The sequence below is a fragment of the Protopterus annectens genome, chromosome 5.part0, assembly GCF_019279795.1.
Source record: "Protopterus annectens isolate FY-2018-M chromosome 5.part0, PAN1.0, whole genome shotgun sequence".
Lineage (NCBI taxonomy): Eukaryota > Metazoa > Chordata > Ceratodontiformes > Protopteridae > Protopterus > Protopterus annectens.
The window spans coordinates 885,171,902-885,316,080 of NC_056735.1; the positions used below are offsets into that span (position 1 = coordinate 885,171,902).

The 144,179-nt window shown below is 38.4% G+C and overlaps 1 long non-coding RNA gene across 1 annotated transcript; it reads left to right on the forward strand.

Annotated features, from left to right (window-relative positions):
• The first annotated feature begins 24,937 nt into the window (after positions 1-24,937).
• Positions 24,938-92,061, forward strand: LOC122802883. The gene is made up of 2 exons (XR_006365002.1): positions 24,938-25,003; positions 89,503-92,061. It is a non-coding gene; the product is annotated as an uncharacterized LOC122802883 (long non-coding RNA).
• The last annotated feature ends 52,118 nt before the right edge of the window (positions 92,062-144,179 follow it).

Below are 144,179 nucleotides of genomic sequence, written 5' to 3' on the forward strand. Positions count from 1 at the left end.
CATTCAATCCCCTACCCAAATCAACAAAAACCCTAACAGTCATACCTTACTGAACTGGATCCTAGTCAACAAAGCCCCTTACTCTTACCTAGCAGACTGCTTACCTGACAGTCTTAGTGACCACCCCCCCACATTCCTAATTTGGCACCACACAAACAGTCTGAAGCTTATTATCCACAAACAAATACAGAACAAGTCCAACTTCAACCCCAACTCCTTCATCTCCTCCCTGCAAAAAATTAACTGGTCACCACTAAAATACCTCAACCTAGATGAGGCTGTCCACTTCTTCAACAGTACCTTCCTCTCCATCCTAAACACACATGCTCCTGTAAGAAATGCCAAAGTCATATCCAGGCATGCCCCATGGTTACAAAAGACCACCAGAACCCTAATGAAATCCAGAGATAAGGCCTGGGAGCACTGGTGACTAACAAAAAATAACTCAGATAGGCCATCATTCTTTGAACTGCGCAATAAAGCCAAAAAGAATATAAAACTAGACAAATCCCTCTACTACAGATCCACCCTAAACTCTACCAACCACAACCCTAAGCAATTCTGGTCCACTATTAACACTATCCTCCACCCAGGAAAGGTTGATCCCCCCCCCCCCCAGCTGTCCATTCTCCCCTCCTCCACCAGTATTGCTGAATCCTTCAACAAACACTTCACTGAAACCATAACATCTCTAAACAAACAACACTTCCCTGCAACAGCCCCCAGCTCCTAACCCTAAACCTCCCACTCCTCTTTTCTTCTTCACCTCAGTACCTACTTCCAACATAAAAAGACTATTGTCAAAACTTAAACCCACCAAACTCGCAGCTGAAAACCTCCCCTCAGAATACTTGAAAATTGCAGCTGATACACTAGCCTACCCAATTCTAATCAACCGTTCCATAACAGAAGGCTATGTTCCCTCGATATGGAACATATCCCACATCATTCCCCTCCACAAAGGCACCCCCTCCACCGACCTCTCCAATTACCGCCTCATTGCTAGCCTCTCCCCTCTCTCCAAAATACTTGAAAAATGTATCAACACCCAGGTCTCCAACTACCTCCTAGCTAATAATCTCCTCTCCAAAACCCAACATGGTTTCAGGCCATATCACAGCACTACCTCCACTCTGCTCTCATTCACCAACACTATACTTCATCATAAAAACAATGGCCTCTTCTCTACTGCCATATTTCTAGATCTCTCAAAGCCCTTTGACATGGTATCTCATGAGCTACTACTCTCTACTCTCCCCAACCTCTCCTTCTCACAATCAGCCTGCAACTAGTTCCACAGCTATCTCATGGATGCCAGGAATCAGTAATCTGGAATGATAACATACCACCTCACTCCTAGTTGCTCTTGGAGTTCCCAAGGGTCTATCCTTGGCCCTCTGCTATTCTCACTTTTTACTAACAACCTACATACTGCCACCACACAAGCATCTCTTATACAGTATGCAGATGACTCTACTCTCATCTGCTCTGCCCCCACTCTACCAGAACTACAACAAATCACACAGGAATCATTCTCTTCTGTAGAAAGATGGCTATGCAATGCTCAGCTCCTACTCAACCCAAGTAAGACAAAACCTCTCCTGTTCCAACCTTCCAAAGCCACCCAAAACACCCCCCACTTCAACATTCTTGCCAAAGGCAATACCATCATCTTTCCATCAGAACACACAAAATTACTCAGTGTGGAAATAGACAACAAATTTAGATTTGACACCCACATATCTTTCACAATAATAAAAGTTCACAAGAAACTTGGTGCATTATATCAAAGCCGCCAATCCCTAAGCAAGGTGGCTAGAATCTCCATAGCCAATTCCCAGCTAATCTTCACCCTGCTCTATGCATCCCCCATACTTACCAACCTTAAACTGACAGACCTACACAAGCTGGATGCTTGTTACAACAAAATTGCTAAATTTGCCACTGGAACCTCCTACCGCAGTCATCATTGTATCTCCCTTAAAGAACTAAACTGGCTAGAACTCCCACAACTCCTTCACTTTAATCAACTCACCCTCTTTCATAAACTTATTAACCACGCCCTTAACATCCCTTCCCTTTAAACTCTTCTCCAACCTTATCACCCCATTAGGCCCCTAAGATCAAGCAACAAAAATCAACTCACTGTTATCAAACCCAAAAACTCAGCAAGAGAAGCCATATTTTCATATACCATATCTAAACTTTGGAACAATCTTCCACCCTCTATAACTACTCTACCTTCCAGCAGCCTTTTCAAGACTGCACTCAAATTTCACTTAAATTTGCACTGGCTTTGTCCTTGTTCTAATCCAGACTAACACCCCCCCCCCTTGCCCCCCCCACCTAGACTCTTAACCCAACTATACTACTGCCACTGCTAAACACAGTCAGAAATAGCTAGATGTCTTTACATACTTTAACATCTTGTCTGACAACTTTGTTACTAATATTATAAACGACAAGAAACTATCTTAACTTGCAACATTTACTGTATATACCGTTGATAATCAATATCTTGTTATTGTATTAAAGTCAACAACCTGTAATGTTGTTTACTATTGCAGCAACTTTGTATCTCTATTTATCAAGTACATGATGTAGAGCTTTTCTCCCCAGGCATCTGCTGAAAAAGGACCTGTGTCCAGTCGGAATTTCACGGTAAACAAATGTAAATAAATAAATGGTATTGCTGCCTGCATGTGCTCACTATTTATATGCATGTGCTTACACTTGTAAATGCTTCTTAAAGTTACAACACACTCTGTTCTACATCCTCCCTTTGAGAAATAAGTCATACACTAAAATGACAGCCCTCATTGATATGCAATTGTACAGAAATGATCCTTTGACATGCAGTTATACAGAAATAATTCTTTGACATGCAATCATACAAAGTAAACAAAAATAAAATAATCATGTCCAGGTTGCTGTGTATTTTACATTAGGTCTAGAAATATGACCTGAACAGGGACTATCTTTAAGGAATGTTTGACTTTAGGGACATCTAGGATATCATCAGGAATGGGAATGGGTACTGAGACATGTTCTTCAACAGGACCAGCGTCTGGGTTACTCTGAGATCTAGAGTTTGTATCACAGGTATGATGCTGTGATATCGATTCAGACACCAGAAGAAGATGCCTGTGGTTTTTCCTGTATTCTATACCCTCTGATTCCACTAAGTAGGATCTCAAAATGGGACATATGCCTCTCACTGGACCAATTTGATCAAAGCTTTTTGCCGTTTGCATCCACACTGTCTCTCCTTTCAATGGATGAAGAAATCTGCCTGTTTTATCATAGTTGGACTTCTGAAAGGAATGTGTCTTAAATAGTTGGGCTTTGATTGCTCTGTTTTTTTAGCATTAGGCACCAACAAACTAGAACTGATAGTCAAGGTTGTTCTGGTTTGCCTAGATAAAAGTCTCTGAGCAGGTGAGTCAAGTAGGTTGTCATGGGGTATATTTCTGAGATTAAGTAAATTCAAGAAGATATCAGTATTCACACACTTTGACCTCTCTGTTAATTGCTTTGCACTCTGTACTGCACGTTCAGCCAGGCCGTTTGACTGTGGGTATTCTGGACTGCTAGTAATATGGACAAAGTCCCACTCTTTTGCAAACTTCTGAAATAATTGACCTGTAAGCTGCGTACCCTTGTCAGAAATAACTTCTTGTGGGCTAGCATGGACCAAGAAATAATGTTTCAACTTAGTAATAACAGTACTGAGAATTGAGTTAGGTAGCAAATCGATCTCAAACCAGTTTAAATAACAGTCTACCAACACTAAGTAATGCTGATTTTGCCACTCAAATATGTCAGTGGCTACTGTTGACCAAGGTAGTTCGGGAATCTGGCTTAGCTGAAGTGACTCTTTTTGCAAATGTGATTTACTACTGTTGCATACTGAACAAGATGAAAACATTTTATCAATGCCTTTTGACAGAGAAGGCCAAAATACTAGTCCTCTCTCCCTTCTTTTGGTAGCTTCAGAACCTGGGTGGCCACAATGCAAAATCTAAATGTATTCATGTTGTAAGGAAGTAGGAACAATAACTTTAGGACCTTTGAAAATTATACTATGTTCCCTCAGCATCTCATCTCTGTAAGGAAAATGAGGTTGCACTTCTGGCGGTACACAAGATTGCTTTTATGGCCATCCAACATTGAGGAAGTGGTTGAGCTTCTGCAAAATTACATCAGTCTTTGTATGATCTCTTAGCTCATCAAGTCTCATGGTAGGAAAATGATGCACTTCCATGATATCAACGTCAACATTCTCTGCATCAAGCTGTTCTGTGGTATTTCTGGGAGATCTGGATAAGGTATCAGCCAGATAAAGAAGTTTGCCTTTTGTATAGACTATTTTGAAGCTGTATTTTTGTAATCTGAGCACCATTCTTTGTAGTATTGCTGGAACTGTATGCATAGGTTTCTTTAAAATAGTGACCAGAGGTTGATGATTAGTCTTGATCTGGATAGCTCTGCCATAAATATAATCATGGAACTTCCAACATGCGGACACAATTGCCAAAAGTTCCTTCTCAATTTGAGCATACTGCATTTCAGTTTTAGTAAGAGTTCTAGACGCCTAGGCAACTGGTCTGGTCTCTTGAAAAATAACTGCACCAAGACCAAACTTTGAAGTATCACAGGAACGAATTACTGGTTGGTGGACATTATAGTATCTCAATGTAGGTGGATTGGCAATTTGCTGTTTGAAGTTATTAAATGCTCTTTGGTGCTGTTCTAACCATGACTAGGCAATGTTTTTGCATGCCAGACCTCTTAAAAGAGATGATAACTCACTGAAGTCAGGTATAAACATGCCCAAATAGTTAACCATGCCAAAGAAATGCTATAGGGCTTGGACATTGCTTGGAGCTAGCATCTCAAGAATGCCTACTTGTTTGGAAGGGTCTGGTCATAAGCCTGTACTGGTAAATAAATGACCTACATAAGTAACTTTTGGTAGCCTGAATTTACATTTCAGAGGATTGAGCTTCAAGTTCACTTCACTCCCTCTGTCCAAAACTTTCCTGAGGTTTCTGTCATGCTCTGCTTCTCCATTACCTCCAACTAGTAAATCATCCACTATTATAACACACTGATAATCTGAAAACATTTGCTCCATTGCACACTGAAAGATTTCACCTGCAGAATTTATTCCAAAAGGTAGTCTGAGAAATCTGTATCTACCAAATGGTATACTGAATGTAGTCGGTAGTGAAGATTTGCAATTAAGCATTACTTACCAAAATGAACTCTTTGCTTCTAAGACAGAAAAAAACAGTGGCACTTGGCATGATGATGGCATCCTCCTCAACTGTACGCATAGGACGATGAGGTCTCTTTAATGCTTTGTTTAAGTCTCTTGGGTCAATGCGTATTCTTATTTTATCTGAGATTTTCTTATGAGCAACTACCATGGGAGACACCCACTCAGTTGGTTCTGTGACTGGACAATTCACATCTTGCTGTAACATCTTATCTAACTGGACCTTGACTTTGCCCTACATAGCTATTGGAACTCTCCTCACTTGTCTGATTACTGGACTGATCTCTGGGTCTACTTTCATGGTGTACACAACTGGAAGTTTGCCTAGGTTGTTGTCAAAAACATCAGCATGCTCTGAGAAAATAGCATCAGTGAAGCTAGAAATAGAACATGTGTTTACTTGATGGTACTTTCATGGAGTACATAACTAGATGTTTGACTAGCTTGCCATCGAAAACATCAGCATACTCTGAGAAAATAGCATTAGTGAAGCTGGAACTAGGACATGTGCTTACATGATGGACTTCTTTGGTAAAAAAAAGCAGTTTAATTCTTAAACTGTCTTTGAGACCTAATAATGACTTCATGGGTCTTCTGACTACATAGAATTGCAAGCTGTAACTGTTCCCAGCTGAATAGCATGAAAGCACTACTATGCCTTTGGTTTGAATCTCTTCACCTCCTTAAGCAACAAGCTTCACACAATTAGCCAAATTAAGTTGTTCACCAGCTCTTACTCTAGCAAATGTTTCTGCTGACATAACATTACACTTCGAACCAGTGTCTACTTTAAGCTCCATGGGTTTGCCATTGATCAGGACAGTACAAAACACTTTGTACTTTGCCAACAAATATACTGTATTAACATTTTCACTGACCACTGATACACCATCTACATAGAACATAGGGTTACAGCTTTCTACATGATCAGCTTGCTTTTTTGAGTGACCTTTCTTAATAACTGAATGAGAATTGTTTGATTTATAAAACATTTGAAAGTGGTTCCATTTTTTACACTTGCAGCATTGCTGACCAAATGCTAAACACTTCTCTCTTTTAGACTCATGATTGGCACCACAGTTACGACAGTTAACAATAAAACTTGGGTTTTGCTGACTCACCCTTATACTGCACTGAGCTTGTCTGTTTTGCTGAGCTAGTCTTAGAACTTGCTGGAAAATTATGGGTCCTCCCTGGAAAATCATCAGGGGCTGCAGCTGCCATGTGCTTAGGCCTGCTTCTGCTAGCCACATGCTGCATGTTGTCTATGCTTGCAGTAGAGGCTGCTGAAACCATGCTCATCACTTGCAAGCATACTCGTGTGCTTTTCTGTAAGCTCATGGATTTGAGAAATCACTATAGGTTTGCTCAATGTTAAATCACTGTCACAAAGCAAAATCTTTCTCACAGCAGCATTGTTAACACCACATACAGGCCTGTCCTTTATCAACTTGTCTTTCAAATCACCAAATATGCACATTTTTGCTTTATTTCTCAAGTCAGTGATATAAGCTGCAAAGGTTTCTCATGGCTTTTGGTCTCTTGTATAAAATAGGTGCCTTTCTAATGTAACATTTGTCTGGGGGTTACACATTTCTCTAAATTTACATTTCAAGCACTCAGGGTCCTCTCTTGATTCAGCTGATACAACAATATGGCAGTTTTCCCCTCTCCTGTATATATTTCTGGTGCATACACAAATGAATGCTCTATTTCAATGGCTTCTGACCCCACTAACTTCAGCAAAATAAATGCCCTCATGCATGCATCTTTGTCAGAAAAAAAAAACTATGAAAATTCTCTGCAATATTATGATCAAACACAAGTGGACTGGGTCTGCAAAATGCCTCTGCCATATCAACATACAGTAGTAATGGTGCTTGAAATTATGTAGGAACACACACACACACACACACACACACACACACACACACACACACACACACACACACACACACACACACACACACACACACACACACATATATGTGTAACCTGAAATGTATGCCAGAACTTGTAACTATGCCCAATAGCACAACAGACTCTTTGAAACAACTGCACTTTGCTAAAGTCTCGGTAGCACAAGAACACTTTAAAATCACTGTACTTTGCAAAACCACCCTTTATCAGTGTAAGAAACACTTTGAAATGACTGTTCTGTGCAAATGAACTGTACGCAGCACAAGAAACTCAGAATAAGAAATGCTTCAAAATGACTGCACTTTCTTAATGAACTGTATATAGCACAAGAAACTTTTCAAAATGGCTGTACTGTGTTAAATAACTCTGTACAGTGTAAGAAACACTTTGAAATGGTGTCACTCCATGAATAGATGTACACAGCACAAGAAACTTTTTGAAATGGCTGTACTTTGACTGCACTTTACAAAAATAACTGCACGTTGCACACAATAAACTCTTTGAAATAATTGCACTGTAATAAATCACACACTGAAAACACTTTGCACACTCTGAGATACTTTGAACAACTCTACTTATGCTTTGAATAGTGTCGGTCAATGTAGCTCATGCCAAAACATGGTTGTTTACTAAAAAACATGCAGTTGCCTTAGTTTTCTAAGCTTATTTTGTCCTTTTATTGTACTCATTATGCCCACTTGACCTCTTATCATGCTCATTATACTTTTCTTGTGCTTGTTTTACTTTAAACATGCTCATTATGCAAATTGGAGGTAACTCTGAATCCCATATAAGTATTAGTGATAATTGTATCAAATATCATGGTTTCAAACACTTTGTTTAATCAACAATGTGTTTTGTGCCTTTCATTTGATTAATAATGCTTTTTATGCTTTATGAATGTTTCGTATCATTTTCTTTACAAAATAAATCATTTGTGCAAGTTTTGGTTACCTGAAGTTTGTTTCTGGCATTTATTAATCATTTGAGCACTGTATCACCCAACCTGCTCAATATACCTTCACCATCAACTCTGCACCTCATGGCTTGAAGAAGTTGCACTCTCAATCCCACTTCTGACACCATGTCGCTGGTCCAGTCAGAATAAAACAGATGAACAGTTGCGGGTTCGGTTCAAGCAGCTTTATTATATACAAACACATCAGGATTAAGGCTTAGTAACTTAAACTAAAATAAACAGACTGACTACTGCACTTATACATGTTAACACTCTATTATATACAAACACATCAGGATTAAAGCTTAGTAACAGACTAAAATAAACTTATAAACAGACTGACTACTGCACTCATACATGTTAACACTCTGGCTTAAATATTAATAGTTGTAGCATCTTACAGTTATTTACATTGATTAATTAGTTTTTATTATTTATTTAAAAGGATTGATTTTATGGAACCTTGTTGGAAGTATCTACCTTTAAATCTTTTATGTGTTGTGTGATGTCATAATTATTTGACTTATTAAATGTTGAATTGTTATTTGATATTTTGTCTGATGAAGTTCATTCATTAGCTGTGGATGAAAGTGCTAACCTTGATTGTTTTTCTATTTTGCATATACAATAATTTGGAGATACCCTTGCCTTCATTTGTTTTTTTCAGCTGGTTTGTTACACAGTTCCGTTTAGTAGTTTTCAGTCTATAGTTTGATAAATCTGTTGAGGAGCCACCTTTGTGCAGAGGAATGATATAAGAAATTTTCTAGAACTTGGAGATATATTGCTCAGAAACAGATCAGTTGGTTAGGAGAGAGATGACATGTGAGATGGCATCTGCTGTCAGTCTGAGAAATTCATTAGGGAGTAGGTCAGCAGCAATGGATGTGGGCTTTAGTTTGTTTAGAAGTTTTTTAATGGTACCAGTTTGGATTTGTATGATAGAAAAAGAATTGTGGCTAGGAACTGATCAAGTATTGCTGTTATTTTTTACTAAAGACAGTATGGAATTGATGAACTGTGAGTTAAATTTGGAGGATATGCTGTCTGTTGTATTTGTAGTGGTAGGAGTTGGAGTTGTGGAATGTCCAGGTCATAACTGATCATTCTCATGCAAAATCCGCTTTGAAAAAAAGTCTGTTTCAGATATAAATAGTTATTACCACTAGACTGACAGTCAGCATTTCAGATGCTCAATTCTGATAAAATAAAAAAATAACGACAACCACATTAATGTATTTTAACTTGATCACTGAAATGTTCACCAACCTTGCCAAGCCAGAAGAAAGTACAGTTGTGTACACTTACCATAAACGTAGATGTTCAAATGTATTCACTGTCGCAGTCATTACAATTGGGTAATCTGCTGACAGGTTACCCTCAGTTGGCCTGATTAACAAAGTCTTGGGTCCTGCGTCAGTTGCTGTCCCTTCTTCCATGACGTCAGGTTGTCAGGGGTATAAAACATGCAGCCAATGCCATTACATCAGTTTTTCTTGCCCCAAATGTCAGGTGCCCCCCAAATGGGGAGCAATATATATATATATATATATATATATATATATATATATATATATATATATATATATATATAAATTGAAACACAAAAATATACCTCCAAACAAAAGCAAATACACCAAAAAGGCTTTTAAGCATAGTAAAAGAAAGAAGAGGTATAGTAAAAGAAAAACAGGGGGCTGGAGGGAGGGTAACCAGGACTGCAACAGTGAATACACTTGAACATCTACATTTATGGTAAGTGCACACAACTGTACTATGTTCATCATGTTTCACTGTTGCAGTCATTGCATTTGGGTAGATTCCCAAAGCTAAGGTTGGGAGGATGGATTTATACAGCATTAGGACCAGCTATAAGGCCCTGCAAAACAGCAGTGGCAAAGCCAGCTCTGGATTTAGAGAAAATTGGTAAGTGATAATGCTTGGTGAAAGTATGAACTGAACTCCAGGCAGCAGCTTCTAGAATATCCCTGGTAGGAACACCTCTGAGAAAGGCTGCTGAAGTAGATGCAGCCCTGGTGGAATGAGATCTGATCCCCTGGGGGATAGGTTTTCCATGGTGCTTATAACAAAAATGAATACAATGGCTTATCCATTTAGAAATAGTTTGCTTTGAAATAGCTTTCCCCTCTGTCCCTGCAGCAAATGCTACCAGCTGTTGTTCAGATTTTCTTCGAGATTTAGTCCTGTCCAAGTAGAATTTAAGTTGTCTGTGTACATCCAATGAATGAAGAATCCTCTCTCCCTTGTTCTGTGGATTGGGAAAGAAAGTTGGCAAATGAATGGACTGATTAAGAGCCACACTAGATACCACCTTGGGCATGAATGATGGATTGGTCCTGAGTGACACCCTGTCCGCATGAAAGATGATGAAAGGCTCCACTGCCATAAGGGCCTGTAATTCAGATATCCTTCTAGCTGAAGTGATTGCTAAAAGGAAGGCTGTTTTCCAGGAAAGGAATTTTAAGTCTGCAGTTGCAGCTGGCTCGAAAGGAGGTAGAGTGAGTTTCTCCAATACAAAGTTAAGGTCCCAGGCAGGGGTTGGAGCTCTCCTGGGTGGTCTCAAGTTTTTGGCCCAACTGAGATACTGCTTTAAAAGAGGATGAGAGAAGAGAGGGGCTCTGTTTTGCAATGAGCTGAAATGGCTGAGGCATGGATTTTTATGGAAGAAAAAGACAGGCCCTTGTGAAGCATCTCAGTTAAATATTGCAAAATCTGAGGTAAATTGGGCACTGCTGTGCTCATACCTTGACACTGATTCCAGGCACAGAATCTTTTCCATTTGTCAGCATAAGATTTTTTTAGTACTAGGTCTTCTCGCCTCCAAAATGACATCCATCACAGGTTTGCTGAGGGATGCTAAGGGGGAATTTAAGAGATTAGCTAAGCTGCAAGGTTCAATGTTTGGAGCTGAGGACGAAGAATTTGGTTCTCCTGCTGAGACAGAAAGGAAGGTGTCTGAGGCAGGTGACACAGAGGAATGTGTGACACACTGCACAGGACTGGGTACCAGTGTTGGCGAGGCCATTCTAGAGCAATAAAAATCATTTTTGGTTTGTCCTGTTTGACTCTTAGTAGAACTTTGGAGAGCAAAGGCAGAGGGGGAAAGGCATAAACTGATAGGTTTTTTCAGCTGAAGGACAGAGCATCCACTTTCCAGGCATTTTTGTGATGAGTTCTTGTGCAAAATTTGTCCAACTGGTAGTTCTGGGGTGAGGCAAAAAGATCTATGTCTGGGCTCCCCCATTTGCATGCCAACATGTCGAAAATCCATGGTTCCAGTTTCCATTCATGAGGGTCCATGAAATTTATGCTTAGTTCGTCTGCCAGAACATTCTGCTTTCCTGGCAGGAATCCAGCTTGTAGTTGTACTTGGTAGCTCAAGGCCGTGTTCCACAATGCCATGGCTAGTCTGTAGAGGGGGGTAGGAATGTGTATCCCCCTGCTTGTTTATGTGCCACATAACTGTGGTGCTGTCCGTCTTTATCAGTAATTGTCCTGGATGAAGGTAGTCCTTGAAGGCTGTTAGAGCATTCTGCACAGCTAACATTTCTTTTTGATTGATATGAAGGTGCATTTGATTTAGGCTCCATTTGCCCTGAATGCACTTCCCTGCCAGATGAGCCCCCCATGCATAGTCTGATGCATCTGTAGTTAGGGTTTGGGTGAAAGGGGGTGGTGTGAATGGCAGTCCCTTGTTTTGGTGGCAGGTCTCTGCCCACCATAGGAACTCTAGGTGCAGGCAAGGTATGATAGGAATCATTTCCAGGCTGTGACAATGTTGACTCCACAAACTTTTTAGGTACTACTGAAGTTTCCTCATATGCAGTCTTACATATGGAATTAGAAGAAATCAGGAGGCCATGAACCCCAAGGCTTGCAGTATTTGCCTTGCAGATAGTAGTGTTTTTGTGGCCACCTGTTTGAAGTAAGACACCAGATTAATTTGCTTTTCTGGTGTAAGGAAAGCCATCTGGGCAGTTGTATTCAAGCTTGCACCCAGGAATGTAATCCTTTGAGAGGGTACCAGTTGAGATTTCTTTTCGTTTATGGTGTACACTAGACAGGTTAGAACTTTTTTTACAAACGCCAGATGTTTTAGAAGAATGGCCTGGTTTTCTGCCTGAATTAGACAATCACCCAGGTATGAATAAATCTGAATATTTCTTTGCCTGCAAAATGCAATTACTGGAGCCAGGCATTTTGTGAATACCCTGGGGGCAGTAGACAAGCCAAAAGGCAGTGCAGAGAACTGATAATGCATGCAGCCTGCTTTGAAGCATATGAATCTTCTACAAGATTCCCTGATTGGGATATGCAGGTTAGCCTCTTTTAAGTCGAGAGTTGCCAACCAGGCATCCTTGCCTAGCATAGGAAGTAACTGGTGAAGAGTCAGCATCTTGAATTTTGGAATGTCCAAAAAGGTGTTTAGAGTAGACAGGTCCAGAATTGGATGCTAAGATTTGTCTTTTCTGGGTACCAGGAAAAGTCTGGAATAGAAACCTGGTCCCTTTTCCTCTTCTGGTACTAGCTGAATAGCCATTTGGAGTTGGCAGTGTTTGTAAATGAAATCTGTATCCCCGGGACACTATATTTAAAACTCATTTGTCCTGCATTATAAGTTGCCAGTTTCTTGAATGAAGAGCCAGTTTCCCCCCCAAAGGGGCAGCTAAAAGGTAAGTGCTTGGTAATTTCAAAGGGAAGTCATTGACTCTGTTTACGATAGGGTGGTGCCTTGTTGTTTCCAGATTTGGAAGTGGAATCACACCATTGCTTAGTTCTGAAAGTCCCTTGGGACTGAAACCTGGTGCTTTTGGAATGCCTGGGTTTGGCCGTAGTGGCTCTGGAAGGAACTGGAAATGACTAGTTCTTAGTAGGCCAATGCCTACTAAATCTAGGAGGTTGCACTTGTAAGAAAATTTTCACAGTTTGCATAGATTTAGCTTTATCTTCCATCTTTTTTAGAACTTCTTCAGCCTTATTGCCAAATAGGTGGTCCTGTTGTAAAGGAGCATCCAAAAGTTTTGCTTTAACATGATCAGGCAGAGATTGCTCCTTAAGTCAAGCATGCCTTCTAAGCACAGACCCAGTAACAGCAGCCCTGCAGGAGGCCTCTAAAGAATCAAAATCACATTGCAAAGTATGTTTGCCAACTTGTTCAGCTGAATGCAATAAATCCTGCAAATCTTTATTCTCCACACAGTCAAAAATCAACATAAATTTCTCCAAATTTGGGGTATCATCAACTACCTGGATGCCTCCCAGATTCTACAAGAATGACTAACATATGCAAACAAATGATGCCATGACTACGGTTTCAAACTAAACACCAAAAGTATATTACTGTATTCTTTGACAAACAACACCCATGCTGTTACATTAACTGTAGCCCCCTCAAAACTGACAGTTATCAGAAATCTGGGCACATTTATTGGCAATAAGCACTTCTTCAACCACCATGTAGCCACAGTCATTAAAAAATGATTCTACTTGGTCCAGTAAATTATCAAAAGTATATCCTCAAGGTCGATGGATATAATACATCTCTTCTCATCTGATATTAAGCTCAGAATTGGATTCAATACTGCCTTTGCAGTGTGCTGGTCTAGACACATAATCCAACTTGAAAGATCCCAAAGTTTTCTCAGAAAGAAAATCAAGGGTCTGTATTCCACTGTCTATGTAGAGTACCTTAGAGTCCTATGTCCGCTCTGTATCATACTGACTCTATTGAGTTGACATCTGCCTAGCCTACAGTGCATTAAATGAACTTGTCCTGATTTAATTCCTTCATGTTCACAGAATCAACAACATTATAAACCCCCCATATAAAATACAATAACTTTCACTGAAACATAAACAGAACCTGCATTAATGAAATATACCTCAATGGAAAAATCTTTCTCTAGAATTGACTCCCTCATCATATTAACATAATTCCCTTACCCTCCTAAACACAGTGTGGATGAATAAATTCATAAGCAAAATTACACTTCCAGTCTTGTCTTTCAATCCCTCAAGAAAAGGTGTAATCAGCAGTAAGAATTGCAGTGGCTAGGCTACAAATGATCTACAAAATCAAATGCCAGTTAACAACATACAAATGTTGAATCTATATGTGTTACTGTATGATGTGTTATTTGACATAGTAAAGCCAAATGACACCATTATTCAGTGTGTTAAAAGTGTTAACACATTTTTTAGCACAGAGATTGTTTTTTTATTTTTTTAATGACAAGGGAGTAGATAAGAGAAATTGAAGATATACGGTCTTTCATTTTGTTATCAGTGGTAACACTACAGACATGGGAATGTCTGTTGTGCTGGATAAAGGGAACTAAGCCCGGAAAAGAGTCACTAGTCAAAAGAATGAAATATGGATGCATTAGTTTGAATGCATCTGTATGCAGGTAGGTTTGTTTAATTCTGTGTATAGTTCTGTTTGAGAGAAGACCATAAACAAGCTATAGATGTATTATTTGGTTCAACTAGTTTATAATAGCAAACTATGATCATGTGTCTATGGCAGTATAATACTGGCATCTGTACTTTCCCATATGTACAATGTATGCCTCTTGTATAAAGGCTGGGAAGGGTGAAGTACACATTGGGGGTGGATGAAATTGTGTAAATGGAAGTTACTGGGCTAATAACTCCATATGAAGTAAATTAAAGTCTGTATTTTAAATGATTATGTCCTAGAATGGCATCATTGCAAGAAACATGACCTGAAAACAAGAGCATATGGCTTTAATTAGAAATATAGGGCCTAGGGCTGTATCCCCTTTCTTTCCAGAAACAAGACAAAGTGCAGTGATTTGACTTACAGTGAAGATAGAGTTGTTGCCTCACAGCAAGAGGTTCCTGATTTGATTCTCAGCTAGGCAGCCTTCTGTGCGGAGTCTGCTTGTCCCCTATGTGTTCATGTGGATTTCCTCTGGGTGCTCCAGTTTCCTTCAACATTCCAAAGACATGCAGTAGGTGAACTGGACACTCTATATTGGCCATAGGTTTGAGTGTGCGTGCAAGTGTGTGATGTTGAAGAATTACCGTGGCAGGGTTAGACACCCCCCAGTGGTGTAAATCTTGGCTCTAGATGATTGCTACTGTTGAAATGACACCTTAACCCCATACACAAAAAATGTGAAAAAGAGGTTGTGGATGGATGGATGCCTTTTTAGAAATGAAGATACAGTAACTAATTAGAGAAGGGACTCTTTTGTGGAAACAAAGTTATTGACTTCAGTGTCTGTTCTCCGCCTTATACTTCACTGCTGGAATGTGTGGAAATCAAGCAAATAATGGTTGCTTTTCAAGAAGAGTTAGTGATTTATATATGGAAGATTGGGATGTAGTAACTAGTTGCATATGGTATGTAGCTCTCATACTGACAGAAACCCTAGGCTGAGAAGATAGTTAGATGTCTGCATTAAAATCATTGGTGTTGTTGATGATGCTACAATTATGAATGAAATTCGCAGATGCACATATTATTCTAAGATGTACAGATCAGTTTCTAGAACAGACAGAATACATGTTTCTGTAGAACATACATATGTATTAATAAGACTTATTACACACTGCATTGTTATGCTTGACCATGCCCCCAGTTGGAATACCATTTCTGTATGCTTCTGCTCTTTATGTTAGAGCACCACTGAAGGTTTTCAGTTTAATTTTTTAAAAAGGGTGAGACTGACAAATAATATAAGCAAGCAGTGGTTACTAATGAAGATCTGTCTCAATTGAAGGAGCAGGGGAAGGTAAAATAGGTGGTCATGCAATAGAGGAAGCAGTACATGACAAGTCTGTGGAAGAAAACTGTGGCAACATTAAGGAATAAGGTGGATGGAATACATAAATGGGAATGTTAGTTAAGACTGAGAGAGAGTAAGCAAGCAGAAGTAGATGAAATAAAAAACAGAGAGAAAATATACTTTACAAAGAAAATCAGTTTTTTACGGGAATCATTCAAATATACCTTGTTTTTCATTTCCCTGGAATATCAAAGGCTTTGGCTGTTAACTAAGGCAACAAAGAGCTCAGATTCATATTGTGGATCTGATGATTAGGGCAGATTAAGTGTTGTGTACAGATTATACAAAAAAGAGACTATTATAGAAAATGTCATGGCTGAGATTTATTGGGAGTGGGTAAAAGAAACAGATTCAAAATTATTTGGCAGTAGTTGATTCTTCAAAAGTAACAACAGATGACCCAGCAATTGCATGCGTTTCCTTGTTTATTGGTTGTCTTGATACACTGATTACAGAAACTTCAGAGTGAATCTTTGGCCACTCATGACAGGACAAGTACTTTGCATTCCTAAATTGCCTTTTTTTTCAAGTCGAACATATGTACTGCTGTTACTTCTGTGCATTATTTGTTTTTACACTCCAAATCATTTTTGAGCTTTGTACTTTTACCACTGTATTTAAACCAAAATTGTAATGGTCTCCTGTCTTCTTACCATGTCTGTTTAAAATACTGCTAAATGTAATAATCTTCCACATTTTAAGCAGTTTTATTCTTTAAGTGTGTTAGTTCTTGCACTTCAGATCTATTCCCTGATTTAAGAGCCTGGATGAGTGGATGAGTTAGTGATGCACTCTGGTGGCAATGTAGGATAGACTGGTTGAATTATGTGTTGTATATCACTAAAGTAATGTTAGATTGTGCTAGTTATGACAGGCTATGGACCATTTTGCTTGTTTACTAGTTGTTTCTGAGCCACTGGATACAGAGAACAGAGCAAAATCTTATGCATTCCATCACTGGATAAGTACTTTGCATTTTTAAATTACACCTTTTTAAGTCAAATATATTTATTTCTGTACATTAGTTATTACTTTTTTTTAAACTCTAAATCATTAGTGCTGTATTTTTACTGCATTTAAAACTGTATTTTACTTGTCTCATGTCTTCTTGCTGTGTCTGCTGTTTGAAATACTATCAAATTTAATAATTTCCTGAATTTCCGGCAGATTTTCTGTTTAATTTGATTGTTTCTTGCACTTCAGGTATAGTTTGTGATCATACTTCTTAACTTCTTAGAGCGAGAAATCTGAACAAAGCCATAAACAATGGGGGGACAAAAGCCCAAAAATAGGGACAATTTTTAAATATTGCTCTTACAAACCTAGACAGTTGACAGCATAATAGGTTTTGCATTAACGTGCATTTTCTGAAGGGTACGAAGCATGAAACTCAAATGTTTGTCATTATTTTCTAACTCCAATCTTTATTGAATTGCCACTAATTTGCCATAAAAACACAATTTTATGAAAAATGGACAAAAATATCAGGCATAAATCTGGACATTCTGCGAAAATCAGGAAAGTTGAGAGGTATGTTTTGATTTAAGTGATTGGAGGGGTTAGTGCTGCTCTGTGGTGGCAGTTGAAGGGAGCCGGGTTGTATTTTGTGCAGCAAATGACATAAGAAATCTTAGATTGTGCTAGTTGTGATTAGACAGCGGCCATTTTACCTGTTTATAGATTGTTTTAGCCCTATAAAGGCACTGTGGTTGAAGTTTCTCTCCTCGCAGTGGGTTTTTGCAATGCCCTGTGTAGATGAAAGTGACTTGAGTTGATTTTTCCCATATATAACCACCCTTTAGATGTCCCTTTTAGAAAGAGCAACTAGTATGAACAGGAACAAACACTGCCCAATGGGTTTTTGAGTAGAAGCTCCCATTACTAATCTACACTTCTGCAACAGTGTACTGATTATCTAAAGAGAGTCAGAACCATGGGCATGAACTTTCCTGCTGTCTCCACAACCAGCTTGGTGGGAAGGGTATCCTGAGGCAATTTAGCAAATGACATATATCTACTAACAACCAACATATTCTTAAACAAATTGATAAGGTATGTGAGAGGTGTATTTACACAATGTGTCTGGAAACAAAGCTCTCACATAACAAGCACTGATAATACCAACCACGTTGTGAGAAATGTACACACTACAGTTACCACACACTGCATGGATCAGATATATAGACCCATATATGCAGAGCTGCTTAAAAGTAAAAGTAATCTTCCTAAACCCAAAGACCTCCCAGGTACTGGGCCTACAACAAACATTCTCAACAACTCAGAAGCACTTTGCTGTAACAGCACTCACCACAACACATACAGCTACAACTCACAGAGCCTCAGCTTCAAAACCACAAGGCAAGCCACCACGCATCCCAATATTTTAGTCATAGGAGACTCCATTGTGAGACACACAGGTGTCCTTACTCACTAGGCTGAGTAAGGAGAAAGTCATAGTCAGTTGTTTATCGAAGGTCAGGATCCATCAGGTATGCGTGCATTCAGGTCAGTGGATCACATGTACCCGTGCAACTTGATCAAAGTCCATGTGAGTGTAAATGACCTGAGACATACCTCCCTGGACTAAATGAAGAGACACATTATGTAGCTCACAGACTATGAGTCCCAGGCTGGTATAAGCCTGGGACTAAGCAGTATTCTACCTTCACCAAGGATGGTGCCACAATATGAGCACAAAAATGAATGAATTAATAATTTGTTTTAGCTTCTGCTATTATTCCAAGGGAGTTCAAAATGTGTCAGCATGGGAGGTTATGTGTCAACAAGATAGGTTTCTTTGCCAAGGGTGGTCTGCACCTGTCTCCTCTAGAGTTTCAAAAATTGTCTATGACATTGTACTCCCCCATAGTGGCTTTTTTAGGTAATGTCAAACTGACAAAGCTTCCAACATAGCAAAACTAACCCAAAGTAATCCAAAGGTGTTACTGCTCAATACCAGGAACCTAAGCAAGGCATGATGATGAAACAGGGGGAAGCTCAAGAACCAAGGAGATACTGAGATTTGGATGCAGGCCTTTAAGGAGAATAACAATTATTATACATAATGGAGAAAGGAGATTCTACTGATAGGTTTGACTGAAATTAGGAATACAGAAAATAAGCAAGAGGGGGTTGGAATTTATTAAAGAAAACTGGCAAAGGAACCAAGGTACTGGGAGCAAATAACTAGAGAGGGAAAGATGATAGACTGGAAATACGCCAATAATTTATTTGGACTGCAGGTTAGAGATTGCCTTCCATATCAGGGATTGATATCAGAGTATAGGCAAAGAGAAAGAACTAGGGGGGTTCCTAAATGAAAGACCAGCATTGTTAAGAGTTTTTAATTGCATCTAGAACAGAAGCTGCCATTAAAAAAAGAATAATTAGCACATATAAAATATTGCATGATAACTATAACTATAAGAATCAATAAAAGGAGGTTAGAAGAGAGATTAGGAAGAGAGATTTGATAAAGAATTCATAAAGAAACAATGGAAGGATATATGCATTTCGCCCAAATATACAACCAAATCTAGAAGATTTAGGATTTTGCCTGTAAATGTTTACATAGATGTTTTTATACCCCAAATAGACTCCAAAGAATTTTTCTTCAGGCAGACAGGAAATGATGGAGGTGTGAAGGGGAAGAAAGAGGTAATTGGGAGTGCGGTCAGTTAGCAGACTTTAAGGATTCCCTGTGGGATGTATTGTCAGAGAGGCTGGGTGGATAGATTGGTCTGATGAGGGAGATGATTTTTCTGAACTATGAGACAGAATCGGAATTGCCTAGACATGGTAAGGCCTTGCTGTGTCTAATAACGGTGGCTGCCAAAAAAGCAATTACTAGAAAATGGAAATCAAACTCTAAACCAGCTATACTGAAGTAGTGAATATAGGGTCTATATTACATCAATGAACTATTAAATGTTCGAATTTCTAAAGGTCGACCTTTAGAGATCGAACATTTAAATGTTCAAAGATGTAATAAACTAAAATTAAACAAAAAAAGTAACCGAGGGTTTTAGGGGCAAGCCCCTGCACTACTTAAATATACCAACTCTGAGATCAAATATCAGTGCACTACAGTGTGGAAATGGGAAATTTCCCAGTCCCTACACTGTAGCGCGATCTTGGAGTTGGTATATTTAAGTAGTGGGGTGTGGGGGGTGCAGGGGGGCTTGCCCCTCTGCTTACATCCTTTAGTTTTTTTTTTTTGTCACTTTTTTTTTTTTTTTTTTTTAATTTTTAAACATTTTCAGACATTTAAATGTTCGATTTGTAAAGGTCGACCTTTACAGATTCGAACATTTAATCATTTGTTGATGTAATATAGACCCGTGAATGTAGTAACAGAGATAAAACAACTGGAATTGAGATCTTTAGAAAATGGTAGGAGCAAACTGCATAGGAAAAAATGGGAATTGTGGGAACAATACATACAAGGAAGGAATGATATTTAAAAGGTGGCAGGACTTGAATGAGCTATTTAATGTTTGACTGAAAAAGATTTTGTAGATTGTAAGTGATGTATAATGTTTGCAACTGGGAGTGTGTCGGTATGGTTTGTGACGTAAAATGCTTGCAAGTTGGATTGTGTCATTTATATAAATGTATGATTGCCTATGTAGTAAGTGATATTTTAACAAAAATGTTTTTTGTTTAAAAACAAAAAGTCAGTAATTGAATAATTTATGTAATGTTGCTTAGGTTATATGATATACAATAATATATGTGAAGGATAATGCTAGTTATGTTAATATAGTTTGATTACTTTTATATGAATGTAAATTTGCCTGTGTCACACGTGATAATTCAGTAAAGGTGTTTGAAGAAATACCAGGAACCAAAGTAAGAAACTCCACTCTCTCCAAGTTCTCCTCACCATGGAGAATGCAGATGTCTGTGCAGTTACAGATACATGGTTTAAAGCCAAGGAAAGTACCCCAGTAGTGCAGGGCTGCAATGCCTTCCACACATTTAGGTTGGCTACTGCACAGACAGGGACTAAAGATATCTTAATCCACATCAGTAGCAAACTGATCTCAAGGCTGATAGACAGGATGATGTGCTTGAGCTTTCTCACATACAAATTACCAGTTGCAAAAGTCCCATATCTTGGCAAGTTTTAGGTTATCGTCTATGACCTAGGAAATCAATAGTTCATAACTTAAATTTATAAGAGATGCTTATGATTCAATCCAATACCATATTCATGGGTGACTTTAACTACCCCACAATTAACTGGGAATCATACATGACCCCAAATGTGCAGGGTGAGAGATTAACAGACTTTGTAATCACAAACAAATGGAAACAGATAGTCCATATGCCCACTAGGGGTGCAAACAAACTGGACCTTGTCCACACAAACATGGGAGAATGCTGCACCATCCCAAGTATAAAAACCGTCACTGGAAAAGTTAGATCATAAAGCTGTCTCTTTCTAAATAAAAAATCAAACCTGGGACCCAAGTTTACTCTGTAACATTTAGGTGCTATTCTAAAGCAAACTTTCTCTTATTAAATGATAACTAGGCAAAATTTCAAGTACTCAAACCCTGAGAACACAGCTGCCTGCATGGACTTGTTAAAACCCTATACAATCATATTAATAATAGATGCATAAAGACAGCTGTGGCTACCATAAATAAGCTCAGAACAAATGTAAACACAAACCTCCCTGTTGGAATCCAAGCATCAATTGTTTGCACAACAAAAGGAAGAAAATCATAGCAAAAACTGGGAAGTGCAATGCTCAGCAGGATAGAAACTCTCTATACAACTCAAGTGTCCAGATTTTTGCCTCAAATATTTGGTCTGTTTCTCTTAAAATTTGTGGTTAATCACTGAGGACTGAAGGGAGAAAATAATGGCAGATATTTGTGTTTCAGATTTTATATCCTTCTGAAAATTCATGCTAATGCAAAACCTGTTATTCTATCATCTTTAAGCCTGTAAGAACAGTTTTTAAAAAGTGTCCCTATTTTTGGGCCTTTGTCTCCTCATTATTTGTAGCTTTGTCCAGATTTCTTGCTCAAAGAAATTGAGAGGTATGAAACTCTCTCATCAATCTAAACAACTCACAGGGCAAATTAAGACTACCAAAGTGAGTACTGAGGTAGAAATAGCCTTTTAGGCCACTGAGAACCACAAGAATTTCTTTGGCTGTGTCCTCAACCTCAAAGGCAGTACAGAATACGTGTGCAGAACTAATTGCAAATGGAGCCACCTACACTAAGCCTGAAGAGACAGCAAATCTACCGGCTGACAAATTTTGCTCCAATTTTATCTTTTCTCTCCCGCCTTGCCACCCCCCAAAAAATACTATCAAAAATAACCCCTCAACTATCACTAGAGAGCAGGTGCTGAATCTGCAAGGCTAAGAACATCACATTGACTGGTCATAATAATAATAATATCCTAAGATGCCTCCTGAATAGCATGAAACATGACTTATCAGGATGACTAGAGATAGTTTTTAACCACAACCTCCAGACCAGCTTCATGTTATCCAAATAGAGAATTGCAACAGTTATCCCTCTGCAGAAGGGTGGACCATCAATGTACCTTAGTAACTACAGACCCTTAAGTCTAACTAGTCTTATATGCAAATCATTGCTAGGAAAAGCATAATAGTGCCCTTTGGGAAATTGGCTACTCAATGAAACTCTCTCTGTGATAACACACCCCTAAAAGTAGACCCAGTAGTCAGGGTTTTGAGGAAGTATGTAGACAGTAACCTAACTTTCAACCACTAAGTAAAAAAGCTAGTAAGGAAATAATTTTATGTTGCTCAACTTATTGGCCAATGGCATGGCATCTAGGTCCAAGGAAGTTATCATTCCACAGTAATCGGTGATCATCACACACATCATTGAGTGCAACACACCTTTCGGTATGTACATACCTCTCAACCTCTTAGATGAAGAAATCTGGGCAAAACCTAAAATAATGGAGGGATCAAGGCCCCAAAATAATGGACAAATTTTAAGTGTTCCTCTTATAAACTTAGAACGTTGCTAGAATAACAGGCTTTGTGTTAGCATGTATTTTCTGAAGGATATAAAGTCTGAAACTGAAATGTATGCCATCATTTAGTGACTTCTAACCTCAGAGATTTGCCAGACAACCACAAATTTTACAAGGAGCAGACCAAAAATATGAGGCAACAATCTGGACATTCTGGTAAAATCTGGAAAATTAAGAGGTATGAGTATGAAACTGACCAGGAACATGTAACAACTGGAACATCCAGACAGGTTCCTCAAAAAGGGAACAGGACATGATTAGCAGGTCTTAAGAGAATCGTCTCAATGCCTTCTCACTATACTCTGTCTCCTATACATGGTTGAGGAGGCAATATGCCTGGTATACAAGGCATCCTTTGGAATCTACTCTAAAGGACCTTTTGCATGTTTCCAAAATGAAGAACATCTAAACTATCCAATGCAGGGACTTAAACCTTGCTTGTGACATAAACAGGATATGTTGGAGGGGTGGGTAAGTGTCACAGAGAATACCCCTTCTCTGGAACAGGCTTCCCATCAATGTCAAGCAGAGTTCTTTCCATCTCTATGTAGGAAGCAGTAATAGAGATGAAATGTACAGCATTTTTAGGAATCATGGGTACTGATAGGGTGTGTAGCTACATTGGTTATTATCTCATGTGAGTTACACACTAATTGGCAGATGATGGAATGGTATCCTTCCTAATGATTAACACTGTATGTGGACACTAAGTGTGGCCTTTATTGCCACATGCATGCAATACATGACTTTCAAGACTTTGGAGATATGGGCAATACAATAGAAGCCATGCATGGTTGTGTCTCTTTCGATCTATCCCCCTTCGTTGGTGGGAAAACAGATTTAATCATCCACATGTGGATGTAATGCACTGACAGACATTCAGAATATTTTATAACCTGATGTTTGTGAAATATGTAGGATTTCCCTGTATCCCAGCATCATAAGTGCTACAAATACCTTGGTATCCACAGGTAATGGAAGCCCAAACATTCAGCAAGTCCCTGTCTCTGGGCAAAATGCTTCTGCAATTGCCAATATGATCTCTAAATATACCCACAGCTGTTGCAGAACCTGTACCTCTGTTAGATGCTGTCATATCTTTTTCTGCTGCACAAGTGACCACATTATGCAAAGGAGGCACCATCACTTACAGATAGCATATACTGCACCAAAAATGTAGTTGCTTCTGTCAGCTTATTGGCTTGCTTTATGCCTTTAAATTCAGACAAAACTGCATGTCCAAGTTCCCCACTAAAAGCTATGAATTACAAATTGCATTCCCCATATTCATTGTTTGTCATTTTGCTCTCATTAAGCTATGTTTCTTCATTTGTATGTGATTATGCTGTGCTTTGCATACCCCTGATCATGCTTTGCCAAAGGGGAATTTTTATCTAGTTTAATGAGTAGGGCTATGGAAGAGTTTTATAGACTGGGATGTAGCTTTGGAAAATTCCATTACATGTAGTTATTAGATAGGTTCAGTAGGTTGCACGATTTCTTTTAGTGCAGGCATTTGTGGATTGTCTTCCTGCGCCAGCTGGCTATATTCATTTTCCAGTACTGACACTGCATTACAGCATAATAGGAGTGCTGCAGTCTTGAGTGTACCATCCTTTGGATGAGATGTTAAAGAGAGGCCCCATCAGCTTGGCTGAGTTGTTGGTAGCACAGTTGGATGAAAAAGATACCACAACACTTATCTAAAACAGTAGCAGAAGTTCCCCTGTACCCGGACCAAAGTTCCCCTAGTCAGCAAGAATGCCACCTCAGGTGTCCACTGAAACTGATCTAGTGGTACTAATCCAGTCAGCAAAATGTAAATAAATGAATGTATGGATCACTCTGTTTGTTATAGGGACACCTCCAGTCGACATGATATTAATGGTCATATTTTTATGTTTCACACCTAGCCATAGTAGAATTTCACACCTACTGCCACCTGATGAGATCCTGCCTGGACAGCCTACACCTGAGGTAAAATTCAGAGAATGTACTTTTTCAACCAAGTTGTAAACAAATGTATGTATCTCAAAAATGATAAAAGTTACCAAAAAGTTAAAATGCAAAAGTTATTCAGTGCACACTTCTTCACAATGGTTTTATTATGTTAGCCAGACACAATAATTAGATAATATATACATTTACTTATTATAAATGTACATACAAGTATTGATATCTCTGTAACCATAGCGGACAAACCCCAATTATCAGTGCGAGGTTTGTTTGGGTAGATGCAATCTTCATTTAGCAGCAAGCTTGATTTGTAGATGGCATTCCATTTTTCATATATTTGCATAATTATGAATACTATGCATATTTCAATAATTCATAGACAAATAAATGTAAATATCTGTCATGCAGTGCTGGTTAGTCACCAACTATCACTGCAAAGCTTTTTAGGCATTATACATACTTTCAGTTGATACCAATGAGTCCCATGTAAATTCCTTCTGCCCAAAGTTATTAATGTAATTATGAACATATTCCAGGAAAACAAATACATTTTTTGTGTTACCAAGTCCCCCACTCTTATGAGGAGCCATTCATGACCTCTCTGGTGACAGGGCATGTTAAATACTGAATCACAATCTATCCAAGTGCATGATTCCAGAGATCCATAGAGAAATATGATCATTATGCTAATATGCATATCTTATTACTAAGCAAATTGGAATATCTGCTGAATGTCAGTACGCAGACAGCTGCTATCAGTGACAATGTTTGCAACTTTATGCAAGCTTTCATTTGGTGCCCAGAAATACCATGTAATCACCACATGGTTCATGTTATTGATATAATTATTGACATAACCCATACCTTCATAATATTTCCTAGAAAAAACATAATTTTTGTGTTACCAAGTACCCCACTCATCTGAAGAGCCACTCATGAGCTCTTTGGTCATGGGCATGTTTAATACTGAATCACAACCTGTCCAGATGCACACTGCCACAGATATGTACAGAAATGTGATAATTATGTTAATATGTATATCTTATGACCAAACGAGTTAGAATATCTGCTGAATGGTAATACAAAGACAGCTGGTATCAACTTTTTGTGCTTTCTGTAAGTTTTCATTTGATAACATGAAATACCAAGTAATCACATCATGGTTCATATTATTGATATGTAAATATAAACTATATATATATATATATATATATATATATACATATATATATGGCGTAGGGCAATGTTTGTAATATTTCCAGGAAAGCAGGTCATTGTATGGTTGCTGTGGTGACCAAGAATGTAACAACAAGTTCTTTTGCAGCTTAAAATAGTTTGGTCTTCAGCACAACCCAGACTAGACAAACAAACACACATTCTGATAACTGAATGTCTTCTGCTTTTACTACAAAACTAACCACAGCTGCAAATAAATTAACAGGAACAGAACCAAATAAAGAATGATAGAGTCTACTGTTAAACTAACTTTAAAGAACTTTCTGGAGGATGAAATTCAATTGTTCATAGAAGATGAAATGGAGCATGCTGGGTAATTTAGTATACAAATTCAGTTTTCATTTTATTCAACAACTGAAACTTTTTATCTCAGCACCAATGAGGACACTCTATCCAACTGGCGAGTTGTTATTTTAGTGGTATACTGGCCTTCTTTCACTTCTGGGGCAATGATATAATGGGTCTTTGTGTCAGAATACCCGACCTTTCTTCAAACTAGTTCTTTTATAATAGTTAACATCCTTGTAACCATGCCATACCTCTCAACTTCTTAGTGCAAGAAATTTGGACAATGTCTGACAAAATGGGGGGGGGGGGGGGCAAAGGCACAAAAATAGAGACAGATTTTATTGCTCTTATAAACTTAGAAAGTTGCTAGAGTAGCAGGGTGTGTCAATATACATTTTATGAAGGATTTGAAGTATGAAACTCAATTGTCTGTCATTATTTAATGACTTCAGTCTTCAGGTCATCCCAGTGATTTGCCTAAAAATACACATATTTTATGAGGAATAGCCCAAAAATATGATGCTAAATCTGGACAGCTGAGAGGTATGAACCCTGCATAATAAAATCCTGCCTTATGGACATTTTCTATCTGTGAGGTAGCACTTACACATAAGTGGAATTCCTTGCCACCAACTGTGCTAACAGACCTCATATTGTCAAAGTGCACATCTTCACTTCCTGGTAAAAGAGTTTCTCAGCACCACAGCCATCCAGTTCTTTTTTGTAATTTAAGGCAACCAATTTATCAGTGCTGTAGATTTCAGTATTCCTGTCCTTCACACTTGCGAGAATTACAGCACTGTTGTCTTCCATGCCTTCTAGCCCCTGATACAGTTACAACATTACTGAATTCTCTTCCTGTAAAATGATACAGAAATTGGTTGAGTTATCCTTCCACGATGGCACCCTTGCCACCACTCTACTTATGTGAAAGCCACCAGACTTCCTTTCCCTGAAGTAAGGCAGATGCTACTTTTTTTTCCTGCAATATTGCCTGCCTGTTATACAAACAGTGTTTCTAAGGGTTAAGCTTCTGTTTTTTTGATAACAGTAGGAAAGTAACAAATGATCATTGCCTATGAAGAACTGCAAATCATACCTGAGGTACTGAAAACTAAGCTTCTATTGTAGCCATGTTCCTTTCCTAACTCCAGCATATTTTCTAATTTCTGTTCTGTTGCCATAGGTTAATTATTTGCCCTTTCTTGTACTTTGTCTTCATATCATTGTATTCTTTCATGCATGCATGCATGGTGCAGGAGCTTTGTTAATCCCAGTTCCATTGATAATGTTGTACGGAAACATACTGTTTTTAAAAATAAATTAAAATAAAAAAAAATACCATTAATCATAACAAAGGCTTCTTCTGGTCTGAGGGAAATCAACAGTAAGATTAATTTTTAGAACAGAATGCAATGATTATTGCACTAACAGATAGCATTTGCTAACTGCTAAACCCACAAAATTAGGGACAGGAACAGAGTAAGACACTTCATTAGGAAAAAAAAAAAAACAAGAGTTCCATGACAGTGGTGAAGAGAAATGTTGCAGCAGCGTGGATTTCTTTTTTTGTAGCATTGCACTTGGTTTTATAAAGCTGTATTACTAGGTTAAATATATATATATATATATATATATATATATATATATATTATATATTTTATATATGTATATATAGAGAGAGAGCACTACTAACTGAAAATTGTGAGCAAACATAAACATAAATGCATATGCAACCCATAAATGTACTCATTGGATATGCGGTATAGTGGGTCTGGCTCCAAATAAAGGTTCTATCCTTTGTGAAGATTGCTGGTCTGCTTGTGCACCTCTGAAGATTCCAAAAAAATAGAAGGACAGAAAGTATGCAGCCTGACCTTTATTCGATCCTCGGCTGGGGTGCCTTCTGTGTGGAGTCTGCATGCCCTCCATGTGGTCGCGTGGGTTTCCTCCGGGTGTTCCGGTTTCCTCCCACATCCCAAAGACATGCTGCAGGTGGATTGGACACTCTAAATTGGCCCTAGGTTTTAGTGTGTGTGTGTGTGTGTGTGTGTGTGTGTGTGTGTGTGTGTGTGTGTGTGTGTGTGTGTGTGTCTTCTGTGGAAGGTTGGGCGCCGAGCTGGCAACTCGACACTGTAAAACTCCAATGCCAATCATGAGCGGACAAGGTGATCCGCTGTGACGACCCCTAACCAGGAAAAGCTGAAAGAAGAAGAAGAAGAAGACTGCTCAAAAGTAACAACCCTAAACAGGGAGTGTCAAGACAGACAATTAACAACCCAACTGGTTTCTGCACCATAATGTCTGATCTCAAGGTGCAAAAATCAACTGGGTTGTCAGACGTACATCTGTATACTGAATAGGACATTTCTTTCAGGAGTACCTGCAGAAAGTATGCAGAAATAAAGCCTTACCAAAGGAGGAAAAAAAGTTTCACAGTACAGTGAAAATATTCTAGCTGAAGTGTCAGTCTTCCTCTGAGGACAGCAAGAATACCATGACTTGCAATGGCTATACTGATAGAACTTTTATGCATACTGCAGTACCTGCAAATTAAACACAATTTTAATTGAAATTTCTTATGGAACTACTGATTTTTTTAATTTGATTTTTCACATGGACAACTGTGGAATTCAGTGACCACATTTGCGTATCTGTAAACTGTTTTCAGGAACCATACAGTGCAGTTAAAGTTATGAGTGCACTGTGAAGTTGTAGGCATGGAACATACAAATTATTTATTGATAGTGGTACTAAAGATGCCGTACGGAAAAGTGTAGATATAGTGCTATAGATGCGAAAGACTTAATATGGAAGGCAGAATTTAGAAAGGATACCATGAGAAGTAAACCAGTTTCACTCCTTACAATAACAACTTTCATGTCACAGGCAACCTCCCAACAGTGCCTACTAGAGATGCTAATAAGTTAGTATTCACCCATCGGTGAGATCTCACTAGAGATAATTACCAGGTTGTTTAACAGCAAGGTAATGGTGTGTGTATGTGTGTGTGTGTGTGTGTGTGTGTGTGTGTGTGTGTGTGTGTGTGCAGGTGTGTGTGTGTGTGTGTGTGTGTGTGTGTGTGTGTGTGTGTGTGTGTGTGTGTGTGTGTGTGTGGGTAAGTGTATCTGTGAGTGTGACTGAGTGAGGCAGGAAGCTGTACTTGTCTAGATATATGAATGTGTGAATGTCTTTGGGTGGGGGGCTGTCATTCCACCACACTCCCCCAAACTGACAAGTAAATCTTACAATATTGAGAGGTGGTGAAAATTAGACACCATAGGTACTGTTTATATAATGCCTTAAAGGCAATTAAAAATATAATAGAAGAAGTTTTACAGCACAAAAGAAGTTGGGGAGGCACTAAATACCAGGGATACTCTTCATATTGTGCCATAAAGATACCTAAAAAGAGAATGAAACAAGTTTTGCAGCACAAAAGTCATGGAGTGGTGTGTAGGGTGAGATGGGATGAGAAAACATTAAACACCTGGGATATATTTTTATTATGCCCTACAGGCATTTAAACAGATAATAGAACAAGCTTTGAAACACAAAAGAAGTATTTTTTTACTGAATACATTTTTATTGATTTTCAGAAACATAAACATCTTTACAGTATGTATATCAAAGAAATATTTACATAGTCAAAGCTTAAAGAAACAATTCCAAAAAGAAACATTACAAAACCAACTATTTACATAGGATGTCTATACTTGAAAAACTTTGTTTTCTTGAATGTATCTTTGAATAAGATTATAATTTATTACAGCCTTCTGTTTCCAGCACTTGATTTACTTTCTGCCAGGCAATGCTTAAGTAGGTTGTTCTGTTTTTTTTTTCCTTGATTGTTTTCAGTTCCAACTGCAAGACTGATAAAACCATGTTCTTGAAATGTTTAAACTGGGAGGAGTTACAGCTTTCCAGTTTTGTCTAATATTTTTCCTTGCAATAGCAAGGAGACTTAACAAAATTACATATTTTTGCATTGGAACACAAGACAGCACAGGTGTATTCAACAAAACTAGAGATTTTGTAAGTTGGAAATGATCAGTGAGCAATGCCTGTAACAAATAGTTAATACTTTCCCAATATTGTTTAAGTAAATGACATTCATAGAACATGTGTTGCCAATTCGCTATTGATTGTTATTTACACCTCCAACATCTATTTTCTTTCTTATATTTTAGTTCTAATTTGTGTGGTGTTAAGTATGTTCTATGTATAAATTACCACGTGAAAAGTTGCCAATATAGTGATAAAGATGTTAGTTTTAGAGGTGTAAGAATTAGATTTTTATTTTTATCATCTGGCCATTAACTCTTAAAACCCTCTTTTGAGTGGTTTTGCGTGGTTTTGCGCATAGCGCAACATCGGGCAGCGCCGGCTAATTGGGTTTAAACTATTCCTGGCTCCACAAAGTCTGCTGTTCACTTTTTCCCTTAGAACTGCTCGATCTTTCAAACTAAACACCATATTCTCATTTTAAGGCCCCTCACTGGTCCAAATAAGTAATCTTACAAGTTAGCACTAATAAACCATAAGCACTACTTACTCTTATACTCCCTACGATTACCTTGTCCCCTATTGGTCCGTTTTAATTCAGTTCCCTATATTACTCTAGCATGTCCAAAGGTCAGTCAATGGTTTCCTCTCCAGTCCAGCTGGTGAATCTGGGAATTTTGAGGCAATGTTACAACTGTCTCATGTACACGGACAACCCTCTCCTCCTCCAAACAGGTTCAAATATATGTGAGAGAAGCAACCATATAGCCAAACTGGAGGCTGAGCTCTCTCATCTCAAAACTGTGTAACCAGTGAGGAGGAGAAGGTAACCTCACACAACACAATTCCAGTATCACATAGTCCCACCACAACAGTGAACCAAACACATAAAAACACAAAAACATACTCGGAGGCTCTAAATAAAAATCTACCTAAGCAACAGTGACCTCCAAAGCAGACATCCAAGCAAACGCTACCCCAAAACAAAACATGTACAACACATAGCACACAAAGTCAGTGTGCCAAGCAGTCACAGCCCTTAAGGCTGAATAACACACCTGATGCCCTTGTAATAGGTGACTCTATTGTCAGACACACTGATGTCCTGCTCACCAGGCTGAATAAAGAGAAGGTCACAGTGAGCTGCCTGTCGGGCGCTAGGATCCGCCACATAACGCAAGCACTCAGGTCACTCCAAAGCAAATACAAATATGACTCAGTCATTGTACATGCTGGCGTGAATGACCTGAGACGTACCTCCCTTGACTACATGAAAAGAGACATAGAGGAGCTCTCTGATCATGTAGCCCAGGCCGGTATGACCCTGACCTTGAGCAGCATCTTACCCTCACCTAGAATGATGCCACAGTATAAAGACAAAATGATCGATTTTAACAATTGGCTAAAATTTTGGTGTCATTCAAAGGGGATCCAGTGTCTGTCAGCCTGGGATGACATGCTCGATAAGCCACGTTGCTTTGCTAGGGACGGCTTGCACCTGTCACCCCTGGGCTTTCGGATATTGGCAAAGGCTCTTGCCACCCCCATAGTGCCTTTTTTAGGCAAGGCTCAAAAAAGTCAAACCCACCTCCATAGACAGCACAAGGAACAAGAAACTAAGAATAGTGCTGCTAAACGCCAGAAGTCTTAACCTCAAGATGCATGCACTCGAAACTCTCCTCAGTATGGAGAACATCGATATCTGTGCAGCGACAGAAACCTGGTTCAAGGTTCCAGAGAGCACCCCAGCACTACCAGGTTATACCTCATATCATGCTTTTCGGCCCCAAATCCCGGACCAAACCACAAAAGGAGGGGGAGTTTCCATATTTATCAAGGATATCCACACCTCCAGTTTAGTGGCAGTGCATGAAGTATCGGAGACCATCCATGTGCAACTGACAGTGGGCAAGACTGATTTTCAGTTTATAGCATCCTACAGACCACCGTCTCAAAGTCAGGAATCCCACTTGGCTTTCCTGAAAACATTAGAGAACACTAATATCTCTCCGAACACCATTATATTGGGTGACTTCAACTACCCAAACATAGACTGGGAGCATTACTCAAGCCCCAGCACCTTAGCCCAAAGGTTCCTGGAATTTATAAACTCAAATGCTATGGAACAACTAGTCACCACTCCCACAAGAGGGGAAAACATACTAGACCTGATCATTACCAACATGGGGACTCTATGCTCCATACCAGAAGTATATCCTTCATTGGTAAGATCAGACCATAAATTAATTTCACTGGATATCCACATCCCGACCCCACCCCCAGCCCAGAAAACCACAGTGAAAAACTTCTCAAAAGCGAAATTCACACTTCTCAAAAGTGAAGTGGATTCCTTCAAGGCCCCAGGGCCAGTGGAAACTATGGCCCAAACTGCAGAATCCTATATAAACACATTCTACGGACATCTCCAGGAATGCATGGATCATGCTATCCCAAACAAAATCAAGACCCAATCATCCAAAGGCAGGCGTCCAGTCTGGTGGACCCCAGCCATAAATAAACTGTACAACAGAAGGAGGAAACTACTACATGATAGAGCAAAATCCCTAAAAGGGAAGGTATCTCTGATCAGTACTAGCAAAAAATTAGGATCCCTCATAAAATCCTCCAAGGCCAGCTTTGAGAGAAAAATTGCACAGGACACTAAAGACAATCATAAGGCTTTTTTCAGTTATGTTAGGAACCTGGGATGCAACTCCCAGACTTGTTCTGAGTTGATTCTAAACGACAAAAAATACACTGAACCCACAGACATCGCCAATATCCTGGCAGACAGGTTCAGTGCAAACATCTCCCCCCAAAAGAGCAAGTATCTATCCCGGCAGAGTGCAACCTCCCAAACATCTCTGATGCTCAGGTGAAGGCCGCCCTCTCCAAAGCAAAAAACACTGCTTCCATGGGACCAGATGGCGTCCCGGGTTGCGTCCTACATGAACTCCAAGAGAACTAATCCCTCAAGTAAAACTGCTGTACAATCTCAGCCTCACTACAGGATATCTGCCCAAAGAATGGCGTACAGCAATAGTGGTCCCACTCCACAAAGGTGGCACCTCTGCAGACCCTGGAAACTATCGCCCCATAAGCCTGACTAGCCTAGTATGCAAGGCTATGGAGAGGATCATCATGGAACTCATAAACAAAGACATTAGGGACCTACAGACACTAGATCCTACCCAATTTGGCTTTGTCAAGAGCAGATCCTGCCTTTTGAACCTGGTCGACTTCTTCGAAACAGTCACCAAGGCCATAGATGAAGGGAAGGTAGTCCACACAGCCTATCTGGACCTCGCAAAGGCATTTGACACAATACCCCACTCGGGCATCATAGATAAGCTATCCAGCCTAAATATAAACCCCTATGTCACAAGATGGGTTGCAAACTGGCTCAAAGACAGAACCCACAGAGTCAGAGTTGCTGGAGCCATGTCAGACTTGAAACCGGTCACAAGTGGCGTCCCACAAGGTTCTGTCCTGGGACCTCTCTTGTTCAGTATTTACTTTTCTGAGGTACAGGCCAACGTGGGAGGACTATGGCTCACCAAGTTTGCAGATGACTGCAAACTGGGCGCCATAATTGACTCTCCAGCTGACACAAACATCCTTCAAAAAGGTCTCGCAGAGATGGATAACTGATGCCAGAGCCATGGTCTAAAGCTAAATGCCAAAAAGTGTATAGTCATACCCTTTGGCAAAAACAATGTGCCCACAAATTACCTCATAAGTGTTAACCCATTAAGTACAGAGAAAGTAATTAGGGATCTGGGGACCCAAGTTGATAGCAATCTCTCTTTTGACAACCACATTGCCAAAGTGGTTAGAAAGACCTTCTACATAGCCCACCTCATCATGAAAGGATTCACATCTAGATCCAGAGAGGTAATCATGCCCCTTTATTCATCCCTCATCAGGCCCATCATAGAATACAATGCCCCCTTTGGGATGTACCTTACCCGACACCTGCAGCAATTAGAAAGACCCCAAAAGTACCTCACCAGGAGGATCAAGGGACTCAAACAGATGCCATATGCTGCTCGGTTAAAAAAACTCCAGCTCTACTCAGTTGCATACCGCCTACTTCGAGGCGATCTATGCCTGACATATAAAGCTATGTCCAACCCAGAATTAATGGACATGCTCCACCTCAGTAAATCTAAATCCCTTATAGCCACGTGCTTGAGGGACTTGAACCTCAGCACAGAAATAAATAGAACATGCTGGAGGGACAGATTCATAACCCAGGGGCTCCCTTCACTCTGGAATAGAATTCCAATTCATGTTAGGCAGAGCACCTCACTGACTCTCTTCAAGAAGAATCTTGATGAGTGGATGGGGGATCGTAGGTTTGTCCTGGGGATTACTTCCGTGTCACTATTAGACAGAGGCACAGTAAACTAAACTTTAAAAAGGGCACAGTATACTCAAATCAAGGGGTGGCGTAAGCCAAACACAATCGGGCTAGGCTTATAAATGCCCCAGGGCAGATAGCCTAGTATGAACCTATGAAACTATGAACTGTTTCATAGTATTTCCATATATTTTGTTTATTATGAATTCTTGTTTATTTAACTGATTTGTACAATACTGATAAAATTCCTTTCCCATTTGTGGGAAATTCCATTAGCATTATTAATTGCTCTATGAACTTAGGAAACTTTTCCTTAACAGACTTCTGCATTATTGCCTGTTGGTTTAAAACTGTTTGTCTTAATCCCTGCAGTGTTAACCACATGTTATTTTCAAGGTTGAACTCACTAATAATTTGCTCTATCATTAGTACTTTATTAGTGTTTATCAACTGATGCCAGTAAATTAGATTATTCTTACTAAGTGTTTTAACTGCTACTGAGCCCTGTGTTATAATATTATTTTGTGTATATGCTATAGGGAATAGAAAAAAGACCATCCTTTTATATCCGGATTTTTGTTTACAAAGTGCATAAAAGACTTTAGGGTATTGATAATGTATTTAGAACTTATATTTTTGTGTTTCCCTGTTGCCATATATTCCTTCAATAACCAAAGTAAGCTATTCAGTACTATTTCCATATGTTTATTTATTGTATCATGAGTTGTTTTTAACCAGATGTTTTCATGTAATAGTTTCCATTTGGAAGTATATTCTTTGTTTAACCATAGAGAAACTGTTTTAAAAGCTGACAATTGTATATATCCTTTTAAATCTGGTAAGCCTTTTCCACCTTCTTCCCATTTGTCAAATTGTTGTCTTAGGGCAACTCTGGGTTTTTTAGGGTGCCATACGAATTTCATTATTAACCCTTCAAATTGTTTTAAATATGATTTAGGTGGCGGTAGTGAGCAAACTTGTATACAATGCAGAATTTTCGGGAATATAATCATTTTAATTATATATAGTCTTTCCTCCATGGTAAAAAATAGCTTATTCCATTTTTGTATGAATTCTTTGATATTATCCAAAATGTCTTTATAGTTTAGTTGCACTGTTGTATCTATGTCATTTGCAATTTTAACTCCTAAGTATTTCTAGATAGATATTTATGATATATTTTATTTAATGCTTCTTTGTTCATATTTATTAGTAACATATTGGTTTTATTTTCATTAAATTATAGTCCAGAAATCTTCTTAAACTGTTTTGTTGCTTTCCATAGTTCTTTTAGTATGTTATTATCTTCTTTTAAAGTCAATAAAATGTCACCTGCAAATAGTTGGATTTTTAACTCAAGGTCAGTATCTAGTTGAATTCCTTGAATGTTTGGGTTTGCACACATGAAATTTGCTAATGGTTCTATTATTAATGCAAATAAAAGAGAAAGTGAACAACCCTGTTTTGTACCTTTTGTAAATAGGTTCAGATAAACAGGCTCCTATTTATATGTATGCCGAAGATTTATCATAAAGAGACCTTATTAGCGAGGTAACATTTTTTGAAAATCCATCCCAATTCATGGAAGTGAATGTAGTGTTGATATCTAAACAAATGACTTTCATTTTATTTATTTATTTTTTGTTTATGAAATCAATAAGGGACACAATTCTCTTTATATTGTCATATGTATTTCTGTTTTTAATGAATCCTGTTTGATCATTCTCTATCAATAATGACAATATTTGTTTTATTCTTTTTGCATGAACGTCATAAATATTTTATCATCTATATTTAATAAACTTATGGGTCTATATGAGGTACACTCATCAGGTTTTATCTTGTTTCAAACTTAGTGATACTTAAGTGTATTTCCAAGAAGGGAGGACATTTATTACCTTCTTTAACTGATGTGAACACACTTAGTAATAGATTTAATGCATTATCAGATAGTAGTTTAAACATCTCTGGTGTAATATTCTTCATGGTGCTTTGTTTAATTTTAGTTTCTTGATTTGCACTTTAATTTCTGTCACAGTTATATCTTTATCTATTATTTTTCTGTGTTCATCTGATAATCTTAGTCTTATATTTTCCTTAAGAAATTTTCTAAGTGCTTCACTTGATTTTCCTTTATTTTCTTGACTATTGAGTTTATTAAAATGCATTCCAAAGGCTTCTGGGAATCCATCTAAGTCTGATACTGTTCTTTTTTTGTCTATATTGTATATTTGTTTATCTGATTTGCCTGTATCATTCTTTTCATCCTGTTAGCTATTCTCCTTTGATTTTTTAGATTCATAGAGTAAGCACATAATTTGACCTTCTGTAGATTAATCATTGTTTTATGGGTTATTATTTCTAAGTATTTTTTGTTGAGGTCTTCTAATTCTTTTTCTGAAGCTAAGTTGCATTTATGAATATCTAATTTCATCTTGTCTATTTTAGTTTGTAGTTCTGACAGTTCTTTATTCCAATGCTTTTGTTTGTTTTTTATACCAGGCTACGGTTTAAATCTGGAAGTGTTTGCATCTCTGCAGTATAGTATTGTTTAAACTCTTTAAGGTTTGCTATATAGGCTGGAATTCTTATGATTGTAAGTTTTCTTTTAAAGTTAAAATATATTTCAAAAGTTATTGCATTATGGTCTGAGAAGAGACAGGTGATTGTTTTGACTTTGCTTATTTTTGTGGTAAGATCTTTTGTTATATAAACTCTCTCTATTCTGGAAAAGGTGTTACGTCTGTGTGAGTAATGTGTGAATATCAATGAATCTTGTTCAGCATATGTGTTAATGTCCATTAAGTTATACGAGTTAGTAAACTCTGTAATTAATTTTGATAGTGGAGATTTCTTGCATGTGTTTTTTAGCATTTGTATCCTTTTCTTTCATAAGCCGCGGTGGTACAGCGGTAGCATTATTGCCTCACAACAAAAGGTTCTCCTGTTCGATTCACGGCTGGAGTGCCTTCTGTGTGGAGTCTGCATGTCCTCTCTGTGGTCAAGTGGCCTCCAAAAGACATGCGTGAATGGGCATGCCTTTGCTGAAGGTTGGGCGTCAGGCTGGTAACTCAGCACCATAAAAAATCTACTGCCAATCATTAGCAGACCGGAGTTCCGCTGTGGCAACTCCTAACCGAGAAAAGCCAAAAAGACAAACATACAATTAAAATCTCCTGCAATTATTGTATTACCTTTGGAATGTTGTATTATGTTCTCTAAATGTTGTTTGGCTGCCCTGACACCCACTCCTGGTATCCAATAGTTGTTTACCAGCGTATAAGCCAAACCATTCATTAATATTGACAATAAACAAAACATTCCTGAGTTATCATTGACTTAATTTATGATCTTGGGCATCAAGGTAGTCTTTCTCCATAATATTGTTGCACCTCTTTCCTTTTTATTATATTCTGAACTTGCTAGTAATGTGCAGTTTGCATAGTAATCTTATTAATGTCTTGCTGTATATGATGTGTTTCTTGTAAAAATACTAATTACGTTTTACATAGTTTAAGATATCTTTGTAAGCTTCCTCTTTTACAGCTGTTATTTAAGCCATTGACATTGATAGAAATGCATACTATACCTTTTTATTTAACCATTGTTCTGTTTTTGTGTTTGTACATAACATTGTATGTGTGCTGAAAACTTTCTACCATTCATTTCATGTTTGTTTGTGTCTTTCAGCTTTTTCCCGGTTAGGGGTCGCCACAGCAGAACTCCAGTCCACTAATGATTGGCAGTAGAGTTTTACGTGCTGGCTTGCCAGGCCTAACGCACAACCTTCAACAAAGGAATGCCCGTTCACGCATGTCGTCACACAGAAGATGCTCTAACTGAGGATCGAACGGGCAACGTCTAACTGTGAAGCGACAATGTTACTGCAGCACCACCACCGCAGTAGTTTACCATTCATTTCATATATGTTATAAATGCATTGCTTAGACATCCATTTAAAAGGTACAAATAAAAACTGCCTGTGTAAAAAGTAGTTTTCAAAATATAAACAACCAATCATTCCCTTCATGGGAGAAAACATCCCATCCCTGAATACGTTTACCATTCAAGTGACCCCTCTTATCCCTATTCAGCATCTTCCCACAGCTTTCCCAACAAAAAATATAACTAAAAGCATCAAATTCTTATTGCTAGTGTGCTATCAAACTTCACCTATTAAACTGCATAATATTCAATTAAAAATGATTACAGCGACTGTTATATGCTGTTACTGTCTGTAGTTAAATAAAATAGTGTAACCAACTTTAAATACAGAAAAACTAAAAAACTGCTCCAAACCAAGACCAAAAGACACGGACACCAAAGGTTAGCACTTCCATTCACTTTAATATGCTGGGAACTTCATCAGAACAACACTCTAACTACCCTAAAACAGCATTTAAATACTTAATTAGCAGTCACATGACTGAATAATCATAGCTTAAAAAGAAAGCTCATTTTTATAAAAGTAAAACAATACATACAAAAATCCATATAGTGGAAATAGTAGAAGTAGAAAACATAATTAAAACGTTTTTGGTACATTCTAATAAATGTCATAAAATGAAGTTTTAAAAAAACTTTATAGCTTAGTTTGCAAAAAACACTTTATGTTAATGGTGTCATTTAGACCTGGTGCAACATCTGCGCCCAAGTAAATTTGCCATAAGGATTCTTTGCATTCTAACCAGGTTTTATAATCACCCAAAAAAGTTTCTTGACTGACAGTATCTATCACTGAAAAAACTAATTTTTTGAAGTCAATACAAATACCAGCATGTTTTGCCAAAGCATTGGTTTGTTCTTTTTTCTTAATTGCTAAACAATGTTCATAAATACGTCTTTTTAAACACCTAGTAGTCTTTCCTATGTAATAACTTGGGCAGGATAAACATTGTACAACATATACTACCATTTCACTTTGACAAGTGTAATATCCTTTGGCCCAAAAAGTTCTTTTTATGTGACTAAATTCCACTGAAGATGTGTTACTGATGTACCTACACTGTCTACAAGAATTACAAGAATAACTACCTTTTTTTCTGAATGAGTGCACTTTTTATGTCAGTTTTGTTATTACAACCCTGTTCTAATAAACTCTTAATGTTTGTAACTTTTTTATAAGTAAACAGAGGTCGCAGTCCTATAATCTTGGCTAAATCTATATTACCTAGTACAATTTTCCAATTGTCAACTATAATTTTTCTAATAGTCCACATCTCATTAACTATAGGAAGTGGAAATGAAAATGTAAAGCTGTTGTTCAAATTCTTGGAGTGGTCACGGATACCCTGTCCTTCATTCAATGCTTCAAATTGGGTGTGACCTCTCAAAATTGGACATGCCTTGCCATCTCTTAACTTTAGAACTTCATTTTCTATTTGGTTCAGCCACAATCTGTCATAACCTCTAGCCTCAAATAAAGTTCTCAAAGTCTCCATTTGTTTTGTAAAGTCAGTATGTGATGTAGTTAATCTACTAAGTCTAATTAGTTGTCCTTTAACAACACCCTTTTTCATATGAGGAGGATGGAGGTTGTCTCTATGTAGATATTGGTTGGCAAACACTGGTTTTCTATAAATGCTACTGATAAACTGTTTGGACTGAAAATCAAATGTCAAATTTAAATCCAAAAAGTTAACACTACAACCAAAACCACTGATGGTGAACTTTATGAAGTCAGTGGAATTGTTTAAGTCAGAAACTAGCATTTTGAAATCTTCATAGCTACCTTGCCAAAGAAAAAAGAAATCACCAATGTAACGGCGATATATCAGTATCCTATCAAACAACCTGTGTTTAATAAGAGACTTATTTTCCCAATTCACCATCACAAGGTTAGCAAAAGCAGGGGCAACTCTAGCCCCCATAGCTACTCCTGATGTTTGTTTGTATAGTTGTTCATTGAATTTAAAAAATGTATTATTAAGAACAAGATCCTTTAGTGCACAAACAGTACTTATCTTTGTATTGTCAAAATCAGTATTTGTAGTTAAGTATTCTCTCAAAAATTCCAAGCCTATTTCCTGATCAATGCAGGTGTAAAGAGAAACTACATCCAATGTAGCAAAAACAAAAGTACTATCTGGTAATGTAGAGTCCTTTAGGATTTCTAATAGATGCCATGAATCTTTTATGTAATGTTTCGAAGCCTGCATCACAGGATTTAAAAGAAAATCCAACCAAATAGATAGTGTTTCTGTCTTAGACTTTGCTGCAGATATAATTGGTCTAAAAGGGGGATTAACATTGTTTTTCTGTATCTTTGGAATACCAAAGAGTACTGACATTTTGGGAAATTCAACTTGTAAACAGACGTAAGTTTGATAATCTATTTCTCCTTGACAAAACATGTCAGACAGTAAGGTGTCCAATTTCAGATAACTATTTTTAATAGTGGACAACTCTACCCCCTGATATGTATCATTGTCTTTTAACATTTCGTCCATTGCTGTAATATAATCTTTTGTAGCCATAATAACAATTTCCCCCCTTTATCTGCTCTCATAACCCTAACTTGGGTGTTAGTGCACATACTTTTGAGTGCTTTTTCTTCCAAATCAGTCAAATTGTGAACCTTGTTGTCAGGCTTTAACTGTCTAAAGCTGGATTCACATATATTTTGGAAGACCTGCAAGGTTCCTAGCAATGGTGGATTGTAGGTATTACATTTTTTAGGCATTTGAGAGACATTAACCTGGTTGTCTATGTTAACATCCAGCATGACATAACTCAAATTCAATTTTCTAAGGAACAATCAAAAGTCTACAATAACTTTAGCTAGATTAAAAGAATTTGCTGGTATAAATGATAAACCTTTTTTCAAAACTTCACATGCCTGTTCAAGAATTTGAACAACAGCTTTACATTTTCATTTCCACTTCCTATAGTTAATGAGATGTGGAATATTAGAAAAATTATAGTTGACAACTGGAAAATTGTACTAGGTAATATAGATTTAGCCAAGATTATAGGACTGCGACCTCTGTTTACTTATAAAAAAGTTACAAACATTAAGAGTTTATTAGAACAGGGTTGCAATAACAAAACTGACATAAAAAGTGCACTCATTCAGAAAAAAGGTAGTTATTCTTGTAATTCTTGTAGACAGTGTAGGTACATCAGTAACACATCTTCAGTGGAATTTAGTCACATAAAAATAACTTTTTGGGCCAAAGGATATTACACTTGTCAAATGTAGTATATATTGCACAATGTTTATCCTGCCCAAGTTATTACATAGGAAAGACTACTAGGTGTTTAAAAAGACGTATTTATGAACATTGTTTAGCAATTAAGAAAAAAGAACAAACCAATGCTTTGGCAAAACATGCTGGTATTTGTATTGACTTCAAAAAATTTGTTTTTTCAGTGATAGATACTGTCAGTCAAGAAACTTTTTTGGGTGATTATAAAACCTGGTTAGAGTGCAAAGAATCCTTATGGCAAATTTACTTGGGTGCAGATGTTGCACCAGGTCTAAATGACACCATTAACATAAAGTGTTTTTTTGCAAACTAAGCTATAAAGTTTTTTTAAAACTTCATTTTATGACATTTATTCGAATGTACAAAACACTTTTTAATTATGTTTTCTACTTCTACTATTTCCACTATATGGATTTTTGTATGTGTTTTTTTACATTTATAAAAATGAGCTTTCTTTTTAAACTATGATTATTCAGTCATGTGACTGCTAATTAAGTATTTAAATGCTGTTTTAGAGTGGTTAGAGTGCTTTTCTGATGAAGTTCACAGCATATTAAAGTGAATGAAAGCACTAACCTTTGGTGTCCATGTCTTTTGTTCTTGGTTTGGAGCAGTTTTTTAGTTTTTCAGTGATTTTGTGTCTTTTCAAGTTTTTTTGGAGTCAACTTTAAATACAACATTGTTCTAGTATATACCTCTTTTATCTTATCTCACTGTATTATTTAATGTCCTTCAACCAACATCTGTTTTCAGTGTAACAGTTTCTATTGTATAGTGTCAGCATTTTATTTAGACAACGCTTTATTATCACTGCATTTCTTGCTTCATTTACCACCATTGTATACATATATATCCTTTTGCCCATATGTATATTTCTAAGTAACCATTTTATTTTTAGTGTTTCTTTATGCCAGATTTAATACACAACTAAGATGACTGTTAGTATTTGTTGCAAACTCTATGTGTACACTATCCAAGTAGGTTCATATTTCCTGCTGTTACAAAAGACGTCTTGTGGTGAAATACTAAACACCAGGGATACTCTTTATAGCATGCTCTTAAAGCACTTAAAAAGACTCAAGTTCTGTACCAGCAGCATTCACAAACAGCTCTGTAGTGAAACTTTAGCCCTCTGCACTACCACTTAAACACCAAAGATGGTCTTATGTATTACCTTAAGTCTTGAAAAATCATAATGAAAAACAAGTTAAAGTAAAAAAGGGTTGTGGAATTTTGAACCTTGCAGTCTTGGCACAGGGAGCAGCTTGACAAGCAAGACCCTTAACAATCTACACTAACTGAAGAGGACTTGTGCTTCGGTATATTTTATATGGAAATGTCAATAATCGAAAAGCTGACTGCCAACAACCCGAAAAAAAAAAGGACCAAAAACACAGGTGTCACTCTTCCCTCTCTAGTATAGATGACAAATGGGTGGGTTCGTTGATATGATTTGTTACATAGAAACACTTCCGGATGGATTGCAGCATTACAAAATATAAACAGACAGATGACACAGACATGTATGCCTACATCTTAACAGCTAACTACAAAATGGCAGTCAGGCTCGCACATGCTCAGTATTTATACATTTGTGCAAGCCCCTAGAAAGCTTCTTAAAGCTTTACACACACATTGATTTACATCTTCCCTCTTAAATAGATTGCCCTCAATGAAATGACATTGGAATAAGACATGCAATAATATAGACATTAGAAACAAATACAATGTTCATTTCCAAGTTGCCATGTATTTCTAACATAGTCTGGAAATGGGACCTGATCTAGTAATATAGTAATCAGAATTGGGTTTAGTGACAGGGACAGTCTTTGGTGAACAACTCATATTGAGAATTTCAGGATTCATCGTAGAAATGGGAATATCTACTGGAATATCCTCTGGAACTGGAATGCTGGATAACTCACTCTGCGATAAAGAGTCTTTCTCATAGGCTAGGTGCTGTGGTACAGGCTAGGACACCTGCATCAAATGTTTCCAGTTCTGCCTAAACTCTACTCCTTGTAATTTCACAATGTATGATCTCGGCTCTGAACAAATACTTATCATGACTCGAATCTGAGCATAACCTTTGCACATTTGCATTCTCACTGTCTCTCCTTCACGTAATAGATTGAGCTATTTGCTGGATTTATCATAATAAGACTTCTGGGCTAGGCGTTTCTTTAACAGATGGGCTTTCACTGATCTGTTATTCTTATCAATTGGAACCAATAAACTACTGCTGACTGGTAATATGGTTCTGGTTTGTCTTGACAGAAGTTTCTGGGCAGGTGAACCAAGATGTTTATCATGAGGAATATTTATGAGATTCAGGAAAACATCACTAGTGTCTCTTTTCGACTTCTCAAGTAACTACTCCATGTTCTGCCAAACTATTTGTCTGCAGATTCTCAGGACTACTCATAACATGAATAAAGTCCCACTGTTCGGTGAATCTTTTAAATTGCTGGCTAATAAACTGTGTGCCATTGTCAGAAATAACTTTCTGTGAACTACCATGGGCTGCAAAATGACACTTCATCTTAGAAATGACAATACTGGATGCTAAGTTAGGAAGTAGGTCAATCTCGAACCAATTGGAGTAAGAGTCTACTAACACCAAGTAATGCTGACCATTCCATTTGAAAATGTCAGTGGCTACAGTCGACCAAGGTAGTTCAGGAATCTGGTTTTGCTGAAGTAGTTCCTCCTGATGATGTGGCTTTGTACTATTACATACAGAACAAGATGAAAGTACTCTCTCAATGCCTTGTGATATAGAAGGACAAAATACTAGTCCTCTCACCCTCCTTTTAGTAGAATCAGTTCCTGGGTGGCCATGATGCAAGATAGTAATATACTTTTGTTGCAAAGACTGTGGAACAATTACTTCCGGACCTTTCTTGACAATACCATTATCAGACAGAATCTCATCTCTGTAAGGAAAATAAGGTTGCACTTTTTGAAGTAAACTAGATTGCTTTGACAGCCATCCTTGATCAATAATGTTGTTTGCCCATCTGTAAAACAGGATCTGAGGGTGTGTGATTTCTAAGCACATCAAGACATGTGAAAGAAAAAATTCTCATTTCCGTGACTTCAAAATCAAGATTCTCACTTTCATGCTGTTCTGGGTGATCTGGATAATGTATCAGTAAGATAAAGAAGTTTGCCTTTTAGTAGACAAGATTGAAATTGTACTTCTGCAATCTCAACATCATAGATTGCAATCTGGCTGGAGCTGCATGCATAGGCTTTCTCAAAATAGTGACTAGAGGCTGGTGGTCTGTTTCAATCTGAATGGATCTACTATAAATATAATTATGGAACTTCGAACATTCAAGCTCAGTTGCCAAAAGTTGTTTCTCTATCTGAGCATACTGCATTTCAGTTTGGGTTAGAGATCTGGAAGCATAGGCAACAGGTTGATCCTATTTTGAAGAATGACTGCAGCAAGACCAAATTTCAAAGCATCACGAGAAAGAGTAACTTGTTTGTGAACATCATAGTATCTGAGAGTTGGTGGACTGGCAATTCTGTGTTTCAAGACATCAAATGCACTCTGGTGTTGTTCCAACCATGACCAGGATACATCTTTCATGTCAGCTCTCTAATCAGTGCTGCTAGTTAGCTTAAGTTTGGAATGAACTTGCCAAGGTAGTTAGCCATGTCAAGAAACCATTATAAGGCTTGAACATTGTCTGGAGCTGGCATCTCGATAATAGCTATTTGTTTGGAAGGGTCTGGTTGCAAGCCTGAACTGGTAAATAAATGACCAACATACATAACTTCTCATAACTTTGACTTGCACTTCTCAGGATTCAGCTTAAAATTCACTTGATGTGCTCTTTCCAGAACCTTCCTGAGGTTTCTGTCATACTCAGCTTCACCATTACCTCCTACTAGAATATCATCTACAATAATAACACAAAGATATCCAGAAAACAATTTGCTCCATTGCACGTTGAAGACTTCACTGGCAGAATTTATCCCAAATGGCATTCTCAAAAATCTGTACCTGCCGAAAGGAGTACTGAAAGTAGTAAGCAATGAGGATGTCTTGTCAAGCAAAATTTGCCAAAATGAGCTTGTTGCATCTAAGACAAAAAAAAACAGTGGCATTTGGCATCAGAGCTGCAACTTCTTCAACTGAACGCATTGGATGATGAGGTCTTTTCAGTGCTTTGTTCAAATTTCATGGATCAATATATATTTTGTTATAATCTGAGCTTTTCTTATGAGCTACCATCATGGAAGATACCCATTCAGTAGGTTCTGCAGCTGGACAAATTACACCTTATTGCACCATTTTATCGATCTCAGCTTTGACTCTGTTCTGCATAACTCCTGGAACCTTCCAGGCTGGCCTGACAACTGGGCTGACATCTGGGTCTAACTTCATGGAGTACACAACTGGAAGCTTGCCGAGTTTGTCTTTGAAAAGATCAGCATAGGTAGAAAAAATATACTTGGTGAAATTAGAAAAGTGGTCTTTCAAACAATGGACTTCCTTATTAAATGAAAGCAGTCCCATTTTTAAACTATCTCTGAGCCCTAATAATGACTAGATGTGCCTTTTGACCACATAAAATAACAAGTCATAGCTTCTCCCAGCAGAGTAACATGAAAGTACTACAGAGCCTTCGGTTTGAATTTCTTCACCAGTATAAGCAACAAGCTTTGCACACTTTACCAAATCAAGCTTCCCAACAGCACATACTCTAGCAAATGCTTCTGCCGACATAACATTGCGTTTTGAACCTGTGTCAACTTTGAGCTCTATGGGTGTTCCATTTATCCAAACAGTACAAAATACTTCATTCTTTGCCCATAAATCTACTGCATTGTCTGTTTTATGAAGCACTGACACACCATCAACATGAAAAGTAGGGTCACAGCTTTCTAATTGATCAACTTGTTTTTTTGAATGTTCACTTCTAATAAAAGAATATGTGCATTTTGATTTACAAAACTTTTTGAAATGATTCTACTAATTGCATTTGTGACATTGCTGACCAAAAGCTAAGCATTTTTTCCTTTTAGGATCATGACTTTCTCCATAGTTACGACAGTTGGCTATGAAACTGGGTGGGGGCCCTTTCTTTGAGTTTGCTGACTCACCCTTATGCTTCACTGAGTCTATGCATGCTCTGGAATTTGTAGAAAGGTACAGAGTTTCCCAGTGAGTGTTGCAGGGTTTACAGTTAATGCCATATGCTTAGCCTGTTTCTTTTAACCATGTGCTGAATATTATCAAAATGGCTATAGAAGTTACTGGAAACATGCATCTTTCATTTGTAAGCATATCTGTGTGCTTTTCTGTAAGCTCCTATATCTGGCAAATCTCAATGGTCTTTTTCAAAGTTAAATCACTGTCATGAAGCAAAATCTTTCTCACAGCATCATCTTTAATACCACACACAAACTTGTCTTTTATCAACTCATCCCTTAACTCACCAAATCTGCATATTGTAGCCTTGTTTCTCAAATCAGTTATATATGCTGCAAAAGTTTCACCAGGCTTTTGATCTCTTGTGTGAAATAAATGCCTTTCCATTGTAACATTCATTTGGGGGTTACACATTTATCTAAATTTACATTTTAAGCACTCAGAGTCCTCCTTTGACTCAGCCGGTACTACTATATGACGGTTTTCCCCCCTCTCCTGCAAAGACAGTAGGTGCATACACAAATCAACACTCTCTTTCTATGGCTTCTGACTCAGCTAAATTAAGCAGAATAAATGCCTTTGCATGGTCATCTTTATCAGAAAATGCAGCCTGAATGAAAATATCATACTCTTGCTCAAACACTCTCTAGCTCCCTGGAATATTATTGTCAAACACAAGTGGAATAAGTTTGCAAAATCCGTCTGCCATACCAGCAAATTATGCCCAAACACACTGAAAAATATGGCCCTTGTAATTATATGAACAAGGTGCTACATGTGCCTGTAATAACATTCAAATGCACAATAAACTCTTTGAAATACTGTACTTTGTGAAATATACTTTGAAAATAATTGTGCTGTAATACTGCACAAACATGCAAACACTTCATACACTTCAGGCAACTCAAATAGCTTTGATTAATGTGAAAAAGTAGTGCTTAGTGAAAAAATGTGGTTGTTTCCCTTATTTTATTCATTTTATGCGATTCAGACATTATTTGAGACATTTCCATAGTTATTTTGAACATTTCTGTTAAATATATCATAATTTTGAATATTTCTTTTACTTAGAAATTTGTTTAGAGCATTCTGAATGCCTTTCATATTTTGTGAATAAGAAATAGTTTGAGCAAGTTTTAATACCTGAAATCCGTTTCTGACCTGTTATGCAAATTATACGTGCAGTAGGGATGATTTGCTCCTGTATTTTACTCCAATCTTAACTCAGTGCCTCTCGTTCTCAAAGCTGAGAAATCTGGATCCCATTCTGGCATCATGTCTTTTTAGACATGCCACTTCTGACACCATGTCACGCAGCCCTTTCTAGTATAGATGACAAACAGGTGGGGTAGTTCATCTATATGCTTTATTATAAAGAAACACTTCAGGACGGACAGCAGCATTACAAAATATAAATTAACTGATTAACAGACAGACTACACAGACATACATGCTTCCATCTAAACAGCTAACTACAAAGTGGCAGTCAGGCTTGCACACCATCAGTATTTATACACTTGTGTAAGCCCCTAGAAAGCTTCTTAAAGCTGTACACACATATTGATCTACAACAAGGAAGGTCTAATTTTAAAAATTGCTCTTCTTATTTAAACTTCTTTTTGTGGGGGGAGGTCCAAGCTCCTCCTGCAACCCTCCCATGTGGGGGGGGCACCACCTGAACTTATATTTACCAATTCCAAGACAGCCACACCTCAGAGAAAATGGAATATTCAAAAAAATACCATTTCAGACTTGGTCCATGTAAGCCTGCTCTTTTGGCCATTCAGTCTTCATATTTCAGAACTTGTTCTAGCAGGTCCTAGCATTTCAAACAGTTACCACTTTGTATATTATATGAATTATGAAACTGTAATGTATGTTATTATTCAATGTCTGCAATGGTCCGTGTGCTATGAGGCACAGGGCACATCTAAGAGGCACATTTGTAAAGTCAGGGATAGTTTTAAATTACTTGGACTCACTTAAAAAGTGAACAACAGATCAGGCACCATGATATACTTTATAAGCAATAACTAAAATGCAACTCTAATGTCTAGCATTACTGACTGACTCTAAGGCTCCACAATTTATGAGGGCAGGGATAAAAGTGATACATCAGATATGATTTGTCAGATCTCTATCAGAAGACCGAAAGATGTAAACCGTGAATGCTGACAACGTCGAAAAGACCGAACCTCAAAGTGCTTTTTGACAGATCATGGTACAGTGAAGATTGGAATATTTGCCCTTTCCTCACTGTAGCGCAATCTCGGAGTTGGTATATATATACTTAGCGGGGGGGGGGTGCAGCCCCCCAACAGCAAGTTCAAGGTCTTGTCTTTTCAACGTTGTTTACATCTTTCAAACTTCTGCTATAGACCCAATTTGGCTGATGTCTAGCATTATTGATTGACTCTAAGGCTCCAAAATTTATGAAGGCAGGGATAAAAATGATATATCAGGTATGGTTCAAATGAATAACGCTATTAATAGGATACTAAAGGAGTAAGCATAAGCCATCAAGCAATGATACCACCGGTTTAATAAAAATATAGCATATATTCTAAATACATAACAGATTAGGCGCTTTCATCCACTGCAATGTGGACTTCTTCAGAATGTATTAATTAATCAAACAGTTGGCACCTTTATATGTTTTCTTGTTTACAAAATGGGAACTAATGTGAAATTGTTTCTAGAGAGGAGACTCTCAATAAGGGAAATAGATCAGCAGAGAAAGGGAACTAAGAGATGTGGAAGATGTGGACAATGTTATGCCATATTTGAAAAAGAAGACATCACTTTGGAAAACATAAATAAGACCAAGATAGTATTCCATTATGGTAATTGCAATACCAGGAATATCATATATATGGCCAAATGTTTGACCTGTCCAAGCTTTTATATAAGAAAGACAGAAAGAATGTTCAAAAAAAGAATATATGACCATACATATGCTATTAGAAAAAATGACAGCACTAATGCACTTCTAGACATGTAGCTGCACATGGGGGTAGTCACGAATTCCGATTTGCCATATTGGAACAACTAAGCATGGGACCTAGGGGTGGCAATTATAAAGCCATCTTAGGAGACAGAGAAGTAAGATGGCAAATTTTAACGGATGCCTCAACTACACCAGGCTTAAATGACTACATAACCATAAAGCCCATGTTACAAAGGTACATATAGGGAATGTTGAACAATAGCTGTATATCATTCAAGAAAATATTACACAATAACATAATAAGTTCATTTTGGTGAAAGAAACATATTAGTATGAAACTGAGACCACTCAATTATTAATACACCTAATTTTAACACACTTTATCATTTACTAATTGCAATGAGATATTATATTATATTATATTATGAAATAGATTATTATTGTAAAAATTTTTTTTTTATTTTTATGTTCATCTCAAATTATATATTGTAAACATCAAGTGATAGGAAGCTATTAGCAGTGCAAGGGTTTGCAAATGTATTATAATTAGGTTTTTGTCTTTTGTAATGTGTTTTTAAATGGAGAATGTATAGTATAATGTTTTTATATGTTTTTATTAGAATTAATTATTATTATAAGAATAAGAGTTAATGTTATAGAAATATTCATTTATTTAGTCCACATATGTAGATCAGTTTGGAGTTATAGAAAGAGATGTAGATATATATATAAAATGTTTTTATGCAGTATGTCTCTTTAAAGTTTGAAATTTGCATTTGGCCCCAGAAAACATATAAAGGAGCCAACTGTTTGATTAATTAATTCATTCTGAAGAAGTCCACATTGCAGTGGATGAATGCGCTTAATCTGTTATGTATTTAGAATATATGCTATATTTTTATTAAACCGGTGGTATCATTGCTTGAGACTTCGGTTGGAGGTCTCTTCATTAAAGGACGAAGTCACACGCCTTTTGGAACTTATGACTTAACCGGAGATGAAATGGCAGGTCCTACAGAGTCAGACTGGAGTGTTTAATCACTCAAGTGACAGTGATGCAGATACGGAACTGCATAATGGGCAAAAAAAATGAATAGGCACATCCACAGTGCTTAATACTGTGGATCTACAAAAAACTGGTATGGAAAACAGTCGGTTTTCTGACAAAGAATTCACTTTTGACTTCTCACTATATAATTTTGAGGATGAAGCTCGACGCATTGGTACTAAGCCCAAACGCAATATGGCAGTAAGGATGTATTCTTCAGCTGTACACAGCGGAATTAATGACCAAGGTACTGTTAGACACAGCTCTAGTCCAAGAGCTTGTGTCAATAATATTCAAGAAACTAATAGTAAACTGGTCCAAAATGTTGCTAAGTTGGATAACTTTTTATTGAAGGATGTGTGTTTTGATAATGCAAGTCAGGCCCATGGTTCTGACAGTTCTGGTAGGGACACTGTGCCTGTTTCTTTAAAGGAATTAATTTATGCCTTTGGGAAAATTTTAAACATGATTAAGGGCATTAAGATTGACAATGAGTATTTGAACAAATGTCTTGCACTGAATATAGTCCCTAAGAGACTTCGTTTTTTTAAAATGCCTATGGGTGTTTGGTTAAACGATCAAGTATGTGATGTGTTTGGGTAAACGATCAAGTATGTGATGATTTTGATGCTTTATTTAACAGGTTTGGTTTTGACTATATGAAATTATTAATCAAAAAGAATGATGAGAAATTGTATAAATTGATTGAGAAAGTGGAGAAATTGAACAAAGCTATAACTAATGATTTACTGTTCGAACAATGGGAGAAACTATATTTTAAACAATATATGTTAGCTGATAAGAAAGCTTAGGACATTTTTCATAAAAAAAATTAATAGGGACATTTCAGACTATAAAGTCAACAAAGTTTATCCATGGAAGAACAGAATGAGTAGGAAAGAGGAGATAAATGAAGAGAGAGATACATATGGATCATATGCCTATAATAAGGAGCAACAATACATGGGTGAGAATGGAAATGTTTATGGAGAATGGAAGTAACATCAACGAGGGAATTGGAACAGGAACTGGAAATGGAGGAGGAACAGACAGGGATGGGGACAGAGAAATTCCAACAATCAGGGTTGGAGAGAATATATGAGATAGAGAACAATGACATTACGAACGGTTTACATGAATCTTTTGACTTAAAAAATGTCACATTTTTGCATGAGGTAAATTCCGATGACATTATTAATAGTAAAGACAACTTCAACATTTTCAATTACACTAGTTTAGCTGCTGAGGATGAGCACTTCAAATTATTTTCAAAAGGCATGAAGTATATACCCTAGAAGAAATTTAATGTAGTGGATTGTCTTACCGAGATTAAATTATATCTTAGGAAAATCAATTTAGCTATTCATTTTAACAACAAACCACTACTGACAGATAAGGAAGGGTTAAAGAAAAAAAGTACTTACATACCCCCACCCACCCTAATGTAGCCATCCGTGAGAAAGTAGTGGCTAGGGAGTTATATAGTTTACAGAATGAGGTAAAATATAAGAAAATGGAAAGTAATATATCCAAAGAGGAAATGCATTTATTACAACGGCCCAAGAAAGATAAAAATATTAGAATAATGAAGCCGGATAAGGGAGGGGGGTAGTTATATATGATCTACATGAATGCAATAACAAAATGCATCAGATTCTTCTTGAATCAGGGAATTATAATTCAGTGTCTAAAAATGAAATAAATATTGGATATAGACGTATTGATATGTTTTTAGAAGAGTTTTGACTAGATGGACGCATAACAAGTGATACTTATAAGTTTTTGTGTGTTGAGCATCCCATTTTGGCAACAATAGTAGGTGTACCCAAAGTGCACAAAAACATAACAGATCCAACATTTTGTCCCATTATTTCAGGAAGCCACTCAAAAACATTTCCATTAGGTATTGCTACTGACAAATGGTTTAAGCATGTTTATGATAAGATTCCACATTTAATTAAGGACTCCTGGGTGTTCCTTGGCAACTTAACTTCATATATGTGGAAAAAGAGAATTATATTCATCACAATAGATGTGATAGATTTATTCTCATGTATCCCCAAGCAAGAAGGACTGGAGAGTGTTTGCAATAGCATAAGATAATATTCAAACCTGAAATGGGACCAGATAAATTTAATTATGGAATTAATGTCGATTGTACTTGAGTATAACTATATTTACTTTGAAGGAGAACATTATAAACAAACTAGAGGAATGGCAATGGGGGCTGTCTGTGTCCCTATTTTTGCCAACCTAGTTATGTTAGATTGGGAAACTGAAAAAATCTTTAAGTGTGGATACTACAAGTACATTAGACATTATTCAAGATTCTTGGATGATATTTTTATTTTATGGGATGGTCCTGAACATACTATTGGTTTGTTTATTGATTATTTGAACAGTACGAGTAGCTACTTAAAATTCACATATAGTTATAGTACTGAGGGTATTGCGTATTTAGACACTTACATTTCCAGCACAAGCATTGGATTTAAATCCCAAATTTATAGGAAGGACACCTTCTCTAATAAATATTTAGAGTATTCTAACAACCATCCTTACAAAATGAAGAAAAGTATATTCAAAGGACAACGTATACGTGCGGCAAGGATGACTTCCATGTTTAGTGAAATGATAGATGAGATAGAATTTATAAAAGAACTACTTAGGTCTAGAGGATACCCTGAAGAATTATTGAATGAGATGAAAAAGTATGTAATCAATGAATGGGGGAAAATATACATCAGTATTAGGTAAACAACAATCAAATAGGCCTACAGCTGGTAAAGGAGATGTTAAATATAATAGAGCCTGTATATTGGAATACACGCCTCAGGCAAAACAAATAAAAATATACTAAGTAAACATTGGAACATTCTTACTGTGGACAAGGAAATAAAAAATATAGTAGGAGAGACCCCTCTATTTGTTTACAAAATAGGAACTAATGTGAAATTGTTTCTAGAGAGGAGACTCTCAATAAGGGAAACAGATCAGCAGAGAAAGGGAACTAAGAGATGTGGAAGATGTGGACAATGTTATGCCATATTTGAAAAAGAAGACATCACTTTGGAAAACATAAATAAGACCAAGATAGTATTCCATTATGGTAATTGCAATACCAGGAATATCATATATATCACTAAGTGTTTGACCTGTCCAAGCTTTTATATAGGAAAGAAAGAAAGGAAGAATGTTCAAAAAAAGAATATATGACCATACATATGTTATTAGAAAAAATGACAGCACTAATGCACTTTCTAGACATGTAGCTGCACATGGGGATAGTCACGAATTCCGATTTGCCATATTGGAACAACTAAGCATGGGACCTAGGGGTGGCAATTATAAAGCCATCTTAGGAGAAAGAGAAGTAAGATGGCAAATTTTAACGGATGCTTCAACTACACCAGGCTTAAATGACTACATAACCATAAAGCCCATGTTACAAAGGTACATATAGGGAATGTTGAACAATAGCTGTAAATCATTCAAGAAAATATTACACAATAACATAATAAGTTCATTTTGGTGAAAGAAACATATTAGTATGAAAGTGAGACCACTCAATTATTAATACACCCAATTTTAACACACTTTATCATTTACTAATTGTAATGAGATATTATATTATATTATGAAATAGATTATTATTGTAAAAAAATTTTTATTTTTATGTTCATCACGTTATATGTTGTAAACATCAATTGATAGCTATTAGCAGTGCAAGGGTTTGCAAATGTATTATAATTAGGTTTTTGTCTTTTGTAATGTGTTTTTAAATGGAGAATGTATAGTATGATGTTTTTATATGTTTTTATTAGAATTAATTATTATTATAAGAATACGAGTTAATGTTATAGAAATATTCATTTATTTAGTCCACATATGTAGATCAGTTTGGAGTTATAGAAAGAGATGTAGATATATATATAAAATGTTTTTATGCAGTATGTCTCTTTAAAGTTTGAAATTTGCATTTGGCCCCAGAAAACATATAAAGGAGCCAACTGTTTGATTAATTAATTCATTCTGAAGAAGTCCACATTGCAGTGGATGAATGCACTTAATCTGTTATGTATTTAGAATATATGCTATATTTTTATTAAACCGGTGGTATCATTGCTTGATGGCTTGTGCTTACTCCTTTGGTATCCTATTAATAGCGTTATTCATTTGAATTATTCGGCAGTAGTTTCAAACGCTATTTTTTTGTTTTTTCTCTCTGTGGCTGTTATGGATACTCAGGAGGATGTTTCGACCAACAAGCGTACACCTGGAGACGATGGCGACTTGCAAAGACTTCGGTTGGAGGTCTCTTCATTAAAGGGCGAAGTCACACGCCTTTTGGAACTTTGACTCAACCAGAGCTGAAACTGCAGGTCCTACAGAGTCAGACTGGAGTATTTAATCACTCAAGTGACAGTGATGCAGATACGGAACTGCATAATGAGCAAAAAAAACAAATAGGCGCATCCACAGCACTTAATACTGTGGATCTACAAAAAAATGGTATGGCAAACAGTCGGTTTTCTGACAAAGAATTCACTTTTGACTTCTCACTATATAATTTTGAGGATGAAGCTCGACGCATTGGTACTAAACGAAAACACAATATGGCAGTAAGGACGTATTCTTCAGCTGTATACAGTGGAATTAATGACCAAGGTACTGTTAGACACAGCTCTAATCCAAGAGCTTGTGTCAATAATATTCAAGGAACTAATAGTGAACTGGGACAAAATGTTGCTAAGTTGGATAACTTTTTATTGAAGGATGTGTGTTTTGATAATGCAAGTCAGGCCAATGGTTCTGACAGTTCTAGTAGGGACACTGTGCCTAGTTCTTTAAAGGAATTAATTTATGCATTTGGGAAAAAATGTAAACATGATTAAGGGCATTAAGATTGACAATGAGTATTTGAACAAATGTCTTGCACTGAAAATAATCCTTAAGAGACTTCATTTTTTTTAAAATGCCTATGGGTGTTTGGTTAAACGATCAAGTATGTGATGAATTTGATGCTTTATTTAACAGGTTTGGTTTTGACTATATGAAATTATTAATCAAAAAGAATGATGAGAAATTGTGTAAATTGATTGAGAAAGTGGAGAAATTGAACAACGCTATAACTAATGATTTACTGTTCGAACAATGGGGGAAACTATATTTTAAACAATATATGTTAGCTGATAAGAAAGCTCAGGATATTTTTCATAAAAAAAATAAAAAAAATTAATAGGGACATTTCAGACTATAAAGTCAACAAAGTTTATCCATGGAAGAACAGAATGAGTAGGAAAGAGGAGATAAATGAAGAGAGAGATACATATGGATCATATGCATATAATAAGGAGCAACAATACATGGGTGAGAATGGAAATTTTTATGGAGAATGGAAGTAACATCAACGAGGGAATTGGAACAGGAACTGGAAATGGAGGAGGAACAGACAGGGATGGGGACAGAGAAATTCCAACAATCAGGGTTGGAGAGAATATATGAGATAGAGAACAATGACATTACGAACAGTTTACATGAATCTTTTGACTTAAAAGATGTCACATTTTTGCATGAGGTAAATTCCGATGACATTATTAATAGTAAAGACAACTTCAACATTTTCAATTACACCAGTTTAGCTGTTGAGGATGAGCACTTCAAATTATTTTCAAAAGGCATGAAGTATATACCCTAGAAGAAATTTCATGTAGTGGATTGTCTTACCAAGATTAAATTATATCTTAGGAAAATCAATTTAGCTATTCATTTTAACAACAAACCACTACTGACAGATAAGGAAGGGTTAAAGAAAAAAAGTACTTACATACCCCCCACCCACCCTAATGTAGCTATCTATGAGAAAGTAGTGGCTAGGGAGTTATATAGTTTACAGAATGAGGTAAGATATAAGAAAATGGAAAGTAATATATCCAAAGAGGAAATGCATTTATTACAACGGCTCAAGAAAGATAAAAATATTAGAATAATGAAGCCGGATAAAGGAGGGGGGGTAGTTATATATGATCTACATGAATACAATAACAAAATGTATCAGATTCTTCTTGAATCAGGAAATTATATTTCAGTGTCTAAAAATGAAATAAACATTGGATATAGATGTATTGATATGTTTTTAGAAGAGGTTTTACTAGATGGACGCATAACAAGTGATACTTATAAGTTTTTGTGTGTTGAGGATCCCATTTTGGCAACAATAGTAGGTGTACCCAAAGTGCACAAAAACATAACAGATCCAACATTTTGTCCCATTATTTCAGGAAGCCACTCAAAAACATTTCCATTAGGTATTGCTACTGACAAATGGTTTAAGCATGTTTATGATAAGATTCCACATTTAATTAAGGACTCCTGGATGTTCCTTGGCAACTTAACTTCATATATGTGGAAAAAAGGAATTATATTCATCACAATAGATGTGATAGACTTATTTTCATGTATCCCCAAGCAAGAAGGACTGGAGAGTTTTTGCAATAGCAAAAGACAATATTCAAACCTGAAATGGGACCAGATAAATTTAATTATGGAATTAATGTTGACTGTACTTGAGTATAACTATATTTACTTTGAAGGAGAACATTATAAACAAACTAGAGGAGTGGCAATGGGGGTTGCCTGCACCCCTATTTTTGCCAACCTAGTTATGTTAGATTGGGAAACTGAAAAAATCTTTAAGTGTGAATACTACAAGTACATTAGACATTATTCAAGATTCTTGGATGATATTTTTATTTTATGGGATGGTCCTGAACATACTATTGGATTGTTTATTGATTATTTGAACAGTACGAGTAACTACTTAAAATTCACATATAGTTATAGTACTGAGGGTATTGCGTATTTAGACACATACATTTCCAGCACAGGCATTGGATTTAAATCCCGAATTTATAGGAAGGACACCTTCTCTAATAATTATTTAGAGTATTCTAGCAACCATCCTTACAAAACAAAGAAAAGTATATTCAAAGGACAATGTATATGTGTGGCAAGGATGACTTCCACATTTAGTAAAATGATAGATGAGATAGAATTCATAAAAGAACTATTTAGGTCTAGAGGATACTATGAATAATTATTGAATGAGACGAAAAAGTATGTAATCAATGAATGGGGGAAGAAATATACATCAGTAGTAGGTAAACAACAATCAAATAGGCCTACAGCTGGTAAAGGAGATGTTAAATATAATAGAGCCTGTATATTGGGATACACGCCTCAGGTAAAACAAATAAAAGATATACTAAGTAAACATTGGAACATTCTTACTGTGTACAAGAAAATAAAAAATATAGTAGGAGAGACCCCTCTATTTGTTTACAAAATGGGAACTAATGTGAAATTGTTTCTAGAGAGGGGACTCTCAATAAGGGAAATAGATCAGCAGAGAAAGGGAACTAAGAGATGTGGAAGATGTGGACAATGTTATGCCATATTTGAAAAAGAAGACATCACTTTGGAAAACATAAATAAGACCAAGATAGTATTCCATTATGGTAATTGCAATACCAGGAATATCATATATATGGCTAAATGTTTGACCTGTCCAAGCTTTTATACAGGAAAGACAGAAAGAATGTTCAAAAAAAGAATATATGACCATACATATGCTATTAGAAAAAATGACAGCACTAATGCACTTCTAGACATGTAGCTGCACATGGGGGTAGTCACGAATTCCGATTTGCCATAGTGGAACAACTAAGCATGGGACCTAGGGGTGGCAATTATAAAGCCATCTTAGGAGAAAGAGAAGTAAGATGGCAAATTTTAACGGATGCTTCAACTACACCAGGCTTAAATGACTACATAACCATAAAGCCCATGTTACAAAGGTACATATAGGGAATGTTGAACAATAGCTGTAAATCATTCAAGGAAATATTACACAATAACATAATAAGTTCATTTTCGTGAAAGAAACATATTAGTATGAAACTGAGACCACTCAATTATTAATACACCCAATTTTAACACACTTTGTCATTTACTAATTGTAATGAGATATTATATTATATTATGAAATAGATTATGATTGTAAAATTTTTTTTATTTTTATGTTCATCACATGTTATATATTGTAAACATCAATTGATAGGAAGCTATTAACAGTTCAAGGGTTTGCAAATGTATTATAATTAGGTTTTTCTTTTTTGTAATGTGTTTTTAAATGGAGAATGTATAGTATGATGTTTTTATATGTTTTTATTAGAATTAATTATTATTATAAGAATAAGAGTTAATGCTATAGAAATATTCATTTATTTAGTTCACATATGTAGATCAGTTTGGAGTTATAGAAAGAGATATAGATATATATATATAAAATGTTTTTATGCAGTATGTCTCTTTAAAGTTTGAAATTTGCATTTGGCGCCAGAAAACATATAAAGGAGCCAACTGTTTGATTAATTAATGCATTCCGAAGAAGTCCACATTGCAGTGGATGAAAGCGCTTAATCTGTTATGTATTTAGAAGATATTATGCTATATTTTTATTAAACCGGTGGTATCATTGCTTGATGACTTGTGCTTACTCCTTTGTATCCTATTAATAGCATTATTCATTTGAATTATATCAGGTATGGTCTAACATCTCAGGAACAGATAAGAAGAAAGTTGGTCTGTGTGTATTTTTGTGTGTGTGGGTGTGTCTGTATGTGTGTGCAGGAGTTGTCTGCGCACACTCAATGGGGTGCCAGTGGTGACTTCCTCAGGAAAGTGCTGATTTGTACTTATGGTAATTACTAGTGATTCAGATACTTGTAAATTAGTTGCTATAATGGTCTTTCCTCATTTTGGTTAACATGTTTGTGAATCACATTTTCTCTGAGTGTGGGAACAGTCCCTTTTGGCCACAGCTCTTGCCACTGGCAGTGGGGTAATTTCTGAATCCCCAGAGCAGTCACAATGAGACAGTAGTCTACTGCTTTAGATACTCCTCCAATGAATATTATATTGTGCATACCACTAGAAAGAATATTCCAAGAGCATGTTAATGATATTAACATGCATATATAGTTAGCACTTTTGCTATGTGTTTTGAAGCTGTTGAGAATCGCAGTCAATATTTTAGTTTACTCAAGGCTTTTCTTATGCATTATTGTTAACATCTTCATTTGTATGTCCCTTAGTCTCAGGTTATTTTAAATAAATAGTCTTAGTATATTACTTATTATCAGACTGCAGAAAGGTTTAACTAATGAATTAACTATGAAATAGTTATAATTTTGAATTGTTCTTTAGTTATTTATATGTTAGTTCATTTCTATATAAACTTAGTTAACTTATAGGGTATATTAGGTATTTTGTCCAATCCTATTTGTTGCTTCTGATAACTAGGGCTAACCTCCTGCTATTAAGTGAGAACCTGGCAAAAGTTCAAGCACCCATAAGCCTTGATAACACTGCTACCTATGCAGAACTTTTCACAGAAACCCTGTACAAGCATGTTAATAGCTGTATAGAAGCAGCTGTACAGACCAGGAAAAAGTACAGAACTAACTCAAAAAACAAGCCACTCTGGTGAAATCACAAAATGAATCCGCTATATAACAGGAGGAAGAAAATCATGGCAAAAATTAGGAGCTGCAGCACCCAGCAGCATAAAAGCACTCTCAAACTAAACAAACAACTCCGAGGACAAATAAAGTCTACCAAAGCGAAATTTGAGGTGAGTTTGGCCTCCCAGGCCAAGACAACTACACTGCATTCTTTAGCTATGTCCGCACCCTCAAAGGCAATACACAATTGTGTGCAGAGCTCATTGTAATTGGAGCCACGTATACTGGGCCAGAAGATATAGCAAATATCCTGACTAATGAATTTAGCTCCAACTTTACACCTTTTTTCCCCTCAACATTCCCCTCCGGAAATATCATCAAATATCACTCCCCCTGCTTTCACTAGGGAACAGGTCCTTAATGCGCTCTCTAAGACCAAGAACACTGCATCAATGGGGCCAGACAATATCCCAAGATGCCTTCTAAATAGCATGAAACATGACCTATCAGGCCCTCTGGAATTACTATTTATCTGAAGCCTCCAAACAAGTTTCATGCCTCATGAATGGAGAAAGGCAAAAGTCATCCCTCTGCACAAAGGTGCGTCCTCTACAGACCCTGGCAACTACAGACCCATAAGTTTACTAGTGTTATATGTAATGCCATGGAAAGAATTATCAGGGAGATGATCAACAGAAATATAGTAAGCCTTCAGACACTGGACGCAACCCAGTTTGGTTTCATCAAAGACAGATCATGCCTACTCAGCCTGGTGGACTTCTTTGAGTAGGTCACCAAAGCAATGGATGAGATCAAAATCATTCACACAGCCTACCTTGACCTGGCCAATGCATTTGACACAATACCCCACTCAGGCATTGTTGACAAACTCAACAGGTTAGGTACACACCTGTATGTCACCCAGTAGATAGCCAATTGGCTCACAGACAGGACCCAGGAAGTTAGAATTGGGGAGTCCACCTCTACAAGGAGGCCAGTCACAAGTGGAGTCCCTGAGGGAACAGTCCTTGGACTGCTCTTTTTTGGCATTTACTTCTCAGAAGTCAAGGCCAATGTCAGTGGTCTCTGGCTGACTTAATTTGCAGAAGATTACAAAATAGATGCTGTCATTGAATCTCACACTGACACAAATGCTCTCCAGGAGGGGCTGACACCGACAAATAACTGGTGTCAGAGCCATAAACTAAAACTAAATGCCAAAAAATGCATAATAGTATCCTTTGGGAAGTCATCCATCCCTGGTAACTATCATATTGACAACACATCCCATAGAGTTGACCCAGTAGTCAGGGACTTAGGGCCACACATAGATTGTAATCTAGCCTTTGACCATCATGTGTCTTCAGTGGTGAGGAAATCATTCTATGTTGCATAACTTATAAACAAAGGTATGGCATCCAAGACCAAGGAAGTCATTGTTCCACTGTATTCGGCATTCATCAGACGTATCTTGAGTATAATGCCCCTTTGGTATGTACCTAACCAGCCATATCCAACAATTGGAACGTCCACAGAGTTTTCTCACTAAAAGACTACATAGCGTAAGTAAAATGTCCTATGCAGACTGCCTCAAGACCCTATCCTTGTATTCTGTCTCCTACAGGCTTTTGAGGGAAGATCTATGCCTGGCATATAGGGCATTGTCAGACCTCACTCTGATGGACCTCCTGCATATCCAAAAAATAAACACCACCAGAATTACCCATTCTAACACTTAAACTTTACCTGTGATATAAATAGGACCTGCTGGAGAGATAGCTTTCCCAGAGACTAGCGGATCTATGGAACAGGCTCCCCATCCATGTGAAGCCCATGCTTACACTTATCAAGGGTATCAGAACTTGTCAGAGAATTGGGATCCATGGCTAGGCTTAAAAAGGCCCTTGTGGTTATTAGCTTATTAAACACCTATGAACCTATAAGTAGTATTTTTCCATTGTTCTTGGGTTTTATTCTTGTTTTTCTTTGTGTATTTAAGGACTTTGTGGATTTGGTATACTAAACCCTTGAAATCTTCTTGCTGAGGCATTAGTTGCATTTTACTTAATCAAATCTTTTATTGCTTGTTTTTAAAGTGAAATGACTTTCATTTGATGTGTTAGTGGGTTAGTATGAATTTTTTTTTGAGTATTGTGAGTTTGGAAATGACTTGTGCTTTCAAACTATACAGCTTATTTATCCAGCTTTAGTATTTTTTGCCTCATAGCCTGAAAATAACGTAGAATTTTTACATAAATGGCTGACAACGTATGATTTTATGTTTGTTTATACATTATACTGCACTTCTATTTCCCTAAGAAGAACAGGTAAAGGTAACTATTTTTTGTTTTTTTGCATTTTTAGCCTGGTCTGGACAGTCTTCAGGATAGTGATCTGCTGCTGGATTTGAGCCTCATTTAGTTATTTATTACAGCATTACTGATAATTCTTTGCAAGGTCTAATGCCCTAGTCTTTAGTAGGTTTGCAGTAGTGGCAGTATTGTGAATTCTGCTCCAGGTTTTATGCTTCAGTACTCTTTATAGCTGTAGATACCTGCTTAAAATTGTATTAAAGTAATCTGGTACCTTAATCTGTGGTGGGTTTGCAGTAGTGGCAGGATTGTGAATTCTGCTTCAGGATGTGGGCTTCTCTATTTTTCAAAGCTATATATATATATACCTGATTACAGTTGCATTATAGTGCCTTTCCTGTTTAGCTTGCTACTGTTTTCCCCTGTTCTTTGAGTCTGCACCATCCCCCACTGATGCTTTAAGCTGAAAGTTTCTGAAATTCTAACCACTGGCCTTGAACTTTTGCTTCTGCACTTTATGGTAATCTGACTTCCAAAGTCCCCCCCCACACTCTTTTTTTGCTATTGTCGGCTGTGTAACATGTTCAAGTACTTTCCCACCCGTTGATTCCATATCTCCATAATACTAAGTGCCCACCCAGCAAACCAGTATCTCCTGTTCATTTTCCCCATCTGCTTGGTACCCTAGCCACACTCTGAGAGGGTCCTGAGTTAATGCTGCTCCATGTGATTTATTTTACTATTTTGCACTTCAGTTAGCGTTTTAGAGTTCTACTGTTTTTTTTTTTTTTAAGGACTTTGCCTTTAAATAATTCTAAAGGTCCCTACTACTTGAAATTGCCTTGTCAATGTAATTTAAGTTTTATTGCAGCATTATACTCATAAGCAATCTTAATTGGTGATATTACATCAAGAGACTATCAGTGCCTTGTACAGAAACATGCACACAGACAGAAAATTTTATCTATAAAACCTCCCTTAGAAGTGAAACATGTAACTTAGTGTGGCTAAAAAAAGCCATTATGCAGAGACAAGCTTAGAGCAGCTAGTTGGTACATTAAACAGCGCTACTATCACATCTTAGCACAATCTAACCTAGAGTAGTGCCAAACCCCAAAGACCATCCAAGGAGACACACATATATATATATATATATATATATATATATATATATATATATATATATATATATATATATATATTTATATATATATATATATATATATATATAAAAAAAACAGTCCATGATCTACAGTAGCCCACCCAAATACAGGTCCTGATAGCATGGATATGCATTTTCCAAATGTCTCCATAGTCAGCTTGGTAGATATGGGCATCCTGAGACAATGCAGCAATTGTCTCATGCTCACAGGCAACCATTTAATCCTTTAAAAAAAACACAGTATGCAAGAGATGCACATACACAATTTCACTGGAGGCAAAAACCTTGCCTACAAACAAGGAGGTCAAGAACATACACATTACATCCAACACACGTAGTGTCCACCGCACTAAGAGACTAACCTATGCTGAAGGACTAAAAAGCAATTTGCCAAACCTGAAAGACCTCCTAAGTCTAGAAACGCTAAAGCCTATCCTCAGCAATGTCTAAAGCACTCATTAAAAGCAGCACCACATACTCTTACAACCAGTGGAACCTCAAGAGCAAAGCCCATAAGGCAAGCCAATATATTATCCATGAATCTTGTCATTGCGGATTCCATTGTACGACACACAGGTGCCCCATTCACTAGACTAAGCAAGGAGAAGATAATGGTTAGTAGCTTATCTGGAGCTAGAATCAGTCAAGTTACGCATGCACTCGTCACTACACCACAGGCAATAGGATGATTGTGTCATAGTCCATGTGGGAGCTAATTATCTGATATGTACTTCCATAGACAATATTAAGAGAGACATTGCTGGTCTTTCTGAATATGTGTACCAAGCAGGTATGTGCCTTGAGCAGCATTATACCTTCACCAAGGATGATGCTACTGCATGAACAAAAGAAGATTGACTTCAGTAATTGGCTTAATTTCTGTCTTTCCAGGGGGGTTCAATATTTGACAGCATGGGAGGACATGATTAACAGACCACTCTGCTTTGAAAAGGATAGTTTGCATCTGTCTCCCCTAGGCTTCTGAATACTGACTAAAAAAAAACTCTGTCTCTTCCTACTTCATTTTGCTGCTTGTGCTTAGGTGTTCAACTGCATTTAGTTTGCCATATTTATTACTGCTTGTCGGTAGCCTTATTAAATTGATGACAGTGTTCTACTGAAATGCTGCTTTATTTGAGCTGTCTTTTACTGTTGTGATTGTGAGCTACTGTTTTAAAGCAATTTACTGATTTCCTATATTTCATTGCTATCTACTGCAATTCATTACTGTTTAACTGCATTTTACTGCATTTCATTACTGTTAACTGTATTTTTTCATACTGTGAATTTTGTTCTTTTGCCTGTAAGTGGCTAATCTATGCTTCTTTGTGAGTTTTCTACTGTGTTCTTAACCTTAAATTGAGTAGCATAGTCTAAATACAGATTTTCTGCATCCAGAGCTTCAGCTGCACAGTTTTTAACCCTTTTGAGGTATTCTATCTGCAAATTTTCCTTTAGTAGCACTTGCGTGATCACCTAGTAGTACTACTCTTAGACATTCCACCCTTTACCCTATTTCTCTCTCTGGCCTCTCTCCCTCAGTTTCTGACAAATATGGATGGACAATTTCCTACATTTTCCCTGCCAGTCTGGTGGATATGGGCATCCTGAGACAGTGTAGCAACTGCCTCATGTACACGGACCACCCTCTACTACTACCACTTAGGAACACAATTTGTGAGAGATGCAATTACATCAAGCACCTAATGGCATTGCTCTCTCCCCCACAAACCAGTACATCTGGCACTGAGAAGGTTGTCAACATGAACACCACACCTCAAACACTACCCATACCTACACAACACACCCCCACATATACAGAGGTCCCCAACAAAAACATACCCAAAAAAGAGACCTCTCAGGCAAAACACATGCAAACTCCATTGCCCACCACAGAACACATCACACATAGTCCACACACCTGTGTCTCACAGCAACTAAGGCCTAAACATAAACCCAGCCTAGTAGTCATTGGAAACTCCATTGTGAAACACACAGATGTGCCCCTCACCAGGCTGGATAAGGAAAAAGTCATGGTTAGTTGTTTGACAGGTGACAGAATCTGTTACATCACCCATGCACTCAAGTCTCTCAACAGGTATTATGACTCTGTCATAGTCCATGTTGGCATGAATGACTTGAGACATACCTCACTGGACTATATGAAGAGAGACATGATTTAGCTCACTGAATATGTGTCCCAGGCAGGTATGTTCCTAGCTTTAAGCAGCATTCTACTGTCACCTAGAATGTGCCTCAATACAAACAGAAAATGATTGACTTTAACAATTGGCTTAGTTTCTGGTGTCATTCCAAGGGGATCCAGTGCCTAATAGCCAGGGATACCATGATGCTTTGCCAGTGATGGCCTGCATCTGTCTCCCTTGGGCTTTAGGCTCCTGGCAAAGGCTCTTGCCTCACCCATAGTGCCTTTTTTTAGGCAATGTCATGAGGTCAAAACTACCAACATGAAAATTTCATCAAAATGTAAATTAAAGGTCATGCTGCTAAATGCTAGGGGTCTAAACATGAAACTGCACTCATTGCAAACATTCTTAATCCTGGAAGATGCTGACATTTGTGCAGTCACAGAAACCTGTTTCAAAGCTGCAGAGAACACCCATAACAGGTTACTCATCCTATCATACATTCAGATCCCAAACCGTGGGTAACAAAGCAGAATGAGGGGGATTTGAAATATATATATAAAAGACATACACACCTCCAGGCTGGTTAAACAGTGTGATGCACAGGAAGCACTCCAGGTACAGTTAACAAATGACAAAACCCCTATTCAAATTATAGCTAGCTATAGGCCTCTAACTTTGAGTCAAGATGACCACTCCATCTAGCTGACCTATTTGAATTTATCAAGATTCAACCCTTTACCCTGATCCTGGTTGATTTTAACTATCCAACCATAGATTGGAAGAAATACTCATGCCAAAACACAAATGCCCAGAGATTTCTTGACTTTGTCAGTGTAAATGCCTTCGACCAGTTTGTCAACACCCCCACAAGAGGTGAAAATATCTTGGACTTGGCATTAACCAACATGAGTAATTACTGCAGCATCCCAACAGTGTCATCATCCCTGGTAAGATCCGACCACAAAGTGGTCCCTTTCAAAGTCACCATCTCCCTCCACCTCACCCTAGCTAGGCTCAAACTAAAAAACTTCACCAAAGGTGATTACAACCTCCTGAGGGAAGGTATAAACAGCTTCTCAACCCCCTCCGCCTCCATAGGAACTGGCACATATGTCCAAACCTACATCAAAGTACTATATGAGCATTTATATAGTTGCATGGAATCATGAATACTCATAGGATGAAATCCTCCTCCTCAAGGAAGAGTAAACCTGTCTGGTGAACATCTGCAATAAATAAACTCTATAATGAAAGGAAAAAATTACTGCCCAGGACCAAGAAGGAGCAGGTGCCTAATTGGATTGGAAGCAATCTCTCCTTAGCCTGAACAAGCAAATAAGAGCACTAGTAAAATCCTCCAAAGCAAACTTGGAGTCCAAAATTGCCACATCTACTAAAGGCAATCATAAGGCCTTCTTCACATATGTCTGCAATCTCAAGGGAAGCACCCAGATCTGCTCAGAACTGGAGGTTAAGGATACCGCATACAGAAATGCTGTAGATATATCCAACCTGCTGGCAGACAGGTTCAGTGAAAACTTCACCCCTCTGCTCCCCCCATCAGTAAAACAGGACATCCCCAGTACCTGCTCCCCTCCCCTTATCTCTAGGGAGCAAGTCATCACTGCCCTCTCAAAGGCAAAAAAAATGAAGCCTCCATAGCAGCACCAGATAACATCCCAGGCTGCATCCTACATGAACTCAGGCTTGAACTTGCAGCACCATTAGGCACCCTATCCAACCAAAGCCTGAGTATTGGCTTCATCCCAGCTGAGTGGAGGACAGCCACTGACATCCCTTTGCACAAAGGTGCAGCTTCCACCAATGCAGGAAATTATAGACTCATCAGCCTAACTAGCTTGATCTGCAAGGCCATGGAGCAAATTATCATGGACCTCATTAACAAGGACATTGGCAACCTACAGACACCCAATCCCACACAGTTTGGTTTTGTCAAGGGGAGGGCATGCCTGTTAAATTTGGTCGACTTCTTTGAGACAGTCACCATGGCAATGGATGAGGGGAAAACAGTGAACACTGGCTACCTTGACCTGGCCAAAGCCTTCAATACTATTCCCTACTCAGTTATAATAGATAAATTCTTTCAACTAGGCGTCAATCCATATGTTACCAGATGGGTAGCAAACTGGCCTACTGATAGAACCCATCTAGTTAAAATAGGGAAAGCCACCTCCAACAGTAGAACTGTAACAAGCAGTGTACCCCAGGGATTGGTATTGGGGTCTCTGCTGTTTGGGATATACTTTTCTGAGGTGCAGGCCAAAGCCAAAGGGCTATGGTTGACCAGGTTTGCAGATACTGCTAGCTGGGTGCTGTCATCAATTTCCCTAGTGATGTAGACATCCTCCAAAAGGGTCTCACCCAAACAAATGACTGGTGCCAGAAACATGGCCTCAAACTGAATGCCAAAAAAATGCCTCATCATCCCCTCTGGGGAGAGTGACATCCCCACAAATGATCAGATTAATAATAAGGTCCTAAGCATGCAATCAGTCATGAGGGACTTGGGCACCCCGGTTAATGGCAAATCAACTTTTGACCACCATATTGCCTCAGTTGTATGGAAAGCTTTCTACATGGGCCACCTCATTAGTAAAGGTATCTCATCCAGGGACAAGGTGGCCATAGCATCCCTGTATTCTTCCCTTATAAGACCCATTATTGAGGACAATGCTCCTTTCGGCATGTACCTCACAAAGCACATGCAGGAGCTGGAGAGATCACAAAGGTTCCTCACCAGGAGAGTCCAAGACCTCAAACATCTACCCTGCACAGATAGGCTAAAGGCCCTGTCCCTCTACTCAGTCTCCTATAGTCTGCTCAGAGGTGACCTCTCTCTGGCATACAAAGCAATCTCAAACCCCACCTTGATGGGACTGCTGCATATCCACAAGTTAAGTTCCACTTGAGTAACCCGCATGCGTGACCTTAACCTGGTCTGTGACATCAATAGGACTTTTTGGTGGAACAGATTTGTGTCCCAGAGACTCCTCCTTTTGTGGAATAGACTCCTTCTCCAAGTCAAGCAGAGTACCTAATTAACCCTTTTAAGCCCAACCTAGATAACTGGATGGGAAACATAAAATACATAGGGTGTTGACCTGTTGGAACATGGGCTAAATTCTTAGCTAGGCTTGTAAGGGCCTCAGGGCCAGTAGCCTAGTAAATTCCTATGATCCTGTGATCCTATGATCCAACCCCTCAGTGCCTTTTTTAGGCAATGCTAAATTGACAAACCTATTGACATAGTTAATAAACCCCAAAGAAACCTAAAGGTGTTACTGCTCAATGCTAGGAGCCTGAACAAGAAACTCCACACCCTACAAGCTCTCCTCACTCTGGAGGATATAGACATCTGTGCCGTTACTGAGATATGTTTAAATCCACAGAAAGTACTCCAGCTGTGCAAGGCTTTGGTGCCTTCCACACATTTAAACCATTAGCAGCATAGACAGGGGCAAAAAGTGGAGGAGTCTCAATTTACATTAGCTACACGCATAACTCTATGTTGATTAAACAGGAAGATGCACAGGAATTTATCCATATGCAAATCAGCATAGACATAGTCCTATACCATATCCTAGCAAGCTATGGGTTACCCTCTATGGCCCTAGAATCCCATAGGTTGTACCTAGACCCACTGGATACACATCATTGAACCAAATACCCTATTTGTGGGAGATGTCACCTACCCCTCTGTTCTAAAAGCGAAGTGAATGGGAATGTGCATGCTTCACCATTAAAGCAAGTATCAAAATAGAGGATTCTGTAAAGTTTGCAATGGCTATTTACAGACAGCACACTGAAGGAAGACTACAGTGTATCAGCTGTGGACACAATTTCAGAAAACATGCTGAAAGCATATGGACTAATTAGCTCTGAAGTGTAGGATAATTATGGATTCCGCACATGCCCGTCTGATTCCAAAACACATAGTGTGCACCCAATGCAACTTAAATGTGATAAACTACAGTTCCAACAGTTTCTGAAATCATTAGCATATGCTTTATGGACCTCAAGGAACAGAAGCTACTACTGCATATTCTACCAAATTCCATAACAATACCAAAAAAAAAAACAAGCAACCTGCAGTTGATGAACTGCTAGAGGCAGTTAATGAGCTGCAAGAAGGTAGCCAGTGAGAGTCAGAGCAAGGCTGCAACTAAGACAGTTGTCAGAGCAGAAAATAATGGAAAGGTACAGTCTAGACAGACAACTGGTTCAGGCTGTCTGGAACATGTGTGCCATGTATATCTCAAGTAAAGTATGGATAAAATAATTCATCTAGTCAGCTATGTTGATTAATCTGTTGAGCTCACTCTAGTGCAGTCTAGGGTGACCACACTGATGACTCAAACTGCATTCTGCTCTGCCTATACCACATAAAGAAACACTTGTCCCAGTTTGCTCTACAGAGGAGATTGATGGAGTGACAACACTATGTTGAGGTGGAGAAACATGACTACAACTTGACTGTCTGGTCATGACAGGTGGACTGCAGCAGATGGGACTTCAGTGGAAGTGTGTGCATGTTGGAGCAGGGACAGTGATGTTCAATGGGCAAGGCTGATTCTGCTGAGAGGTGGCCTAACTCTACCCTGTGGAAATCGGCTAAGCACAGTCAGGGCACACAGAACCCTATTTGTAATATAGTACTGTTGTAGTACTGTAGAGGCAAGGGTTTCTACCCACCATGCCACAGATAGTATACTTTCATTTTGAGCAGCTGATGATGCCATGACCTCATCGTATCTGTGCTTCTCTCCTTCATTCAACACACATAGCTGGTGTGCAACATGATCTATGACACGGGCAAGTGCACAGATGTCTAACCCATGATGTTGCTAGGAATGTTCATTTGCCTGTAGGAGTTGACAGGCACCCTCTGACACTTGGCCATGCACATCATTTGCACACCTAAGTCTACTGCGACAGCCAGTAACAATGTGTTGTGGGGAACTGTCAACATCAGCAGCAGTCTCAACTTGGGTCTGTTGTCCACTGGCCTTATTCTGTTCACCATCTGATGTCCCCTCATTGTCCGGATTGCCAGACAAATATCTCTCCACATCTGGGGCTACGCTGCATCCACTTGGCTCTCGCAACCTTGGCCGGACAGTATCACCATGTCACTGTCCTGTGTACCAGGGACCATGCTACCATACTGAGACACATCAGATCCCACATCATGATCACTGGATGGGCTAATGCAGGATAAGACAGTTGATGTGCTAAAAGAAAAGACAGGTGACACAGATCAAGACAAAGTGCTTACATCACACACTGAATATCATTAAAGACATATGACTCATATCTCACTGCAATGCTACAGATAATAATGACCTAACATGAGGTCTTGCCTGTATGGGCTATGGAATCTACACAACAGAGAGTAGACAATTAGGTTACATTTTCAACATACATGACATATGTGATGAATACAAATAAAACACACACCTGACAACTCCTTTTGGGAAGATGGTGCTGTCAAAGAGGAATGAACTTCAACTATTGTAGGGAAAAAAGTCAGCATTTTAATCACATAATTGCCAGCATGAACCATTTGAACAGTGTTAAAACATATAGTATTTTTTTCATATTCATATCACTTGTTTGTGCAGCTGATGAGGTTGATGCAGTCTGGCCTAGGAATGGGAAGAAGGACACAATATTAATAGAAGATAGAAGTAACAGTAATGATATGTATGAAAGACAGTCAATAGCATACCACTGATAGACTCATGCTGTTGGGAGTTCATGTGTTGTACTGTGGATCCTGCAGTGGGAAAGTAAAGGGAAAAACAACACAGTTGTACCTTTGAGAATGCATAAGTTTAACATATATAATATTCCCCGAAATAGGAATGTGATCAGGTACCAATTTACCTTCTCAGCTACCACTGACCAGGTATCAATGAAAGTAAGAGAACCTAATGTGCACCCATCATTAATTATCATTTGTGCCATACATAATTAATAAGTTTCATTAAAATTCTAGGTTTTGGAATCCCATTTCCACATGTCCACGTAAATTGTCTATTCTGCTTAACACCCAGCTGCACTGTGCAGGTACCAAATAGGTATTGGTAACTGGTACCATGTGTGACACATGTCCGTCATCTTCCAATGATCTGATAAAATTACACAAATGCTACTTTTAAATATTGATTTTGCTACATTTACAGCTCAGACTATTGCTACCTGTGAAATGAGTGGGACCTCAGTGAACATTTTATAATATTTGCATTTATCCTATGTATGTACATGTTTGTTAAGAAGAAACATGTGCTTCCTATTAGCTTGGCCTGTAAGGAAATTGGTCGACTTGCCTACATTTTGGCACATTGTGGGTTCCAGTCCACATAAGGGAAACATATCATTAAATTGTTATTTTGTTTTACTTCACACATAGCAGTTATGTAGAAAAGAATATTCGACTTATTGATATTAATGTTTATTTTGTGCATGGTTACAAATAACCCAGTTATTCATCAAATTCCTATCAATATGCTGGTAATCCATAACACTCATTTAACAGCAGCTCTTTAACTGCAGAGTAGTAAAGCTTGCTACAGAATTGAATGTATGATAATTTTTTTTGTAATATGGCATTTTCAAAAGTGCTGTCAAGTGTTTTTTATCATTAATTAGTAAATTCACTTCAAAAACCACATCATCCTTATCTTTTGAGGGAGTGAGATGGGCAGACTTACAGTTGAAATGCAGAACAGGGAAAATGCATGTATTTGCTTTGTGATACGCACTTTGCCAAGGAATATATTAGTCCTCTCACATGCCTTACTGTGTCCCTCATGTACAGCAACTTGTATGGTTCTTTTAACAGAAGCTGTATGATACATGATACTGTCCCACTGTCTGAGGAATGTATTTTTCCATTGCTGTTACTGTTTGCAACTACAGTGCTGCTGACATGAATTAATTTTTGCTATTTACCTACATGCCTGGCACACATTCATTTTTCAAAGTCCTAAGCCAAGATCCCTATTAGTTGACAATCCCCCTTCCAGGTGATGTCATAACATCAGTGAGAGAGGATTTAATAAAGCCTACATTGACTTTTTTTTCTATGTAGGCATTGTGGCACACTGCTTACATGAAAGTAAGCAGGTTTGTGATCCAGTAAACAGAGCTGGCCAGTGCGCATGCATGTACCAACACGAAAGTATTCATGGCATGGAAATCCCCTCATAAGCAGGTGAATTGCATGCAAATGAGGGAGGTAGAGTGATCCATCAAGTGGACAGGCAGTCCTGCAGACCCCGTGTTGGTGTCCTTAGTGTACATGGAAAAATTCTGTGTACAGGATTTTAAACAGACCACAGGGGCTACAAAAGTGTAGTTCGATGGACAGAAATAGCATAGCAGACACAGCTATGTGCAAAATCATCCACTGTATGTCCAAAACTGTATGAGAAATAATTTAAAATAATTTTATATTTTTTAATGATGCGGGTATGTTTGTGTAGCATGCCACAGTGCGCAAACATGCTGTTATGAAAAAATAAAAATAAAAAAAAGTGTAAAACCAAATTTATTAGTATGCAACAGTAATGTATTATAGAACCCTGCGTGGAGTATATACAATGGTGGCATGGTGCTGTTGTTAACAAGACAGGGCTTTTCAACTGTGTAGTTTCTAGGTTATGTGCATGGATCCCTATGCAAATGAGGTGGGGTTACTGAATAGCACAAATGGGTATCTGTGTCCACAGATCCCATCTGTGAAGGCACAGAACTGTGTTGGTGTCCAGAGATGAGGTAGCTGACATCAAGGGGTGTGTCTGAGGACTTGTAAGCTCATTGGAGCTCAGTGACATCTGTTTGCATGGCACATCACTGTGGTCAGTAGAGAGGAGGGTACACTAGGTGCTAATCTTTGTTTACCTTCAGGGCATGTTTTGGCATGCTTGCATGGCACACCACTCTGCTGACCATGACCTTTCATGGAGTGTGTGCAGTGACTGCTGAGCGTTGTTTACTTTTGCAGTGCATGTTTGCATGGCACACCACAGTGCTGAGCAAGGAAGACTGTCCAAAAAAAAAATTGGCTGAGAAAGCCAATGGTATATTAATTACTGATGACCCCTGTTTCAATTAAAGTAAGGCCATTAACAATCTGTAATGATGTACTCGGCAAGTGGAATGCATCATAGGTTGTCAATCACACAGGCTGCACCTACAGCAGGGCACTATAAAGGTTGCATATACCCTACAGTCTCAGTTTACCCCCATACTCTGTACCAGTGGACTACAGACTTGGGATTTTTAACTGAAAGAATGCTAGGGGCTGCTGCAGGTCTGCAACATCTGTATGTGCTAGATGCTGAGGTCAATGCTGCTGCTGCTGACAATAGGCCAAGACTGAGAAGGAGAAGAGTGTTTAGGCCCAGGGTAACCTTCCAGGGACTACATGAGCTGAAGATTGTAGAGCACTACAAGGTGGACAGGGACATGCTACAAGAACTCACTGAACTCTGCCACCCTCAACTCGGACCCAGAGCCAACAGAAGTGAACCCACCCCAGTGGAAACAAAGTTATGTGCAGCTCTTAAGGCACTAGCTACACGTACTCTCCAAAGACCAACTGGGGACATGATGGGGGTCTTGCAAGCATCCTCATCCATGGTACTCCACCAGTTCCTGAATGCTATGCTACTACATGCCAGTGAGCACATTTATTTTCCCCACACTCCCGTGGGAAGAGCCAGCAGTATACAACACTTCTACTGTGTAGCACACTACCCTGAGGTACTGGTTACCATAGATTTCACTCATGTAAACATCAAGGCACCACCCGGTGCAGAGGGTAGAATCTATGTGAACCACAAGGGTATCACTCCATCAACTGCCAGGTTGTGTGTAATGCTCAGGACATTATCATGAATGTGTGTGCTGGCAGCCCTGGCAGTTATCACAACTCCAATATCTGGCACATATCACAGCTGTACCAGATGTTTGACATCCTGCATGACCATTTAATGGGGATGCTGGCTATGCACTGGAACTGTGGATGATGACACCCATCAGAAATGCACACACACCCATGAAAGAATGCCATAATGAGACACATTCACAAATTAGGAACATCATATAGTGTGTGTTTGGGCTTCTCAAGTCATAGTTCTAGTGCCTTGATATATCTGGTGGAGCCCCGCAGTACTCTCCATCCACATGTGCACAGATGTTCACAGTATGTGCCATGCTACACAATATGATCCTGCGGAAACAGCTGCAGCAGGATCAGCAAAGGGAAGGGATACACAGCCCCACACCAGTGCCTAGGTCCCCACAGCCACACCCACAGGAAACTCGGAAGAGGAACCCCCTGATGATGTCCTTGTAGGCAGACATAGGAGTGCCCAGTATGCCATGGCCTTGGTGAAGAGACAACGTATAGCACATGCACTGACAACCTAGGGCCCTAGGGACTGACACCTTACTCCGACTTGTATACATATAGTAAAAAATTATGCCAGCCAGCCCACACAGCCTGTACCTAACCATGTATTGGCTGTGTACTGCATGCATCAGACAGACTCAGCCCTGAACTACAGGTCTTTCAACTGCTGCATTTGCAAGGTAAGCCACTCACCTGTACACCACTTGTAAGGGGTACTAGAATATGGTAGTATATGTATGGACCTGTCACATGCATGCAAGGAAATATAGTGGGCTACTGGGCTACTGGGAGAGATCTAACAGCCACTTAGGACAACAGGTACTCTGTCCAATAGTATGTGCACCATAATATGCACAAGGTCCTATGGCTGGAAAATCCACTACATTATTCAAGGAAGATGGCAAACAGTGAAGTCACAGGACAGTCATACAACACAACTGTCTATGTCAGCAGACCATGGGCTGGTCATCCCCTACCCCCACACATCAGTATTCTGTAGTGCTGGAGGCACTACCACTATGGGAGCATGACTGTGCATGGCCACATGGACACTCAGCAGATGGTGTTGCTGACCTATGTCCACGTATCTGATGCCCAACTCTAATCAGATGTTCTAGCATAGGCAATGTGCAGTCAAAGATAGACACTGCCTCATCCCACCATCTCTCCACTTCATCAGTGAACCGATCCAGTGTGTCCCCAATGCAGTTGCGGCAGTCACAGATGCCAGACTGTGCTGCATCCATAACTCTAAGCATCCATCTGGTGTTGCATTCAGAACATGCCTCTGCCTCCATGACCGCCCAAAACATGCCCCGAGTGACCCATGATGTGACTCCTGCAACAGGTGGTGGATGGACAGCAGCCCTCCTAAGAGCACCCCTATCAATCCGCCTGTGTGGAACCTCACCAGCTGTCTGGCTATGGACAGCGTCTACACTCACTGATGACATAGTTGCCACACTGCCCTGTTCAATGTCACCACCCAGTGACTGTCCAACATCTGTGGCCTCTGGGGACTGGGTATGTGTGGGCATACTGACTGTTCGCAGTGACAATGGGGGCAGAAGAGGGATGTCAACCTCTGGGACAGATTCAGCCCCTGACAACCCCACCTGTCCCTCACTATGGCCACCAACATCATCAGAGTCTGATGAGACACTGACATCAGGTTGTGAGGGGGACAGAATCCAACCCCCCCCCCCTCCGGTCACCTGTGAAAACCCATACAAAACAGTACATTACTACCTGCACTTTTATGTATGGTAAACCACACAGACTCATAAAAATGAGGCTCCACAACTGCATTAACAGTCTCACATCTTCTCATTTCCACTCCCATGCACAACAGACAACCTCACACCAACATACACAGACAAGTAAAGCCCTTTATATCATGCACTTCAGCCACATACAGTTAATGGTGCCAATACAATCTGCCTGAAAAGTATGCAATATGACACTATATGTGATAGAACTACACATAAAACTCAGTACACCTATCTTGAGAATGATATGCCAGTACGAGTGTCACTGTCTCAGTTATGTAGCATCTCCCATTTGTGTTTGAACAGGCAACTGGGACTAACTGCCTCATATGTACCAGGCTGTGTAGCTGCTCATAACAATAAGTGCAAACATGTCTATGGTTGTTCAAATACACAACTGTGATTACCCAGTCTATGAACTGTAGTTAACTGTTCCAGAATGGAACATACAAATATTCTACTCTGGCTAAACTGCTCATTTGTACATATGGCAATATGGCAGCCCTTAACTTTCATAGGGTATATATATGATCTGTAAAAAACAGTACCACACTTACTAGGCCCAGGACCATGGACTTGGGCCACACCTGATGGACCTATGAAAAGATGAGGGAGAGTTATTGTCAGCACCACTGAATGTTGCAGCACTACAAGGTAATACATACATATATCCACATGTACAGTAGCTACTGGCTGTATTATTGACATTCTGAGTATGTGTGCACAACTGAGCATAACCCCCCCCCCCCAATGAAGATAGACCTGACTCCCTTGTACAGGTATGTACAGCCTGCCACAATGCCTGATGCAGTATTACACCGGTGAACACAGTATTCTTACCTGGGAACTCCTCTGCTGTGGACACTGTGGCACCCACCTCCATGATGTATGGTGTGATGGATGCCTGGGAACTGTTGTGTGTTCTTAGGTTCACCAGAAATTTCTCTGTGATGAGAGTGGTTGTTACATTGCAGGCGCTCCACTGGTGATGGCACGATCCCTGGCAACATCAGCTGCCCTTTGTCATGCAGCATTCAGCATGTCTGTGGCCTGGCGTCGGGCCTGCTCATAGGTCTTGTCCTACTGGTCAATCTGATTGACATCCTGCACAAGGTCTGCCCATAATGCTGCCCACTGTTCCTGATTATGCCTTCCCCTGGACAACAAGACCTGATGGTGCTGCCTCATTCCATCCACTATTATATCATTGTCTGCATCTGAGATGGGGCAATGTCTTCTGATGTACATGGTTCCTGCAAGACAACAAAAGGGGAACACATTACATGACCAGATACATGGCCATCTGCTATGTTCAGATCCAGCGCACCCATAATGGCCTGCACTATCTACTCCTCCCTCACATGTCATACTCCACAGTCTGGCAACACACTAAGTGTGTGGATGCCACCAAGACAGTAGCAATACTGAGGTGTGTCCCTGTGTGCCATGACATATTCTATTGTATGTTCCTACACCAGTACTGCAGTCTACTGTGGTGTGTCCCCTATGGGCAAACTCCCACTAATATGTCATACGGCTACTGCCAGACAAATAGCAGTGTGCTATTACAACCAATATATGGGGACATTCCAGCAACACACGTGTGCCACAAAAAACAATACAAACCTGCTGTAATATATGTTCCCTGTAGGCATCATACCTCTCAACTATACATACTTTTGCAGAATGTCAAGATATCTGCCTCATAGTTTTGGTCATTTTCACACAACATTGTTGATCTCTGATAAAAAGTTGGCCAATCATTGATGGTTGATGTCAGAAAATAATGACAGGCATCTGAGTTTAAGATGTCATATGGTACAGAACACAGTTATGCTACTGTAATATCTGTTATTCTATTCACTGTCTTATTTTGTACGAGAAATAGATACAGTGTCCCTAATTTGGGGCCTTTGTCCCGCCATTAATTATGGCTTTGTTCAGATATCTTGCTGTAACAGGTTGACAGTTATGTTAGGCATAGCTCTCAACCAGACAGAAAACAATGTAAACAGGATTATGGACTTAGCCAGAGTACATCAGGGACAATAGTGACACATTTAAAATGTTAGAACTATTTATTTGAGACATTGACAGACTGAGAGGAGGTGAATTAGGGTACATCATCTGACGTTGCAGGAATATACACTCTTACTTATTGTCACTATGTATTACGTGTAATTCACTAGCTTCCCTACAACAGCCAACCACTGTAATAGGGAATAAGAAAGACAGAGCTAAGATGTGAGTGGAAATCAGGGACATGTGAGAGGCATGCCTGTAGGTGTAGGACAGCTGAATTTCAATGACATGTCATTACCGTAGATCTAAGACAGGCTTACTGCTGTGATCCCTATTTCCCATACCTCCATCTTCCAATCTGCATCCTGTTATATGTAGAAATCAATTCATACCTAGTTGAGTGCAGTGCTCTTTTGTTGAACTTTCCTTCCAGTAATCTTTTGAAAATAAGCTCTCTGTGTGAGGTAAGTCTCATACAGACTTGTTTCCCATAACCAGCTGCTTGACTTTTTAAGGTACTGCTCATTAGCAGGTAATTACCTCTACTCCAGTCTGTGGTTCTGATATTGTAATTGCAGCCAAAACAGCTGAATTGCACTATCATTAGCCGATGACATGCCACCACAGTGCAATATATAAGGCCTTCATGTAGACCTGGACCCCTTTCTTTGCTAAGATGGACTGAGGTGTGAAGACTACAGCATCACAGAAGGTAGATTCCATAACTGTCAACTGTAGAGACTTATGCAGTATGTCCACAGTTTTGCCCCATATGTGTGGTCAGTGTCCCATGACATTGTGGTCATTTGGCAATTCACTGGCAATCATTCTGGGTTGAGGTCAGTAATGGAAGATACACGTTTGAGTGTCAGACTTCATACCCCTCTGAATATGCATGCTAATGCAATAGATATTATTGTATCAACTTACTATCAATGTAGGAGCAAACTGTAAAATATGTCCCAGTCTTTAGACCTTTGTCCCATCCGTTAAGTATGGCTGTGTCCGGATTCCTTGTGCTAGGGTTTGGGAGGTATGGTAGGTCTGTAGTAGCTACCTTTACATACAGCTGTGTGTGCTACAGGCTGCATCTGCTGCTGCAGCCTAAAACACATGGGGGAGGGGGGTGTGAACACTTTGGAGGACAACAAGCTGTACATATAGCTGTGGCAGCCCTGTCATTATGGCAGATCCAGGGTAAGGGTACCCTTTACAGTCCAATTGAGGAATGAGCTTAAGGTACATCTGATATGCAACAGTGCCAATAACAGAGTAGTAGGCAACATATAGTTATGCTATATGGATGTGTGCAGTGTGTCCCTACCTGCAGGCCTTTGACTTGCAAAACTGGATAGTAGTTCATTAATCGGCAGTAACCTGTGCAGATAAAGATTGCATGACTCAGTCATTAATTGCTGTCTTCACAATAATGTAATTGAACTGCAACACAAGACTGGATTTGAACCCATGACTGTGTGTGACAAAATGTACTTCATGCAAGGCATTTAACAGACTGACCTACAGAGTCATGCTACAGCAGGTGTATTTGCAAGGTATATGTGCAGACGTACAGGCTGTGACACACATTGTCTGCATCCATCAGTATGTGCATGCCTTTCTATGGGTGTATTTTTGCACCAGGGTCCAAGTTGGGCATGTTCTTTGCCATTGATGCCTTAGCAGGTGTCTTTCTACATGTTGCTGATACAAGGGAACATTTACCTGCAATCACAGGCCTCACTTACATCAATTTTTATGTCTTTGACTCTCTAGTGGTGTTTTATTGCACCAGAGTCCATGGTATACTCCTATTTTTCCCATTAATCTTTAATTCCACTTTGCGTGGTGTGGCACTACGCACAGCTCAGCTGAAACATGGCTAATGACTGTATGTGGCAATCACTATGTTGTGATGAAAACACATATTTTAGTTAAGATCTGCAAGGCATGGCTGGTTAATGCAGTATGCTGTAGGTGTGATGGGCTTGGGTTCAAAACATGGCAGAGGTGTTTATTTTATACATGTGACTTACAATGTTATAAACACATATGCTCATTACAACTTTATTTAGCTGAGCTAGTTGAAGCTGAGTGACTTGGTACGCCAAGCAGCTCTACCCTAAAAAAATATAAAGAAAGGAAAAAAGGGAGATAGGAAAGTGGTGAAATGGGGCAAGCAGGAGAAAAACATAGTGAAAGGCAGGTAGGGATGTGATGGAATGGTGTAGGAAAGAACCATAGCTATCCATTTCTTGTACAGCAACAGCTGTGCACATTAAAAGATTTTGTCGATGCATTTGAACTCTCAAATCCCAGAGAGAGAGGGGTGAGGACAACATAACTGCATTGTCTAGCCAATTGGACCAAATTATTTGCATCTAGTGGACACGTGTGTGAGACGAAGAGCTATGTATGGAGCAATATTTTTTGGGACAGGTGACCATTTTTTTAATTAAGTTGAGAGTGGAATGTTGGGGAAGGGACTTAGGTAAGTGTGGGGAGGTAATCTGGGTATGAGAGGATGCATTTGCAGACAGAAACGTCAGCAGACAGGGGCAGCGTGTAACACATGAGGTGGGCGAACACCTATTATGGGGAGGGTGTTGTGTAATCCAGGTCACACGTGCCTCCAGATGGCAGCAGCGTGATTCATGTCTCTACCCATGGAACTGTTGAAACCACTCCTTCACTGCCCTGAGGGTGGCTGTGTCAGGGTGAGGCTGCCCCATCAGGTTGGCCAGCATGCCCTCAATCCGGCACAGATGGTGTTCATAGCACCTGTGAAGAAATGACTGGCAGTTTAGCCTGGCTGACAACTCCCCCACCACTACCATTCCCTAGGGGATGCTGGGCCCCATCCCCTGAGGCAGTCCCACACAATGCTGCAGGTGGTGAAGGGACAGTGGAGGGGGCACCACTGGTCTGGGTCCCAGATGTGTTAGGACCCAGTGCCACAGCTGGATGGGGCAAGGTAGGTGGATCAGCTGGAACTGGCCTTCCCTGATGTGCTGTAGTAATAGAGGTATAGCAATAAGTACAGGTTAGTTGTGAACAAATCATTGTTAGTAATAAGAACATGGCAGAACATTGGAAATAACCCAATTATATATCAAAGGGGAAACACAACAATAAATAACAGAACAGTCAGTATGCTAACAGCATGCCAGTAACAGTTGCAGCATAACCCCAACAAAATAGGTAATGTAACAAGATATGTTAATATGCAACCATTATAAAACAAAACAATAATAAAAAAGTCCCAAATTACAATTAATGCAACAACATATGTTAATAGTAAACTATAAACAATGAATAACAATAAGAAATAAATGAAGATAAGGGCTGGGGCGAGAGAGATAAAAACAGTTCATTAATAATATTTCTGGTTATTTCTTTGACAACAGTACTACTACTGTATATTGTTTATGTGTACAGTGACTACAAGTCTCCTATAGCTGATGTAGCATGTACATACCTCTCAAGCTATTTGCATGGGACACTATGGGCCAAGCAGTAACAACTGAGGGTAAGCAACTACACAGAACACTTTCACATCAGGTGGACCTATATAACTACCAAGGTGTTCTGTGGCCTGATTTAGTGATACTTTGCAATCTAGGTAAACATTTCCATGGTAATTCTGTGACAGATGGATTACTCACTATTAATTATATAACGTGAAATCGTGACACTTGCGAGACATGTATGTGTACAATACACAAGCTAAACAGCTGTCATGGCTTGTTTGGTAGGCATGGGAATAGAATCCAATAGCAGCGACTGCAGTGGAGATCTGCATAGAATGTATTAACTGACTGCAGCAACTTTTTACAGACATTCCAGGCATACAGCCATATCGGGATTGCACATTTTATTTCTGACTGAACATTGCTGATGATGACATTCTTCTAATGATTTTAACAGTCTGTCACATCTAAACACATAATTATCTACTCATAATATGGGCTACCTCAACCATTTACCAGTAGTTCCTTTGGAGAGAGAAATTGTGAGCATTATGTGACTGATACTGTTTCAGCTACATACCACTGGATTTGAACATTGGACTGTGTGTGGCAAAATTAACTGTATACAGAGCATTTAACAAACTGAGCTACTTAGTCACTGCTGATTACTGACTGACTAATATTTGTCTAGAGCTCACCTGGAACCAAAATATGACCTGGTAGTACTACTACAATGTTATACTAGACTGCAATGACAGTAGAATGCACATGCATGAAATACAAGCATAACGCAGAAAGTAGGTAAGCTATATTTCAGTATCATATCCATGAGGTCAACAAACAATATCAGCTCATGGAGTGGGCTACCTCATCCATATACCTTTATTACCTGATGTCTGTGGATAACAGAGCATTATGTGACCAATATTGGCTTAGAGACAGCCTTGAACAGTACTTATATGAGTTAACCAATACACTTTGCAGCTATTACATTTGCATTCTACAGCTATTACAGTGTTATACTTGACTGCAGCTCCCTACCTTACAGCCTCAATGCATACAGCTCTACTGCAATGGTTACGACAACACAATCCTGATGTACACAATTTTCCTTGGTGTTATTGGTATTGTTTCAAGTTTTTATTGCAGTACAGTTGGCATTATTCATTCATTGCAATACATCTCTAATTCCACATTTCTTGCACTACAAAACTTTACTGTATATATTTTAATGCAGTTATTGGTATTGTTTCCTGTTTTTATTGCAGTACAGTTGGCAATATTCATTTATTGCAATAGAGCTCTAAGTCCATATTTGTTGCACTACAAACTTTACTGTATATACTTTATTGCGGTTTATGCTTACTTTACTGCGGTTTATGCTTTACTCTTTCTTGCTTATTTCACTAAAGTTAGCATAATTCATCTGTACTCACCACACTCACCATGCAACCTGGCCAAACTCCTGGCATGCAACTCAACATTGCGAGCCCTTTCAGCTGCAGCTGTTGGGAGGGAAGCACACCATTATGCATATCAGTTTTGCAGACATTCAGAGTACATATTAGTAAAACAGAGGAAAGAGTGCTTACATACTTGTGGGGCATTCCCTGCCCTCACCTCTTAGATCCAGGTGTCCAAGAATCCCCTCTTCTGTCTTTTTAGGTCATCATGGTGGTGACGACACTACTCACCTGTGTGGGGGATATCAGTGACACTGGTGAATTCTGTGGCCAGCTGGTTGCAGGCCTCTGCCATACACTCTGAGCCCTAGAAACCACACTGCAGCCTGTCAGCATGGTTTTGTACAAGAAGCCCAACCATGACCCTGGACTCCAGAATGGCCCAATGCTGCACTCGAAAGCATGCACCTTCACCACTGCTAGCCATAGTACACTGTCAGTGATAGAACTCCAATGGATTCTACTGTATTCCTGCCTACTGGGCTTAATATAGGCTGTTTTCCCAACCTTACACATCATTGGGCAACATCCAAAAAATCACTGTGCCACTTAGCAACACACAAACCAGTGCAGCTGAGCTGAGAAGTGTGAAAACTTGCAGAACTGTAGTCTTAGTGGAGCTTAGCAGCACGCAAACCAGCCAAGCAGACTGGAGCAGGGCACAAATATTGGCAGCTGTTACCATGTTTATGCAGTGCTTAGCAGGTCTCAGCAAAGCTGAACAGAGCTTGGCAGAGCGCAGTGAGGCCATCTGTTATTCATCAAAAACATAATATGTATATCAAAATTAAATATATATATTTTCCCTTCCATGTATTCAAACCTTGGACTTACTGCACATGAAGCCATAACTTTACCCATTTAGCTATGAGGATACTAAGAAATTCATTATAACTTCACATATATCACTGAGCTACATATAAGGAGTGCTGAGCATCGCATCACGCCATGCCACACAAACACACATAGACACGCTTAAACACACTTTTAAATAAATAATTAATGACATCTGGTTTCTATTTTTAGATGTCCGTCAGAAGTTTGCTATCTTACATGTGAGCACAGCTTGATATTGCTGTGATCCATGCCATGCCGTGCCATGCAAACATGCTTTTTGTTTTTAAGTCTTAAATATAAAACAAAGGAAAAAACAGTAAAATAAAAATAAAACAAAGGACATTACAGGGAGTCTCATACTCCTCTGCAGCCATGGTTAGCACTACACTTCTCCCTACACTGATTCAATAACCATGTTCTTCGGATCTTCCTTGGCAATGCACCATCATTAATATGCATGGAGTGCTGCCAAGTAGGAACCATGGCCACAAAAAATTATACACTCCATGTAGGCTCTACGCAGTGCCTACACAGACTTTATTAATCTTGGGGAAGTTTTTTCACTGCATTTACAACATGGACTTTCAGTTATAAAGGATCAACTAGGCAGATACTTGTCAAGGTAAGAGTTTAGATGTACATTTCAATTGCTGATTTGAATCTCAATCTGTGTTTAAAGATGTAAAATCTTTCTAGTTGTTATTTGATTTTTAGGTGAAGAAAACAGAACCAGAAGTTGTGCCCTGTGCATCAAGTGGATGCACAGGCTTGAGGAGTAGTGGGGGGAGAAAGGTATGTTGATTCCCTTTTCTGTTTTGTTAAATGAAATACATCTGCCTGTATTTTTCACATTGCCACATATATTGCTTAGAATGCATGAATACCCATCATGCATTAGTAATTAGGTGAAATAATCACACTATAGCTATGCTTAAAACTCTGATTTAAATAAAAAGAATATTAGATTCCCATGTGTCACAGGCTGTCTTGATTGAGTATAAGTACTTATTACTGTCGTATTCATTATACTGATGCATGTTCATCTTATTATGCTGCCTGGCTCAGAAGTTTGTCATGTGGCTTGCATAGTTTCCACAATATTGTCATCTTACTTTGTCCTCATTTTAAGAAAGACACTTGGTGGTTGTTCATATGAATCATTACACACAGAGACTACAATTTATAGATGCCTACATTCATAGATTTTTACTATACTAATGACCTGGGAGGGGGGCCTTCTAAGTCTAGCCACCTTTCATGAAAGAATAATGACATCATGTATCCAAACAGGACATTGAGGGCCAGGCATTTATAAGATACCGCTATCCATAATGGACATAGGTGACAGGCCCAGTTCCAATTTCCAATTCTCTGTCCACTGGTCTAGGTTATTCTTAAATTGTGTAACATACTAATTCAGCTTTACATGGATTTTATACTTGTTAGTAGGAGATGTATTCTATAGGACACATATCTGTCTCTCCAGCATGTTCTGTTTAAGTCACAGACAAAATGCTGGTTATTAGACCTTGTATTTTTGGTACTGTTTGACTTATGAATATACAGGAGATTCATAAATGTGGAGTTTGTGGATGCCTTGTAAGACAAGCATAGATAACCCCTTAGCAAAGTACATCAGACTGAGTAGAGGGAAAGGTCTTTAAGGCACTCTGCTTAAGGCAGGTTTGTTACACCGTATATTCTTTTTTATTGAAATTCTGATGCAGTTGTAGCTTCTACATATGCCTGATCATGTACATACTGTAAGGAACATTGTACTCTATGACCGTTGTGATAATAGCAAACTACAGTGGGATAATGACCTCTTTGGACATAGCTGCCATGCCCTTACTTATAAGCCATGCAACACAAAATGATTTCTTCACCACTGTAGCCACATGGTCAGTGAAGGTAATTAGCCAGGATGGCTGACTTTCTAAAGAGTACAGTTATGCAATTCTTAGAACTGATTTTAAGTCCATGATTTTGGTATCATTTCTTAGTCAGAGACAAGCCTTCTTGAAGAATGCTTGTGTCTGCATGGGAGACAATGAAAACTCTCAGCTTGCAATCATCTGCAAACTTAGCCATAAATGTTCACTGTTTGCATCCACCTCAGAGGAAATAGATGCCAAAAATCAGCGACACCAGTGGTGACCCATGGTGACTGCTAGTGACTGGGCTCTTGGTGGAGGTGGCCTCACCTATTTTGACCTTCTGGGTCCAATCAGTGAGTCAATTAGCTATTCAGCAGGGGATAAAAGGGATTATACTTACTTTAGTGAGCTTGCCTGTAATGTCTGAGTGGAGTATTGTATTGAAAGCCTTGCCCAGGTCAAAGTAAGTTGTGTGCACAATCTAACCCACATCCATTGCTTTGTTAACTCTCTCACTGAAGTCCACCAGATTTAATAGGCATGATCTTCCATTAACAAAACAAAACTATGATAGGGCCAACATTTGCATGTCACCCATGTCCTTATTTATCATGCCCATGATGATTCTTTCCATGGGCTTATATATGAGGCTGGACAGACTTATGGGTCTACATTTACCCTGATAAGTGGTTGAACCTGCTTTGTGCAGAGGAATGACTGTAGCCATATTTCATTATTTGGGCACAAAACTTGACTGTAGGCTTCAAATGGTGTCCTGCAAGTCTTGGTCCTCGGACCCCTACTGTTCAGCATATACTTCCCAGAAGTACAGGCAAACACAGGAGGCCTATGGCTAACCAAGATCACCGATGACTGCAAACTGGGAGCCATAATTGACTCTCCGGCTGACACGGACATCCTCCAAAAGGGCCTAAGTGAGATGGACACCTGGTGTCAAAGTCATGGCCTCAAGCTAAATGCCAAAAAATGCGTAGTCACCCATTTGGGAAAAACAAAACACCCACAAATTACCAGATAGGTGGCAGCCCCCTTAATACAGAAGAGGTAATAAGAGATCTGGGGACCTAGGTAATCTCTGCTTTGACAATCATATTGCCAAAGTAGTTAGGAAATCCTTCTATGTGGCCCAGCTAATTACTAAAGGGTTTGCATCTAGAAATAAAGAGGTTATAGTGCCCCTCTACTCGTCACTCATTAGACCCATCATAGAGTACAATTCCCCATTTGGGATGTACCTCATAAGACACATCCAACAGCAGGAAAGACCACAAAAGTACCTCACCAAGAGGATTACTGGCCTCAAACATATGTCCTATGCAGCCCAACTGAAAAAACTCTGGCTGTACTCAGTGGCATATTGCTTACTCAGAGGTGATCTCTGCCTGACTTACAAAGCCATGTCCTACTCAGAATTGATGGGCATGCTCCACCTAAAGAAATCCAAGTCACTGCGAGCCACGCACTCTAGTGAGCTAAACCTCACCACAACAATAAATAGAACATGCTGGAGGGATAGATTCCTGTCACAGAGACTCCCCATGCTTTGGAACAAAATTCCAAATTGCATCAGGCAGAGCCCCTCACTAATGCTCTTCAAGAGAAACCTAGACGAGTGGATGGATAACAGAAAATACACCCCTGGGATCACTTCATTGGCTCTGCTTGACAGAGGATCAGTTAATTAATCAATTGGGCGGCGAAAACGACACACTCTGGCTAGGCTTATAAATGCCCTCGGGCAGATAGCCTAGTACCTACCTATGAACCTATGAACCTAAATGAAAAATAATTCAGCTGAACCAGGGATTTCATGTTTAACGCTATTTAGTAAGCATCCCAGGATGTTACTAGGGCCCATCGATGCAGTGTATCTGGCCTTGGAATGTACATTGAAGACTTGTTCCCTAGTAATGGTTGTGTGGAATGTGGTATATGGTATTTCCTTTGGACTATCAAGTGGGGAGTGGAGGGAGAAATTTCAGCTGAACCTCACATTTACATTCACACACAGACATAACTGTTCAGGGAACACGTGCAAGTCAAAAAAGAAAGGGAATAGTGACCTACTGCCATACAATCAGATGAACGATTTACTGAGGCAGACATTATTAAACAGTGCAGGTCACAACAATAATGTTATGCTGATGTTTACAAGCTTATTTTTTTGTTAAAGGTCAGTTATGTTAATGTGGCATGAGGCAGGGTCAGGCATGTTTCCATTCAAATGTCAGAATATGTTACATGTGCTTGCTTTGCATATGGCTACCATGCTTCATGGAGGCCACTCTTCAAATGTTCAGGTGATGTCCTGATTCCGACTGGTAAGCTGTGTTATGCATGCCATTGCACAACCTTGACTGAACTGCTGACACTGGTGAAGGATACAGTCTCCCTGACATGTTCTGTTATAGGTCATGTCTGTAACTATAGATAAAGTGGCACAGAAAATGTGTTATATGCATTAGGAACTATTCACTAGCATCAAATGTCTGGATTATGATTCACTTACTTGCTAATGTTTACATCCTTTAAAATTACACTGTGTTTTAAAATAAGAAGTTTGATTTATGTTACTATACCTTCAGTCTTATATTTGAAGTTGCAGAAGTCACCAGTGGATATTAGGTTAATTAAGTAAGGTCAGCTATGATCTTCATGGGAATGTGCTGTGTGACAGACATTTGCTTTTCGTTTCTGTTGTGTTTTGCAGTTCACCTTGACAGAACATGGGTCCCATAGACATTTGCCTATAAAATGCAGAGGATGAGCAGATAACAGGCCACTGCCAGAGTCCTCAAATAATAATGATGATAATGATAGTGACGATAATGAAGCTGGACCTGCACCTGCCCAAGCCATCATTCCTGCTGTGCTCAGAAGGAGATGACACCAGGACTGGAACAGAGATTATCAGGAGGATATCTGGGCGGTTGTAACTGATGTGTTTCAAACACAGGTGAGGGACTTGATGGGATATGGCACCGGCTATGCATGACTCATTTAGGGAGATCACATGTGAGGTCATTTCTGAGGATCATCCCAATTAGCCTGGTCCATCCAGTCCATAAGTATTGTTTGTGTGCTCCAGTTGTGTTTTGCTATCAACATACTGATTGCCATATAATTGATTGAACTGTGTATGCACTCTTGTGCATCCATACCACATACCCGACATGTTATCTTCATGTGACATTTAATTATGTTTCAATGTGTGCATGACACACATTAACAAACTGCACTTTCCTCCAACATTCAGCTGCCCATGCATTGTGGCAGTTAACCTGCAGCTAGTGCTGCAACAATTATCCTGTAAACATGTGTTTTACTTAGGGTGACTGACAGATAATAGATGTTGTCCATAGTCCAGCACTACCACTGTGGTATGGTTAAGATTTGTGTATTGCTATATCATGTATGTTCAACAGAAGGACATGTCATTTCCCATGCATTTTGGATGACTGTTGTCATGCTGTCCCAATGACATGGTATGGTGTTCTGTACCATATATTGCAATGTTGATGCCATGTGGGGTCATATGCAGGTATTTCATAGCTATGGGCAGTTCTACTTTTCTTACTGCATGTAGCAAATGTAGCATTAATGTATATACAGTGTTAGATAATTTATTCTGTAACAGTGCATCATGCCATGTTTGCTGCATCTTACATTTCTACATCCATTATTTATTCACATAAGTACCTTCAAGAAATAGTTTAAACATTAACTGATTGTACATCTCTGCACATAGTCAGATGCATAGTGATGCACAATTATACTTTTGACATGTGATCATTCACTGACTTACCCCTGATGTGCTGTAATGACGCTCACAGGAGTGTCCTCTTCTCAGTAATGTGCAAGGTGCATGATACACACCTGCATATGTTTAGTCAAAATTTGAATGATAGTATGTGTATGTGCTTGAATTTCTTAGCTTGATTACCTACACATGGTGATATTACATGATTGCATATTACTGTGTATGTGTGACTTATAAAAGGCCATTTCTGTGGTCATCAGAAATCATTCTGCCCATGTGATGTACATTTTCCATTTGCTTAAATGTATTTTGAGTTTGCTTCTACAGCACCCTGTGTGCTGCTGACATTTGCAGTGTGTCAAGTTTCCTTGTCCTGCTTTTCGCAGATGAGGGCCTAGGTTGTTTACCTCCCTTCCACCTTCATATTTTTGTATTATATTTTTGCAGATATGTTTACCTTTGTTGCAGTTATTGACCATTGCCATGTATTATGTTGTTGGCATGGTGAATATGCGTTAAATGTATGGGCATTTTATAGATGCAGGACATATGCACACAAGTCACTGGCTGCTGCTTGCAATACATTGTTCTCATTATATTCATGTGTTAACCAGTGTACATTGTTGAAATCCATGTGCACAACCTGATATATTTTTTAAGCTGTTGTGTTATATTTTTGTAAATATTCTTACAATACACATGGATGTGTGTATGATCATTGACCTTGCTTTTATGTACATTCCATTTAGGCTACTGACATTCATACATATACTCCTATACCTGTGTTGCCTTTGACATGGCATATGTATGTGACATACATACATTCCATTACACATTTGTTTGGGTTGTGTACACTTGCTTATATATTTAGCAGCCATTTTGCTGCTTTGCTGCAGTATTGCCATTGGTACTGTGCTTGGTTGTTTGACTTTTACATGCATGGTCAGAGGTTTGGTTTTGTCTTCTGCTAGAGTTATGTAGCATTGTTAGACCTGCATTTGTCATCTGTGATGTTGCTTGACTTGCATTGCTGACAAACTACTTGGATATGTGTTTATTTATCTAATTTGTACCGTTTTCCTTATTTATTACCCTACAACACACATCTTCCAAAGGTCATACACATCTGGGTACAACTGTCACACAGTTTGCAATATGCCATAACATGTAGATATATTTTTCTGAATTTTACCATGGTTTGTATTCATCCCCACCCTGTTTGACAACTTTTCATTGCCTGTGTTTTACAGTGCGCCATCTGTGAAACTTACCTGTCCTTACTGTTTTTTCCAATCTTTGTCTGTCATGTGTTGTGATATTTGTTCTATGAATATACCTGCTTTGATGTCCTTCTCCTCTTTCCTTATCTTTACCTTTCCTTCTATTCTTACAAAACATGGGGCCTATTCCTACCAAAAAAAACCAAAATTATCCATGCAGCTCTGACTTCCCCTTAGATTTTCCTATTCAGACATCCTTCTTGTGTGTCCCTCTTCTTCACCCATACCCTCATCTACTTCTCTATCTGCCATTTTCTTTGGGTGTGTGTATTACCTGTATTCCCCATGTAAGTCCCACATACATTCTTAATTAATGTTAGCTGTTCTGATGTGCCCATTATTGTCCTTCGCCTTCTTAATTTTTTTATTAGAAATGTTTTGAATTCTGTTTGAATCCATAATTTTATTAGTACATGACTTAACACAGATAACCATAGTTGTTTCTAAGTTTACTGGACAGATTGCTGAAGATGTAGTTTGCAAGCAAGTATATTTTATAAGTAAATGAATTATGGAAATGTCCTTAGTTGTTTCTAATGTTACTTGACAGATTTCTGAAGATATATATTACAAATGTCATGCAGCTTACATTGGGATACTTAGCATTTTTATAATAATGGAGTTAGTTATATTCCATAGTTGTCCTTAACCTTACTGGATAGATTCTGTTATAAATATGCCTGTAACACTGTCAGGATGCATGAATTGTAATATTCTTTCCATAACTTTGTTAATATACAGCATGCTTTGACAGCGATTTTTCATTATTGATTACTTGCGGGTGTGTTTAGTGCACCTTTGCTACTGAGATACTTCCTTGTGTACCAAGGTATTCTAAGTTCACTGTGGAACTTTACATATTACATTGTTAGCTTCAATGTTAGCACTAATATCAAAGTAATGCACAGGACTTTGCGATCTTTATGGAATCCAGCCCAGAGAATAGGGATAAAAGATTAAATAAAATACAAGGCAGAAATGTTTATGAGGCATCTGTTTTTTTCAGAATATACAGATGGATTAGGGCAGATATTTTCTTTCAACATGTTTCTAGAAGAATAAATGTTTACTATAATGATGTTTTAATCACATATTTTTTAACTTGTCTATTGTGTGCTGCCATGTCTGTAAAGACTTTTATTGTTCTTAATACAGAGGTTTCAAATTTCTTGGGAATATCAGTAAAAACTCATATTTTAACAAACGCTGCAGAAATAGTATGAAGAATGATGACAACCAATGAATTCTAGGACCTCTCTAAAGATGTTGTGTTTTAGAATCAGTTCCTTTTGTTTCTCACTTCTTTCTATCCAATGAAGTTTCATTTAAGAGGAACTTATTTCTAGTGCACATTAAAAGTCAATTTTAGACTATAGACCACTAGTGACACCAGCAAAGATGAAAATATAAGAATATTAGCAACAATGGAAATGGTAATGGAGTAATTGAGGTAAAATGTACCTTTTCAGGGTGCAAAGCTCATTGTAACAGATAGCTAAACATAAGTCTTATATACCTATGTTTGTATAAAGACAAGTGAGGGAAAATTGATAGGAATAATTTAACATCACTTTTACTGTGGGATGGCTTTACTTTCCATTGAAGTACAGTGAAGCCCATTTAAAAGGTATTCTCATATGCAGCTACTAATAAGGTTGACCATAACTGAAATAGAGCTCAGTGGGCTGCTGAATACATCTGAAATAATAACCAACATAGATTTTGCCACTCAGCAAACATCTCAGAATATGTCAAAACATGTTTTTCTAAAATATTTTTACCATATCTTACTATTCATTTCTATCTACCTGTGATTGTATTCACCTGGGCTATACCTGTTGGCCATTGGCAATCAGTGTACTACCCCCGAAACATACCTCTCAACTTCTTAGTGCAAGAAATCTGGACAAAGCCAAAAATAATGGGGGACAAAGGGCCAGAAATAGGGACAATTTTTAAATATTGCTCTGACAAACTTAGTTGATAAGATAAAAGGTTTTGCATTAACATAATTTTCTGAAGCAATTAAAGTCTGAATCTCAAATGCGTTGTCATTAAGTGACTTCAACCCTAAATGATTTGTCAGAAAATCACAAATGTTTGATGAAAAGACTAAAAATAAGAGGTAAAAATCTGGTCATTCTGTGAAAATCTGGACACTTCAAAGATATGCCTGGAAAACAAATACATATATACATAAATAACATATCCAAGTTATTAATTTCAGGTTGAAACTAAGCCCTGTTACAAATAAATCTTTACATATTTTATGTACTTCCTTTTTTCATTTCTGAAATGCAGCTGTTTTATACTTTTTTTCATTTCTGAAATGCAGGTGTTTTATGCATTAGACTAAACAAATTCCTTTACCTTCTGCTACAATTGCACACACTCCACTTGTTCAATGAACAATGAAAGCATTAACATTGTTAGTTGCATATATGGTACATAGTTATCAATCACTGCTGACTCATGGCAGAGAAAAGAGGTGGAACAAGAATGGAAATGAAACAAGCAATAAAGTTACTTTGACGATATGCATCATTTTTTTAATACCACTGTATAATAACACTAAACTTGTTCAGTTGTGTGAAATTTATGTATTTACTCATCATTGTGGAGTGATAGTTTTATCATTTGACTGGCCATCGTGACTAAACAATGTCCCTGCCTGCATAAAATGCGAAATTTATGTACATTGCTGTCATGGTGCCACATTATAACTTTTAATGTTTTCTCTTTTGCTCTTTCCTTGAAATAATTCAGATCGCTAACTTTCAGATTAATTTATTTAATGTAATATATTTTGCCATTGGAAAGTAATATAAAGCAGCTAACAGTAAAAAAGCCTTTGTATCATATCATTTACTTTTACATCAGGTTGATTAGGGATACTTACATTAATATGGAATTTCCTTATCATGACAAAACACAAGTAAATGGAAGAGTATGCTAAGTTTGAGTCTGTAATTGAGTGCATGCTCAGAAATTAAGAAGCTGCCCTTTCTTTTGTTACTGTTATATTTTAAAATCTGGGAGACAAAAAGAAATGCTAATAATATTATGCCTGATTATTTTAAAGTGCAGTATATGTTGTTTTGAGTGACCCAGGAATAACTGAAACTGAATAGTTAGAGTGATGTGTTAATACGGCCTAACTTGCACCCACTGGGCCAGGTTTCAAAATAGAGTTGTGGACAGTAAAGCACACCCAAAGAAGACTTCAGTGCACCACCTGCAGATACAATTTTAGAAGATATGCTGCAAGAAGTCTGAAGACTTAACTATTCAGTATAAGATAATTACAGATTCCACGCACGCCCATTTGGATTCCAAAACACATGCGACAAACTGCAATGCTGACTCTCTTTATGAAATCCTCAGTAAATACCATACTGCAACTAAAGGATCAGAAGCTATTCCCATGGAATCTGACAGAATCTGTAACAGTACTGGAAAAAATGCTACCTGCAGTGAATGGACTATAACAGACTGTGATACTGCAAGCTATGAAGGAGGATGTGGCTGTGCATCCTAGAAGGCAGCCAGTTAGAAAGAGCAAGGCTGCAACTAAGCCAACTCTCAGATCAAGAAATTATTGACAGGTACCACCTAGACAGACAGCTGGTATAGGCTGTGTGCAACATGCGTGTCCCACATACATGTGTGCAGACATTACTAAGCCACTCCATCATTCTCAAAAAAAAAGTGCATCTAAGTCTAGATGTATAGGCATTTGGAACATTCTAACAACACACAGGAAATTCAGTAGGAGTGTCAAATGCTGGGCAGCAATGTGCAACAAGGTAGAGGAATGCATATACTTTCCATCTATCCCCATAGAGTGGAGAACTGTTATGCACCAGTTCTATAACCTTGCAAACTTCCCACATATGCATGGTGCAAGTGACTGCACCCACATCCCTATTAAGACCGCCATGCATCCAGAAGCAGACAGATACATCAATAGAAAGGGATGGAAATCCCTGAATTGCCAGGTTGTGTGTACAGCAGATGACAGCATAAATATCATGCTGACACTCTGGAAGTGTCCATGATGTTACCATATGGAGGAAAGGTGTTCTGAGGACGGCATTCCAACCAGGTGAAATGCCTGAGGGACTATTACTGGTTAAGTACAGAAACACAGCTAGGTTGTAAGCTAAGGATAATCCATGATGATGACAACTGTGATGTCCTGATAATATCCCACTGAACTGCCACCAAATAATGAGACACCCGAAAAGTACCCTACCAGACTGCCAACAATAATGTGACGTCTCCCACTTATCCTGCATCAGTAACTAAGGAGCTTCAATCCTCACTACTGACTCCAATGTGAGACTATAATTTAAACAGGAGTAATATTTTACAATTTTACCCTAAGAGCACCTCAGGAACATACTCTATAACCTGGGACTGGCCTGTATACTTCTGTCCACCCTTAATATAACTCCTCATTATACACTTCAGAGCAATGTGTCCCAGTTTAAGACCTCTGGTACACTCACATTTCAATTAAATCTCACACATTCAAACACTTCTGGGAAAGCCTGAGACAGATTTCTATCTGTATCGCTTCCCCAATATAATATGGTAATGCTGCCACCAGTCAGAGTGTCTTCATGCCCTTTAAAAGGGTGTCCAGTTATGAAAATTAGGTATTAAACAATTGATAGCAAATGATGTAGCTGCCAGCCTTTTGGAGTGGCCTGGGAAGTTATCAAAGCAAGTATAAGCACTGTCAAATTACTAACGAAAACACTGACTGACCAGCCACAATGTAAGTTGATAAAAACATTTAATAATGAGAAAAATTATTAAAATATAAAACAGCAATTTCCAATAAACAAACAGGACTCATTCATGAAATCAATACTGAAGGACAGAAATCCAAAATTTAGAAAAACTGTAACTGATCTAACTGATCAGTTGCAATTTCTGGTCTGACTAAAGAACACTGTCCCTGATGTAAACTAAATTAGTACAACAGAGCGAAGGCAGGCTTACAGTTCTTGGTGAGTCCTTCTGGGTATCCACTGCACAGTACAACTGTGAATTGCATCAGGCTGTTATAACTGGCGGGTCTATATTACCATATTGAATGGTAACAATGCCGAACGCTCATATGAGTGAATATTCACGGGAATGAATTTGTATTTTTGGGGTCGCGGTACAGTGTGGATTGGAATATTTGCCCTTTCCTCACTGTAGTGCGAACTCAGAGTTGAAATATATATTTAGTGGGGGGGGAGCACAGCCCCCCACAATAGCAAATTCATTCTCGTGAATATTCGCTCATATGAGCATTCAGCATTATTACCATTCGATATGGTAATATAAACCCATAAATGGCAACTGTAACTGACAACTGTCTTCAGCAGATTCTTTTATAGACTAGTCTGTCACAGTTGTTCCAGTTTTAATTTTCATTTCATATTTGTGAAAATCAACTAACAGCTGTTTAGTAAATGTTCCTTCCTATCTTTCAAACTCTGACAATGATATATAGCAACTTTCAGCATTCCGATGACATTATCTGCAGATCAGTTGAATCTGAAAACGTTTGCCTTTAGAATCTTTCTTCACAAACATGCACAGTTAGAAATGTAAAAGGACACTGTTCAAGTCTTTAAAACATTCTGTACAAACAGATCATAAATCAACATGTAAGAACCTATTTACAACAGGATAGCTAGTCATGCTGGCACATAATACACAAGTTAATCTGAAATTATATACAAAACATCAGCCAGATATGCTAGCACAAATGAGAGTGTCTAATTTCTTCACATTTCAGTCGACTAAGTATACAATTTATTTATTTTATTTATTTAAATTTGGTAACCGGGTAGTGTTTGACTGGGCTAAAAAACAAGCCTGTTTTCAGTGGAGACCCGGGGAAAAAAGCTCCCAGAAAGTAAAGTTACAATATTTATAGTTAGATAAGCTAGTTACAGTATTAAATGATTACTAAGAAGTTTACATAATAACATAGTACAGTGTAAATCAAGTTGATACAAGTTGAAAAAGTCAGACATCGATCCAGAAAAGTCAAGTATATCAACAAACAACAATAGAGTCAAATAATATTGAGTTACAAAGGTAGAAACACAGAAGGTGGGTAGTGTGTTTGCTTAGCCAGAGGTTTTACAGGAGCATAGCCAGTGATTGGAGAAATAATTTGTAAGGAGCTGTTTGAAGCTATGGGTATTAGGTATAAATAGTAACTACTGGGGAAGGGAATTCCAAGTTTTGGCTATGGAGTAGCTGTATAAAGAATCGCCATAAGAGTTGTGGGTTTTGATAACTTTGAGCAAGTTTTTATTAGCAGACCTGAGTGAGGTAAGATTGGAATAGGGTTGTACGAGGTTAAGTAAGGCTGGGCAATAGTCAGGGTTATGGAGAACAGAGTGCGTTACTATTAGCTGGTTTAGGGCTAGTACGCTTGGGAGTTCAATCCAGTTTAGTTTTTGTAGGGCTATACAATGGTGAGCTCTGTGGGGAAGATTAGTGGCACATTTGGCAATTTTATTATAGCAGGCTTCTAGGTTATTTAGGTCAGATTTACAAAGGTTTGTGAAGACTTGTGAACAATAGAGAAGGGTGGAAAGTGAATGAGTTGAGGCAGTAGCTATTCTTACATGATTAGAAAGATATGATTTAGCCCTGTAGAGAGCACCTAATTTGTGTGGACATTTTTGACTATTAAAGCAATATGTCTGTCAAATTTTACATTACACTCTAGGGTAACACCAAGGACTTAAGTATGTTCGACAGGTTCAATTTTTGTACCATTAGAGGCAAAGATGGAGAGATGATTTTGTTGTTTTTTATTTGAGGAATTAGAAAAAAAAAGTTTGGTATTGTTTGGGTTTAGAATCAGTTGGTGGTCTGAGAGGTATTTTTCAATATTAACGGCAGTCTGAGACTTTACTTGGAACTCATTTATGGAGGGGACAGAGCAAATAAGGTAAGCATCATCAGCATATTGAATGATAGAGGCAGGTGATGCTGCAGTATAGAGATCATTGGTAAATATAATAAAGAGAAGTGGGCCTCAGATAGAGCCTTGTGGGACTCCGACAGTGATGGGCAAAAGGGGTGATAGTTTATGTTCCTATATGGTGGCTTGTTTGCAGCTGGAGCGGTAGCTGTGGAACCAGTGTAGTGTATTGGAGCTGAAATTGAGAGAGGCAAGTTTGTTTAGGAGTATTTGATGGGATACAGTGTCAAAGGCTTTTGACATATCAGAGACAATGTGGGTAATGTTTCTGAGGTGGTTTACAGTATTGGTGAAACTTAATAGGGCGGTGTTAGTAATATGTTTGGTGTGGAAGCCGTGCTGAGTAGCAAATAGAAGGCTATGTGTTAGAAGGTGGTCTAGAGTCTGTTTATGTAGGCATTTTTCTAAGATTTTGGCAAGTGGAGAAAGTATAGGTAAGGGCCTGTAGTTAGAAAGGCCAGTAGAGGGGCCACCTTTGTGAAGGGGTATGGCATGAGATATTTTCCAAAGCAGGGGGACATACTGTTCAGAGATAGAGTGGTTAATAAGAATAGATATAGGATAGGAGATAGATTTAGCAGTAAGTTCAAGAAATGAACCAGGTAAGTGATCTGCAGCAGGAGTACATGGTTTTATTTTGGTTAGGAGATTTTCTATATAATTAGTTTGGATTGGTTTAAGAGAGAAAACAGGAGTATTGGGATCAGAGGAGAGAGGTGGTAAGGTAAGTGCGGAATAGCCATTGTTGTTTAGTAATGAGGTGATGGAGGTGATAAAGTGGGTATTGAATTGTGTAGCTATGCAGTCTGTAGTGCTGTTAGTTGTTGGGGGTGGAGTGGTTGGATTTCCTGGGTTTAGGAGGAAGTTGACTGATTGCCAGAATTTTGAGGGTTGTTTTAAAATTTTAGTTGAAATGTTTGGAAATAAGTCTTTTGGTCCTGTCTAATTTGGTTTTTGACCCAGTTTTTGAGCTGTCAGTAGGTTGTGTAATTGTTACTATTTTTGTTTTTGCAATAGCGTGTCCAGGCTTTGTCCCGCTATTTTAGGAGGAGGATAGCCTCTTTAGTTAAGTAGAGAAGTTGTTTGGACTTGGAACGTACTTTCCTGAAAGGGCCAAGGTTATTTAAAATTTACAGGAATGCATTATTAAAGTACTGAACTGCAAGATCCAGTTGGAGGATTTTTAGGGGTGACCAGTCATATTCTTGTAATAGGCTAAGTAGTGAGGGGGAGAACTGTTTTTTATTATGTATACATCGATATGTAATATTATTTATATTCTGTGTACGTTTTCTCATAAGAGAATTGGAGAGGCAACTCTGTGTCATAGTTGTAATTGGATTTATTTGTTAAGATCCAGTCAATATAGAATGCTTGTTTGTGACCTTATCTATATATGTAGGTTGAGAAATATTCTGGATAAAGGCATAAAGATTGATAAAGTTGGTAGGGGAGTTAGAGGAGCAGGAAAACTAGTCAAGATTAAAATCATCAAGTATTATACTCTCATGAGAAAAACTGGAGGATGCCCATTATAGAATGTTTTCGATGTGTGAGAGGTTATTAGCGGGAGGAAGATAGATGGCTATTAAGATGATGGATTTTTGGGTGTTAATTCGTAAGCATGTTGTTAACATTTCATCTGTGGGAAGCTGAGGTGGTATGGTGGAGAGCTGAACTAAGTTGATGTGGTCCTAATACATTATGGCAATACCACTCCCACATTTGGATAATCTATCCTTTCTGATAATAGCCAGGAGGAAGTAATTCCTCAGTTTTTATATGTGGCTTTGAGCCAGATTTCAGTAATTATGGCTATGTCTGGGGAGTAAAGTGCAATGGCAGCATGGAATTCCTGAATTTTATTGAGGAAGCTTCTAAGATTGAAGTGTATTACTAGTAGGTCTGGGTTGGATGATTTGAGTGTTGTGAAGGGGTAGTTATTGTTTTTAGAGTTTGGAGGATGAGTTGGGTTGATAGTAGTGCAATGAGTGGGGCCTGGGTTTGGGTATATGTCAGACTGGAGTTTAATAAGGGTAAGCCAGTGTAATGTGAGATATTTTAGTTTAGAGAAAAGCTTAAGTTGTTCATGAAAGGAATGTGAGAGGCTATAGGTATGATAGAATTTGGGTGGGAAGTATCTAGAATTAAGATTATTATTATTAGTTTACCCCAGGAGTCACCTCAGTGTCACTACTAGACAGAGGTATAGTTTACTAAATAATGGGGTCCCACATGTGTCACTACTAGAGAGGCGCAACTATATAGTATGGGGTGGCGTAAAGCCACATCACTGTTGGCTAGGCTTATAAATGCCCCCGGGCAGATAGCCTAGTACACTACTATGAAGCTATGAAACTATGAAACTAAGTAATTGAGAGGAGATGTGTACAGTGTCTCTATTATCATAAAGGGTCAGGAACATAGGAAGTGTTGGGAGAGTGACAGAGCATGAGATGTTGGGAGTGATACAAGTTGAACTCTCCAATCCAGATCCAACAACCATTCATTAGCCATTTCAAATTCCATGCCAATCTAATATGTGGGCTGAACGGACCTAATTGAGCACTTGAACCATACCAGGTCCACTGCAGCCATTTTTGCACAATGCAGGAAATGAAGCAGGCTAGCTGCATGCAAAACAAGTGCAGTAAAGCAATGCTCTGATTGGCTGAGACATATACAGGCAGAAGAGAGCTTGCCTTACTGTAAATATCGGGTGTAGTTATGCCCAAATTGGGAACTCTGGAGAGTAAGCTTATTTAAGCTTAAAAATGGGTGCTCCTGGTTAATTTGGGAAGACTGAGAGCTATGCTGGATGGGCAAATTGGTCTGACAAGGGAGCTGATTTTTTTGTGCTATGATACAGAATCGGAATTACCTAGACATGGTAAGGCCTTGCTATGTCTAATAATGGTGGCTGCCAAAAAAGCAATTACTAGAAAATGGAAATTAAAATCTAAACCGACTATATTGAAAGTAGTAAATATAGTAACACAGATAAAACAACTGGAACTGAGATCTTTAGAAAAGGGTAGGAGCAAACTACACAGGAAAAAATGTAAATTGTTGGAAAATATATACAAGGGAGGAATGAGGTCTGAAAGGTGGCAGGACTTAAATGAGCTATGTGATGTTTGAGTAAGAAAGACTGGGTAGATTATAAGTTATGTATAATGTTTGCATCTGGGATTGTGCAGTATGGTTTGTGATGTAAAATGCTTGCAACTAGGATTGTGTCAGTGTGGTTTGTTTTCATTTATATAAATGTATTATTGCCTTTGTAGTACGTAACGGTTTAATAGAGATGTTTCTTATTTAAAAAAGGCAGGAAATGAATAATTTATGAAATATTGCTTATGTTATATGATATCTAGCAATATATGTGAAGTATAATGTTTATGTTAATATAGTTTGATTACTTTTATATGAATTTAAATTTGCCTTTGGCACACATGATAATTCAATAAAGGTGTTTGGAAGAAAAAAAATATCCCCTGCAAAAGAATATTAGGGACTATAGCTAGAGATGTTTCTTGTTTAAAAAGGGCAGGAATTGAATAATTTATGAAATATTGCTTAGGTTATATGATATCTAGCAATATATGTGAAGTATAATGTTTATGTTAATATAGTTTGATTACTTTTATATGAATTTAAATTTGCCTTTGGCACACATGATAATTCAATAAAGGTGTTTGGAAGAAAAAAAATATCCCCTGCAAAAGAATATTAGGGACTATAGCTAGAGATGTTTCTTGTTTAAAAAGGGCAGGAATTGAATAATTTATGAAATATTGCTTAGGTTATATGATATCTAGCAATATATGTGAAGTATAATGTTTATGTTAATATAGTTTGATTACTTTTATATGAATGTAAATTTGCCTTTGTCACACGTGATAATTCAATAAAGGTGTTTGGAAGAAAAAAAAATATCCCCTGCAAAAGAATATTAGCTAGAAGTGGCAGACAATAGGGTCTAGGCTCTAGCAACTACCATACTACCTCACCTTCTAGCCCTCCCTTAGGAGTTCATTCTTTATACAACAAACCTTGGTTCCCTTATACAGACTCCCCTCTGCCTTGAGGCTCAGGAGCTTCCTTAGCCATCTCCCTCAAGCTTTGTAATGTAAGGTCCATAAGTTGAGCCTGTCTTAACTCTACATTTGCCACCATCTCAAGCTCCCCTTCCACAGGATGCATAGTAACTTCTGACAACTGTACCTCATTGTCAGTTTGAGTACTATCACTCACCATGTCCAAGGAAACATCAGTACCCACCAGCAGCTGTGACTCACTTTCAGATTTACTGCTACAAGATAGTTCCTTCTCTGAAACAGCCATCACACCAGTCCCAGCTTCAGGTATGAGATCTGTCTGTGTCTCCCTCAGGTGACCGGACCTACATAACTGTCTCCAAACTTGACTGCATGCCACTGCATGCACACAAGGTACTACATCTTCACAGTCATTCCCTATCAGGACATCTGCAGGAATATCCTCAAACACACCTTCCTGCTTGCTTCCTCTTTCAACCTCACAGTCAAGATGAACCCTAGCCAAAGGTATTTGGAATGGGGTACCTCCCAAAGCTCTAATTGGAGTGGATTGTCCAAGCAAGTACTGATCTTCTCTAACCACTGCAGGTCTCACAATGGTTATATCAGAAGCTGTGTCTCTCTTAGCAGTAACCTGTTTGCCATCTACTAAGATAAGATATAAATTTTGGTGATAGTTTGGCACCCCTTTTGTTTCCAAACAACTTATCACTGGCAGTTTGTCATCACCACTTGCTGGTTCCTTCACCTTCTGTTTCTTACCTTGCCTCAATGGACATTTGACTGCTATGTGGCTCCTCTAGTTACATTTGAAACATCTAATCCCTAACCGTATACTTGGACTAGTAATTTCCCCAGTTACTAATGTATTCTGTTGGAGTGGTTTAGACTGCCCCTATGGATTCTCTTATGTCCATGTGCAGCACTGGGTATCCCTTTCTTATGCATTGGTGTTCTGCTTGCTAAGTAGAGATCCCCTTTTCTTCTTAACTCCTCTGCAGAGTTACACTTTCAGTCTGCTAACCAGATTATCATGTCATCAGGCAAAGTTCTGAGGGCTTGTTCCCTCACTGAAAAGTCTGCCAGTCCCTCAAAAGTGGTGACCTGACACCCACTCCCCCATATGTGAAAGTACTTAAATCAGCAATATAATCATGCACACTTTCATCTACCTTGTGTCTGTGTTCACAAAACGTTTTTCTATAAGCTTCAGGTGTTAGTTTAAAACAATCTAGAAGACAGTTCTTAATTTTTTCATAATTCAAACAGAAAATTTTGACATGGTCTGAACAGCTTTACCATGGAGTACGGGAGCCAGGAGCTGAACCCTGAGCTTACAGTCAACATCATACTGTCTACATACCCTCTCAAATATATGAATAGAACTGTCAAAGTCATCCCCATCCCTGTACTGAGGAAAACACTTACTGACCTTTACAGTTTCTGGGGTGAGGTTATCCCCTCCCCCATTATCTCCACGACCCTCTCAAAGGGTAAGAAGCTCACTCCATGCTGGTGCTGTCTCTCATTTTCCTTCACTTCTAAACATCAGTCTCTCTGCTGATTCCAGTTCAAGACATGGCATTCTCTCCTCAACGTCCAGTTCATATTGCAGCTCCTTCTCCCTTTCCTCAACCTCCAGTCATCAGGCTTCCAGGCACAGTCTCTCTGCTGATTTAAGTTCAAGACATTTGACGTCTCTCTATCTCAGTTCCTTTGAAGAAAATGTGGACTGTCCTGTCTCAGCAGGCTGTACATCCTCAATGCCAAACTGAATATACTCCAAAAGGCTGGCTGGTCTGAGCCAAAGCTGAAACTAATGCTGAAATCATTGCTTCTTTAGTCAGGTAGGCATGCACAAGTCCTCCTTGGCCATCTGGTTCTTTGTCAGCTTACTACAGTCTTTTGCTAACATTTTTGCCTGCTACTACTGACTGACTAAAAATAAATACAACTGTGGTGAACTGAGGTTCTGTATGTTTACTATATGGCTGTCAAAAGTGCACACCTTAATTATAACTACCCACAGGCTGCAAGGGCCCAAATAAAAATCCCACACTGCTGGCACTAATTAATGTGACATCCTAATAATATCCCTCTGAACTGCCACCAAATAATGTGATGTCCAGGCAATACCCCACCGGACTGCCAATAATAATGTGACATCTCCCACTATCCTGGGTCAGTAACTATAGAACTTCAGTCCTCACTACTGACTCCAGTGTGAGACTATCACTTAAACAGGAGTAATATTTCACAATTTTCCCCTAAGAGCACAACAGGAACACACTCTATAACATGGGACTATACTGTATACTTCTGTTCACCCATAATATAACTCCTTATTACATACTTCAGAGCAATGTGTCCCATTTTAAGACCTCTGATACACTCACACTTAAATAAATCAAATCTTACACATCCAAATATTTATGGGAAAGTCCAACAAAGATTTCCAGCTGTGTCCCTTCCTGAAAATAATACAGTAATGCTGCCACCAATCAGAGTGTCTCCATGCCTTTTAAAGGGGTGTCCAATTATGAAAATTAGATATTAAAAGAAATAATAGCAAATGACCTAAGCAGCCAGGCTTTCAGAGTGGCACAGGAAGTTATCATGGCAAGTATAACCACTCTCAAATCATTAAAGAAAACACTGATTGAACAGCCACAATGTAATATAATAAATAAAAATATTTAATAACGAGCAAAACAATTAAAAAATATAAAATAGCAATTTCCAAAAAACAAATAGAACTCAGTCACCAGGAAAATTAAATAAATACTGAAGGATAGAAATCCAACATTTAGAAAAACTCTAATGGATCTAACCGATTAGTTATAATTTCTTACTTGACTAAAGAACACAGTCCCTGATCTAAACTAAATTACTACAACAGAGCAAAGGCAGGCCTACAGTTTTTGGTTAGTCCTTTTGGGTATCCACTGCACAATACAGCTGTGAACTGTATCAGACTGTTATAACTGGCAACTGTAACTGAGAACAACTGTCTTTAGCAGGCTCTTTTATAGACTAGCCCAACTGTCACAACTGTTCCAGTTCTAATTTTCATTTCATATTTGTGAAAATCAACTAGCAGATGTTTAGTAAAAGTTCCTTTCTGTCTTTCAGCTTCTGACAGTAACATATAGCAAAAAAATGAAGTTGACCACTGCTAACTCCACACAGAAAGGAACCCAGCAATTCAGGTAGACAATATGAATCCCAGTTTTATTAAGATCTGAAGAAGTTCTGAGATTCAGCAGGATGAAAAGCACTTAATAAAACTGGGGTTTATACTGTCTACCTGAGTTGCTGTTCCTTTGTGTGTGGAGTTAGTAACATATAGCACCTGTCAACATTTGAATGATATCATCTGCAGATCAGCTGAATCTGAGACGGTTTGCCTTTAGAGTCTTTCACAAACATGCACAGTTAGAAATGTAAAAGGACATTGTTCAAGTCTTTAAAACATTCTGTGCAAGCAGTTCAGAAATCAACATGCAAGAACCTATTTACAACACCATAGCTAGTCATTCTGGCACATAATATACAGGTTAATTTGAATTATATACAAAACTTCAGCCAGACATGCTAGCACAAATAATAGTGTCTAATTTCTTCATAACAACATATGTGTTCACACCCAACAGGTGACTGTGGTTACCCACTTGAGCTGTGGCTAATGACCTCATACAGAGAACAAACACGCCCTTCAGATGAGGCCTACATAAGATCACTTACAACAAGAAATACTACAGAGTATGTCTTTGGTACAGTGAAAGTTAGTTTGATGTTTGGACACATGCTGAGGTGCACTACCATATACACCTGAAAAGGCAGCACAGATGATTACTGTATGTGTGATGCTACACAATATGCTAACAATAACACATGCCAGTCTTCCAACTGCAGGTGTGTATGAATTACCCCAAGAACCTCAGATGTCTGAATATGACACTCCACAGCTATGAGAGGAGGAGCAGGAGGATACAGAGGGTAGAAGAAGCAGGTGTGGGAGATGGAGGGTGTAACCACAAGTCCAGACCCAGTGAATATGGCAGCCTCTGACACCTTTAAGTTATGACAAGCCACACATTAAACATTGATTTTTCAGGTGTTTCCCCACCACAGCAACACAGATTGCATCTAATAGCACTTACCCAGTAGATGTACACACTGTGCATCAGACATAACATAATTTTAATATAACAGTATGAAGGGTCTATATCACATCATTGAACTTGTATAAGTTCAAATGATGTAATATCAAACCCAAAAGTCCGAAACGCAAAAATAGCGAAGCCACGTCACATCAATATTTTTCCCAGGGAAAAAAAATTGGTGGGCTGTTTTGGGGGTTTTGCTATTTTCTCCACTGTGGTGCGATCTTGGAGTTCATATATTCAAGTGGGGGGTGTGGAGGGGGTGAAGCCCCCCCCACTTTAGTTTTAGTTTAAGGTTTATTTTTTTATTTATTTTTTTTTTTGTTAGGGAACAGCGCTTTTTTCCCTGGGGAAAAAAATGCTGTTCTGTGTATATGTTATTGTGCAGTTTTGGACTTTTGGGTTTGATATTACATCATTTGAACTTATACAAGTTCGACAATGTGATATAGACTCCAGTATGAACATATACAAATCATAACACAGATCATCAACAGAGCCACAAGTGACACAGGTATGGATACAGACTCAATGTTGTGTATGGCAGACAACAAGGTATATATATCTCTGTGAAACCCATTCTTCTTATCTCTCCACTATCAAAAGATGCAAAGGGGAAACTAACTAAGGACATAATGCAGAACTGTTGTCAGTATCACAAACAACCTATAGCAATGTAAAGTAAGGAATAAGTGTAATGTAGTAAATGGAGTCACCTACTGTTAGTAAAAATGTCAGACTCCCATGGCATCAGACATCACAACAACCACAGCCTGATGGCATTGTCAGTGGTTTGCACAACAATCATCATCTCCATGGGGTGAGATTGACACTACAGGGCACAGTGGATTAACTATAAGTGTTACTGTGACACAGTCTAGGGCGCCCATGCTGACACCTCACACAATGGTCCTGTCTGTCCCTACCATGTATGGAAACATTTGGCCCAGCCTGCTCCACAGAGGAGGGTGATGAGGTTATGCCAGCACGTGGAAACATACTGTAGGAAGCAGCATGACTTTAAGTTGACTGTTTGGTCATGACTGCCAGGTCCACATCAAATGGGCCATCAGAATAAATGCATGTGTACATTACAGCACAGACATTGATGCCCAATAGCCAAAGGTTGTTCTGCTGACAGTGGACCTACCTCTGCCATGTAGGACTTGGCTAAGCACAGCCAGGGCACACAGAACCCTGCTTGTACTATGGCACAGCTGTAGTGCTACTATAGCTAGGCATTCACTGGACCATGCCATAGGCAATATGCTTTTATTCTGTGCAGCCAATACTGCCATGACCTCTCTGTGCTTCCATCCCTGTCCTTCATGCAGCACACCCAGCTGGTGTGCAACATCATCTGTGACATGGGCAGGTGCACAGATGTCAGATTTATGACATCATTAGGAATGTTCATATGCCTGTAGGAGTAGGCAGGCACCCTCTGACACATCCCCATGCATACCAGCTACACGCTTACATCTATTGTGATGGGCAGTATCAATGTGCTGAGGGGAAGTGTCAACATCACCAGCAGACTCAACATAGGGCTGTGGTCCACAGGCCTCATCTTGTGCACCATCTTGTCGCATGTCTTGTGTATTCAAATGAGACACTGAGGCACAGGATGGGTTCAAGTCATTTATTGTACATAAAACACATTAGGAGTTGTAACTGGAACATATACTTTGAACTTCATATGCTTACTGACTGACTCATTACTTCTAACACACTCACATTTGCACCTCCATTCAAGCTACCACTCACATTGAATGACTATACAGAATGGCACTGATCTTGCACGTGCTCAGAAACTTATATGCACATGTTCTCTGACTACAGTGGCTGACTAGGTACAATATACACACTGATCTACATCTTCCCTCTTTAATTTTGTTTGACATGCAAAATAGGTGAGCAAAGATATTTTGAGAGCTAGACAATGTATCAATGTTTTAAACAAAACTGAGTTCAAGTCCAAGTCGCTGTACAGAAATTTTACCTGATCTGGTAACATAGAAACTTTGAGTGGGTTTAGCAACAAGGACAGTATCTGAGGATTCTTTCACAAATGGAACATGAAGGATTACATCAAAATTATTTGAAGGAAGTACACTGTGTTTTGAATTTGAACAGGTGTGGAGTTACTTTAGAAATCAGAGATGTCTGAACAGGAAATCTGCTGTGTCACTGGTTTGGAAACAGGTAACATGCTTCTTTTCCATCTGAAATCCATTCCTTCAGATTGTATAATGTAAGATCTTGGTTCTTCACAAATGTCCTTCACGATTCCCACCCAGTCGTATCCTTTAGATGCTTGCATTCTCACAACTTCTTCTTGTAGTAATGTCTAAGGAATTTACTGGCTTTATCATAGTAAAACTTTTGTGACTGATGTTTTCTCAAAAGTTGAGCCTTGACAACTCTGTTGTTATTTGTATTTGGTGCTAACAATTTTTTTACTGATTGGTAGAGTTGTTCTAGTCTGTCTGGATATTAACCTCTGAGCAGACAAACCAAGCAAGTTGTCTCAAGTAATGTTTCTGAGACTGAGTAAGTTAAGGAAAACATCAATACCATTTTGCTTGGATTTCTCCAACAAATGTTTGCCTCTGAACTGCATGTTCTGCTAACCCATTGGATTGTGGATACTCAGGACTACTGGTAATATGAAGAAAGTCCCAAGAAGCAAACTTCTTAAACTGCTGACTTGTAAACTGTGCACCATTGTCAGACGTGACTTTGTGCGGACTACCAAGGACAGAAAAATGTCTCTAGTTTTGTAATAACTGTGCTGGATGTCAAGTAAAGAAATAGGTCAGTTTCTAACCAACTTGAATAAGAGTCTACTAACACTAAATAATGTTGACCATTCTATTTGAAAATATCTGTGGTAACCATCAACCATGGTAATTCAGGAATCTGGTGTAGCTTAAGTGGTTCTTTTTGTTGATGTGTTTGGTGCTGTTGCAAATTGAACATGCTAGAATTTCCTTCTCTGTATCTTTAGACATAGAAGGCCAAAATACAATGTCTCTTGCCCTTCTTTTGGCTAGATCAGTACCTGGGTGACCACAATGCAAAATATTGACATATTCCTGTTGTAATGCTTTAGGATATACTACTTTTGGACCTTTCATGATGATTCCATCTTCCGTGATGATCATCTCTGTAAGAAAAATACTGCTGAATGTCAAGTGGCAAACTGGTTTGCTGTGTTGGCCATCGTTGACTGATAATGATTTTTAGCTTCTGGAGAATTGGGTCTGAAACTGTGTGATTTCTGCGTTCATTGAGGCATGATGATGACAATTTTCTGACTTCCATGACTTGACAGTCTGCTGTTTCATTGTCATGTTGCTCTGTCATTTGTCTGGGTGTGTGTGACAAAACATCAGCAAGGTATAAGTGTTTGCCTTTTTTGTAAATGATATTGAAATTGTACTTTTGCAATTTTAACATCATGCACTGCAATCGTGCTGGGGCTGTATGCATTGGCTTTTTCAAAATTGTCACTAGTGGTTGGTGATCAGTCTCTATTTAGATAGGTCTGCCATAATTATAATCACTGAACTTCAAACATGAGAACACTACTGCCAAAAGTTATTTTGCTACTTGTGTACAATGCATCTCTGTTTGAGTTAAGGTTCTTGACTCATAGGCTACTGGTATGCCTTCTTGAAGAAGTGCTGCACCAAGGCCATACTTTGAAGCATCACAAGGATTACAGGTTTGTGAACATCATAATATCTCAATGTGGGTGGACTAGCAATTTTCTTCAGAATATCAAATTCTCTTTGACATGCAAAAATGTAAACTGGTCCTGGTTGGAACAACACCAAACTCACATAATGGTGCAGAAAGCTCACTCAAGTCTGGGATGAACTTTCCTAAATAGTTGACCATACCTAGAAAACGTAAAGATGTGACATTTTATGGAACTGGCATCTAAAGAATTGCTGCTTGCTTAGATGGATCTGGTTGTAAGCCAGAACTGGTAAACAAATGTCCTACATAAGTAACTTCTTTCAGTCTGAATTTACATTTCTGAGAGCTCAGTTTAAGATTTACTTCACGTGTACGGTCTAGAACTTTCATGAGATTTCTATCGTGTTTGTCTTCATCATTGCCTCCAACAATAATGTCGTCTATTATAATAGCACATTCCATCGCATGTTGAAAGACTTCACTGGCAGAATTGATTCCAAATGGCATTTTTAAAAATCTGTATCTACAAAATGGTGTACTGAATGTAATTAACAATGAAGATTGCAATCCAGAGAAATTTGCCGAAAATAACTTTTTCTATCTAAGACTGAAAAAACTGTGGAATTTGGCATGAGAGAGGCTACCTCTTCTACTGTACACATTGGATGATGAAGGCACTTAAGTGCTTTGTTTAAATTTCTTGGATCAGTAGATATTCGAATATCATATGAGATTTTCTTATGAGCTACAACCATGCAGGATACCCATTCAGTCATTTCTTCTACTAGAGTAAGGACACCTAAATTCACCATTTTGTCTAGTTCTGCTTTTACTTTACTCTGCATTGCTACTGGAATCTTCCATGCTGGTCTGACAACTGGACTTACTTCATGGTTTAACTTCATGCAATATGTGACTGGAAGTTTACCAAGCTCATCTTTGAAAATATCAGCATACTCCCTAAAAATACTCAGTGTGAAACTATTGTTGTTAGTCATACTATATGGTGGACCTCTTTATTAAGTGAAATCAGTTCCATTCTCAGACTGCCTTTGAGGTCTAACAATGACTGCATGCATCTTTTGACTACATAAAACTGCAAGCCATAGCTATTTCCAGCAGAATGGCCTGAAGGAACTAATGCATCATCTGTTTGAATTTCTTCACCACCATAAGCAACTAGTTTTGCACACTTTGCTGAATCAAGTTTCTCACCAGCTTTAACTCTGGCAAACATTTGTGCTGATATAACATTGTACTTGGATCCAGTGTCTACTTTAAGCGCTACAGGTTTCCCATTAATTTGTACAGCACAAAATGTTTCACTCTTTCTGACAACTGAGTCTACTGTATTAACTGTTTCATTGATTACAGAGGCACCATCAACATACAAAGTTTGCTCACAGCCCTTAGAGTTTGCTACAGTCTCTATTTGATCTACTTGCTTCTTTGGATACTCAATTTTAACATATATTTGTGATACTGTAGACTTGCAAAGCTTTTTAAAACGATTCTACTTTTTACATTTGTGACTTGCTGACCAAAAGATAAACACTTTTTTAGTTTAGGTTCATGAATGCCTGCACAACTGTGACAGTCAACAAAGAGGCTGGGTGTGATACTACATCTCAGTTTATATTTCTTTTGCATCTTAACCTTCTACTGCTGTACACTATCACCATTTGCACTAGCAGACATTGCAAACATGCTTTTCTTATTCATAAGCATGTTTGCATGTTTTTCCATAATTTCATGTATTTGGCAAATCTCTATGGCTTTGCTTAATGTTAATTCACTATCCTGAAGCAAAATCTTTCTTACTGTATCATTAATACCACATACAAGATGGTCTTTCATCAACTCATCTCATAGATCACCAAATCTACATGTTTTTGCTATATTTCATAAGTTGGTAATACATGCTTCTTGTGTAAAAATTGTGCTTTTCCATTGTAATAGTCATTTAAGGGTTACACATTTCTCTAAATTTACATTTTAAGCACTCAGGGTCTTCTCACATTTCAGCCTGTATCACAATATGGCAGTTCTCCCTCCACTGCATACACAGCAGGTGTATACACAAAAGAATGTTCTCACTGAATGGCCTCTGAATCAGCAAAATCGAGAAGGATAAATGTTCTTGTGCATGCACTTTTATCAGAAAATGCAGCCTGTATGAAAATATCATATTCTTCCTCAAACACTCACCAGTTTTCTGCAATATTATCATCAAACACCAGTAGTTCAGGTCTGCAAAATCCCTTTGCCATAACAACAAATTGCATTTAAACATAAGTATAGACCTGGTACTTGTAATTTTGCTCAAGTGCACAACAATCTCTCCAAAAAGCCTATATTTTAACACTGGAAACATCTCGAACACTCAGGAAACCTCAGACACTGAAAAATCCTAGTTACCATGAAAAAGTCATACATTGTGAAAAAAAATGGACATTTTAGCCTTTTCAAACATTTTAAACACTTCATAGATTATTTCAGACACTTTAATCATTATGCCGCTATTTTGGACATTTTGAATAACTTGGTAATCATTTTGAAAACTTTGAATGCTATGCCACATGTCTAGTGACTGAAAATCATTTGAAATTAATTTAAGTACCTTCAAATGCCCTCTGGCCTGTTTGCAAGCTCATTCCTGTATATTACTACACTTCTGACTATATGTCTCATGGTTTGTGAGCTGCTTCAACTTTGGCTGCCATTCTGACACCATGTCACATGTCTCGTGTATTCAAATGAGACACTGAGGCATGGGGTGGGTTCAAGTCATTTATTGTACATAAACACATCAGGAGCTATAACTGGAACATATACTTTGAACTTCATATGCTTACTGATTGACTCATTACTTCTAACACAGTCACGTGTGCATCTCCATTCAAGCTAGATCTCGCACGTGCTCAGTAACTTATATACATGTGATTTCTGACTGTAGTGGCAGACTTGGTACAATATACATACTGATCTACACATTTGATGTTCTGTCATTGTCAAAATGACTGAACAGGTTTTCCTACTTATCTGAGGCTACAGGCTCATCAATATGACTCACCATCTGGGCTGGACTGTACCATCAAATCTGTGTCCTGTGTGCCAGGGGCCATACTACCATTGTGAGGCAAATCAGATCTGACATCAGGATCAGTGGATGGGCTAATGGAGGATATAACAGTGGATGTGCTAAAAGAATAGACAGATGATACAGGTCTACAAAATGTGGTTATATCACATGCTGTGTATCATTCATGACATATGCCACATATATCACAGTACAGTGTTACAGATAATAATGACATCAGCAGGTCTTGTACGTGTATGGCCCATAGAGCCTATATAACAGGGAGTTGACAATTATGTTGCATATGCAACATATATGATAAATGTGAAGTATACAGGCATAACACACCTGGCATTTCCTTGTGGGAAGCTGGCACCAGAGTTGTGGGATGAAATGCAACTGTTGTAGGGAAACAAAACATAAACACAGGCTTTTAATCACATACTTGCCAGCATGTATCATTCCAATAGAGGCAAAACACACAGTAAGTAACACATACACATACCAGATAATTGTGGATAAGATGCTGATGGTGGCTGGCCTATGCAGGGGTAGGAGACACAGTGTTAACGGAGGACAACAAAAGGAGTAACAGCAGTAACGTATGAAAGAGAGATAATAACATACCACTGACACTTTCCTGATGTTGTTTAATTTGTCTGTTGTAAGGTGGCTTCTGCAGTGGGAAGCTACCGATAAAGCAAACACAGTCATGTATACAGGCACTGCCATAGTCACATGATGACATATACAACACAGTAACAGGGTATGGTGATAATCATCTAATGTATGGTGCACCTGTTGGCTAGCGGTCCCTGTGTAGAAAAAACAGAAACATTAAATGTTATAAACACATATAAAAACATTGCTGCAGCCTATGAATATGTTGGAGAAACATACCTGGTCTATCTGTATGTGCAACTGTACAGCTCTTATAACCAGAAGATTTATCTGCATTTTACAATGTGATGGAAATATCAATATAACAGTATACATCATTGGCATGACAGGAAGCTGAGACAATAACAGGAAGTGGTTGCAGTAACAGTATATGGAGACACTCACTTGTCATGTCCTGCTGTTGTGCAGAAGTGGATGGACCTGCACAAATGAATGTAGACAACATTACACGTTGATTGCACTATATATGTACTGAAGCTGCATGGCCACATGTCATTATAATTACATTGGTCATCATTCTGTGTGCCCATGTGCATGATGCAATTCTGCCGCTGCAACACAGAAATGACAATACATGAATATGCATGCAGTGGCAATATGTACTGATTCACTCTATATGCATCAATGTTATGCAAAGTAACACATACAGGTGTGGCCTGGAACACCTGCTTCTATCCCACCCTAGGTATGTAGCACTACCCACTCACCCATCGGGGATTTCAGTGGTGGGCAACATCCATGACATCCCTTGACCACTGATACTGGCATACCCTGTTGGCTGCATGAAGGATCATGTTACAGCATGATCAATGACAGGCCTCATGGGATCTATTGTGACCTCCCACTGCATTAATCATGTTCATGAATTTAGTCAGACTTCATTCCTCCATACTGTATTTTCTGCCCATCCAAGGAGTCTCTGTCCATGTGAAGGCTGCCAGCCTAGCCAGATAGAATTTTATAGATAATTCTATCATTTGTAAATGAATGTAAACTACAGGCTTGTCTTAAATGTAAATAAATACTGTTACATGTAGAACTGGAAATAAACGTGACAACAGTGCACTCCACTGACCAAAGTAAAGCATGTGGTGACCCTTTGATGTAGACAGTGGTGCTGAAAGGTCTAGATGAAGAAATTCTTCCTATTGTTTTAACCAAGAGTTAAATTGCTAGATTTAAACATGCAAATGTATTTTTATTGCTCTGTTCCTGACCAGCTGCAAGATAACAAAAGAGAGATGTTAAGAATGTAAATGCAGTTTCTGTTAGCCTGGGAACCCAGGGAAGTGTGAAGAATGATGTAATGTGTAGCCTGGGAATCCCAAGAAAGTGTGAAGAATGATGTAATGTAAATCAGAACTGTAATTTCAATTTAAACAGAGAGAACCAGAGAGGATTAAACATTTTTGTCTTGATCATCCAACTCATCAGCAGTCTGCCTGTTTTCTTATGTAAGTTTATCTTAGACTTGGGTTTTCTTTTAGAAATAGATAGGAACTAAAAAGATTAGACTAAGTGTTTTTTGTGATGTCAGAACTGTACTACTAAATTATTTTACGTATTTCTCGGAGATCTCTGAACTCTTGACTAGCACTGTGTAGTAAGAAGTATTATCTTGTGTTTTTATTATTTATTATTAAATAGTTTAAAACCTTACAACTGTGGCTGTTTTGTGTAGAGATAATTTAAGCTCTGGAGTACATTGCATATTTATAGTGATTACTGTACCAAGTCACTCTAATAAGCCTTAACTGTTTAGTTATACTAACAATTGGATAATAATATTGCACAGTAATAACTAGACACCCTTTAAGGGCCTTTGAATAGCTGATGAATATTAGCTAGGTGGTGGCAGGGTACTATTGTATAGTCTGGGAAAAGTGGGCACAGCTGGAGAACCTGTGCCAGCCTTTCCCAGGAGTGTCTGTGTGGTTGTATAAACTCTTATCTCAAAGTGTGTGTGTGTGTGTCACCTACTTGGGCAGGGACATGAAGCACTGGTTGGACAGAGATGGTGCTGGAGGTTTTAGCTTGCCCAGCTAGGCTGAGATCTGGACCCTATAGCTGTGCCAGTGGGGAGTCTTATTGGGGACCTGGAGAGCAAGGGAGTGACCAGCCCCAGACTGGCTGTGATCTCTGTGTGCTCTTAAGGGAAATTGCACTTTACTGTGTGTATTTGTTATCTTTTCCTCATATGTGAGATGATCTCTCTGGTGTTAGTGGTGAGGATTGTGGCTCCTTGATTGATGGGCCAGGGCATGGACATCACATATTAATTGGTGGTAGTGGTTGGGATATCCACATCACATATTAATTGGTTGCAAATACTAATTGGCTTGTAGTGGTGTGGGTAGAGTGAATCCTGTAGCTTGTGTGAAGTGAGCTTTGAAGGTGTTTTGTACTCTAAAACAGCCATGCAGTGAATACTCAGAGTTCAGATCACAACTGTTTTTTTCTTTTGTTAGCTTAGTTAGTCAGGGTGAGCAGGCAGCATGTCAGCAGAGGAGTATGGAAAGCTGACAAGGAGCCAGCTGGTGGAGATGTGCCAGGCTAGGGGACTGGTGCATGGAAACCTGACTAAGGCAGACCTGATTGCAGCCTTGGTTACAGCTGCATCAGAAAACAGCAACCAGGAAGACAATTGGACTGGCAGTGGAGATATAATACCCTCGGAGAATGGACAACTCAACCTTTCTGCAGAGGACTTAAAAATCCATCTGGAGATAAAGACACTTGAGTTGGAGGCCAGACATTTGGAGATAGAAGCTGAGGAAAAGGGGAGGCAGAGAAAGCATGAGAGAGAAATGCTGACTCTTCACCAGAGTCATGGAGGTAATGGCAAAGGGAGTAACTAGACCCCAGAAGCACAACAGGTCAGCAAATTTCTTCCGCAGTTTAAAGAGGGGGATAATTTTGATAGTTTCATTCATATGTTTGAGAGGGTATGCAAACAGTATAGTGTTGACCAAAGGCTCTGGGTACGGTTCCTGACCCCCTTACTCCATGGTAAAGCTGTAACTGTATTGTCTAAAATGTCTGATGTTGCATGTTTTGATTATACTGCTATACAATATTGTCTATTATAGTTTTGTAAGCTAACACCTGAAATGTATGGGAAAAAGTTTTGTGAGCATAGATGCAAGGCAGATGAAAGTGTGTGTGAATATGTTGCTGAACTGAGCACATATTTCCATAGGTGGGTAAGTGGATGTCAGGTCACCACTTTTGAAGGGCTGGCAGACCTTTTGTTGAGGGAACAAGCCCTTAGCAGTTTGCCTGAGGACATGAGGATCTGGTTAGCTGATAGACAATGTGCTACTTCAGATGAGTTGGGTAAGAAGGAAGACCTATACCTGGCAAGCAGGGCAGCCTTGCACAGAAAGCGGACCCCCAATATTGCTCATGGGTCTAAAGGAACCCATGGTGGGCAGCACAGACTACCCCAACAGAATCTTCCAGTAGCAGGTGAAGCCACTAGTCCAGGTACATATCCAGGAGCTAGGATTAAATGTTTTGAATGCAACCAGTAGGGCCATGTGGCATACAGGTGTCCACAGAGGCAAAGTGGGGAACAAAAGGTGAGGGAGCCAGTAAGTGGGAAAGACAAAATGCCAATAGTAGGTTGTCTTGAGACAACAGGAGTACTAAACTACCATCCTGAAGATGTCCTGATAGGGAAGGATTTGGATGAGGCAGTACCATGTGCTTATGCAGTTACACACAGTCAAGTTAGGAGACAAGCATGTGGGTCTGGTAGCCTGGGGAAGACCCAGACAGACTCCATACGTGCAGCCAGGATTGGTGAGGTGGTTACTTCAGGGAGGGAGCTACTCTGTAGCAGTGAGACTGAATGTGAGCCACAGCTACTTGGGGGTAGTGATGGTCCCTTGGACAGAGTGACTGCAAAGGTAGAAGTGAGTAGTAGTACCCAGGCAGACAGTGAGGCTCCACTGTCAGAGGATGCCAGCCTTCCTGTGGAAGGGGAGCTGGGAAGGGTTACAAGGAGAGAGTTGAGACAGGCTCAGCTCTCAGACCCTACATTGCAGGTCTGAGGCAGGTAGCTAGGGAGGCACCTGATTCTCAAGGAAAGGGGGAATCTGTATACTGGGACAAAGGGTTACTATACAGAGAGTGGACCTCTGAGGGAGGGCTAAAAGGTGAGAGAGTACAGCAGTTGGTAGTGCCTAGAGCCTACCATCTGGCACTTCTAGACATGGCTCATGATATTTCATTTGCAGGCCATATGGGCATAAAACATACAAAGAGGCATATTATGCAGAACTTCTATTGGCCTGGAATTTCCAGAGATGTAACAGGGTACTGCAGGACCTGTGAGCAGTGCCAAAAGGTAGGCAAGGCAGGAGACAAGGTGAGAGCTCTTTTTATGTCATTGCCTTTGACTGAGGAGCCATTTCAGAGGGTAGCTATGGATACTGTGGGTCCTCTGAATACCCCAAGTTCCACAGGGAAAAAGTATATCCTAGTAGCAGTGGATTATGCTACACGATACCCTGATGCAGTGGATTTGTCCTCCATATAGGCAGAGAAGGTGGCAAATGCTTTGTTGGAGATTTTCAGCAGGGTAAGTTTCCCAAAAGAAATACTGACTGACAGAGGTGCCAGTTTCATGTCAGACCTGCTGCCTTGTCTGTGGAAGTTCTCTGGAGTGAAGCACATGAAGACCACCACCTACCATCCCCAGACTAATGGTCTTGTTGAGAAGTTAAACTCTACAATCAAGTCCATACTACAGGCATTTGCAGATCAGTTTAAGAGGGAGTGGGACAACTATTTGGCCCATCTGTTGATTGCTTACAGAGAGGTTCCTCAGGAATCCACAGGTTTTTCACCCTTTGAGTTGCTGTATAGGCATAGGGTGAGTAGACCTCTAGATTTAATTCGAGATGAGTGGGAAGGTGAGTGCGAGTCTCACAAGGAGTCTGTTGTGGCATGCATCCTAAACCTCAGGACAAGGCTCAAGGAACTCATGGGCTTGGCCCAGGAAACCTTGGCAGAAGCCCAACAACAGAAAAAAGTGTGGTATGACAGGAATGCTCGAGCTAGAGAGTATGCTGTGGGGCAGCAAGTAATGGTTCTCATTGCTGTCAGACACAACAAACTGCAAGCAGCTTGGGAGGGACCCTACAAGGTGGTAAGAAAGGTAAGTGATGTAAGCTACATGGTGCAACTGCTAGGCAGAAGGCAGGGGCACAAATTGTACCATGTTAACATGATGAAACCTTACCATGATAGGGAGGCCCTTGTGCTGAGCAGTTGCAGTGGATTGCAGGAAGAGTCTGAGGGAGATCTGGGGACTGATGTCCTCAGTGAGGCTTGGGCTGTCACCTCAGTGGAAGGGGTAGCAATGTCCCAGCAGCTATCTCCTACCCAGGTTTGAGAAATCTGAGCAGTGTTGCAGGAATTTGAGGATATGATCACTGGGAAACCAGGGTGCACCCACCTGGGGCAGCACCAGGTGGACACATGACCCCAAAGGCCTATTAGGCAGGCCCCTTATAGAGTGCCTGAGGGAGGAGGTACAGGAGATGTTGGAACTAGGGGTGATTCAAGAGTCCAACAATCCCGGGGCCTCCCCAGTGGTGTTGCTGCCAAAAAAGGATAGCAGCACCAGGTTCTGTGTGGACTACAGGAAATTAATTAATCACACAGAGTTGGATGCTTACCCCATGACTAGGACAGATGAGGCCCTAGAGCAGCTGGGTGGGGCTACGTATTTTACAACCATTGATCTTACCAAGGTTTACTGGCAGGTGCCCTTGACTCACAGTCCTAGAGAGAAGTCAGCCTCTGTGACTCCTTTTGGCTTGTATGAGTTCACAAAGATGCCCTTTGGGATGAAGAATGCCCCAGCAACTTTCCAGAGGCTGGCAGATCATATCCTAGCAGGAGGGTTTGCTATTGCTTACCTAGATGATATTGCCATTTACAGTCATTCCTGGTCAGAGCACCTTCAGCATGTAAGGGAGGTGCTGGGCAGTGTACAGAGGGCAGGGTTGACCATTAAGCAGAGCAAATATCAAGTGGGTATGGCAGAGGTCTCCTACCTAGAACATAGAGTGGGGAGTGGTAACATAAGGAAAGAACCCGCCAAAGTGGAAGCCATTCAGGCATGGCCTGCACCTGTTACTAAAAGGCAGGTGGGGGCATTTATAGGGACAGCAGGGTACTACAGAAAGTTCGTCCCCAGTTATAGTACCATAGCTGCTCCCCTCACAGACCTGACAAGGAAGAACAGGCCAGATAAGATAGTGTGGAATGTGAGCAGGCATTCCAGAAGCTTAAAGAAGCTTTGGGAGGACCCTCTGTGTTAGCCAGTCCAGATTACAGCAAATAATTTGTTGTGCAGGTGGGTGCTTTGAACCATGGGGTGGGGGCTGTACTTAGCCAGATTTCTTCAGAAGGAGAAGAGCACCCAGTGGTTTATCTCAGTCATAGGCTCCAACCCAGGGAGGAATGCTATGCATCTGTAGAAAAGGAATGTCTAGCCATAGTGTGATCACTGCAGAAACTTCAGTCTTATCTGTATGGAAGGAAATTCACTGTTATGATAGATCACAACCTCCCTAATATGGTTAAACAGAGCCAGCCAGGAAAATGTGAAGTTGCTAAGATGGAGCCTAGGGTTGCAAGAATATGATATGTCAGTGCAGCACCACAGTGGGTTTAGCAATGCCAATGCAGATGGGCTCTCAAAACAGGGAATGTGGTAAGGTACACTCAGACAGACCTAACCCTCTCAATCAGTGTTTCTCAAGGGTCACTTGAAAAACTATCTTGAGTTCTCTGGGGGGGGGGGGTTGGGGGTGTGAAGGCTGCCAGCCTAGCCAGATAGAATTTTATAGATAATTCTATAATTTGTAAATGAATGCAAACTATAGGCTTGTTGTCTTAAATGTACTGTTACATGTGGAACCAGAAATAAATGTGATAACAGTGCTGCACTCTACTGACCAAAGTAAAGCATGTGGTGACCCTTTGTTGTAGACAGTGGTGTCACGGGGTCTAGATGAAATTCTTCCTATTGTTTTGACCAAGAGTTAAATTGCTAGATTTATACATGCAAATATATTTTTATTGCTCTGCTCCTGACCAGCTGTAAGATAACAAAAGGGAGATGTTAAGAATGTAAATGCAGTTTCTGTTAGTCTGGAAACCCAGGGAAGTGTGAAGAATGATGTAATGTGTAGCCTGGGAACCCCAGGAAAGTGTGAAGAATGATGTAATGTAAATCATAACTGCAATTTCAATTTAAACAGAGAGAACCAGAGAGGATTAAGCATTTTTGTCTTGACCATCCAACTCATCAGCACTCTGCCTGTTTTCTTATGTAGGTTTATATTAGACGTGGGTTTTCTTTTAGAAATACATAGGAACTAGAAAGATTAGACTAAGTGTTTTTCTGTGATGTCAGAATTGTACTACAGAATTATTTTAAGTATTTCTCTGTGATGTCTGAACTCTTGACTAGCACTGTGTAGTAAGAAGTATTGTCTTGTGTTTTTATTATTTATTATTAAATATTTTAAAACCTTTCAACTGTGGCTGTTTTGTGTAGAGATAATTTAATCTCTAGAGTACATTGCATATTTATAGTGATTACTGTACCAAGTCACTCTAATAAGCCATGACTGTTTAGTTATACTACCAGTTGGATAATAATATTGCACAGTAATAATTGGATACCCTTTTAACGGCCTTTGAGTAGCTGATAAATATTAGCTGGGTGGTGGCAGGGTACTACCGTATACTCTGGGAAAAGGGGGCACAGCTAGAGAACCTGTGCCAGCCTTTCCCAGGAGTGTCTATGTGGTTGTATAAACTCTTACCTCAAAGTGTGTGTATGTCAGCTGCTTGGGCAGGGACACAAAGCACTGGTTGGACAGAGAGGGTGCTGGAGGTTTTAGCTTGCCCAGCTAGGCTGAGATCTGGACCCTATAGCTGTGCCAGTGGGGAGTCTTATTGGGGACCTGGAGAGCAAGGGAGCAACTAGCCACAGACTGGCTGTGATCTCTGTGTGCTGTTAAGGGAAATTGCACTTTACTGTGTGTATTTGTTATCCTTTCCTCATATATGAGATGCCCGCTCTGGTGTTAGTGGTGAGGATTGAAGCTCCTTGCTTCTGGGGCAGGGCACAGGCACCACAGTCCATATTGACACAGAACATCTGTTATAATTTCATTTTCCTGTGGAGAAAAGTTGTTGCCCCCTATGTCTGTTTGCCATCTGAAAGACAGTTTTATGTACAAGGATAGATTGAGGGGGAGGGGCCCACATATGGAGATGATTATGATTATGTGGACAGTTTATGCAAAGTTAACCTTTTTGCAGTCCTGTGCAATGCCAAAGTCTAGGAAATAGTCCCTGTGCCATATAGTACTGTGTTTTTTAAAACCATTTGTGATATGAAAACAGTGCATGAATATGTAAAACTTGGAAAAACAACATAAGTTGTGATATGAGTAGACAATGTCTGTGGGATTTGAAACCCTTATAGTGAATATCACAGCAGTGGAGATCCAAACACAACAACAGTGTGCCACGTGAGCCACACACTCTGCATGTAATTCACATTAACATGCTACACCTAACATACGCTAAAACAGAAATGTGCAATGGCTGTAGCTGTAATACAGTTTGACCCTAAACAGAAAACTTGTGCAAAAAAACAGCCATATTAATATGAACTGTTAGTCATGATGTGCTTATATCAACACAATCAATGCTGAGCAGTAAATGCCATCCACATTAGCAGGGAGTATCTGAAAATTATCAGTTGAACGAATTATGGAAAATGTCAAAAAGCCACAATATCCATAAGCAAACCAAACATAAGTACATGGTAAACAGATAAACACTAATATTGTTTTATTGTGACAATAGTTCTAGTACATGTTTTAATAAGCATCAATGACTATCCATAACAGTACTAGAAATACTACATAGTAACATATTGATAATGTCAGAATCTCTAGGTTTCAGTACATATACCACAGATAGTCTTGAGTCACCAGCAATATATCTAGATTTGGTACTAGAGCACAACATATTTATGTTCAATGGCATATGCTATAAGCAGTTGTCAGGGATTGCCATGGGCACGAGTTGTGCCAACACATATGCAAATCTGGTTATGGTTAACTGGGAATATGAACATCTGTTAGGTAATCCCCAAATAGCCTTTTCTAGGTGTTTCATAGACAATGTTTTTATTTTTTGGAAAGGTGATGGTGAACAACTTAAATCCCTGTATGCATGCTAAATACTACTAGTGAATTTTTAAAGTTTACGATGAACTGTTCTGAGATGAGTTTAGACTTCCTGTTCATTGCCATATACAGAGAAAATGACCAATGGTCTATGAAATTACATCGGAAACAATGCTACAGACCATCTTTTCTACACAGAAACAGTATGCATAACCCTAAGATTTTTTCTAACATAATCAGAGGTCAGGTAATGAGAACATCGCGCCTATGTTGTCAAGAGGAAGTGTATAGAAATTAGTTAACTAAGCTAAGAACAGGTTTCATTAATAGGGGGTATAGTGAACATGAAATTGATAAGGTGTACCATAATGTACACAAAGAAAGGAAAGGTAAAGCTAAGCCCTACTACTCTGATAGAGCAGGTAGTGACAGGGTAGGTATCAGGAATAGTGTATTACCATACATTCCAATGGTTTTACCATATACAAGAGCTGTGAAAAGGTTTGAAACCATCATACAACAAAATTGGAATATGTTGTTAGTAGATGAGGATACTACCAATATAGTAGGTGGACAACCACATTTTGCATTTAGAAATAAGAAAAATCTGAAACAGCAGCTTTGCTATCCAAGGATACCTACTCTGATGGATAGCACAGTGAATGGTACCCATAGATGTGGAAAATGTACACAGTGCATTTATATAGATGAATCAAGGTTTTTTAAGCACTCTGAAACAGGGCGTTTATGGGAGCTAAGGAGTTCTGCTGATTGCAATACTAAGAATGCAGTGTATGTAGCTCACTGCACAACATGTTTCTATTTCTATGTTGGCAAAACTAACCGTCACCTTAGGGAACAGAAAATGGATCACCTTTACTGCACTAGGAAAGGGCAACTGTATAGTGCTTTGGCTAAGCATACATTGGATAAGGGGGATGACCATATATTTTTGTTTCAGGTTTTACACATTCAGAATGTCAGCAATAGGATGGGGGACATATTCAATACTACTGAAAATATGGAAGTAAAATGGATTTTGCATTTAGGAGCACACCGAGGTTTGGGTTTGAATGAGAGTGTTCCATTGAAGCCAGTGTTAAAATCTAGAAGGTTAAAATAAAATAAAAAATAATAATACTATTTTAACAAGAGAAGACTACATAAACACATGCAGGGCTTTGGGTCAATATGACAGTATTTCTTGAGCTGCTTCTAGCATAGATATCACTAAAGACAAGCATTTGTTGAGACGTATGTATTAAAGCATATGTATTTACTAGGTGGACAACATGTGCATTTATTAGGCAGAATATATGTATTAAATTGTTGAGTGTGTACTGCTTATACTTTTATATATATTTTTATATATATTTTTATGCTTATACCCACACACATAAGTAGTTAATGAGTAGGGAACATGAGTATATGTATTTATTCATTGACTTTTTATGTATTTTATTTATTTTTATCCACATGTTCTTGTCTTTACATTTTGCGCATGTGGTTTTTAAACAGAGTTTTTCTGACTTCAGCAATTAACTAAGGGCAAAATGTAACCATACTAATTAATTGATTGCTGAGTGCTGAATTAACTTTGAGTGGTAGGATTGGTTGTTTTAGTAATGAATTAAAGTATTTAAGTGCTGTTGCTGTTTGAATTAACTGTCTGATGAAGCAATGGTTACCATTGCGAAAGCGCTCACCATTTTGTATTAAAAAAGAAGCTTTTACTTTGTCGTGGTTCAGCTTCTTTATTCCAGCTACCTTCCTACTGGGCACCTGTGTTTCAACATATTAGTATAGCTGTGGAATATGTTTACATTTGCAACATGAATTTCATATACAAGTGTATCATTGTTTGGTTTCAAGATGGCCACCGAGCACTGAACACACACTTTCTGCTGCTCCTGTATCAACTAAATCTGTCCATTCAAAGAAACCTGCATCTGGCACTGAATCGAACAGGAAAGGAGTATTTCTTCTAAACTACACTTTATGGAAAAGACCTATACCAACATTAAGATCTAAAAAATACAATTTTTATAATTTTTTTTCTGCAAGTGCTTACCTCTAGTGACTGGCTGAAGGCCGCAGACAATTGATGGCATCCTCTTCTCTGAAGGACTGAGTTCTGAGTTCTAAACAAGAAAAGTTAAAGGAGAATTCTTTAAGTCGCTTCCTTGTGGTCTAAACCTACACTATAATTCACCCAGTGATAGCTAACCAACAAGAATCCATGGATGCTATAACTTCTAAAACCAAATTCTCTTCTCTAATGTCACCTGAAAAAGATGTAACAGCTAAGAGGCAGAGAATAAATAAATCAACACAGGATTCAAACAAATGAGCTGCTAAATCTAAATGTGAGACTGTTCTTTCACTAGATGACCTTAAAACAGCATTACAGCCCTTGCATGAAGATTTCAAATTATTCTCAGATAAATTAAATTCATTTGGTTCTAATCTAGACCAAATTACATCCAGAATTAATCTTATTGACAATAAAACTGAGGAGAATTCAAAGCAAATATAAGGTTTACACACTAAGGTAAATATAAATGACAAAATTATTAGTGACTTACAGCAAAAAATAATAGACTTAGAAGCATGCAGTTGGAGAAACAACATTCTAATACGTGGCATTCCAGAAAAGTTTGACCAAGTACAACTACCAGTCATACTACCTGAGATTTTTGAACACATTACTAAAAATAAAATCTTAGCTAAAGAAATCATTATTGAAAGAGCTCATAGAGCATTACGAAGATCACAAGATGATGCTGTCCCTAGGCAGATCAATGCTAGGCTTCTAAATACTGCACATGTTATCATACTCCTTCATGGCTGCAAAAAAGAAAAGTAACATTTCATGGAGAGGTCACAGGATTACAATATCACAGGATTTACCCCAGCCCATTAAGGCACAAAGACAAGCTCTAGCTCCTTTTAGTGCTTTGTTAATCAAAATAAATTATGCTTTCAGATGAAATACCCAGCCATCCTCTCCTTCTGCTATGGGGATCAGAAATTCCTAATACACTCTGCAGATGAAGCAAAAAAAGTATTTATGCAAGCTTTCAAGGAACTACCGGCTTAACTAGCTATACTTTTAAAGCTAGTAAAATAATATAACCAAGACAATACAGTATATGCTTAAAAGCTATGAATTACTTTTAAGACTAACAAATAGTATAACCAAGATGAATACAAGTACAAAAACCTATCTCTGCTGGCTTTTTAACACTGTTAACTGAATTTAACTTACCCTGTCATCTTCCCAGCTTGTTTTTACCATCATCTGGATGTCCTGGCATTTTGTTTTCCTTTCTATCTCTTCAGTAATATGTCGGGCCATTTGTATCAGTGCACGACACTTCCTGTGGCCTGTTGAGGCCTTATTTCGAGCTCCACAAGGGTTCCCTAAGGTCCCAGGGCCGTTTCAACATTCCATTACCCAGAATGTAACAGGAACGCTGGCTGATGACATCATGAGGTCGGAGAGTGCAACAGAAGTAGCAGTGCATTACTGGGAATGCTAATATCATGAATTAGTGCTTAGGGAAGAAGAAATGGATCTAAAACACTTTTTGGACACTTCAGGATGGTGGTAATTAAATGGACTATAAAGGACTCTAGTCAGGGTAATTTAGCAGCCTAATCTTATGTTTAAGTAATGACTATATTACAATATAGGTTTTTTTCTAGCAATACAGTTACATCAGTTTGTCAAAAGTCTTTCATATCAAACTGTATAGTAGCTGCCATCTGCTGGTCAAGTTGCAAAATTACAATGCCATACTTCAGACATGCCTTTCTGTGCCTTTCAGTTTTTCTTTTTTTTTCTATAATAAATCTTTATTGTTTTACCAATTGTTCATACAATATTAAACCAAAAAGAAAAACAAATAATACCCAAATAAAGCTTCTAACACCCATACTACAATATATGTACACTATTTACATGAATGTTTCCATCAGTTAAACAAAATCAATAAAGAGAAGAAAGGAACATCTGACAACTAGAATCAAAAGATCTAATATCATTATAATGGATTGTTATTACTAACTTTCAAATTAAGTATGTATGTCCAGGGGTTAAACTGGATTCGGTACATTAAGCCAATATAATGTTGAAGATTTGTTCCCATACTTTCGGATTATTTATATTTCTTCTATTATTCTTAATTAATAGTTTGTGTGCTAAAATATGTTTCATCGCTAAATGTTTGAAGTTTTCCCATGAAGTTTGAGATGGATTCAGCCAATTTGTAGCTATATAAAGTTTCATTAATAAGAAAATATTTATAAGTATAATCATTTGGGTTCTATCCAAGTTATTAGGAGGGATATGTAAAATCATAAATTCCCAAGAAAGTGTAGAATGTTGATAACCCATCTTTTGTAGTTGAATTTTTAAGGAGTTCCAAAGTTTATATATACATTTACAGCTCCAGAACATGTGTAAGAGGTCCGCCGTTTGATCCTTACAGTATGGACATTTAGGCGAGTTTTTCGAGTTAAATTTATGCAAGCTAAGACGTGTGTAATAGGCATTATTAAATGTCATCAATTGGGTAAATATTAACTTTTAAAGAGAAATTGATTTTATTGTTAAGTTAATTGCTTTTAATATTTTATTTTCTTCTATCAATGGTATTTTTCTTTCCAATATTTTGACATGAGTATTAGATTTTGGTATTTCAGATATTTTATCAGTTCACTTGTAGAAGTTATAAATTTGGTATCCTGTCCAAGAATTAACCATAAATTTGAACAATTAGTTAAAGTTTCTTCATTGATTCTGAAGTCTCTGAAGTAATTTATGGAAAGATCCTTTAATTGTCTCAGTATTATTAAGTAGGATTTAGGGAGATTCATCCCCTGTAATATATCGTGAACTGAAAGATTAAGATATGGGTACATATCAAATAAAGTTAAATTAACTATAAGTGGATATTTTTTAAGATCTATTAATCTATTATTGATTTTCAAATTCGGGTTCTTGTGAAAGGGTAGAAAAATCATCATATGTTGCAAGAGGTTTAATGATTGAAAAATATTTTGTATTAAAATAATGTATACTCCAATATGTTCCATTAAAGGAAATAATTTAAGTTATCTTTACTTAAAAAAAGTAAAGCTTTAGGATTAATATTCAAACTTACAACATGTTTATGATTCATAACCACCCATTTAGGTGACCATTTACTACTAGATATCTCATAGTTAGCCATTCTTAAAATTCTATTAGAATTTATTATTAAATAGTATATTTCAAAATTAGGTAAATCTAGGCCTCTTTTGTTTTTCAGAGTCATCAATTTATCATATGATATTCTAGTTTTCCTAGGTTTCCATATAAATTTAGCCGATTCTGTATGAATTTGTTTGAAAAATTTCTTAGGGATCAACACTTGAGTGGCTCTAAAGATGTACAAAATTCTGGGTAAAACATTCATTTTAATAATTGAAACCTTTGCCATTGTTGGTAATTTCAGATTATTTCATCTTCTTAAATCAGACAATATATGATCCCAAAATAATGTAACATTATTCACATAGAAATCTCTGTTATCTGTGGAAAAGACAACACCCAAATATTTTATTTTATCCTCAGATTTAACTTGTCCTACCAGTGGTAAAAGAGAAAAGGGTTTTGGCATTTTTAAAGGAAATAAGTTGTTTTTTTAAGGTTTATCTTGTAGTTGGATATCTCTGTAAAATCATCCACTGCTTTTAATATTTTTTTAGTATCTGAAACTGGAGTCGTACAATAAATGTTGAGATCATCAGCAAAAGCAGCCATAGATATTTTAGTACCATAAATTATTGGAGCATTGTGGTATATATTTTGTTTAATATGTAAAAATAGTGATTCTAAATATAGATTAAATAATATAGGAGATAAAGGACAGCCCTGACGAGTTCCGTTTTTAATTTGTATCCTTTTAGAAAAAATTGTATTGATATATAAAGTTGTATAAGGGTTATTATATAATATTTGTAATGTTAAAATAAATTCTTGAGGTATATTAAAATATGGTAAAACATCAAACAAAAATTTCAAGTTAACTCTATCAAATGCTTTTTGTGCATCAATAATGAGAGCATAAACATTAATATTTTTTGACATGCATAAGAGATTAATGTATGGAATGATAGAGTATTGTCAGTAGTTTGTCTGGCATTTATAAATCCGGCTTGTTCATTAGATATTATTAACTCTATTACCTTTTTCAATCTATTAGTTAAAATAGATGTCAGAATTTTCATATCAATATTTAAAAGAGAGATGGGCCTATAGTTATCCAGATTTTGAAGATCTGTATTTTCTTTAGGTATAAGAATTGTTCTGGATGCATTAAAGTGAGGGTCATTAATTTTATTATTAATTATATAATTAAATATATGTGGAAGTGTTTTGCCAAAGCTACCACAAAACATTTTATAAAACTCTGCGGTCAAACCATCTGGTGCTTTATGAGATTTCAACTTTTTAATTGTATCTATTATTTCCCCAGAGGAAATTGACTTAATTAAGTCTATTTTGGAGTTATCATCTATTTTCAGAAAAATAATTTTTCATAAAAAATCATTATTAGTCCTATTTGTGAGAGATTCCTGTTGATCACCATAGATTTTGGCATATATCACTTCAAAGATACTCATAATATCTTCAGATTTTGTATATCTATTATTTTTGAACTGTATTTCTGGGATTTGAGAAGGTATTTTCAATTGATTAATAATTCTAGCTAATGCCCTTGATGGCGTTTGAATATGGTTAGCATATCTTACCAACAATTTATGTTCATGGAACGACAACCTACTATTTTGGATCAAAAAGAGCTCCTTTTGACATTTTAATAGTTCTTTTTCAGTTTGTTGTTTATATTTCCTAATTAAATCCTGATCTAATGTCTTAATTTTAGTTTCCAGTCTTTGTAGCTCTCTAGTTTGTATTCTTTTATAATAGGTAGCTTTTTGAAGAAAGATCCCTCTTATTTGTGCTTTGGTTGTCACCCATTCAACATCGGGACCTTTCAGTTTTTCAAAAACAATATTTTATGTGTTCACATTTGGTTTTCTATTTAGGTGTGTGTTTGTGTGCTCATTGTGAAATTGTTTTAGGTACAAACTCAGACTGCGTGAGTAAAATAAAAAGCCTATGCAATCAAAGGCACCGGAAGCTGTTGAAGACTGGGAGGGTGGAGGGTGAGCGGGGCACTTAGTGATCTAAAAAGGGAATTTTTTTAAAAACTATTTACTACCACAACATAGGTTCACTTAGAGGACATTTTAAGCTTAGCCAATTTCCCTTTTGGTGCTTGAATTAACATTTCCTGAATGGTCTTTCCTGTCCCATGGCTGATAATTGTACATTAGCCCTAGTGAGAATAACTGTGATCATACCATTGATAATTTGAGGGGCCCCATGTAAGGGATGCAGTATTTAGGAACTGCCTCTATCCATTAGTGGCATGAGGGGCAATCTTGGAGTACATTTTCTATTACCCATCCTTAGATCCAAGTTGCATTTGAATATGGACAGGGATGAGCTTTGTTTTACTTGAATGGATAGTCTGTAACTCCCTTCCACCCCAACAGCAGCCCCCTCCCCAGCCACTCCAGTGTTCCATTACTTGGCTATTTCTCCTCAGTTACCACAAACACTGTTCAAACCTGTCAGCATGCATACTGTTTCCTTATTTACTTCTACAGTGATTACAGATATTGAAATAAAATAGCACAAACACTGAGCCATTTGCTAAACAAACAATACAGTCTTGCAATGAAAACAGAATTAGCATGAGCAGTAAACTTCACTGCCCTTGAAACTCACATTCTTTGAAAGGGCATGAAAACCCACATTCACTTTGCATCTGGCCAGTGGAGGACTAAGCTTACCTTTGGGTTGTTTTCAAACTATAGGCTCCTTCACATTTTTAGGGGCATGCATATATGTATGAATTCTTTGATTCACCTTCCTGATTGTATTAATTATATTCCTTGTATAATACAGCACCTCTTGTTAGAATGTGTTTTAAATTTGTAGTTTTGAACATTCTTGTAATAAGCAATGAAACAAAATGTATGAACCAATAATGACAAAACTACCAATTTCAGAAACTTTCAACCATAAAGGGCCACTCAATCTTCTGTCATTGCAATCCACCAATATCAGTAAATATGCAATATCTTTGAGTAAAGTCATCTAAATAATTCCACATTAAAGGGATCTGTAACTAAAGAAAAGGTTGTTGCTAGCAAACAACTTTATATTTCATTGATTCATCTACAAATAAAGTGCCTATTGCCCTTGAATAATAAATTGCCTATGTTACATTAAACAAACGATAAGCTAGTAATATCGCAATAAGGAATGGATGGCAAACTGATAACAGGTTCATAGTTACTAGGTAACTCCTCCAGAGGAGGACATTCACAGGACTGCAGCATCTACTCCCTTTAAAGTGCAGCACAGTACAGCAGATAACACAATCCCCCCAGCAGCAGCAGATAACACAATCCCCCCAGCAGTAGCAGATAACACAATCCCACCAGCAGCAGATAACACAATCCCCCAGCAGCAGCAGATAACACAATCCCCTCAGCAGCAGCAGATAACACAATCCCCCCAGCAGCACCAGATAACACAATCCCCCCAGCAGCAGATAACACAATCCCCTCAGCAGCAGCAGATAACACAATCCCACCAGCAGCAGCAGATAACGCAATTCCCCTCAGCAGCAGCAGATAACACAATCCCCTCAGCAGCAGCAGATAACACAATCTCCTCAGCAGCAGCAGATAACACAATCCCCTGAGCAGCAGCAGATAACACAATTCCACCCAGCAGCAGCAGATAACACAATCCCCCCAGCAGCAGCAGCAAACACAATCCCCCCAACAGCAGCAAATACAACCCCCCAGCAGCAGCAGATAACACAATCCCCTCAGCAGCAGCAGTAGTATAAAGCATAACTGTGCTATTCCATGAAAAAGTTGAGACCCTACATAATTGTATGCATAAAAAAAAACAAAAAAAATAAAACTAGTGAAAACAAAAAAGAGAGCGGATTTGTAGAACTAAACTCCTTTATTGGTAAGTGCTTTCGTTGGCAAAAGGTAAGCCAACTTCTTCAGACCATCAAAAAACATACAAGATACAATCCCATGTGAAAAGGAATGCCCTTTATACACAGTGTTAGTCTAATCAAGCAATCAATTAATTAAGTAAAAAACAATCAACAATAAAAAATCACAAGTAACCATTTGTTTGCTGAACCAGAGATTTGTTTTACATAGGTTTTTCTAAAATCAGTAAAATCAGTAAACCTTAGACAATAAACTTTCTCAAGCCTAGTTTATCTCAATATTAAAAATACCAAATCACCCAGCCTTGTGATGGTAATATATTTACTTTAAAATTACAAAATTTTTAAAACCATGTATATTAAAATATCCTACATTGATCTATTTATTCAAAAAAGGCCTGTAATGCTTGGGCACAACACCAGCTATAACATACAGAAGAGGTCTCAATTTGAAAAATTTGGTTGAGAGACCGAAAAAAGCTTTAAGAGGCCAAACTGGTATGTTTAAATGTGGAAGATGTGCCCAATGTAAACATATTAAAGTGACTAATAAGGTTAACATCAGAGATAAGACGTATCAAATTTGGGGTAGACATACATGTGATTCCCAAGGGTTAGTATATGGGGCTGTCTGCAACCAATGCGAAGGTTACTATATTGGAAAAACAGAACGAAAGCTCAAGCAAAGGATATATGAACACTAATATAGCATTGATAGGCAGATCAGTACAAATGCCCTAGCAAGGCATATAATAAAACACCCAGACCATAAGTTCAGTTTTATTGTCTTGCAAAAAGTAGACCGTAACAGCAGGGGTGGTCCATGGCAACTTAAACTCGAGGAAATAGAATTGGCATGGCAGATCCGTACCATGGCTTATATTATGCCGGGTTTAAATGAATATGTATCTATTAAATGTCTACTCAAAATAAAAGCCTTAGCTAGATAAGCATTACAGGCCTTTTTGAATAAATAGATCAATTTAGGATATTTTAATATACATGGTTTTAAAAATTTAGTAATTTTAAAGTAAATATATTACCATCACAAGGCTGGGTGATTTGCTATTTTTAATATTGAGATAAACTAGGCATGAGAAAGTTTATTGTCTAAGGTTTACTGATTTTAGAAAAACCTATGTAAAACAAATCTCTGATTCAGCAAACAAATGGTTACTTGTGATTTTTTATTGTTGATTGTTTTTTACTTAATTAATTGATTGCTTGATTAGACTAACACTGTGTATAAAGGGCATTCCTTTTCACATGGGATTGTATCTTGTATGTTTTTTGATGGTCTGAAGAAGTTGGCTTACCTTTTGCCAACGAAAGCGCTTACCAATAAAGGAGTTTAGTTCTACAAATCCGCTCTCTTTTTTGTTTTCAATAATTGTATGCATGCCTAATACTTTGTAATACTTCTTTCATGTCAGTTAGGTACTGTATTTTTCCCTTTAGTAAATTAGATCCTTTTGAGACAAATGACTGTCTTAGGGAGAACCCAGGAGTGATGTGAGTTACTCAGAGTTATTCTTTGTACATTCAGAAACTTTGGTTGTCAAATCAAGTCTGCAGAATAAAAACGATTTCAAGTTTTCATAGCTTAAATAGCAGACTGGCTTATTTCTACTTTGTAGTTAGCATAATGGGTGCTGTTTAAAAAAGAAATGCAACTATGTTAAATAAAAAAAATAGAAAAGTAATGGAGGCTGGATTCTTAAAATAGTAATTAATGTTGAAGTTTCAGAAGGTGAAAACACTAGTGTACCATTATGCAATAATACATCACTTGGGTTTCATTCCACAGTCTTCAGATTTAAAGCACATATTCCATTGCTACTGCACTGCCACTGCAGTGAAGGGGGAAACATGAAAAAGCCTGATGCTGTCCCCCTAAATCACATTATTAATTCTGAATCCTAAGGTCTGTGCATGCTAGAACAAACACAATAATCACTGAATTTCGCCAAGCAGAGGTACTGCCAACCTGTTAGAAATACATGCAAGAAGCAAATAGTTTAATAGACTGTGCAAAGGAAATCTACAGTCCCTCCCCCCAGCTGCACACACACACACACACACACACACACACACACACACACACACACACACACACACACACACACACACACACACACACACATGCCATCTTTAATGCAAACCTAGATAATTGGATGGGCAGCCTCAAATTCTCTCAAAGTCTGTCTTATCTTGCCCTCCTTTAACCTTGAGGAAAATTTTAAATAGGGTTTTTTTGACTAGACTTAAAATGGTCTGCAGACGACTACAAAGTACTTACCTATGAACCTATAAATCAAGAGTAAGTACCGTTGACATTCACACCACTGGAGAAACCAGTTTTGTTTCTCTCCTTGGAGATATGAATGAACTAAAATGCCCTTCACGATGAAAACAGACCAGTAAAATTTCAGAGGCTGAGCGATTGTATCCTGGTATGTGGTGGAGGTTATATTTTTGTTAACGCGGATGACATTGTTACCTGTAGTTAGTCCTGGTAGAAGTATATTCAAAACGTTGTTGAGGTACTGAGCAGGATCACAGGGGCAAGCTGACTCTGAATGCAAAAAAATGAGTAACAGTTGTCTAACATACAGCTGCTGAGAATATATTATATCTATTAGCATACAATAATGACAACAGCACATCTGCATGCATTGTGGTTAATAATCTATCACATGACCTTACATACAGAAAAATTTGATTTCCAGTGAAGTACACTGAATTCCAATGCATAACTCAGGCAACAGTATCATGAGTGTGGCTTCATTAACATTCAGTATGTGGGCTGTCAGTGTGATTGCACTGCCACAATAATCTTGTAGGTCAATATGCTTTGCCTTCTTCTTTGCATTGTGTCTGTCAAACTGGGTATTACGGGAAATGCACTAAGATGAGAGATAACCAGTAGTCACTGACTACATTCACATCAAGTGCTGGATTTTGCCAGTGGTGGGTTTGCTGTTATTTGTATTGAGGACCAGAAGCAGTGCTCCATCACTACTGTGACATGAAGAGTACTGCATTCACCTTGTCTTTGAATATTATGGTCCATTTGTGACTACCAGATATGGTATTTTTTAAGCAGTACAACATAATTATCAAAACCTTTCCTTTAACATATCCAGACACAACCAAATTCAAAATCATTTTTATATGTAGAGAGAAATGTAATACTGCCTAAGTTAATATTTGCAAAAGTCTCATTTGCAGCAAGCATGAATACTGTATGCAAGGCCACTATCGGGATTTAAATAAGTGTCGGTTTTCACGGATACATAATAAAGAGTATAATGCAGTATATTTCTGAATTAAGTACGAAGTATAAACATACTAAAATTAGCAAGACAGATCATGCAATATGAGACTAAGTAATATCTTTACAGTTATCACAGCAAGATACTTATGAACATGAGATTAAATTGCATAGTGCATTCTCTGACTGTCAGGATTTATATTCACAAGTATGCAGAGACAGTAAGTAAAATGAGAATGTGTTCCATTCTTCTTTTTCTTTGTACACTGACATGTAGCAGGGGATGCTTTGTAAGTCAGTGAACAACTTTTATATATCCCTACATGCTGGCTTTCTGAGGCTTTCTTAAGGCTGCTTAAGGCTCCGTTTTACATTCTGCTTAAAGTTAAGCAGAATGTAAAATGGAGCCTTAACAGAATGTAAAATGGAGCCTTAAGCTGCTTAAGGCTCCGTTTTACATTTTTCTTAAGTTAAGCTTCAGCATTTCAGTAGATAAAGTAAAATGGAAGCTTACCCGTTATTGTTTTCAGTCTGGCAGGCAGTAATGATGAAGGGCACACTTTTGTGTTTAAATTTGGTGCATGCGTCCATTTTGTTACAGGTCTTTTGCAGCTTTAAAAGTGGGGGGGGGTACACTCCACCCCCCTCGCCTATGATTCCGGCGTCCATGCATGCAATTGTCAAAAGTTATTTAAAGACAGCTAAAGACAATTGCCTGTTTAGTAATGTATTAGTCTGCTCCACAGCTGTGCTACCTTTACTGAAAATATGTTTCAAGTTTGAAATCTAACTGTTGTCGCATGGAAACACAAATTAGCATTTTGACTACTTTCGCCATGATTCAACTGATTCAATCACGATTCATGAATTATGATGGTTAATTCTATACTGAAAGTGCAGGATATGGATGTTTTGTTCCCCAATGAAGGTGGATCTACAGAACTAGTGAGCTTGATCTGCTCTATTGGTTTAATTAGCCGGCTTGCTAAACTGTTTTTTTTTTTTTTTTTGCTTATAGTTATTTAATTCAGCTGGTTAGCGATAATATGTGAGTTATGTAGTTTACTGTGAACTGCATTCAGTGAAAATCCAATTAACTGCTTAGGTTGTCAATTAATGCTCTTGTTTTTGTCTTTCCTCTCTAATCCTATTGTTATGTAATTCTATGTGTGATGCATATTTAGTAAACCCAGTTAGATATCTAGATAGGTAAAAAATGTATTTACATTTACTCAGAGCTATTCTGTTTGTTGACGCATATATTTAGCCTGCAATTTTTTCTTGTTATAATTACCCCCTTTGTTAACCTCCCTTTATAGCAGTATGCTCAGTTAGAACTTACCTAAGTTGACTGTCCTTTCTCCAGACAGGAGACCAAAACATACTATTAGGATATTATTGTACTTATTGTTATGCCAGTTATAATTAGAACATGTGTTACTATCTGTTGGAATGGTTATTAATAGCTCTGGCTATAAACTGGGTTGGTTTCAATTACTTAGTAATTTTTATTGTCTATATTACTCCAACCTCACTTGCCTATTTACATGGAAATTTTCGAAGTCGATAATTTAAAAAATGCTGTATGTATTATGTTCTTATGGTGGTATTGTTTTATTATCTCCTTTAACTCCTAACTCGAACGTCACTTTGCCTTTAACTGTCCATATGTTTTTCAATATTCCTTAACATTTTTGGGAGTGGCATGGTGGTGTAGTTGTCCAATGTTTGTTGGCACTTGGACTATTGATGTTAGTTTTTATGTCTCCCTGCGCTGTTCTTGTATTATTCTTCATAAGGGAAAATATTTAAAAATAGATCACTTGCATCCATTTAGAATTTATTCAAAAATGACTCAGGGAGTCTGGTGGTTAGACACGGGGTTTATGGTATGGAGCATGGAGGCCAGAATAAGATTTACTTCCACATTACACTTTCTGTTATATATAAAAAGTGTGTTTACTAATTGGACCAACCCTAGTAGGGCTTTTTTCTTAGTTTATCCTACCATATATCTATGTTTTGAATCTAAACGCACACACTCACACCAGACATCACTCACACAGGAGAGAGACATTCACACACACAGAACAGATTCACCCATGACACCCACACAAATGACAGATACCCACAATGACACCCACACACAGGACAGATACCCACAGATGGCACAGAGATACTCACACAAGACCAAGACAGCACTACAGCAAGATGGGACAAAGACACTCAGACAAGACCAAGACAGCACTACAGCAAGAATGGATAATGAACCCCACTCAGACACCAACACACGGGACAGAGACACCCACACAGACTCCCACATGCCAGACATAGACACCCACACAAATTACCACACACAGGACAGAGACCACCACAGGAGACCAAGACAAAGCTACAGCAAGACTGAACAGAGGCTCACACAAGATGAAAGCAGCACTATAGCAACGCTGAAATTCACAAGATGCATTAGACAAAGTGACCCCACCATGCAAGACAGAAGACAGCTACAAACATGCAGAGCAGTCAGAATACCAAAGCACACAAAGACTGCCATGGGACTGAGGTAGAGATAACTCTAGACACACAAGACCTAACAGGAGAAATCCATGAGGATTACAATGACAGCAGACAGAATCAAACCCAAAGAGAGACAGGTGAAATCTAAAAGCACACAGATGACACTGAGGATTACAGAAACTGTAGACAGACTTAAACCCAAAGAGAAACAGGAGAAATCAAAAAGCACACAGATGACAGACACTGGGTATTAGAGACTGTAGACAGATTCAAACCCAAAAATATACAGGTGAAGTCAAAAAGCACACATGACGCTGGGGATTACAGAGATTGCAGATAGACTCAAACCCAAAGAGAGACAGGTGAAATCTAAAAGCACACAGATGACACTGAGGATTACAGAAACTGTAGACAGACTTAAACCCAAAGAGAAACAGGAGAAATCAAAAAGCACACAGATGACAGACACTGGGTATTAGACACTGTAGACAGACTCAAACCCAAAAATATACAGGTGAAGTCAAAAAGCACACATGACACTGGGGATTACAGAGATTGCAGATAGACTCAAACCCAAAGAAAAAAGGTAAAGTCAAAAAGCACACAGATGGCAGACACCAGAGTGTCTTCAATGTGCAGTTAGCTCCTTAGCTTTTCAGATTGCTGTCACTTTTAGTGCTTCTAGCTGCCCTTGCCTCACGATGAATCCTGCCACTCCTAACCATTCATTGCCTCAATAAATCTTGCTATTTTTTCTTCCTCCATGTCCTACTTGGTCCTACCTGCTGGAGTAATCAAAATCAGAGTGAAAACGCAGCAGAATATTACACAAGCCAGGCTAAGGAGCAACCTGAAATTTGCTGCCATATAACATTCTAAAAGATTACTGGAAAGATGTGCACATACCTAGAGCTTTACTGGTATCTTATTCATTTTCTTCCAGACAAAGTTTTCAGTGAGACTGCTGTACATTAAACCTCGTCCCACTTCATGCTCAGTTGAGAGCACAGCTAAACCTGAATGTCTTTCCTGACTCATTGTGGAACGTAGGTATGTCTGAGTTTCAGTTTAGAAAAGCATCATTGTGCAGTAGCCACTGTTAACAGGTGCAGTCAGACAAATACACAGTGAAATGTAAGTATTTACATAGATGCCCTATAACTGGTTGTGAATGAGGAAAATTAATACAGTCGGTGGTGATAATTCAGTATCAAACATTCGAGAAAAGCTTTTAATTTCATGTCCAAGGTCATAGTCAATGTCACAGTGGGCATTTGTCCTGTCTGTCAGTTGTTCTTTTTGAGCCTTGCACTACTGGATCAAGGCATCTTCTGCAACTTCACTCAAGGCTTTAATATGATAAAAATCCAAAGGCCTTATCAATCTCTGAAAGCTGCTCAATCCAATCAGTAAATGGCTGTATTGTTGCGTCCAGCAGCACATTGAAGAACTCTACACATAGTTTTACCATTTTATCCTGTACTACCTCAACCTCCCCTTCATAGTCAAAGAAACGTTTTTGCTTCCTCTGACTCTTTTTCTGGAATGTGGTGATAACAACCAGTTCTTCTGCTATCTTGGTGGCTGCACTAATAGCACATTGAAATCCTGTCTCACTGTAGTTCCTCAGCAAGTCCATAGTTGACACCAGCATTCTGGCGCATGTAGAAATATCAGTTGATGGACTCTGCAGCTCTTTGCTTGCAGGATTTACCTCTGTCAGCCATACTTCTTAGATGTCCAGATTTTCACAGAATATCCAGATTCTTGCATTGTAGGCAGAAAAAACTGAATAGAAATAAGGAACTGTAGGCAAAAGAACTGCAGTGCAAGCAAATCATAAACCAGAAAAATGGATTTGTTTCTAAAACGTCATGCTAGTATGACTGCAGGCACAAAAGAATGGGATACTGTTCACTGATCATAAGGACAAGTTGTACAATAGGTACAACTGAAATGTCTTACAAATTTTATGTTCTATTGGCATCTGTTACTATTGTATTGCAGGCAGAAAGACTAAAGAATGACAGCGATTAGCAGGTAAAAGGAGCTCAACGAGAAAGGCCCAAATCACAGAGTTACGTCAAGCACCAAACACTGGAGGTGAACCTCAGGATAGCCTACAAAATTCTTCCCTTTTCATTCCCATCTCCTACCAAACATGTGAAGAGACCCAAAAAGACTTAAATATTGCTATTACAAGCTGTCTGTAACAGGTGACTAAAGTCCGAAAGAACAAATGGGTAGGTAGAAAATCACAAGTGAAGGGGATCACACTAAACTATGAGGCAATAAAAAATTATGGTACAAAAAAAAACTATTCCCACTTTCATAAGACAAGCTGGCCAAAATTCAGGAATGCAATGGCACAATGACATGCACTACATAACCTGTACAACACTTTTATATGCCTACCCACTACCTCTCAAACTCTTAGCACAGAATTCATGAAACCAAAATTATTTGTGGAACAAAGGTGTAAAATCAGGAATTTCTATAAAACATAATTTATGAGGAACATAAAGTATCAGGCACACATCTGGGCATTGACATTCTCACCCCCCACACCCTCTTAGCATGAGAACCCTGGGCAAAAGTATACAACCAGGGAATTAAATACCTCAGCACGATTCTAGACAAAGTCAAAAATAATTGCAGAACAAAGGTGTATTATCAGGGCTAGTTTCAAACATTGCTATCAAGTTGGTTTGCATTAGTATGCATGAAAAACAACCGTACATTCTGCAACATTCTCACAGCCACTATCCCTCACATCCAACCATTCCTCACATTTCTGTACAAAGCAAACAAAAAATAAAACAGGACACAGACATGCAACATTAGTGATTTTAAAACACTGGGCTTATGTACTAATAAAGACACTACAATAACAGATTTTGCAGTAGCATGTGTTGAATGAAGTCACATTTTGTGAGGAACAGACAAAAAATACCAGGCGAACATCTGGCCATTGTTCTGCATTCTCATAGCCCTACCCCCTTTTACAGTTAAAGACAAAGCCAAAAGTCCCATCAAGGATAGTTTTTAACATTGTTATTTTAAATTTCAATACTAGAATAATAAGGTTTGCATTAGTATGCAGTAAAGCAACAACAGTACATTCTGCAGAATTTTCACACCTGCCCCCACAAATATCTCAGCCCAACAAATCTGGATAAAGCCAACAAATAATTGCAGAGCAGAGATGTAACATCGTCAGTAATAAGTTTACCATTTTTGCTTTAAATGTTATTATAAACTAGACCACAAATATCAAGCAAGCAGTTTGCAACATTCTCAAAGCCCACACCTCCCTCACCAGCCTTTCAGCACAATTCTGGATGAAGCAAAAAAATAAAACATAATAAAAAACAAGACGGAGGCGTAACCTTAAAGATTTAGTATAGCGGGCTTATGAACTAATAAAGATGTTAGAATAACAGATTTTGCAGTAACATGCATTGTGTGATTCCCATATTTTTCATGAGGAACAGACCAAAAATACCAGGCAAACATTTGAATGAACATTGTGCAATGTTCTCACAGCTCCGACCATCTCCTAATATCTGAGCAGAACAGTTCTACACAGAACCAAAAATAACTGCAGAACAAAACATTAAGGATAATTTTAAACATTGTTATTTTAAATTAAATACTGGAAAAACAAGGTTCACATTAGCATGGAGTAAAACAACATCAGTACATTCTGCAGAATCCAAACAGCCCCTACCTCCCAACATCTCAGCACAACAATTTTGGATAAAGCGAAAATGTAATTGGACAGCAAAGATATAATATCATCAGTGATAAGTTTACCATTTTTGTTTAAAACATTTTTATAAACAAGACCGCAAACATCAAGCAAACAGTCCCCAGCATTCTCAAAGTCCTTACCCACCACCACCAGCCTGCCAGCACAATTCTAGAGAAAGCAAAAAATAAAGCATAATAAAAAACAAAACAAGACAAAGGCGTAAATGTAGGGATTTAAAACACTGGGCTTATGAAGCAATAAAGATGTCACAGCAACAGATTGTGCAGTAGCATGCTTGAGTGAACCTACACTTTGTGAGAAAGAGACAAAAAAAAGTTAACATCTGGACATTGTGCAGCCTTTTTCACAGCACCTACCCCCCTCTTAATATCTCAGCACAATTCATAGGTTCATAGGTAGGTACTAGGCTATCAGCCCTGGGGCCTATACAAGCCCAGCCAAAAAGGTACCCTGGCTTTTGCCACCCAAGAAAATTATTTTCCTGTGCCACTGTCGAGCAGAGCAATTCTAGACAAAGTCAAAATTCAGAGAACAAAGGTAGAACATTAGATAACATTTAAAACAAAAATGATAAACTTATTATAAACTAGACCACAAATATCAAGCAAACAGTCTGCAACATTCTCAAAGCCCATAGCCCCCAGCCTTTCAGCACAATTCTTGGTTAAAGCAAAAAAATAAAACTTAATGAAAAAACAAGACAAAGGTATAATGTTAGGGATTTAAAGCAGTGGACTTATGAACTAATAAAGCTCCTAGAATAATAGATTTTGTCATAACTTACATTGCAGGATCCCACATTTTTATGAGGAACAGATAAAAAAATCTCAGGCAAACATTTGAAAATTGTGCAACATTCTCACACCTCTTTCCCCCAACCTCTAAGCACAACAATTCTAGACAAAAACAAAAATAACTGCAGAACAACGTTGTGACATCAGGGATAGTTTTAAACATTGCTATTATAAATTTAGAAACAGTTATAGAACAGAGTTTGCATTAAGCAATATATGTGCATTCTGCAACATTCTCACTGCCCCTGTTCCACCCAACCCACTTCCAACCTTTCAGCACAATTCTGAACAAAGCATGAATAAATGAATGAATAAATAAATATCTGGATGCAGGACTGACTAAAAGACTAATCTAGATGTTATCACAGACAAGCCCCCATTTCTCAGCACAACAATCTGTACAAAGCAAAAACAAAACCCTTTCAACCACAGTCCATGTCCATCACTCCACCACCAATCCCTTTAGCACAAGAATTCTGTACAAAAATTACAGTGCTCATCTCCCTATGTTTTATCAATCCACCCCAACAAGTTAAAAAACAGCAACTTACCTTTTCTAAAGTGAAAGGTTTTTACTAATCCTCTGCTCACTCTTCACAGTTGTAAGCTGACCACTGCTTACTTCCACACAGACCAATGCATCACTTTTAATTTGCCCTTAAATGAACAGTTTTTCAAACCTCTAAATATTGCCCTTACAAGGGCAGTTACATGAAGTAATTAAGTAGCCAAACAAACTCCTGCCTTAAAAACCAAGAAAAAGGATTGCTTGTACACACATGCCTTTTTAAAGGCAGATGAAACGGGAAGTGCCTTACATGGACAAATTAGGTCCTTGCTTTGTCATTTCAAAAAAAAAAACTTACTTCCTGGCAGCTGCAGCTAGTCAAGTCATTCCTTCACCTGATGTAGTGAAGCTTTTAACTGACATCACTAGCAGCTGCAGCCAGAGTAG